The sequence below is a fragment of the Microcebus murinus genome, chromosome 18, assembly GCF_040939455.1.
Source record: "Microcebus murinus isolate Inina chromosome 18, M.murinus_Inina_mat1.0, whole genome shotgun sequence".
Taxonomy (NCBI): domain Eukaryota; kingdom Metazoa; phylum Chordata; class Mammalia; order Primates; family Cheirogaleidae; genus Microcebus; species Microcebus murinus.
The window spans coordinates 57779611-57893203 of NC_134121.1; the positions used below are offsets into that span (position 1 = coordinate 57779611).

The 113593-nt window shown below is 52.7% G+C and overlaps 5 protein-coding genes across 12 annotated transcripts; 4 read left to right on the top strand and 1 right to left on the bottom strand.

Moving 5' to 3' along the window:
* Positions 1 to 6424: 6424 nt before the first annotated feature.
* Positions 6425 to 37871, top strand: MYO15B (myosin XVB). The gene is made up of 66 exons (XM_075993924.1): positions 6425 to 7698; positions 7744 to 8457; positions 8784 to 8847; positions 9065 to 9174; positions 9345 to 9419; positions 9765 to 9861; positions 10174 to 10277; positions 10407 to 10470; positions 10589 to 10702; positions 10837 to 10998; positions 11574 to 11687; positions 11779 to 11837; positions 11914 to 12046; positions 13497 to 13592; positions 13811 to 13942; positions 15438 to 15563; positions 16269 to 16346; positions 16469 to 16584; positions 16671 to 16716; positions 16797 to 16921; positions 18014 to 18131; positions 18383 to 18546; positions 21353 to 21446; positions 21768 to 21923; positions 22123 to 22182; positions 22506 to 22563; positions 22764 to 22894; positions 24343 to 24438; positions 24542 to 24777; positions 24860 to 25038; positions 25227 to 25299; positions 25668 to 25829; positions 26064 to 26164; positions 26255 to 26331; positions 26444 to 26525; positions 26716 to 26814; positions 26977 to 27086; positions 27169 to 27360; positions 27546 to 27624; positions 27775 to 27864; positions 27943 to 28201; positions 28323 to 28426; positions 28542 to 28745; positions 29220 to 29332; positions 29533 to 29592; positions 30385 to 30460; positions 30607 to 30725; positions 30879 to 30997; positions 31074 to 31215; positions 31409 to 31520; positions 31636 to 31805; positions 32208 to 32359; positions 32518 to 32581; positions 32672 to 32744; positions 33501 to 33577; positions 34536 to 34609; positions 34696 to 34811; positions 34907 to 35001; positions 35118 to 35195; positions 35289 to 35385; positions 35486 to 35631; positions 36156 to 36271; positions 36585 to 36718; positions 36911 to 37044; positions 37161 to 37301; positions 37441 to 37871. Exons 1-66 carry the CDS (start codon positions 6425 to 6427, stop codon positions 37513 to 37515), a joined length of 9210 nt encoding a protein of 3069 aa, XP_075850039.1. The 3' UTR covers positions 37516 to 37871.
* A 23-nt stretch (positions 37872 to 37894) lies between these two features.
* RECQL5 (RecQ like helicase 5) lies at positions 37895 to 73639 on the bottom strand. 5 transcript variants are annotated; one of them, XM_012778822.3, is made up of 20 exons: positions 73489 to 73639; positions 72865 to 73008; positions 71643 to 71764; positions 69740 to 70258; positions 69184 to 69289; positions 68544 to 68655; positions 66422 to 66584; positions 62852 to 62931; positions 42347 to 42565; positions 42006 to 42105; positions 41811 to 41847; positions 41622 to 41680; positions 41467 to 41540; positions 40974 to 41067; positions 40476 to 40610; positions 39640 to 40169; positions 39377 to 39467; positions 38931 to 39158; positions 38622 to 38691; positions 37895 to 38526 (listed from the first exon to the last, which is right to left on the bottom strand). In XM_012778822.3, the coding sequence occupies exons 2-20, from the start codon at positions 72992 to 72994 to the stop codon at positions 38426 to 38428; spliced, it is 2970 nt and encodes a 989-aa protein (XP_012634276.2). In that variant the 5' UTR covers positions 72995 to 73008; positions 73489 to 73639; the 3' UTR covers positions 37895 to 38425. The 5 variants fall into 5 exon arrangements, 4 of the variants coding, with proteins under 4 accessions (XP_012634276.2, XP_075850864.1, XP_075850865.1 ...); XM_075994749.1 differs by having other exon boundaries at positions 72865 to 73639; XM_075994750.1 differs by lacking the exon at positions 38931 to 39158 and having other exon boundaries at positions 72865 to 73639.
* SMIM5 (small integral membrane protein 5) lies at positions 51561 to 52354 on the top strand. The gene is made up of 2 exons (XM_012778830.3): positions 51561 to 51687; positions 52153 to 52354. Exons 1-2 carry the CDS (start codon positions 51561 to 51563, stop codon positions 52260 to 52262), a joined length of 237 nt encoding a protein of 78 aa, XP_012634284.1. The 3' UTR covers positions 52263 to 52354.
* ERLN (endoregulin) lies at positions 51599 to 59403 on the top strand. Its single transcript, XM_012778831.3, has 3 exons — positions 51599 to 51687; positions 58126 to 58258; positions 58825 to 59403. Exon 3 carries the CDS (start codon positions 58831 to 58833, stop codon positions 59008 to 59010), a length of 180 nt encoding a protein of 59 aa, XP_012634285.1. The 5' UTR covers positions 51599 to 51687; positions 58126 to 58258; positions 58825 to 58830; the 3' UTR covers positions 59011 to 59403.
* A 127-nt stretch (positions 73640 to 73766) lies between the features above and the next one.
* On the top strand, positions 73767 to 111575 carry SAP30BP (SAP30 binding protein). 4 transcript variants are annotated; one of them, XM_012778826.2, is made up of 12 exons: positions 73767 to 73935; positions 75178 to 75287; positions 78436 to 78483; positions 97945 to 97987; positions 103717 to 103805; positions 105630 to 105721; positions 106533 to 106593; positions 107074 to 107125; positions 107933 to 107991; positions 108231 to 108316; positions 108762 to 108886; positions 109164 to 109248. In XM_012778826.2, the coding sequence occupies exons 1-11, from the start codon at positions 73830 to 73832 to the stop codon at positions 108883 to 108885; spliced, it is 870 nt and encodes a 289-aa protein (XP_012634280.1). In that variant the 5' UTR covers positions 73767 to 73829; the 3' UTR covers position 108886; positions 109164 to 109248. The 4 variants fall into 4 exon arrangements, with proteins under 4 accessions (XP_012634280.1, XP_075850868.1, XP_012634279.1 ...); XM_075994753.1 differs by lacking the exon at positions 108231 to 108316 and having other exon boundaries at positions 73768 to 73935; XM_012778824.2 differs by lacking the exons at positions 108231 to 108316; positions 108762 to 108886 and adding an exon at positions 109898 to 111575 and having other exon boundaries at positions 73769 to 73935.
* The last annotated feature ends 2018 nt before the right edge of the window (positions 111576 to 113593 follow it).

The following is a 113593-nucleotide window of genomic DNA, read 5'->3' on the forward strand; positions in this document are numbered from 1 at the left end:
GGGTCTCGCCCTTGCTCAGGATGGTTTCGAACTCCTGACCTCTAGCAATCCACCCGCCTCGGCCTCCCAGAGAGCTAGGATTACAGGTGTGAGCCACCGCGCCCGGCCTTTATTTCTTATCGTAAAAGAAATGAAGCTTTACTGTCTATACTTTGGGTTGATGCTGGGGTCCTCGGTCTGCAGGTCAGAGAGTCACATGGTATCGTCCAAGGGTTGGGGGAAACATCACACCCCGGAGAGCTGGATTCCCCACCCTAGCATATGGGGACTTGTGTGGGTTTGTTTTTTTTTTTAAGGCAGAGTCTCACTCTGTCATCCTGGCTAGAGTACACTGGCGTCATCATAGCTCACAGCAACCTCAAACTGCTGGGCTCAAGCGATCCTCCTGCCTCAGCCTCCAGAGTAGCTGGGACTACAGGCATGCGCCACCACGCCCAGTTGAATTTTCTATTTTTTGTAGAGACGCGTTCTCACTCTCGCTTAAGCTGGTCTTGAACCTGTGACCTTAAGCAATCCTCTCACCTGGGCCTTCCAAAGAGCTGGGATTATAAGTGCGAGCCACCACGCTCAGCCTCGTGTGGGTGTTTGTGAATTTAAGGTGATGTACAGCTTGTTTTATCCATGTAGCTGAACTAACACACAAATGGACAAGTAACATGACGTTTCCTGCCAAGAGACCAAGAAGTGAAGATAATGGTGAATCACACAAGCGCCAGCAAGTCAGAAGAAAGAGGTGGAGCCAGCGCTGCATGGCTCAGAGGAACGCGTGGTCACAGCTATGGTCTGGCTGATGAAATTGAACAAGAAGTCAAACCACACACGCCCCTGAAAACATCGGGAAGGCTCTTTAAAAATACACCTTAAGAACGAGCTTTGCTTTACGCTTTGCTTTGAAGTATTGGCTAATGCCAGTGCTTTGCATATTTCTGTTCTAAGAAAACATTCTCATATGGGGAGTGTGAGATGAACACTTTTTACTGATGGGTGTGTACAAATGGAAGGGCGTGGCATGCTCGTCTCTAGAAAGTGAATTAGAGGAAGCTGGCCGGCACAGGGAGAGGAGTTGGAGGTCCCCGCAGCAGTCCAGGGAAGACGTGATGGTGGCGGTGGGACAGAGACATTGATGGAAGGGGTTGACAAGGACAGCTGCCACATGGGAGGAGGTGAGTGAGCGGGAGGGGTTCCTGCTGACTCTGAGGACCCTGGAGATGGACTGGATCCGTGCTCTGGAGATTTAGACATGGGGGTCTTGGCATCCAAAGAGGTGGGAGACTTAGTGTTCATTTAGACTTTGAAGTCAGGCAGATCCAGCCCTTGAGCCCTGGCTTTTCCTGTGGCTGGCTGTGTGACCTCAGGTAGAAGACCTTGCTCCTGGGCCTTCATTTACTTATCTGTAAAATGGGCATAATATTAGGGCCTTCGTCAGAGGGTTGTAAGGATTAAATGAGAGCCCGTAAACTCAGACAGCACATGGCTCCTAGTGAACACCTAACCAAAGGAGGTGAAAGTTACTGTGGGCAGTGGCTGAGGCCAGGAGAGGAGGAGAGGCTCGGCACACAGCCCCAAGGAGGCCTTCATGATACTCCGGAGCAAAGCAGGCAAAGGAAGTGAATGGGAAGATCTGCTTGAGGGTGGCCCATCTCCCCTGGTATCCAGATTAGCCCAGTGGTTCTCTGAAGGTCGTTCAAGGTCACACTGCCAGGAGGTGGAGTACTGAAGTGGGAAGGGGGACCAAGGCTGTCTGGTTCCAAAGCTGATTCTCAGCAGTGTGCGTTCAATAGCATAGTGGGTACTCAGTGTCAAGGGACCTGGGCTTGGTCCCCAATTCCTCGTTTTCTGGCTACGTGTCCTTTAGCTACTGCACCTCTCTGAGCCATCTCCTTATCTGCAAAGTGGGATCATAGCCCCTTCCTAGGGTCTAAGTGAAATGATGCTTGGGAAGGAAACTGGGGCTCAGAGGGTCAGAAGCTTGCCACGCCCGCCCGGCTGGGTGAGAGACGGCCCTGGCCTGGGTCGACAGGGAGGAGAGGAGGGCGCCCAAGGAGGCAGGAGCTTGACCAGGAGCACCGATCTGGAGAGCTTGACCTGAGCTCGCAGGACATGTTGTAATGGAGCCACCGGGGAACCAGAGCTCCGTCTGCAGTGGCGTCAGCTCCTGTTGCACACAGTTGACGGGAGGCCACTGCCTTGGACTGAGCTCCCGCACCAGGCCCAACAGAACAGGCCAACATGGAGTCACTCTTGCTGAAGTCCCATGCCACCACACTGAAACCAAGTTGTTTGATCTTCCAAGAAATCAGGAGAGAGAAAGAGATGACAGCCAGATCCCCAAACAGGCTAGTTTTAGCCGGCATGATAAGGAGCTCCCCTCTACTCTAACCTTTGCAAGGAAAGTCGTTTTGAAACAACCAATCTGCTTTTTGTTCTCTGCTTTCCTCAGCCTTTTCTGTCTATAAAGCCCACTCCTCTGCTCAGCTCATACGAACATTAATCTTTTCTTTTGAGACGGGAGTCTCACTATATTCTCCAGGCTGGTCTCGAACTCCTGAGCTCAAGCAATCTTCCCAGCTCAGGCCCCTGAGTCTCTGGGACTACAAGTGTGCCCCATCTCGCCTGGTTTGAACATTCATTTGTTTTATAGAATGAAGTGTTACCCAATTCTGGAATCACAAGTAAAAGCCAGTGAAATTTAACTAAATTTGTTGTAATTTTGTCTTTTGACACTCCTTACATGCACTCTCCAGCTGGGCCTTTGGAGCCAGACTGCCTGGGTTGGCATCCCCAGCTCTGACACTCACTAGCTGTGCCTCAGTGGTATCATCCATAAAATGGGCATCCTCATAGTACCTATTTCTTAGGGTGCTTTCAAGGATTAAATGAATCCACAGTAAATTTCTTAGAACAGTGCCTGGCACAGCATAAGCCCTAAGGTGCTAGCTATTTGCTATTATTATTATTGTTTACCCAGAGCAAAACAGCAAGCTTTTTATCTTTTCTTTTTTTTTTTTTTCTTTTTGAGGCAAGGTCTCACTCTATCACTTGGGCTGAAATGCAGTGGCATCATCACAGCTCCCTGCAACCTCAAACTCCTGGGCTCAAGTGATCGTCCTGCTTCAGCCTCCCGAATAGCTGGGTCTACAGGAGCACGCCACCATACCCTGCTAGTTTTTCTATTTTCTTTGTTTTTTTTTGTAGAGACTTCGTCTTGCTTTGTTGCTCAGGCTGGTCTTGAACTCCTGGGCTCAATCGATCCTCCTGCCTCGGCCTCCCAGAGTACCGAGATTACAGGCGTGAGCCACTGTGCCTGGCCCCTCTGTGCTATCTTTATAAAATACAAGCCAGTAGTGCACACGTCCTAGGTGCAACTCAACAAGTCCCCACAAACTGAACAAGCAGCATGGCCAACATCCCAGAGGTTCCCTCGTGTCCCCTGCTAGTCACCAGCCCTGGGGGCACACTCTGTAAGCCGCTTTGCCTGTTTTTGCACTTTACAGAAATGGAATCATGCATCGGCTGCTCCTTCTGCTGGGCTGCGTTCACTGGCGCCTACGTTTGCGAGATCGGCCATGTTGTTCCAGGCAATCGTGGATGGTTCTCAACACTGTGTGCTGCCCCTGTGTGAATCTCTCACCTGTGTCTTGCTTCTTGCAGGAGAATAGAGCCCTCTGATGTCATTGTTCTCCACCCGTCAGGGTTGGTGGAAGGGGTACAGCTCCAGGACACTACCTGGGAGCTCCTGGCCTCTCCGGCCACTTCCTCCCCAGAAGGCTGCCTCCTCGAGAGCAGACCGCAAAGGCAGAGAGACTCTCACCTTGTTGCTCAAACCAGGCCTCTGGCCTGAGTGGCCCTCCTGGGGGACGTGGGGGAATGTGGATGCTGGCAGCAGCTGCACCTAGCTCCAAGGCTGGTTCTAGCAGGTGTGCAGAGAGATGGGTGTGAGGCAGGTGCAGGTGGACGGGTCAGCGTTCTGAGGGAAAGTGCTGCAATCTGGAATGTTCCCTCCCCTGCTCAGTGCTGGGTGGTACTGCCAGGGGAAGACAGACCAGAGCAAGATTGTCAGTGGGGGTGGGGCACAGGAGTCCCTATGGGGCAGGTCACAGGTCCTGGCTGGACGGCTCGTCTGGCTCCATCTTGGTGCCCTGGAACCTGCCCAGCACCAGCTGCCTCAATCTGGGGGCCCTCAAGTGGCCTCCCACATCGCGCCTGGGTTTAACTATGGTCTAACCACCAAGGAGCGGCCCCACTCACCTCCAACAGAAAGATGGGTAAGGGACAAGAAAGGACAGGTTTCAGAAAATGAAACACAGTTGTTCTAAGGGGGGGGGGGAATGCTTATTTTCGCAGAGAAATGAACCTAACAAGGGACCAATTTTTTTTTGGCGGGAGGGGACAGAATCTCACTCTGTTGCCTGGGCTAGAGTGCTGTGGCATCAGCCTAGCTCACAGCAACCTCAAACTCCTGGGCTCAAGCAATCCTCTTGCCTCAGCCTCCCAAGTAGCTGGGACTACAGGCACGCACCATCATGCATGGCTAATTTTTTCTATATATTTTTAGTTGGCCAATTAATTTCTTTGTATTTTTAGTAGAGATGGGGTCTCGATCTTGCTCAGGCTAGTTTCCTACTCCTGACCTTGAGCAATCCTCCGGGTCAGCCTCCCAGAGTGCTAGGATTACAGGTGTGAGCTACCTCGCCCAATATTTTATTTGTCATGTTTCAAAGTGTCAAAAATGTTGGGTTGGCCTAACATTTTTACAGGCTCACGCCTGTAACCCTAGCACTCTAGGAGGCCGAGGCGGGAGGATCGCTAAAGGTCAGGAGTTCAAAACCAGCCTGAGCAAGAGCGAGACCCTGTCTCTACTAAAAATAGAAAGAAATTACCTGGACAACTAAAAAATATATACATATATTTAAAAAATTAGCCAGGCATGGTGGCACATGCCTGTAGTTCTAGCTACTCAGGAGGCTGAGGCAAGAGGATTGCTTGAGCCCAGGAGTTAGAGGTTGCTGTGAGTTAGGCTGATGCCACGGCACTCTAGCCCAGGCAACAGAGCCAGACTCTGTCTCAGGAAAAAAAAAATGTTGGATAACACCAGTGTGAATGCTATGTGGGAAAGGCAGTCTCCTATCTTATTGATGGGAGCATAAACTGGAACAACCCTCATGGAGATGAACTTGGACATCTCAGAATTACAAATACATGTGCCCTGTGGTTCTGCAATTCTACTTCTAGGAGTTGATCCTACTTGGACACAGGTGAAATATTCTAGTGTTTGTAATCTAAGCAAAAGATGAGATGAAGGCAGCATCCACTTTGGATGTAAAAACTTACCAGTAAGGAATTGGTTGCACTATGGTGCCTTCATTTGCTGGAATACGATGTGGGAGGAGGAAGAGGACCGGAGCCCCAGTGTAAGGAAAGAAAGGGACACTCTTTGCAGTATTATTATTCTATTATTATCAAGGCTACAGTGAGCTGTGACCATACCACTGCATTCTAGCCTAGGCAACAGAAGGAGACTGTCCCTAAAAAAATAATAATAAATCACCAAGTTAAAAAGTGGGGAGTAGGGGAAGACACCTGAGCAAATAAGCTTCCATTTGTGCTAAAGAGAAAAATAAAGCAATATTTGCTTTTCTCTGCACGGACAGCTCCGGAAGGAAACACAGAAATGGGTAGCCTCAGGGAAAATTGAGCAACTGACAGGAATAGGAGACTTTTACTTTGTGAATTTCGAATTACGTGAATGTATTACATGTTCAAAAAATATTTTATAAAACACACATTGGGCAATTGGGGATTTATGGGGTGTGGTTCTATTCCATGACTCCAGGGGGGTACACAGGCATTTGTTTTACACCAGTTCAAGGTGTCCATTTATGTTTTATGTACTTTTCAGTAAATTTAAGAATTAAAAAAAAAGAACTAACAAAACTCATGGAGTGCTGCTGTGTGCCAGGGCGGGCGGGTCCCAGCCTCCCGGAGCCCCCAGGGCGATGGAACATTCCCAGACAGGTTCGCTGTGTCCCCCGAGAGGGGCAAACACGGGTGGGAGCAGAGCGCGGCCCCCTCAGCGTGGCGCGGCGCCAGGCTGGCCTGGCTGGCAGCGACTCCAGGTGCAAGGCTGCCCTGTCCGGGCCTTTCTCCGCAGCCGCAGCATCTCCTGTTTCCTGGGTGGCCTCCGCTCCATTGTTGGCCGAGTGGGTCAGGACCCGCTGCCTCCTGCATTATTGATGCGGTGCTTAAGGCGGATGCGGTGCTTAAGGCGGGAGCTCCGGGGGTGCAGTGAAGACAGCCTGTAGCCCCCGCCAGAGCAGAGCCCGGTGGCGCACTGCACAGAAGGCCGAGGGCACCCGCGGGCAGCCAGATCCCTGGGAAGAGGAGAGGACCCGGGTGTCAGGAAGCCACTCTTCTCTGGGCCGTCATGGGCCGGAAAAAGGGGAAAGCGCCCCCGCGCCATGCGAAGGCCGGGACGCCAGCCTCGGGGGAGCAGGAGTCTGGGTCGGCCAGCGCGGACGGCGAGCCCAGCAGGGAACACAGGCCCGGCCGTGACAAGGCCCGTGGGGTGGGACAGGACACGGAGCCCGCCGCCGCCGGGGGCCAGGGGACCGCTGGAGGCCGCATGAAACCCACCGCAGATAGGGACAGCCCGAGCAGACGGCCGAGGGCCGAGCGGCCAGCGGAGGCCCAGGAGGGGGAAGGCAGCACGCGGCAGGGACGCGGGTCCAAGGAGAGCCGTGAACCTGGGGACCGCTGTGGGGGGCGCCTGGAGCAGGGGAGCCTCCCCCAGGAGGAGGGGCGGACGGGCGAGCGCGGCCGCCGCAGGAAGAGAGGAAAAGGGCGGGGACCCTCGGCTCGGCGCGGCCACCACGCGACCAAGAGTCTGGATGGGGACACGTCGGGCGGCGACGGAGGCAGCTCCTGCCCGGACAGCGAAGCCCGCGAAGTCCAGGAGAGCAGCGGCCAGAACGGCGGGGCCCCGGAACTGCGGCCCAAGCCGGAGCCAACGGACACGGGCTCGGAATGGACCGACGCGGGGCCGGACTCAGCGCCGGAGCCCTGCGAGCTCCTGAGCACCGACGGCCTGAGCAGCGACGAGCCCTGCGAGCTCCTGAGCACCGACGGCCTGAGCAGCGACGAGCCCCCGGCTGAGCCCTGGAGCCCCGAGGGGTCGTCGGGGACAGGGCCCCAGAGAGCGAGTGCGGATTCCGCGACGGACACGGACTCCAGTCTGCGGGGGCCCGGGCCTGGACGGGGCCCACGTGCAGCACCGGGAACCCCGAGCCGGGCCCCTGAGGCCCAAAAGACGGAGCCCGGTGGAAGAGCCACGGCCCCCAGGCCTTCCGAGAGCACGCGGGCTCCTCGGGACACCGCGCCGGCCTGGGACGCTGGTGACATAGGAGCGCAGCGGGCCGTCGGGCCTGGAACAGCCGAGGCCTCCACGGCCCGGGCTCTGCGCCGCCGGGTCGGAAAGGTGGTGGGGAAGGTGCAAGTGGAGGCGGGCGAGCGCGCAGCCGCGGGGGAGGACGTGCCCGGGGACCCAGCGCCGACGGCCGCCCTCGTGGTGGCGCGCAGGCTCCGCGCGATGCCCCCGCCGGGCCCCACTCCCCAGGCCGCGGGTCCCCGCCGCGCCAGTCTCAAGGAGCGGCTCCTGCGGGTGGTGCGGGCACTGGGCCTCCTGCGGTGGCTGCGGCTGCGGCTAGGGCCGCGGGACCCCGACGGGCGGGGCGCGGGGCCGCGGGCGGACGCGGGGCGGGGCCGCGGGCCCGGACTGCGCCGCCGCCTAGCGTTGCGCCTGGCGGGCGTAGCAGGGCTGGGGGGACATCCCAAGGCTCTCCCTGGGGGCGGCTCGAGCCCCCCGCAGGCGCCGAAGAGCCCGGTCTCCGATGACCCTTCCGACCAGGAGGACCCGAGTCCAGATCTCAAGTTCGCCGTCGTGTTCCCCAGGATCCACAGGGCGGGGAGGGCGTCGAGCAGCCGGAGCTCTGGAGAAGCCTCCGCGGACGCCCCCGCAGGGGAGGGCCGCGTTTGGCCTCGTGCAGGGGCCGGGGGTGACGGTGAGGGGCGCGGAGCGAGTGGGGAAGGGGAGGCTGGGCCCCGCCGCGCCTCCATCCTCGCTCCGACTGCCCCCGACGGGCCCCCGCCCGAGAGCCGCTCCGGCAGTGAAGCGGAGCCCGAGCCCCTGGCAGCCGAGACCCCGGGGCACTGGGCGCAGGGCTCGGGCCCCCGCGAGGACGCTGGGCTTGGCACGGCCGCGCTGCTGCCCCAACTCGCCTTGGAGACCCGCCTGCAGCAGGAGAGGACTCCGGGCCCGGGCGGGGCCCTGGGAGAGCGGTGGGAGCCCGAGGACGAGGCCGAGGCGGCGCTGGAGAGGGGCCTGGAGCTGAGCCTCGGCCCCGGCCTGGAGGCGCTGCCTCTCCTCGGCTTGGAGGACACTGAGGACCTGGCCCGGCTGCGGTGAGCGGGCGCCCTTCCCATCCGCCATCGCTGGCTCGCGGTTCCTCGCATCCCACCCTGCCTCATCTTTACAGATTCTATAGACCCCAGTTGAGTCCTTGGAGGGGTTTTGCCCCGGCAGAGGCCGCCTGGCGGGAAGCGGCAGGAGAGGGTGGGTCAGGTGCACTTCCCCAGGCACAATCGGCACAAGGCTTCCTCTGGGACAGTGCCTGGTCCTGCTTGTCCTTACCAGCCCAGTCCCCCTTGTAGCTAAGGCTCCGGGAGGTTGGTGGCAGAGCTAGCCCACAGCCTCCTCCTCCCCCAACTCCTCCCTGCTGTCCCCACAGGCTGGTGTGTGACAGCTCCGTGCTGCTGTGCCTCAAGAAGAGGTTTCACCTGGGCCGCATCTATGTATGGGGGCTGCAGGCAGGGGCTGGTGGGCTGGGATTGCCTTTCCCCTGGGGACAGGGTTCCCCAGCACCCCTGGCAATTTCCCTCCCTCTTCCTCTCTGGGCTGGGTGGTGAACCCTCTCTGGGACCCTCTCAGGGGGACTGGAGGGTGGGCTGGGGTGCCTTGGAGCCCCTGCTCCCTCCACACTCTGACGAGAGCTTCTGCTTTCTTCCCCAGACCTTTGGGGGGCCCCTCCTGCTCTCTCTGAACCCCCACCAGCCCTCGCCTCTCTTCTCACCTGAGGTCCTGGCCAGCTACCACCCCAGCAAGGCCCCCAACAACACCCCGTATGTGCCTTTGCCCCGCTGAGTCTCTGCTCACCTCCCAGGTGGCCAGGCCCCAGTGTGTCCCATTGGCTGAAGTCCTTGGGCCTATGGGCATGTCCTGCTGCACCTAAGAGGGCCCCAGGTGCCCATCTCTGACAACTTTCTCGTCTCCTCCTGCCCTCCTCCCCCAGACACATCTTTGCTGTCGTGGCATCAGCCTACAGCCTGTCTCAGAGCACTGGGCAGGACCCCTGCATTCTCCTGGGGTGAGTGGTGGCTGCCCTGCTTGGCCGAAGGCTGGTGGGTCGGGGCATGAGGTCTGTACTTGAACCTGCTGGTCTGGTCCGTGGCTGGGCTGCAGCTCTGGACTTTGTTAGCGCCGTGCTCCTGGCTGAAGTTGTCACATGTGCCCCTGGAATGTGGCATCTTGGGCAATTTTTTGTTTGGTCTCCATGCCCGGCGTCTATGTGCATTGCCGGGGGTCTCCCCCAGGGTAGGTGTCACTTCCAGGTAGCACATCCCCGCTTGCCAGGCTCAGTGGAGTGGTCCTGCATGCCCCTACTGGAGACCCGACCGCCCTCCACCCCGTCCTCAGCCCCTCCCTCCCGCAGTGGGCACAGCGGCTCAGGGAAGACAGAAGCCGCCAAAAGGATTGTGCAGTTCCTTAGCAGCCTGGAGCAGGAGCAGACAAGGGACAGGGGGTGTCAGGTGAGGGTCAGGCTGGAGGCTCATGGACCGAGTTGGCTGCCTGTCTTCTTCTGGGGGGCAGCTGGCCATTTCCCACCCCGAGATCCAAGAGGGACCATCTTTGTCCTTTGGCCAGTGGGGGAGGGTGGTTTTCAGGCCTCCGGCATCTTGTGGGGTTAGCCCCAGGCATTGCCTCTTCTGATGGGACTGACTCCCCCGGGGACCCAGCCCAGCCAGCAGAGGCGTGGGGTACCCTCAGCTGGGGCGCCTGGCAGTGGTACCACTGCTGTCCCAGGGACACTTGACTCCCCACCCCCACCCCGCCCCACGCAGCTGGATGACGTGCTGCGCATACTCAGCAGCTTTGGCCACGCCAAGACCGTCCTCAACGCCAACGCCAGTCGCTTCGGCCAGGTCGTGTGCCTCTGCCTGCAGCAGTGAGTGACGGGCCAGCTGGGCACGGGGGCACCCGTGATCAGTGACCCTTACTGGGAACCTGAGGCTGCTGCCCTTGGGTCTACCCCTGGTGGGGCCCACAGCACGCGCCCTGTCTCCTGTGCCCACAGTGGGGTCATCGTGGGAGCCTCCGTGTCACATTATCTGCTTGAGACCTCGAGGGTAGTGTTTCAGGTAAGGGACACCCTGCTGCCCACCCCTTCCCAGCTCCTAGGGTGGGAAAGACAGAGGGGCCACTGCAGACCCCTAAGCCCCAGGCCGGTGTGCCCCCAAGCCAGTCCTCCTCCCCAAGGCCCAGGCCGAGCGGAGCTTCCATGTGTTTTACGAGCTGCTGGCGGGGCTGGAGCCCATGGAGCGCGAGCAGCTCTCCCTGCAGGGACCAGAGACCTACTACTACCTCAACCAGGTGACACAGCCCTCGTGGTGCCGGAGAGAGGGCCTGCCCAGAGGAGGGTCTCTGCCCTGGGCTTGAGGAGGAGCGGAATAGAGGGAGGCTGCGAGGTGGCCGGGGCCTGACCCCCGCCATGCTGTGGCCCGCAGGGCCAGGCCTGCAGGCTCCAAGGCAAGGAGGATGCCCAGGACTTCACAGAGCTGACCAAGGCCCTGCAGGTGCTGGGCTTGTGCCCCGAGGAGTTGACCACAGTCTGGGCCGTGCTGGCCACCATCCTGCAGCTGGGCAACATCTGCTTCTCCTCTTCCGAGGTGGGCTCCCTGTGGGCAGGGGCAGTAGGGGCACAGGGTCAGGGGTGGCTTCTTTGCATAATCAGGGCAATGATGATGGCGCCAAATGTTTGTTTGTATATAAGGGACTACAGAGCCCTGGCTGTCCTGGGGAGGAGGCAGACTCCTATTATACAGATGAGAAAACTGAGGCCAGGAGGGTCTGCATCTTTCCCAGTGACGCTGCCACCCTAGGAAGACCACCCGGCATTAAATGAGCAGCTGTTATGTGCACAGTACTGTGTAAATCACTTCACGTTTGTTTTCTAATTTGGCTTTCACAAGGACACCACCGTGACATAAGGGTTACTGTTTCCCCCTTGACAAGCAGTGGGGGCTTAGGGAAAGGGACTGGCCAGATGGTCCAGCCCATCAGGACTCGCACCCAGGGCCCTCAGACCCAGAGCCTCGCTCATAGCAGCCCAGATCTCCCCATGTGCTGTTGTCCCTTTGGGTGACAGGGCAGCTTTCCGAGCAAAACAAGGCCCTGCTCCTGCCCTGGGGGATGTGTCCGTTGCTCGAGCAGAGCTGTCCCTGTTCCTCCCTTCTCTGTCCAGCACGAGTCCCAGGAGGTGGCTGCTGTGTCCAGCTGGGCTGAGATCCACGCAGCAGCCCGGCTGCTGCAGGTGCCACCAGAGCGCCTGGAGAGGGCTGTCACCCGGAGGATTGTGGTGAGCCCAGGGTTCCTGGGCAGGGGCCCAAGCTGGCTCCCGCTGAGGGCCACAGGCCTGACGCACCACCTGCACCTCCTCTGCCCTCCAGGAGACGCCCTATGGCCAGGTCTCGCGATCCTTGCCTGTGGAAAGCGCCATCGACGCCAGGTGGCCCTGGGGACGGGAGAGAGCCAGAGCCGGGCCAGGTGCTCCGCTCCACCTGGCTCACTCCCCGTGCCCACAGGGATGCCCTGGCCAAGGCCCTGTACTCGCGACTCTTCAGCTGGCTTCTGACGAGGATCAACGCACGGCTGGCACCCCCTGGGGAGGGAGGCAGCGTGGGCACCGTCACTGTCGTGGATGCCTTTGGTTTTGAGGTCACTACTTGGGGTGGGCCCAGGACGGAGGGGGTTGCCTTTCTCGTTCATTCCTGGGACCCGGCTGCTCCAGCTCTCGCTGGGGGGCTCTCGTGGGGTGCTGGCCTGCCTGGCACTGTGCCTTCTGTGGCTCCTGCATGTGCTGGGCGACTGCTGGCTGTGTGCCAGGGCGCGGGGCCCCCGCTGCGCGTCCAGCGTCCCGCTGGGGAGTGAGGCTGGCGGGGAACCCCGGGGTTCTCACTTCCACTCGCCTGCAGCCGCACGTTGCTGCGAGCAGGTTCCTGCCACAGCCTTGTTCTCTTGCATGGCCTCCGCTGCCTTCTCTGGGCCAGCCTGGGCTGTGAGCGCTCCTGGCGTCTCTGGGAGGGGCTGGAGCCCACTGCAAGCCCCAGCACCAGCCCGAGCTGTCCTTAGCACAGCAGCTGAGAGCAGGGCTCTGGAGCAGTCCTGCCACTTGCTAGCTGTGTGACTTCAGGCAAGTTAATCATCCTCTCTGAGCTCTGACGTTCCCATCTGTAAAGTAGAAATCATATCAGGACCCAACTCGTGGATTGCAGAGGCTTAAAGCAGATGGCCCCTGAGAGAGCTGCGTGCTCCGTAGGTGCAGCCATTCTGCTCTGCTCTGCCCGGTCCTGGCATTGCCTTTGCAGAGTCCTGTCCTGCCTGGCTTTGCAGGGACTCACAGGAGCTCCAAAGGCAGTGGAGGCCCCGGGATGGGCCCGCCTGCAGCCTCCCCTGCCACATGCCAAGAGCGGAGGGAAGAGGGGAGCCCCCCCAAATTGCTCTGAGTTGTCACAAGTTCTGCACCGCTTCCTAGAAGATCTTGCCCCTCAGGGCAGCCAGAAGGGGGCTGGCAGGAGAGGAGGTGGCCCCTGGCCTCGGTCCCTGGATAGGGACCGAGCAGCTGTTTACTGCCGCCTGCTCTGTCCTGCTGCGCACAGTGTGTCCTTGGTGACCATCCGCTCCCCGAGGAGGGCGGTGACCGTGGTGTGGGCATGTGCGTGTGCACTTGTGTGTGTGTGTGCGTCGGGGGGGGGGGGAGGGTGTGCGAAGCTGTGTGAAGCAGGGGCTCTGCCGGGCTCTCAGCAGAGTGTGGAGACAGCACAGAGGATGCTGGAAGCTTCTTGGAGGCAGCAGCCTGGACTCTGCATGTGATGTGGGATCTGATGCCAGCGAGCTAGGCAGTAGGAAGAGGCGCCCTCCAGACCGCAGGGAGGCCGAGACCAGAGGCCTGATGCTGCAGCAGAGGGCAGGGGCGTGGGAGGCTAGAGGGACGCCTGCGTGTGGCTGTGCCAGCGCCTTGGGACTTGACCCTGCGGGGGCAGCATCTGCCCCGAGCATCTGCCCCAAGCACCACTCCTCCCCGCGCCTGGACAGAATGGGGCAGCCCCTGGGGGAAGGGGAGAAGGGCACGGGCCTGTGCGCCCACCTCACTGCCACCTGCTCCCAGGCACTGCGGGTGAACGGCCTGGAGCAACTGTGCAACAACCTCGCCAGCGAGCGCCTGCAGCTCTTCTGCGGCCGGGTGCTGCTGGCCCAGGAGGAGGTATGACGGCGGCACCGCAGGGCAGAGGCCACCTGGGCAAAGAGGGGTAGTGAGCCGAGAGCTCCGCCCTGGGGGCCCCTTGCTAGGGGGTGTCTCCGTCCTTTTGAGACGCCTCAGTTTGCTCATCCATGAGATGGGAGGGTCATCCCTGCTCCAGCTCGGTGAGGCCCCCGCAGATGTGGACAGGCTCTGTAAATGACCGTGCTGGCTGTCCCCAGGAGGAGTGTCAGCGGGAGCTGCTGTCCTGGGTGCCCGTCCCTGAGCCTCCAAGGGTGTCCTGCCTGGACCTCCTGGCAGACCAGCCCCACAGCCTCCTGAGTATCCTGGACGCACAGACAGAGCTGTCCCAGGTGAGGCCCAGGACAGTGGCCCCAGTGTTGCGGACAAGGAGTGGGGACCCTGGGTGGCCAGGCCATAGCCAGCAGGGCCTGCTGGGGGGACAACAGCATTATGGGGTCCAAACATCCTGCCTGCAGCCCCTCAGCACAGCCTGGGAAGCCAAGGGGAAGAGGCCTGGGCTCAAGCTTTGTCTCTGGGTGGTCTTGATCAAGACACCTGGCCTCTGGGGTCGCCCACGTCCTTGCTGCAGAAGGGGGACAGTAGTGCCCGATAGGCTATGAGGTAGGTACTGCACAGGGCTCATGAAGGGCTTTTGCATGTGCCTTCCGATTGTGGCCAGATGTCACTGCGGTCTCTGATGGGTAGGGAACAAACCTCAGGGCCATGGTACACCCATTCCACAAACACTTCCTGACCGCCCCCTACCTGCCCCGACTTACATAGCTCCTCTTGCTCTTCAGCCTCATCCCTACTGCCTATTTTATTTTGTGTTTATTTATTTATTCTTTGAGATAGGGTCTCACTATGTTTCCCAGGCTGGAGGGCAGCGGCTGTTCACAGGTGTGATTGTAGCTCACTGCAGCCTTTGACTGCTGGGCTCAAGCGATCCTTCCACCCAAGTAGCTGGCACTGCGGGTGTGGGCACCACCTTGCCTGGCCCCTGCTCTATTGGGACTGTGCCTGTACGCTGTGCAGCACACGGTGCAGGATGCTCACACCTGTAGTCCCAGGACTTTGGGATGCTAAAGCAGGGGGAGCACTTGAGTCCAAAAGTTCTTACAGATGAGTCCAGACAGCGAAAAATAAAAAATAAATAAAAAACAAAACAAAAAACCAAAAAAGTTCAAGACCAGTCTGGGCAACATGGCAAGACTCCATCTCTAAAAACCAAAATTAGTTAGGTATGTGATCAGACCACTGCACTCCAGCCTGGGCAACAGAGTGAGACCCTGTCTCAAAAAAAAAAAAAAAAATTTAGGCCAGGCGTGGTGGCTCACACCTGTAATCCTAGCACTCTGGGAGGCCGAGGCGGGAGGATCACTCAAGGGCAGGAGTTCAAAACCAGCCTGAGCAAGAGCGAGACCCCGTCTCTACTATAAATAAAAAGAAATTAATTGGCCAACTAATATATATAGAAAAGATCAGCCAGGCATGGTGGTACATGCCTGTAGTCCCAGCTACTCGGGATGCTGAGGCAGAAGGATTGCTTCAGCCCAGGAGTTTGAGGTTGCTGTGAACTAGGCTGACGCCATGGCACTCACTCTAGCCTGGGCAACAAAGCAAGACTCTGTCTCAAAAAAAAAAAAAAAATAGTAAAGTCATTGAGAGTGTGCCCTTTATAAAGACTCGAATATGGAGTGATTCTTCCTGTCTGAGGAAGAAGTTTGGGGACCTCCCCTACACACAGTATATGTGGAACTTGGGGTCCCAGGGAGGGAGCACCGTCCAGGCAGGGGAACAGCATGTGCAAAGGCCCGAGGGAAGCACATCTGTCCCTCTTATCAGGCCACAGACCACACCTTCCTCCAGAAGTGCCACTATCACCATGGCGAGCACCCGAGCTATGCCAAGCCCCAGCTGCCCTTGCCGATCTTCACCGTGCGGCACTATGCCGGGACTGTCACCTACCAGGTATCTGGCCCCGGGGACAGACTTAGGCAGTGCGAGTCATCCAGCAGCTGAGAGGAGTGGGTGAGGGGAGGCCCCTGGCAGGGCTTGGCCATCTGTCCACACCTGGGCCATTGGCCCACCCAGTTGTGGGCAGGATTTACTGAGTTCTGGTGTGAATTGTGGGGTGGCAGAGTGGAAGCCTCGGGACCCTCCAGACAGAAGAGGGCAGAGCACGAGCACGGGCCTGGGTCTGAGAGCCTAGACAGTTCTCTTTGCCCTCTGAGCCTCCATTTCCTCATCTGTAAAATGGGCATGGAAATCTGTCCCACGGCATTGTCACGAGGGTTAAGTGCAATTACACAGCGATGGCCTGGCAGGTGCCTGGCACATAGTAGCTGCTCCCTGAGTGGACTTTCCTTTCCCCCCTCCTGACTCCCAGGCCTACCAGGGAGATTGCACACCAACCCCAAGAGGGGAGGGGGCAGGTGTCAAGGGAAGGACGGTGTGACTGGTTTGAGGTAGGGAGTCAGGTATGGCTGCCTGGAGGAGGTGGCACACTCTGATTGTAGAAGAAAAAAATGCAAACTACCCAGGAGTCCCCCAAAAAGGAAATACAAGCAGTTGGAATAAAGAAAACTCCCCTGCCTCCTCACACCTACCCCATCCCCCCACCCCCTACCTCCGCTCTCCTGCCCCCATCCCTACCTCCCCCGTGGCCTCTCGTAGGTTCACAAGTTTTTAAATACAAACCGGGATCACCTGGACCCTGCCGTGGTGGAAACGCTTGGCCAGAGCCAGCTCCAGGTGCCCTGCCTGCCCTCCCGGTGCTCACCCCTCCTCGCCGTCCCTCCATTCTGTCCTCCCCTCGGCACTCTCGCCCGCCCCAGGGGCTGGCCCAGAGGTGAGCTCAGCCCCCTGGCCCGCAGCTGGTGGGCGCCCTGTTCCAGGAGGCAGGGCCAGAGGCCCGGGGAGGCCGAGGCAGACCCACGCTGGCCGCCCGCTTCCAGCAGGCCCTGGGGGACCTCGTAGCCCGGCTGGGCAGGTGAGAGCAGCGTCCCCCACGGCAGACCCCGCGGGAGTTGGGTGGGGTGCTGGCCTGTGCCCAAACGACCCCTCTTCACCCCTCAGGAGCCGCATCTACGTCATCCAGTGCCTGAGCCCCAACCCCGGGAAGGTGAGCCCCAGGCGACTGCGCCTCCCGCCCCAGCCCTGGCCCCGCGGCTCCAGCTTCCTCCTCCCTGTCTCATGCCACAGCTCCCAGGCTGCTTTGACGTGGGACATGTGGCAGAGCAGCTGCACCAGGCTGGCGTCCTGGAGGCCACAGGGGCCCGCAGTGCGAACTTCCCCGTGCGTGTGCCCTTCGGGGCCTTCCTGGCCAGGTAGGGCCCATTTCGGGGCAGGACTGACAAGGAAGCCCCTGGAGTGATGGCCCTGGAGGGGGGGTGGTGTCCTTCCAGGTGGCGATGGGATGGGGCCTGGCACCCGACCTCCCTTCCCTTCCCCTCCCTCCTCTCTCTTCCTCTCTCCCTCACCTCTCCTTCACTCTCACCACCCCTCCCTCCATGCAGTCCTCCTCCTCCTCCATGGCAAACCCCTCCTGTGCTCCTGCCTGGGGCCCAGAGCTGAGGTGGGGGTGCCTTGGCCCTGGGCGGGGCCCAGCCGGTGGGTGCTCAGGGGGTAGTGGCTGGAGGGAGGACAGGGGGGAGCAGAGCCTCCGAGATGGGATGGAGGGGTGGCCTCGTGGAGCCAGGCAGGGCAGCATCCGTGCAGGTGAGGATGGGGGTGGCCATGGCCCGCCAGGAGGCAGCTCTGTTCCAGGAGTTCAGAAACATCTAGAAAAGCCATTTTATTGTTTTCCTGTTTGGCCTTGGCCACTGACTGGATGGCCCCTTTGGGAACCCTCTGAAGGGCTGGAGTTTGCGCCGGGGACAGGGGCCGGGGATGGGGGACTGGGTTCTCCTCGTCCAGGGCCAGCTGAGCTGGGCTGGCAGCACCCGGGCGGAGGCTGATGAGCCATCCCTAATGCTCCGTGGCCTCCTGTGGCCACCGAACGTGCAGGGTGCTTGGTTCAGGCTGTCGAGCGTCCATTGCGCCAACTTGGGACAGTGAAACCGCACTAAACACTCCTCCACCCCCCTCCCTCCACAAACTCGTCTCGAGCCCCACTGTGCCGTGGGGCAGGCACTGAGGACAGAGTGGCCATGAGACCGAAGCCTCGGGACCACACTCCTGTTGCTCCCCAGCTCCCTCAGCGCCCCGCGTTCCCGGTCCCCGCTGACCTGGGGGAGAGCAGAGGCCCGGCGTCCTGCCACGTCTCTGTGCCCCCCCTTCCGCACCTGGCACATAGCAGCGGAGGCTCCCCAAATTGTTGAATGGCCTAGAAACTGAGTCATACCGAGGGGCTTGTGGCGTCAAACTAAAGTGAAAAGAGGCCTCTCTGTTCCGGCCTTGGCTCTCCGTGCTTGGGGCAGGTTCCGGGCCCTGGGGACCGCGGGGCCGGAAGACCCCTCTGACCGGGAGAGGTGTGGCACCATCTTGAGCCAGGCGCTGGGGGCCGAATCCCTGTTCTATCACCTCGGAGCCACCAAGGTGGGTGTGCGTGCCCGTGTGTGCGGGGGCGGCACCCGTGGGAAGGAGCGGGCTCGTATTCTGGGACAAACGGGGACAGGCGCGGCATTGCGTGGTCCTTCCTGGTTGGAGATGGAGAGGGGCTGGGCAGCAGGCTGTCCCAGGCACCCCAGAAGGACAGGTTGTCTGGCAGGAGGGAGGAGGCTGGGGCCTGAGGAGGACAGCAGGTGCCCAGCCCTGCGCCTGCCCGCAGCCTGCACCTCTGCCCGCAGGTCCTGCTGCAGGAGCAGGGCTGGCAGCGGCTGGAGCAGCTCCGGGCCCAGCGCTGCTCCCAGGCCCTGCTCACCCTGCACCGCGGCCTCTACTCCTGCATCTCCCGCCAGCGCCGCCGCCTCCTGCCCCGGATGCAGGCTCGTGTGCGTGGGCTCCAGGCCAGGTCTGCAGGCGCTGCAGCCATGGCTGCAGAGGGTGGGGTGCGGCCGTGGGCTCCTCAAGGTGGCGGGGCAGGCTGGGGAGACGTGGGTCTGGAGGCAAGTCCACCTGCCCCCTGCCCGCCCATCAGCACTTGCCTCCCCTTGATGGCATTCCCTCTCAGACCCACCAAGTCTCTGCTTGAATGCCCCCAGTCACGAGAAGCTCGTTACCTGTGGAGGCCACCTGAACTGCCATCCTAATGCTTTTTTGTTTGTTTGTTTGTTTTTGAGACAGAGTCTCACTTCATTGCCCAGGCTAGAGTGAGTGCTGTGGTGTCAGCCTAGCTCACAGCAACCTCAAACTCCTGGGTTCAGGCGATCCTCCTGCCTCAGCCTCCCTAGTAGCTGGGACTACAGGCATGTGCCACCATGCCCAGCTAGTTTTTTCTATATATATTAGTTGGCCAATTAATTTCTTTCTATTTATAATAGAGACAGGGTCTCCCTCTTGCTCAGGCTGGTTTCGAACTCCTGACCTCGAGCAATCCTCCCGCCTCGGCCTCCCAGAGTGCTAGGATTACAGGCGTGAGCCACCGCGCCCGGCCCATCCTAATGCTTTGATCGTTCTCTTTTCCACTCTGCTCTCCACTCTGCAGCAAGAGCAATCTTTTCAGGGCATGAATCGAGTGTGTACGGCCTGCCTACCTCTCTGGGCCCCACGTCGGCCAGACTTTTCCACTCCAGTGACTTTGCACTTCTTCGTCTTATAACGCTACCCTCCCCTTCTCACCTCATTGTCTGCCTGTCGTCCTCACAGTCCGTCTTCTCTCATCCCTGCAGCAGCTACGGTCTGGCCATCCGCCCCGTCTACCCTGGCCAGACACTGGTGACACGGGGCGGCCAACACTGGTGACACGGGGCTGGAGGCAGCAGGGCTGGGGCCTCCCGGGCTAGCTGGGGAGTCAGATTCAGAGGGTGAAGCAGCCACTGGACACCCCAAAGGGTAACTGGAGGGCTGAAGAGAAAGTGAAGCAGTGCCAGGGGGAGGGCGGCAGGGGAGACTCCAGAGCGGGGACAACCGTCACCTACCTGTGTCTGTTCCCAAAACTTTTTCATCATGGAAACAGAAACTCTGTGCCCATTAAGCAATAACTCCGGACTCCCCATCCCCCAGCCTCTGGCAACGTCCAGTCCCCGTCTTTATGACTTTGCCTGTTCCAGCTGTTTCCCATAAGTTGACTCACACGCTATTTCCTTTTATGACTGCTGCTGTCACCTAATGGTTTCCAAGTTCCTGCATGTTGTAGCACATATCAGAACTTCATCCTTTTCATGGCTGGATAGTGTCCCATCGTGTGGATACACCACGTTTTATTCCTCCGTTCATCCACCGACAGACATTTGAGTGGTCCCCGCCTTTCGACTAGTATGAATAATGCTGCCATGCATGCGGGTATACAAGTATCTGTTCTAGTCTCTGCAAATCTTTGGGGTTTATACCTAGGAGTGGGGCTGCTGGGTCGTACGGTAATTCTATGTTTAACTTTTTGAGGAGCTGCCAAACTGTTTTCCATTTTATATCCTACGAGCAATGTACAAGAGTTCCGGTTTCTCCGCGTCCTTGCCAATACGTGCCACTTTCCATTGCTAAAATTATAGCCATCCTCGTGGATGCGAAGCAGGATCTCATTAGGGTTTTGATTTGCATTTCTCTAATGACTGATATTGTCGGCATCCCTCCGTGCACTGCTTAGCCATGGGGCATCTTCTTGAGAGAAACGCTCTGTTTTTTTACTTGGGTTGTCGTTTTGCTGCTGAGTTGTAGGAGTTCCTTACACCTTCTGGGTATTAGCAAATAGGCTCTGTGGGCCGCCTGTTCACTCTCCTCATATGTGCCCTTTGATGCATAAAAGGTGTAGGTTTATTTTTAAACGTTTGTCCTGCTCAGGGCTCCTTTGAGGAGTCTGGTCTTCTCACATCTTGGAGTTCCTCAAAGATACTCCGTGTGCACTTTCGCCGTTCCAGGATCTCCTATTCCATGTTCAGTGATGCCACTTTTGAATTATAAGTTCTGCTTCTTAAATAATAACATGACAGACCCTGTCGTACACCCTTATATCTGCTAATTCCTTTCATCTTGTTATGGGGCAGGCATTACAATAATCCCAATTTTACAGATAATGAAAATAAATCTCAGGGAGCACAGAGAGGCACAGCAGTTTATCCGAGATCACAGTAACTAACTGGTGGGGGGTGACCTGACCCCAGGCAGTCCGGCTCCGGAGTGGGATCTTAGTGCCTGTGCTAACAGCCTGATTTCTGCTTTCACGTGTCCTGTTCCTCTCCTGCTGCTGCTGTTAGGCATCCAGGGCCCTCATGCCTCCAGAATCAGTTTTGGGTTTTTTGTTTGTTTGCTTTTTTGAGGGCCTCACTCTGTTGCCTGGGCTACAGTGCAGTGGTCTCATTATAGCTCACTGCAACCTCCAACTCCTGGGCTCAAGCGCTCCTCCTCCCTCAGCCTCCCAAGTAGAGGGAACTACAGGCGCAGCCACCACGATAATTTTTCTATTTTTTTGTAAAGATAGGGCAGAGGTAGAGTGGAGGGGGAGGGTTTCTCTATGTTCCTCAGGCTGGTCTCGAGCTTCTGACCTCAAGCGTTCTCCTGCCTTGGCCTCCCAAAGTGCTAGGATCATAGGTGTGGGCCACTGAGCCCGGTCCAGAGTCAGTTTTTACATGAATGTCTAGGCTTAGAGGATTCGGGCACCAGGCAGGAGATGCAAGTTTGGACTCTTCATCCCTGCCCGTCCCCCCCCCCCCCACGGCCTCCAGGAAGCGGTACCTGCGGCGGCGAGCAGCTCTGGGACAGCTGAACACCGTCCTGCTGCTGGCCCGGCCCCTGCTCTGGAGGCGGCAGAGGCTGCAGGTGCAGGGGTCGGGGCGGGGCGGGACTGGGGAAGCGGGCAGAAGCCAGGCAGCCTTGGCTGACCAAGTTGGCCAAATCCCGACGGTGCCCCTCCTCTAGGCTCAGCCTCAGGCCATCATGCGTTGGGCTCCTCCCTCTTCCCTACGTGTGGCTGGGGTCGCTTGGCCACTGGGAGGGTGCTGTCCTCCGTCATCCCTGCTGTCATCCCTGCTGGCTCCACCAGAGCCTGGTCTTCCCTTCCTGCCTGGGTTCCTCCCAATGCCCCCAGCCCACCCTTGGGTCCCTCTGCTCCTCTGTCTTGCCTGATGACTTCAACTAGAGAGCCATAAAGCAGCTCAAAGGTCAGTGCCCACGTGCTGCCCCCCTCCCTGGCCCGTCCCTGGCTGGACTTTGTCCCCTGGGACATTTCTTCCCTTCCTCCTGCCCTCTTGCTGGTGTCCTGGCAGACAGGCTGTGACTCCCGAGGTGCTGAGACTGGTGAGGCTCTGGAGGACCAGGGACAGGCGGAGGCCGATTGCCGCGCCAGGCAGCTGCCCCTCTGGCGCTGTTCTCCTGCCTTTGCTGGTGTCGGGGCCTCCGGGGGGCAGCTGAACTGTGCAGCAGGGGAGGTGCCCTTAGGGGACTCATGGTGACTCCCCACCAAAGGCCTCAGCTCTTCCTGTGTTTCCCCCAATAGCTTGGGCATTGGTGTGGCTGGCGTGGCGACGGGGCCTCGGGGACAGCACCAAGCAGCATGGTAGGTGGCCTGGAAGCGGGAGGAGTTCTACCCAGGGACGTGAGCCCACTGAGCCTGGCACGCCTTGGGGGCAGGGGTGCCAGAGGTGCCGCCATGGGTCCTGTCACTCAGGGATGGTCACTGAGTGCCTGAGAGCGGACTGGGGTGGCCTTGGCGCTCCAGTGCTCACGATGCCCTCTGAGGGCCCCTGGGGCTCCGGTTGAGTGTCCAGGGTCAGAATGCCCAGTCTTTGGAGGGATGTTTGTGATCCTGGGGCTCAGAAGGGACCCTGGGTCCCTGTGCCCGCTGCCTTGGTTCCTGGGTGAGTCCGTTCTCCCTGCCAGGAGCTGGGCAGCTTGGAGATCCCGGCCGAGCTGGCCGTCATGCTCAAGACAGCAGAAGGTGAGTCTCATTGGTGCTTCTTCCCGGGACCTCTTTCCCGGTCCCTTTTCTGTGTGGTGGGTTTGTCCCCTGCAGTCCAGGCCTCCCTGGGGTCACCGCCCAGCTCCCTGTAGTCAGGGGCTGGTCGCTGATGGTGAGGGGGGTGCCGGGACCAGTACCACACCTGGTATCTCTGGGCTGCTTCCCGATGTTGTTCGCAGGCCACCAAGACTCCCTGGCTGGGAGCATCACCGAGTCCATGCCCCCTGAAGTCCCTGCCCGGCCCAGCCTGAGCCTCCCGCCCGACATCGACCGGTTCCCGTTCTCCAGCTTTGTCTCCATCGGCTTCCAGGTGGGCCCCGGCCTCTCCCTGCCAGCCCCACCCGTCCCCGACATGGGCACCTGCCCGGAGAGGCCGCGCCTTTTCCCTCTTTCTCCGCTTTTCCTCCTCCCTCTCCGGTCACCTGGGCTCTGGATGCAGATGAATTGCTCTGAAACTGTCTGTTGAACCAAAACATCTCACCACGTACACGCTTAGATCTATGTTGCCACACCTTTATTATACCTGCGATATCGCCCTGCCGTGAAAGTCGTGTCGTTAGAGAATGTTTACATACAAGGGAAACCGTCCAGGCTCCAGTGTTCAATACAAAGGCAGGATTCAAAACTGCACGTATAATATGATCCTAATGTCGTTTAAAGTCAACAATAGAGTGTGTGTGCCAGGATGTCTATATCTATGCATAGAAAGTAAGATGAGGCCAGGTGCGGTGGCTCACACCTGTAATCCTAGCACTCTGGGAGGCCGAGGCGGGAGGATTGCTCGAGGTCAGGAGTTTGAAACCAGCCTGAGCAAGAGCGAGACCTGGTCTCTACTAAAAATAGAAAGAAATTAATTGGCCAACTAATATACATAGAAAAAATTAGCCGGGCATGGTGGCGCATGCCTGTAGTCCCAGCTCCTCGGGAGGCTGAGGCAGTAGGATCGCTTGAGCCCAGGAGTTTGAGGTTGCTGTGAGCTAGGCTGACGCCACAGCACTCACTCTAGCCTGGGCAGCAAAGCGAGACTCTGTCTCAAAAAATAAATAAATAAATAAAATAAAAAGTAAGATGAGAAAGAAAGAGACTTAGCTGGACGCAGTGGTGCACACCTGTCATCCCAGGTACTTGGGAGGCTGAGGCCAAAGGATCACTTGAGGCTAGGAGTTGAAGCCTAGGCAACATAGTGAGACCCTATCTCTATAAAAAATGAGAAAAAAAATTAGCTGGGCATGATGGTTTGCGCTTATGGTCCTAGCTGCTGGGGAGGATGAGGCCAGAGGATTGCTTGAACCCAGGAGTTGGAGACCAGCCTGGACAATATAGCAAGACCCTATCTCTAAAAAAAGATTGTTTTTTTAAAAAAAATTAGGCATATGCAGTGGCACACACCTGTAGTTCTAGCTACTTGGGAAGATGAGGTGGGAGGATTGCTTGAGCTCAGGAGTTCAAGGCTGCCATGAGCTGTATGATTGCACTACCACATTCCAGCCTGGGCAACAGAGCAAAACCATGTCTCTTAAAAAGAGGCTAAAATGTTAACTGTGATTATCTCTGGCAATGAAATCCTTTTCCATGTTTCCTGAGTTTTCTGCATGTGCAGGCACCAATTTTCTAATCAAAGAGCATTAAGATGCATTTCTGCAACGGCTTTCTGTGCAGCCCCCTCCCTCTCCCAGGCGGGTGCTCCCGTGGGGCTCCCCCAGGACTGTCCTCTAGCCAGCCCCTGCCCAGGCCCTGTGTCACCGTCCTTCCTTGCAGGAGCCATCCCTGCCCAGGCCAGGGCAGCCGCTGGCCAAGCCCCTGACCAGGCTGGATGGCGAGAACCCTCAGCACGCCCTGGACATCAACAAGGTGGTAAGTAGCTAGCTCATCGGAACGGGACAGGCGGGCCCTCGCAGGGACGGGATGGGCACGTGGCAGCCCTTCACGTGCCGCCCTCACAACGCTGCGCCGGCAGATACTGCGGCTCCTGGGGGACGGATCCCTGCAGACCTGGCAGAGGCAGACCATGGGAACCTACCTGGTGCGGCAGGGGCAGCGCCGGCCGGGGCTGCGGGACGAGCTCTTCAGCCAGCTCGTAGCCCAGCTCTGGCAGAACCCGGATGAGCAGCAGAGCCAGTGTGGCTGGGCCCTCATGGCCATCCTGCTCAGTGCCTTTCCCCCGATGCCAGCCCTGCAGAAGCCCCTGCTCAAGTAAGGGCCCTGGGGTGGGGACTCGGCGGGTGGGGCCGGCAGACCACCCCGCCTCCACAGCAGCCCTATGCTGTCCCCGCAGATTTGTGTCTGACCAGGCCCCCAGGGGCACGGCGGCGCTGTGCCAGCACAAGCTGCTGGGGGCCCTGGAGCAGTCGCAGCTGGCGCCCGGGACCGCTCGGGCCCACCCACCCACCCAGCTGGAGTGGATGGCCGGGTGGCGGCGTGGCCGCATGACGCTGGACGTCTTCACCTTCAACGGTGATGGCCGCCTCCTGCCGAGGCCTCCCCAGCCTGCCCCCTCGCCTCCCTGGACCCCTCCTCCCTCAGCCTTCCTGCTGCCCCCGCTTGCTCAGTGACCCTGACCTCCCCCCATCTTGCTTTGGGACCCCCTTCCCGTCAGGGTGGCCCTGCCGCCCCTCACTCCCGTCCCCATGCCGCCCCCGCAGAGGAGTGCTACTCGGCCGAGGTGGAGTCCTGGACCACGGGGGAGCAACTGGCCGGGTGGATCCTGCAGAGCAAGTATGGGGGCATTCGGGGGGACAGCACGGCCAAAGCTGACCACCATCCCTGTCCTTCTGCCTCCTCGTCCCCATGCTTCCTCCCAAGGGGAGGGGAGGGGGTGCCCCAAGTGTGAGGGTCAGTGGGCGGGGTCAGACTGTAGATTCAGATCTGGGAGCAGAGAGGAGAGATTACGAGGAGGGGCATGAGTGCACCTGGTTGCTAATCCAATAGGAGTGTTGGCGATGCTGTCCAGACACGAGAGCTGTCCGAGCAAGGCGGTCCCAGGGCCACCCTCCCCTCCCCGGCCCCCACCCTCTGGTCCTTGCCCCTTCAGGATGGCCATCTGCCTCCATGACCACCTCCCGCTCCTTGCCCGTCCCACCCAGAGGCCTGGAGGCGCCCCCCCGTGGCTGGTCGGTGTCGCTGCACTCTGCAGACGCATGGCAGGACTTGGCAGGCTGCGACTTTGTGCTGGACCTGATCGGAGAGACGGAGGACCTGGGGGACCCAGCCAGCCCCCGCAGCTACCCCATCACTCCCCTTGGCTCGTAGGTGCTGCCCCATCACACCTGTCCCTGACCTGCCCCTGCTGGTGACCCCCATGGCCACCCCGTCACACCCAGGGGCTCACAGGGGCAGCTGCAAGCCCTGTCCCCCCACCTCCCACCTGAGCCTCCTCGCACCCTGCGGGGCGACCCCCACAGCAGCTTCTACCTCTTGCCTCAGCCTGGGCGCCCCCCAGCCTTGGCGGCCCCCTCAGCTTGACCTCCTATTTCCTGCAGAGCCGAGGCCATCCCTCCTGCCCCTGGTGTCCAGGCCCCCGCGCTGCCCCCAGGGCTCCCTCCAGGTCCAGCCCCAGTGCTGCCCAGGAGGGGCCACACAGGTAAGGCTGGGGTGGGCATACTGAGGTTGGCAGAGTGTGGGAAGCCTCCCACCCCTGGTGGATGGTGCCAACCCTCTCCCCGCCCTGCAGGGGACCCCGGCGCCTCCGGGAGCCTGGATGGCTTCCTGGAGCACATTTTCGAGCCAGTCTTCTCGCCCGGCTTCAGCGTGAGTGTCCTGCACACCCCCACCAACCCCTGCCCCTGCCCCTCTGGGCTTCTGCTGCCCCTTCCACTTTTCCCACCCTCTAGCTCTGACCCCGTGACCATTGTCCCTCTAGGATCTGGAACAAGGCCGGGCTCTGAGTGGCCGCATGAAGGGAGGGGGCGCCATGGGGCCCATGCAGCAGGGCTACCCCATGGGTAAGTGTGGGATTTCCCATCCAGGGCCTCCCCGGCCCAGCAGCAGGGGCAGGCATGGCCTGGGCCCCTCAGGCAGCTGGGATTGGGCTCGGCCAGCAGCCTGGGGGCCGATGTTCTCTTTGTCTAGGACTGGAGGGAGGTGGTATGTGGGCCCAGGTAGGAACTGACTTGGGGTGCACTGTTCCCTTAGTGTATCCAGGAATGATGCAGATGCCCGGATACCAGCCACCTATGGTCCCTGCACCGGTACCCATGATGCCAGGCATGGGCGCAGTCCCTGCCATGCCACGTAAGGCTGGGCCAGGGCACTGAAGTCCCTTCTCAGGAGAGCAGTCGTCAGCTCTGGGACTGGAGCGGGGAGGGTTCCCCCAGGAGCCCAGAGTGCACAGAGGGCGGAGGGCCTTGAGCTTGGCGGGTGCTCACCCGCCCTGGCCCCCTGCCGTCCACGCAGCCATGATGGTGCAGCCGCAGCCACAGCCGCAGCCCCTGCTTCCCAGCCTGGACACCAGGCAGCTGGCAGTGCAGCAGCAGAACTTCATCAACCAACAGGCGCTGATCCTGGTGAGGGGCAGGGCCCCCAGGGCCGTAGGGGGGACGTCTGGGGGGAGGGGTCTAAACTGGCCCGCCACCCCTCCCCCTTCAGGCCCAGCAGATGACCACCCAGGCCATGACCCTGTCCCTGGAGCAGCAGACCCGCCAGCGCCAGCGCCAGGCTCAGGCCTTGGAGGCTGCATCCCAGGCCCCACCCTCGGCCATCACCCCCAAGCCCAAGAAGCCCCCCGCCCCCCGGGAGGAGCCAGAGCCTGAGCTAGAATCGGTGGGTGCCTGCCTGAGGGTGAAAAGCTACACCCCCAAACCGGGCGGCTGGGGCAGGGCTGCAGGGGTGAGAGGCACGGGTGGGGTGAGCAGGCAGATGCGGAAAAGAGGCTGCTCGGCCCAGGCCCCGGGACCCCAGGGGTCATCGTGAGTGTGGTCGCATGGCTGGCTACAGCGGCTCTTCCGTCTGCCTCCTGCTAGGAGGGGAGCTCAGAGGAGCCTGAAGACAGGCCCCAGCAGCCCAAGAATTTCCAGGAGAAACGGGAATATTTCCAGAACATGGGTGAGGGTGCTGGGGGTCCCACACAGAAACTTGGCCAGTGCCCCCAACCTGGGCTGGGGGCTGGGGCTTGTTCAGGAGCCCGGGTGGGCAGGCCGCTGGGCCGACGTCGGTAACCGTGGTGGGCCACGTGGGCCATGTGGGCACTTACAGGGCGGCAGCATATCAAGGTGAAGACGGTGAAGCCTCCTGCCAAGGTCCAGATCCCCCAGGAGGAGGAGCAGGAGGAGGACATAAGAGCAGGTGCGGGGCAGGGGTGGGGGCTGGGGCTCGGGGCTGCTGTGCTCTGCTGTGTTTAATGTCTCTCCTTGTCCCTGTCAGTGCTGTCCCCTCCTCCTCCCCCTATAGTGAAGAAGCCATTGAAACAGAGCGGTGCCAAAGCTGCAAAAGAGGCTGAAGTGCAGCCGGCTGAGGAGGCGGGGCCTGGCCGTGACCGAGGGCCGGCCAGGGACCGGGGGCCCGTGGTGCGCAGCTCGGACCCCACGTCCCAGCGGCCGGAACCCAGCAGGGAAATTCGCAATATCATCCGCATGTACCAGAGCCGCCCGGGCCCCGTGCCTGTGCCTGTGCAGCCGTCCAGGTGGGCCTCTGGGGGAGGTGGCCCCTGGGGAGAGGTGGCCCCCAGGGGGAGGGAGCCTGGGCTGCTCTGTTCCTCAGGGAATCACCCTGTGGACCTAGTGACCTCTTCCTTCTCCCAAAAGGCCTTTCAGGACTTTCCCGAAGAAAAATGACCCTAAGGATGAGGCTCTGGCCAAGCTGGGCATCCAAGGTGCCCACTTGTCCCCTGAGGTGAGCTCCCCATCCCGTCCCCTCCAGGGCATGGGATGCTCTGCTCGGGAGGTGGAGGCTCTCTGGGGCAAACTTGGCCTCACCCCTAGACTCAGTCCCTTGTGCCTTCTCTGTGCCCCACCAGATGCCGTCCCCCAAGGGCCCTCCACCAGCTGTGGCTCCTCGACCCAAGGCCCTGTCACAACCTGGGCCTTCCAGCTCCATCAAGGAAAAGCAGGAACCCCTTCGGGACCTGTTTGGCCAGAACCCACCCACTGCCCAGGCACCCCAACCTCCGCCAGCGCCCCCACTGCCTCTGCCCGAGGACCCGGGGGCCCCTTCAGCCGAGCCTCGTGGTAAGGAACCCCACATATCCTGCGCAGCGGGCTTCCCTGGGGTGGGGGCAGGATTCCCAGCAGCCTCTTGGTGCTGTGGCTGAAGGCATTTCCGCTCAGCTGAGGGCAGCTGCTCAGGCTCCTGGACTTTGGAGCCCTAGCTTCCGCATTCCCGCCCAGGGCAGGGTCTGGCACTGAAGGACTGTCACACACAGGGTGTCGTCCTCAATGCAGACCTGACAGCTCTGGGGGGAGTTTAGTGGCCCTAGCTGATGTGATCATGGAGGACCCATGAGCCTTAGGGCCACCAGGGAAAATTTAGGACTGGGAATGGAGGCAGGAGATGGTACCGTGGCAGGAATGAGGCAGCTGGAGGCTGAGAGAGCGGGCCCTCAAAGTCCCCAGGGCTGAGGGTCTCCCCTCCACGGGACCCCGTTGTCCTGGCTCTGGCAGCTACCACCTGAGGCTCTTTATCCCCTCTCCCCACCACGCCAGGCCTGCCGGAGCCCATGGGGGACCAGGGCCCCTCCACCCAGCTGCTCGCGCCCGCTGGCAGCGTGTGCTTTTCCTACGCCAGCGCACCCTGGAAGCTGTTCCTTCGCAAGGAGGTGGGTGTCAGGGTGGGGCCTTGACCTGGCCTCTTTGGGCTGGCAGGGAGGTGGTGGGCTGTGGAGATCCCAGCCTGGGAACCCAGCATCCATTCTCCATAGCCCACCTTTGGGCTGGTTTTCCAGGCCCAGGAGGGCAGAGGTGGGCTGGGTAGGAGCAGCAGACCCCCTGATCTTGGCTCTTCCGTGCCCTCCTCCAGGTGTTCTACCCGAGAGAGAACTTCAGCCACCCCTACTGCCTCCAGCTCCTCTGTGAGCAGGTGAGAGCCTGGCCCACCTGCGGCATCTGTACATGCCCTTCCCCTCATGCCTGGGCCAGGTTAACACCTGTGTGGGGCATGCTGGCAGCACTTCCTGTGTGCCCAGTCCTGCCTTCACTCGCTTAAATCTTCACAGCATCCCTGAGAAGCGGGCACTGTTATTAACACATTTTGTACCGCATAGAAATCTCTAAGACATACGCCAGGGACCGCATGTTTTTGGGCAAACTGCATGTTATTTAAATCATCATAACTACAGTGAAAAACGAGAAAACTAGTGAGTGGTCCTTAACAGATGACGCGCAAAACAGGCGAAAACTCGTGAGCGGTCCTTAAGGTGTTAACCTACTTTTAGAGATGAGGCTTAAAAGCAGAGTAGACAGACACAAGGCAGGCTTTGGCACACAGTAGGTACTTAATAAGTGGTGGTTGTTACTTTGCTACCTCTGGATGCTCCCAGGAATGCGCCTCCCTTCCCCCACAACCACCGCACCTTGGGGGAAGCGTCTCTCGGCTGACCCAGTACAGTCATCATGGGGTCTCTGGGCAGTGAAGGAGGCAGGGGACAGGCGCTGTGGGTGGACGTGGTCCCGGGTCTGGGCGCCCACCCTCCCTGCTCCACCTCGGCCCTCGGCGGGCCTGCTGAGACAGACGAGCCCCAGGGAGCTGCTCCCGTGGGGCCCAGGGGCTCCCGCTAGGCTCTCTGGCTTGTCCCCCATGCGTGTCGATGGCTGCTCCAGGGGTGGGCTCTGGCCTCATGTCCTGGGGGTGACCGCCGGGCTCTGCCCCCAGATCCTGAGAGACACTTTCGCCGAGTCCTGCATCCGGATCTCCCAAGATGAGCGGCGCAAAATGAAAGACCTGCTGGGTGTGTGCCTGGGGACCTTGGGGCCGGGAGCTCCAGCGCTGGGGGCCGGGCCTGCCCCGAGGGAGGGCGAGGGAGCAAACTCTGGGGCCTTCCCGCGTGAGCAGAGGGTGGCGCCTGAGGACAGCCTAGGCCCTTCCTGCCCACAGGAGACTTGGAGGTGGGCCTGGACTCCCTCGCCACCGCTGAAGACAGCGTCAAGAAGCGCATCGTGGTGGCCGCCCGGGACAACTGGGCCAATTATTTCTCCCGCATCTTTCCTGTTTCGGTCAGTGTACTGGGGGCAGGGGCGGGGAGTGGGGAGGCCAGGCCCCCACTCTGGATCGAACAAAGCACAGCCACTGTCCCTGAGCAGCTCCTGGGCCTCCTGGGCAGCAGCGGGACCCGGGAGCCTGCCTGTGACCCACCACCTTCCTGGCAGGGCGAGAGTGGCAGTGACGTGCAGCTGTTAGGTGTGTCCCACCGAGGGCTGAGACTGCTCAAGGTGACCCAAGGCCCCAGCTTCCGACCCAAACAGCTGAAGATACTCTGCTCATACAGGTGACCTGGCCCAGAGCCTGGGCTGGGGGATGGTGGGTGGCAAGAGGGCCCTAGCTCATGCGCCACTTGTGCACAGCTTTTCGGAGGTGCTGGGTGTGGAGTGCCCCCTGGGCTCCACCCTGGAGCTGTCGCTGAAGAATGAGCAGCTGGTGCTGCACACGGCCAGGGCAAGAAGCATCAAGGCCATGGTTGAGCTGTTCCTGAGTGAGCTCAAGAAGGCAAGTGCAGGCTGGTGGGGGGCCAGGCGGGCAGCCTCCACCCGGGCTGTATCTCCCCTGTCTGTTTTATCTGGGGTGGGGTGGGAGTTTAGGCTGGGTCTCTGGAAGGCCAGCGGGGAAAGCAAGAGAGTGGGCAGGACCCGAGGAACAGGCAGGCTTGTTCCTCACTGTCTGCTCATCCACCCGGCCCCAGGACTCTGGCTATGTCATCGCTCTGCGCAGCTACATCACCGATGACTGCAGCCTCCTCAGCTTCCACCATGGGGACCTCATCAAGCTGTTGCCGGGGGCCACTCTGGAGCCAGGTATGGTTGGGGGCCAGCAAGGTGTGCTGGCACAGGGAGGGCATCTGATTGGGGGAGCCTGCCAAGGGGTGGAGGAGCCAGGTGGGTGAGTCGGCACCCTTGGGATACCTTCCAGGTTGGCAGTTTGGCTCTGCCGGGGGCCGTTCCGGACTTTTTCCTGCCGACATAGTGCAACCGGCCGCTGCTCCCGACTTCTCCTTCTCACTGGAGCAGAGAAGCAGCCAGCGCAAGCGTCACTCGCAGCTCAGGGAGCCAGGGCTGGCTCAGTGGGACAGGGCCTCGGAGGTGAGGAAGACAGGAGAGGCAGAGGCAAGGCCTCCCCAGGAGTGCAGGAAGGAAAGGGTGTGATTGCCCCAGAGGCTGCTGGGTGCCTGGACCATCTGCTGCCCGCCTCCCATGGCCTGGTGTGCAGTGTTTCTCTGATGCTGTCCTCTCCTGACTGCTTGCCTCAACTTCCCAGCAAGACTGTGAGCTACCTGCGGGCAGGGGCTGGGCTGTACGTCCCTCGTGGCCCACGTGGTGCTTAGTTCGGTGATGCCATACAAGACACTCAATAAACAGCTCTTGACTTTCCTGGCTGCTGGTGTTGCTCCTCTCGGGTCTGGCTGGGTGTGGACAGGGCTCAGGCAGGGCCCCTGGGACAGGCTAGTGGGCACTCTGGTGGCACCACATTTCCTATGCTCCCAGCACCCTACCCGTCCTCGGAACCAGGCAAACAATGATGACTCAGAGGCCACCAGCCTGCCCTCCTCCACGGCCTATGCCTCTCTGTCCAGTGACTCCCATAGCTACACCATGCTGGAATTTGCCCTGCGCTACTTCCGGAAGCCTCGGACCTTGTGAGTGCCCTGGGCCAATCCCTGCGCCTGTCCTCATCTTTCCAAAGTGAGCTCCTTGCTTGTAGCCACCAGGCCAGTGCTCTCACTACCCTCCCTATGCAGCTGGGACGAGGGTGGGGGACCAAGCAAGCAGGGCTGACCCCACTCTGTCCCCATAGGCTGGATCCGACAGATGGAGGAGCCCAGGGGAAGGCCATGGTCAGTCTGGTGCAATTCAGCAAGGTGAGGGCAGAGGTGGGAGGAGTCGGCCAGTGGACCTGCCCCCCTAGCCCCGTGAACCCCAGACTCACAGCGCCGCCTCTTGGGCCGCAGGCTCCCATCCAGGAATCGCTCCTCAGCATCAGCGATGAGGACATGAGCAGGCAGGCGGTGGTCAGCTTCCAGGGTGAGTGGCCATGGGCCTCCTGGGCCCCATGTCGGTAGTGCCACGGACCTAGTCACCTAGTCACCTTCCCTCCTTGAGCGCTGTCTGGCTCTGCCCTAATCTGTCAACTCAGGGAAGCTCACTGGTGGTTCCCGTGCACCACGGCCCTCACCCATTCTTACTCCTACCCAAGGGTGTGGGTTGTGTGAGGTCTGGGGCAGGAAGGCAGTCCAGCCGATGCTGTGGGCTTTGCGGCACCTTGGGCACCTATGGGATCTCTCTGAGCCTTAGTTTCCCCATGGGTGGAGCTGGACTCTCTGTCCCACCTGCCTCGCACGCACTTTGTGAGGCCCCAGGTGGCAGGTGAAGGCCCTGCATAGCAGCAGCATAAGCCAGGGCCAGCCTGCCATACTTCTTCTTTTTTTTTTTTTTGAGACAGCATTTCGCTTTGTTGCCCAGGCTAGAGTGAGTGCCATGGCGTCAGCCTAGCTCACAGCAACCTCAAACTCCTGGGCTCAAGCAATCCTCCTGCCTCAGCCTCCCAAGTAGCTGGGACTACAGGCATGCGCCACCATGCCTGGCTAATTTTTTGTATATATATTAGTTGGCCAATTAATTTGTTTCTATTTATAGTAGAGACGGGGTCTCGCTCTTGCTCAGGGTGGTTTCGAACTCCTGACCTTGAGCAATCCACCCGCCTCGGCCTCCCAGAGTGCTAGGATTACAGGCGTGAGCCACCGCGCCCGGCCTCTGCCATGCTTCTTATCCTGCCTGCAGCCTTGATGCAGTTTATGGGTGACCAGTCCAGGCCCCGGGGCAAGGACGAGCTGGATCTGCTCTACGAGCTGCTGAGGGTAAGCCAGGCCGCGTGCCCGAGTGCCAGGCTCAGTCCCCGCACAGCTTACGGGGAGACAGTCAATGAGGATGTGACGTGTCTTCAGTGAGAGGTGCCATGGAGAGTAGAAAGCGGGGACGGGGCTGCTGCTTCACGACAGGAGACCTGCAGGGGGTGAAGGAGGGAGCCACATGCACTGAGGGACAGAGAGAAGGGCAGGGACAGTCCGGACGAGAGAGAGCCCAACACTGTCATGCACCAGCAAGGCCAGCGTGGCAGGAGCCGAGCGAGTGAGGGGAGCGTGGAGGATGAGGACCAGGAGGGCAGAGGGTCCAGGTCGCGGCTGGCCTCGCAGCCATCGAAGGCCTTTGACTTTCCCAGAGAGATGGGAAGCTGCTGGAGCGTTTTGAGGAGAGACTTGGCTTACATTTCCCAGGGTTGCTCTGGCTGTTGAGATCCTGAGGGTTTAAGGGCAAAAGGACCCAGGTGAGATGGTGCTGCTCTGGCCTAGGGGCAGCAGCGAGGGGAGAAGTGGGAAGATTTGGAGCCAGCGGTATTTGCTGACCAATTGCATGTGGGGGTGACAAGGCCAGGGTAATGACTGTCATCTGCAAGGAGCATGTCAGGGCTGGCAGAGGAATCTGTGTTGGACATATGAGGTCTGAAACCCCAGACTTCCAAGTGGAGCAGTCTGGGGTTAAGAGCATCATCAGATGGGAGCAGCTGAGACCATCAGAGAAAGTAGAACCAGCAAAAATGACTTAAGACAGAGAGAAGCAAGAAGAAAGTGACTTAAAGAGGGTGACCAGTCTCACAGACGCTGCTAAGACAAAGCCTGAGAGGACTGCTGGGATGTCACCTTGAGTCAGCTCCAGCCTACAGGTGTCAGCAGGATCTCTCTAGGTCTTCAAACCGCACTGCCCTGCAGCTCTGCTGCCCCACCCCTGCCCAGCCACCTGCCCTTCCTGTCCCCACAGCTGTGCCAGGAGGAGTGCCTCAGGGATGAGATTTACTGCCAGGTCATCAAGCAGGTCACAGGACACCCCCGGCAGTGAGTGGGGATGGGCAGGGTAGCTGCTGGGAGCACAACGGTGCTGGGGTCAGGCCAGCCTGAAGCCCAGGCTCTCTGCCCTGCAGGGACCACTGTGCTCGAGGCTGGAGCTTCCTCAGCCTCCTCACGGGCTTCTTCCGGCCGTCGACCACGCTGATGCCCTACCTGACCAAGTTCCTGCAGGACTCAGGCCCCAGCCAAGGTGCCTGGGGCTGGGGGGTGGTTCTAGGATTGGGAACTTGGCTGGCTGGAGAGGGGCTCCGACACACTCATGACCCCAGCCTGGCTTCTCTGCAGAGCTGGCCCGGAGCAGTCAGGAGCACCTCCAGCGCACAGTCAAATATGGGGGCCGCCAGCGGCTGCCCCTGCCGGGTGAAATGCAAGCTTTCCTGGTACTGGGGCTGGGTAGCTGGGCATTCTGGGACTCCTGGGGGCAGGGGGCAGTGTCCACAGGAGAGCTGGGACTTCTGCCCACTAGCAGACTAACCCTGCAAACCTGCCTTGGCAGAAAGGTCAAACAGCCCACTTGCTTCTGATTCACCTGCCCGGGGGTACAGATTACAAGACAAATATCCGGACTTTCACAGTAAGCACAGGGACCACCATGGGAAGCCGTGGGCCTCAGCTCTGGGCCCTCCCCCCTCCCTCCCCCTCACCATGGCCCTGTCTGTGTACCCAGGTGGCAGCAGAAGTGCTGGAGGAAATGTGCAGACAGATGGGCATCACGGAGCCCCAGGAAGTGCAGGAATTTGCCCTCTTCCTCATCAAAGGGGAGGGTGAGCTTGGGAGGGAGTCTGACCCTGGGGCAGCAGGGTGGGGCTGTGGTGGCGACAGCCCGGGCAGCAGGGCCGGCTGTGGACCTGGTTCTCTGTGCAGGCAAGCTGGTGCGGCCCCTGCGGCTTGGCGAGTACCTCAACAACGTGGTAATGGAGCGGGACGTGAGCCTGCACGGCCGGCGGCTCACCTGGAAGACCCCGCTGCACTTCGATAACCCCACCTACGTCAGCACCCACTACAGCCAGGTCAGCCAGCTGCCCAGCTGGTGGGGAGCCGCCGCAGCAGCTTGAGGACACAAGTTCCTGCCTGGGTGACCTTTAAACCACCCTCCCCATAAGACTTGTGGGTCTGGGCTGGGCATGGTGGCTCGAGCCTGTAATCCCAGCACTCTGGGAGGCCCAGGCGGGAGGATCGCTCAAGGTCAGGAGTTCGAAATCAGCCTGAGCAAGAGCGAGCCCCCATGTCTACTAAAAATATATAGAAAAAATTAGCCAGGCATGGTGGCATATGCCTGTAGTCTCAGTTACTCGGGAGGCTGAGGTGGTAGAATTGCTTGAGCCCAGGAGTTTGAGGTTGCTGTGAGCTAGGCTGACACCACAGCACTCTAGCCCAGGCAACAGAGTGAGACTGACTCAAAAAAAAAAAAAAAAAAAGACTCTGGGGTCTGTGGCAGCTGGAAGGGGATGGTGGCAGGAATGGATTTGTGCCCCAGGAGCCAACTGATGGGGGTTCTGGGGCTCAGCTGCCCTCCTCACGGCCCTCCCTCCAGGTGCAGCGGGACTACCTTCAAGGGAAGCTGAGGGTCAGTGCCCAGGCAGATGTTCAGATTGCCAGGCTGGCTGCCCTACAGCACCTCGGCAGGGACAAAAAGAACCCCCCATCAGAGTGAGTGGGCACTCACCCCCCCACAACCCCATCACTCCTCTGTCCCACCCCCCCTACTGCCTCCTCGAAGGTCAAGGCCACTCAACTGGTGCCCTAACCAGGCTGGCCTGGAATAGCAGGGGCTACGGATACCTGTTCTCTCAGCCATACCCAAGCTCCTCCAGGGCAGGGCCTTTGCCTCACTCATGTGTATAGATCCCCAGCCTTGTCCACAATAGGTACTGGTTCAGTTATTTGGCACCTGCTGTCTGCCCAGCCCTGCACCAGGTGGTCAGTGGTCACAGGCCACACTGACCCAGGCTGTGTGTCCTAGGCAAGACCTGCTAGCTTACGTTCCAAAGCTGCTGCAATGGGAGGTGAATGTGAACACCATAAAGAATCTGATGGGCCAGGAGCTGAGACAGCTGCAAGGATACAGCCCCCAGGAAGCACAGATCAGCTTCATTGGTGGGTCTGAGTCTGAGAGAGAAGGTTGGGGTTGCTGGGGGTGGGGCTGGAGGCCCAGGAGGGAAGGTTGAGACTGGAGGGCTGAGAGGCTTCTTTACCTGCCCTGTTCCTCTCACCTGACCTGGAGGCAAGCACGGCAGGTTCTAGAGCTCTGGCAGTCAGAACCTCTGCCCTGGCCCTCTCCACTTCCAGAGGCCATGAGCCAGCTGCCCCTCTTCGGCTACACTATCTACGTGGTACTGCGGGTGAGCAAGCTGCATCTGCCTGGACCCACCCTCCTGGGCCTCAACCACCAGCACCTCCTCCTCATGGACCCCAGCTCCCAGGTGGGCAAGGATCCTGCCCCAGCACCAGCCTGGGGACCCTTGGGCCATTCCTCTACCACCCACACTGACCCCTTCCCTGGAGAGGAGCCAAGAACTGTCATCTCTGCTGCCCCTAGAAACTGCGCTGCTCCATTGGCCTGAAGAATGTGCAGCGGCTCCGCCTGCTGAGCCCACAGGAGGAAGGGGGGCCCCCCGGCCTGGAGATCAACTATGGTTCACCGGACAGCCCCCAGACCACCTGGTTTGAGCTGCCGCAGGTAAATGGCCAGGCCTCGACCGCCCTGGGAAGGTGGATGCAGGTGCCTCGCCCCAGCCCTGGTGTGTAGCTGCCCACTGTGAGGAAGGGGTGGGGGGCTGGCTGGGGGAGCCTGTCCCAGCATGCCTTTCCCCGGGCAGGCCCAGGAGCTGCTGTATACCATCGTCTTCCTGCTGGACAGCACCTGTTCCCTTGAGTGGCCTGGCCTCAACTGACAGTGGAGTAGAGGTGGAGGCCTCTCCCTGGCCCGAGCCTCACCCAGACAGTCTGCCTTGGATGCTGTCGGGTCATTCTGGTTTGGACTTCATTGCTTGGCCCTGTCCTGGAACCTGACACAGCACAGCACAGCTGGCTCAAGTGGAGTCAGGGGCTGCAATAGTGTCACCAACTGGGAAAGGAAACAGCCAGGCTCTTTCTGAGGGGGGAGGGGCCTGAGCCCAGGGTGAGGGCTACAGGAGCTCAGCTTGGACATCTGATGTTGCCCAGTCTGGGGGAGATGCCCACCCGCCCAGGCCCCCATCCAGGCTCCACAGTAGCACAAGCCCAGGCCTGGGAGGAGCTGCCGAGAAAATAAAACTCCCGAGAAAAAAGGGCTGTGTGTGTGCACGTGCATGTGCCAGAACAAAAAGGACTTTATTCCTCTCGTAAACATCTCTGGTGGCCTGGCCTTCCCGACCAGGAGCTAAGCAGGGCGTGCAGCCTGGCTACTGCCCCTCTGCCACAAGCTCTGTGCCTGGGCAAGGCTGGTGTCTCAAGGGATAGAAGAAGTGGACACTCTCCTGAGTAGGCCCCAATACTGTCAAGAGATGGGCCGTGGCCCTGGCTTAAAACTTAAGTATAAGACATGAAGGGACCATACCACCTACCACCTTCTATCCTGGGCATCTGGCCCAGAAAACCCAGGAAGGCTCTGAGAAAGGACCACAGGCTTTGCAAGCAGAAGCAAAAGTGGGCTGACCTCTGACCTTGATTTGGGAGGTGTCTGAGGCCATACACAAAGCAAAGTATGCTTGGAAGGTGGAAGGACCCTGACAAAAGCTGATGGCCCTGCATCTGCGGGGGAGGCTCAGGCTGGCCACGGTGGAGTCTGGAGGAGGTCGTGGACCCTGCCCAGCCAGCAGGTGGTCATCTCTGTGGGCCACACAGGCTGTGCCAGTCAGCTTCACTCTCACACCGGGCCCGGCCATGGAAAAAGTGCTTGATGAGGTTCTGGGCCTCTTCTTTAACTGCGGATTTGGGGTGAGGGGACATGAGGGTCAGTCTCCTCCCTGCAACCACCCCCCCTCAAGTGCCTCTGGGCCCTGGCAGTGCGAGTGCTCACCGCTCTTTCCAGGAGAGGTCTTCTGAGCCAGCAAGTGTGACAGGTGGCGGGCGAAGCCTTTAAACAATTCCTGGAAGGGAGAGGAGAAGCAGAGCGTAGGATCTCTGCCCTGATGACCCCTGGGGTGACCCACAGCCACCACCCAAGGGCAAGGCAGGCTCCAGGGAGGGCAGGAGCTGGTCTTGGTCTCGGGCCTAGCCTGCTTCTGGCCTGCTGTGTTCTGGGGCTCACACTCCCTTGTCCTCTCACCCCTACTGTACCCAAGTATCCCAGGCCTGGGGGAGGGCAGAGCCCACCCACTCACCCTACCTTGGATGCAAACTTGCCATCCTTGTAGAAGGGGGTCAGGCACTTGACCACAACATTTGCAGCCTCCTTCAAAGGGATGCCAGGAGCTGAGAGCTGGCAGGAGTCTTGGGCCATAGGATTCGAGGTGCCCTGATCATTAGCTGACAACATGCTGCCCTTGACCTCCACAAAGATGGAGGGCTTGGCTGAGGGGCGAGGCCTCTTCTGAGCCTGGCTCTCTGGGTTCTCCTGGGTAGGGCCATGATAGAGGGACACTCAGGATCCCTTTAACTGGCCACCTCCTGGAAAACTGGGCCCCAATACCATCTGGCTCCCTCCAGCCCATCCCCCCTGCTGCTGTGTGTGCGAAGCAGCGAGGATTTTCTCAGAACTGTGACCAGAACAGAGCAGCTACTGGCCCATCCACAGGCACCTCCCTTCCCCTGGGGCCTCCTCTCTGACAATACCTGCTGGGATCTGGGCCGCTTGCCCATCTGCGTCTCCTTTGCGGGGGTGGGCTGGGCTTCAGGGGGACCCTGGTCTCTGAGTGGACAGGTGCTAGCCAGACACAAGAGTAGGCATCAGAGCTCTAGGTGCCAGCTGCTCCCTCATCCCAGGCGGTCCAGCAGAACCCAGGTTAGGGATGAGCTCTGAGCTTTGGAGGCCCAGTTAGCAAAGAGGATGCTGCCATGCAGATTCCAGAAGATCCCATGACTACCTATGCCCTTACCTTGGTCCTTCTCTGGAGCACTCCTCAGTCTGAGGAGGGGCATTCAAATGTCCCTGGGTTCCATCTTCCTTCTCTGGAGCCATTGGGGGTCCCTGAACCCCCTCACAGGAGGGGCTGGCACCTTCTGTGCTTGGGGCTGAAGCAAGCAAAGATGGGCTTTCCGCCCTTTGGTAGAAGAAGCGGGTGATGTTCTGAGAATCTTTGTGGGCCGCTGCGGCTAGGAGCTGCTGCTTCTTGTTAGCCCGGGCCTTGGCGACGGGACTGCCCCTAGAGAAGCCTTTCGCCGCCTTCTCTGGGGAGAGCCCCGCACAATGAGCACTACCCACAGGGGCTTCTCCTCTGGGCCCCGGGAGGGACACATTCCTGTCCTCATCCTGGAGGCCACAGGGCTGGCTAGGGGGCTCCTGCTCACTTCCCTGCACGGGCTGGGGAGCTTGCTCCTGGATCCTCGTTGCCTCCATCAGCTCCGTGGCTGTCTGGAACTGGCAGGAGCCTTTGGGGAAACCAGCTCCCACCCGCTTGGGTTTAAGCTGTGAGGAAGAGACAAGGTTCAGACCACCAGGCTCCCTCAGGGGCACTCACTGGCTGGTCAAGTTGGCATGTTGGGTCAGGGCTCTCAGGAATGTGGGAGGGAAGAGTCCCTTGGGAGTCAGGGTGATGGGAGAAAGAGGCCGTGGGCTACAAAGGTACATGTGGCAGAGCAGAGAAGCTCCAAGGCCTTCTAGGTCCAGCACCATGATACCAGGAGACAAGAGGCTGTGCCCTGCTTGAAGGCAAAGGGCAAATGGTACCCTTTCTGGACTTAGGTTTGGGGGGGCCACCAGGATGCCACTCACCGAATACACATGGGAAGCTGGTGGGATGTCATACTCGTCGGGCTCTGAGGGCTCTGCCTGGGCGCTGCAGCTGTTGGCACTGCCTCCTGAGTCATAGGGCTGTCCATCCTTGGAGGCTTTGTGTATCTCAGCCACCTGGGCAGGGATGGGCAGGGAGGCCATGGCACCCACGAGCTCCTCCTGACAGCCCCAACCCAGGCCCTCCTTTTCTTCGAGGCACAAAAAGTGAGTTTCTGTGGCCAGTAGCTACAAGCAACTAGACACTAGAGAGGTTCTAGTCCCCATGGGGTTGGCTAGAAACGCCTCCAGACAATCGAGGAAAAGAGTGGGGCTCTATCCCTATAAATTGGCCTCCTGTGGTGGGGGCAGGGAGAGGGTGGATTCTGGGCCACCTGGGGCACGAGGGCCAGCAGACAGCCTCGGAACATGGAGGGGTTGCCCTTTTTCCTGAGCCCATGAGCATGCCTATGCCCGCCGCCCACCCTGCACTGGGCGCACCTTCTTCAGCACGCTGGCCTTGTACAGGTTGGCCACCTTGGCATTTCGGAACGTCTCATATTCCAGCTCCACGGCCTTGGCCTGGAGGTCAGCCCTGTGGGTAGGAATGGGCACGAGGTATCAGGCAGGCCTGAGCCTTCTCCCTTTTAATCTCCTGCAGACTCTCCCCAGGGACCCTGGGGATGGCTTCGGGGCCTGGCAGGGATGGTCTTGGGCTCAGGGATTCTGACTAGGACTCTCCAGGTACCTTGTGACTTGCTACTGTCCTTCAGCAGCCACCAATAGCACCTAAGTTGTGGCGACACATGCTGCTGGTGGGGCTGTGGGGACTGGCCCCTGGAGTAGAACGGGTCACAATCTGGGGAGTGGCTGCCCAAACAAGCCAGGGGTGTGGGTGTTCCCGCAGTCTCCAAAAGAGCAAGAGCTTGGAAGGCCCTCCTTGGCCCGGGCATCTGACCTTGTCCCCCAGCACTGGCGATCTCGGGACACTCACCCATCAGTGGTACGTGTGGCCTGTTGGTTACTGCTCAGAGCCTCCTCCAGAAGCCGCAGGCAGTGCTCTCGGGCCTAGCAGGGAGAGGGAGGTTGGTCACACAGTCTCAGGGTAGGGAAGGGGCCGGCAGTGGGGGAGGAGCTGCCGGCTCTTACCTTCACAGTGAGCCTGGGGACCCTCCTGCTGTAAGCCTCTTTCAGGGGACAGTCCTCATCTGGGGGGAGGAAGGGTGGGTTGTTCCACTCAACCTTCTAATCTCCAGAGTCCCCCAACCCCCTGACAAGAATCCTCCAACCACACTGTGGGAACAGCCCACAAGCACCCAGCAGCACTTCTGTACTGACCTGGGGGTACGAATTCTTCTATCTTGGGGTCTTTGCCCTGGAAGACAACATGAAGGGCCCATGAGGCATTGTGTTGTGCTGCAGGACAGCTTCCATCCAGCGGCAGAGAAAGGGCTAAGAGGGCATGAGCAGGGGACCACAAGGGACCCTGCACAGGCCACTGAGCCCTGCCAGGCCCCAGGCCTCCCCCTTCACCTTGCGCAGCCTCATCTGCCTCTGATAGAAGAGATTCCATTCCCGCTTGTGGGTCTCATCTCTGCCCTCGTCCCCGCTGCCTCCAGAGCCCTCGTCGTACCTAGGATATAGGCTACGCGTGAGTGGCCCTACTTGTCCTCCCCACTCATGCCACTGGTGGAGGAGTGATGTCCCTGATTTCTTCTGGCAGCTCAGGGCAACACCAAGGTCCAGGCCCCAGCATGGCAGTCAGGGAAGGAGGGTGGACTACAGCATTGTGTCACCTCTGATCTGGCTTAGCACCAGGGGAATGACTGGCTATTTCCATTGGACCGGGAGTCCCTGGCTTCATGGCCCCTTACCTGCTAAAGCCGCCGTAGCCCCTGCGGCCTCCCTCGTACAGCTCAGGGTCGAAGCTATTCCCCTGGGAAGGCCCAATACAGGTCTTGCTCCAGTTGCTGCCGCGCTCCAAAGCATCCAGCTGCCTCCGCACAGCCATAGGGTTCTGGCAGTGGTCGCAGCCTTTGGTGCAGGCAGGTGGTGCGTCCCCAAAGTACTTGGCAATGGCAGCATGCCGGCATCTAGAGCAGGCAGCATGGTAGGGGTGAGGGTTGCAGAGCCCAGGCAGGCCAGCGTCTACTCACTCAATCCCTCAATGCTGGCTGAGCGTTGCTATGTGTCTGGCGCCACGCTAGGGTGGTACACGCCTTGTCTCATCGGAGCCTCATGAGGCACCAGTTAGTTCTGCCCATCACACAGGTGAGGACAGCAAGGTGAAGGAGCCTCCCAAGGTCACATAACACACAGGGTATCCTGGCAGCCAAGATGTGAATGCCATCCTGTCCAGTTACTCCTCCACTGCTGCCTCTGTCCTCCAGCACTGGGGTGCTCCAGGAAGAGTTGAGGCCTAGAGTGCAGATGCTGGCTTTGCCACTGAGGCTCTGTCCTTGGGTTAAACATTTTACCTCTTCAAGACGACACACTCTCATCTGTAAAATGGTGAAGGAAGGCACTGGCCTCACAGGCCGTATAAAGACTGATGAGGTGCTGAAGGGCAGTTTGATACAGTCATACACTTGATAATCCTTTATACACAACTGTCCAGCAAGATCATAATACTGTATTTTTATTGTGCCTTTTCAGTATTTTAATTTTAGTTAGTTTTGAGACAGAGTCTTGCACTGTTGCCAGGCTAGAGTACCATGGCATCAGCCTAGTTCACAGCAACCTCTAATTCCTGTGCTCAAGCAATTCTTCTGCCTCAGCCTCTCCAGCAGCTAGGACTACAGATATCTGCCACCATGCCCGGCTAATTTTTTCTATATATATTAGTTGGCCAATTAATTTCTTTCTATTTTTAGTAGAGATGGGGTCTCACTCTTGCTCAGGCTGGTTTCAAACTCCTGACCTTGAGCGATCCTCCCGCCTCGGCCTCCCAGTGCTAGGATTATAGGCGTGAGCCACCGCACCTGGCTTCCTTTTCAGTTTTAATACATTTAGATGCATAAATACTCACCACTGTGTTATAATTGCCTATAGTATTCAGGATGGTGACATGCTTATATAGGTGTGTGGCCTGGGAGCAAGAGGCTACCACACATGGCCTGGGTGTGGAGTAGGCTCTACCATCAAGGTGTGTAAGTGTGCTCTGATGTCCATGCAAAGATGAAATTGCCTGAACAGTGCATTTCTCAGCACATACCCCCATTAAGCAACACATGACTATGTAATAATAATAAAACATTATTATTATTCACCCTTTTCTGCGGTAGGAGGGTGAGGGGACTGTAGAGAGGGCCTGACTGTGGCCTCAGAACTCTGCTCTACTTTCTCTTGGTGGTCTCTTCCTTGGGGGCCCCCATGATCCCGACCAGGCCGAGAGCACCCAGTCTGAGGCTGGGGGATGCACACCACAGACACCCCCGAGAGAGCAGGCAGCTCTGAGAGCTGGCACCAGACGGAGTCACTAGAGAGGGCATCCAGCCAGGGAGATGCGGCCTCGTCCAGTCTTCCTCACCTTCCACTGCCTCCACCCTGTCACAGCCCTCTTGGGGCGACCAGCCTCTGCCCAAGCTGGGAACAGGGTGCGGCCTCCAGTTGGCAGTGAAGCTCTGTCTCTTCTCCAATCCCTAGGCTGGGAGTGGCCTGTCAACTGTTAGAGCAGGTGCAGAGGCCCCAGGAGAGGACATAGCCCTATGAGGGCCCTTATAATAGCCATTCCTGGTGGCAGGAATGTGGTGGTGGGGGTGGAGCCAGAGAGCAGCCAGAGACAAGGCTGTCTGGGGATGCCACAACCCCGGGACAAGAATAGCTGGTGTCAACTGCTCTAACTAGAACTTCTCTTGATGTGCGCACTGCTGGGGCTGTGACCCCAAGGTGCAGGCTTGAAGGAATGAAGGCCAACTGTGACACTACCCCTAAAGAAGCAGGTCAGGCTCACTCCCCTTCGGCTGCGTGGAGAAGGCTGCTCTGTCTGACCTGAACAACCTGAGGTAGAAGCAGCCACCAGGGGGCATGCTTCCCGCTGCTCCTGCTCACACTAAATGTGACAAATGTTCCAACCGCCAGTCTGTGCGTCCTGCACAGTGGCTGCCTGTCCGGTCTCTGGGAGGCTCTGGCATCTGAGTGGTGTGGCCACACAGTTAGCTTCCTCCCCCCTGCCCTCCCCAAGCCCTGACTCACTGGGGTTTTGTGCTCAGATTCAAAGAGCCCCATTGATAGCGAGGCTGGGGTCGGTTTCTCTCCCTGCAGCCTGGTCTGCTGGGTGGCACAACCAGCCAAATGTCAAAGGGCCCAGCCACTGGACCCTGGAACCCCTCCCTGACAGCCAGCCCAGGAGCGTGGAGACAGCCCCAGCAGACGTCCATCCTCTCACAATGAACATGAGGCACCTCAACAGGCAAACAAGCCACTCCCAGGTCACTTGGGACCCCAAGTTATTTCCCAAGATGCCTTAGGATGCTGAGTGGCAGAAGGGCCTCCCTTGGGGGCTTGGGTGGGCCGGCAGTTCCCCGACCGCCTGTTTACTGTCTTTGCTGGGAGAGGCCAGAAGGATGGACCAGCCAGGGAGTGGCCTGAGGGCCAGCATGGGGTGGTCTGGTGGTCGGGGCACACAAGCCAAAAGACCCTCCCGAGGGTGGTGGTGGGGAGCCTGGGAGCTGGTGATGCCACTTACTTCCTTCCCTCCACAGGCTCAGGTGGAGCCATTCCCTCTACCAGGGAGGCAGAGCCAGCCTCCTCTTTCACCACCGCCCAGCCCAGGCCCAGCCCACAGCATGCAAGGGAGGGGAGAGGAAGAGAAGGGAGGAGGAGAGAGGGAGCTTGCCCTGTCCCTAGGCAGCCCTCCCAGACAGGGGCAAGGCGTCAGGTACAAGGGTATGAAGTTGTAGGGCAAGTTCCCAGCCAGGGCTCCCTCTGGCTCCCTCTCTACAGTAATTTGACACTTGGATCTCCAGGACAACCCACAACAAGAAAGCTGCAACACAGAGGGCAGCTGAGGCAGCTGGCTGTCAGCGGCTGGGAGCTCAGCACTGAGCGAGGAAGAGACTTCTGTGGAAGCTCCAGGCTGGGTGCCCCAGCTCATCCCCCCCACCCCCGACACCTGAGCTCCCAGGTGAGTGGTGCTGGTCACAGGCGAAGGGGGAACAGGAAGGGAGGGAGCAGCAAGGGTCTCCTGTCCAAGGGGTGAAAGGCTATAATCTACCGTGGACACAGAGAGGAGGGTCTTGCGGGACACCCTGGTCACTTCCCCACCAGGCAGTCAGGCGGCCTCCTGCGCACGCCTGCGCTTTCCCTTCTGCTGGACTGACCAGTGCTGGGGGAGGCGGGGTGGGGAGGACCTTGTGCTGCCCCTCTGCGTGCTGTGTAGGCAGAGGGGCTGAGAGGGCCTGCTTACTCTGCAAGTCAGTTTAAGCTTTTTCTATTCAGGGGGCTTAGAAGAGGATTTGGCTGTCCCGGCTTGGGAGAGAACCGCGTGGGCCAGCTGAGTCTCCCTTTTCCCCAGGATTAGGGCAGAGCCCTCCCTGTCCCTGCTTTCTCTCCAGTTGAGGTGGTCAGGGAAGGTTCTTTCTAGCCAGCTTGCCACCCTCCAGGATGCGGCAGGACTCATGGCAGCTCTGCCCATCTGTGTCCTGGACAAGCTGCAGCTGCCTTCTCTTTTGAGGGACTTGGCCCACTCTCTGCCAGATGTCCTCAGCTCCAGGCTCAGCCCAAGTACACCTCTCCGGGCCCACTTACCTCCCATGAGCCCCCCAGATCTCCCTCTGGCAATGAGCACTGAACACTGAACCAGCAACATGAATGCCTAACTCTAAACCCAGGGTCGGGGAGGGATAAAGTGACAACAGAAATGAGGCAGGGACATTCCCCCGCCCCTGTATCAGGGCTCAGGGACTATGTTGAAGGGACCTTGTCCACCTGTGTCCTATGGATGTCAGGACATGGGATCTCTGCCTGGCTGTCTGGGGTGTCTTTGGGGTAAGAGCCAGTAGGGTAGGAAGGCTCACCACTGTGCCCATCCTTCACCTGGCCTGACCTGCTATCTCAGGTCCCTTCCCTGTGCCATGTGCTTCTCAATGCCACAGGAGTTGATCCCCTAGCCACCAACCTAGGCCAGACGCTACAGCCTCTGCTGAGCCAAGAATGCTTGGACCAGTCCTTGGTTTCCACTTTTCTGCAGATCATTGTTTTTCTTTCTTACTACAACAGCTTGCGTGCTTTGGGAAAAATTATCTGGAGGGGTGGCGGGAGCTTTTTAACCTTGGCTCGAGGACAGGGAGGTGGGAGGAGTAGGCCGATTCCACAAGCTGCTCTTGGTGCTCCCCAAAGAACCATCCTGGGAAGAAGGGAACATCCAGCTTCTGTGGCTGTAGGAAAGGAGCTACTGTTTCTAACAATCACCAGCAGCAGGAAGTGCCTTCTCCTGTCCTGGGAGGCTATAGGGCTTAGGGAGCAGGGACTGCTCAGGTTCAAGTACCATCTTCTCCTTCAAGTAAGAGCCAGGACAGAAAAGGGAGTCATCCAAAGGCTCGCGCATTGCACAGAGGGCATTTCCGCCCTGCTGGTTGGGCACAGATCTCCCACAACTGTGGGTTATGCCTCCTTCTAGCTGGTCCTCAAACAAGATAACATCCGGCAGGGCAAGGGTGCGCTGACACCCACCATGACAAAACAGCAGGGGCAGGGCAAGAAGCCCCTTGGGGCCCTGGCCATCAGTGCTTATCAGTCTCAAACACACCAGCACATGGGGAGCCCAGAGTTGGAGTATCAGTTCTGCAAGGAGTAGACAGGGAAGCCTGGGTCCCCAGCGGTGCTGTGCCTGTGGGATGCCTGCCTCTCCACTGCAAGGCTCACTGTGCCAGGACGCACCACACAAAGGAATGTTTCCTGTCCCTCCAGTGCTACCAGCCTCCTCTGCCCTGCGTCTCCCTTCTCCTGGCTGCCACTCTGGCCAGGGTGCACCCTTTGAAGGCACTCAGTAGAGCTGCCCAGGAGGCCTGGGTGGCAGGAGGCCCCATGGCAGTTGAGCTGCTGTCCCTTCTGGGGCCAGGGGAAGCCACCACTTGTTCTAGCTGCCACCCAGGAACCTCTGAAGATCCTGAGAAGCCCCAAATGAGGTACTACAGAGCATGAGGCTGGGAGGAACTCTGGTTTCCCTGGTTCACTGGCAAAAAGTGCAGTTTTGGAAGAAGTCTGAGATAGAAAAACTAAACAAATACAGAATTATCAGTAGCCCCACCAGGCTTTCCTACCTTCCTCCTTCCCACCTGGGAAGGTAACAAGGACGAGAGGTAGCAGCTTGAGAGTTCCCACAGCTGGAACACTTAGGGCTCCCTTTGGAGCAACGGCTGGGGCACATGCCACAAGGTCACCTGACGGCTGCTGGTTATATTGGGCATCAGGCACTCCCTTGGCCTCGCTTTAAATAGCCCACTGGGAAGACAGCCTGGGAACTTGTTGGAATGTGCCTCCTCCTCAGAGAACAAGACCCCTCAGTGCCTCCACATTCCCCATTAAGGCTCCTTCTGCTCAGACACAGGCTGAAGCTCGAAATGACAAAATATCAACTGCAAAGCAAAGAGGGTTCCTCTTCAGCTCTTTGGAGATCCAACAGCTATGTCCAATGGCCTTGCTCCTGATCACAGTGAGACAAGATCCCATGAGCAGCCCTGGGTCAGACCCCAGGGCTGAGTGATCCTGGCCAAACCTGGTTGGTGAATTCAGCTCCTTGTTGGCCCCCTAGGGAAGGAAGCCTTGGGTGCAAAGCTACGATGCTGTCCACACCATGGCCTGTGCTGGTATGGAACGACACTCTTCCCACAGTGGCCCAGGCACGAATCTGCAGCCTTCTGACTTCGCAACCCCTGGAGAAGCCTGGCTTTATAGCCAAAGCTTCTGATCAATGAACTCTGCTTTTCCTGCACAGTAAACTCAGCCTCAATCCAACTGCGCACCTCCCTGCTCTGGAGACCCACGACTCGCAGACCGCCCTGGCTCTTCCCACCACTGCTTCTCGCTCGCAAGGAGGGAACCCGATACAATCTCTCCCGGTCTTTGGGTGCGGCGCACAGTGAAAGAGCTCTCCCTGCCTTCCCACCTCCTGGCTTCCTCTTTTAAGGAGTGTTTGCTGGGTTATATTAGGCGATGTGGGCACAGCACCAATTAAGCTGAAAAAGCCAGACCAAGTACAGATGAAGATGGAGGGGAGAGAAGCAGTCCAGCTTCCGAACCCCGTGCAAACTGCCCCCAGGCATCAGTCGGCATCTTCTCTTCTTCCTTTAAGAATGAGACCACCCGGAAACCTGAGGAGTAGGAATGGTAGAGCTTCTGGCACAAGCGAGGGGACCATCATCCTTCTGCAAGCCTGCTTCACCTGGCCAGAGGGAGGGTCCCATTCAATCTGACCAGAGGTAGCAGTCCAATGCTTGGACTAGCAGGGCACACAGATCTGTCCCGGTGGTGATAAGTACTACAGGTAGTTCTCAAAAAGCCTGTGTGGCCTTGGCCTGGTGGTGATGTGCTAATAAAAGCAGCTCCAGACCCACGAGGTAAGGTGGGACTGGCAGAGCACAGCCAACTGCTTCCAGAGGGCTCTGGGGCCCTGGCTCCTGTGCCACACTCATGCATGGGCAGCGTCCTCTGAGTTGCTCTGGGCTGACTTATCTTGCTGCCAGAGCCCGAGACAGGCCTCTGTGGAGAGAGAGTGTGGGTCACTCTCTGTGCTGACCGGCCCCCATCCTGCTGTGTTGTGTGACCTCAGAGAAGTCACTCACTCTCTCAGGTCTCAGTTTCCCCGTATGTAAAAGGAAGGAGGCAGGAGTGGATGACTTGCAGCATTTTAGGATTCTATGCTTCTTAGTACGTGGGATCCTTCTGCAAAAATGTGATAACCGGCCGGGCGCTGTGGCTCACGCCTGTAATCCTAGCTCTTGGGAGGCCGAGGCGGGCGGATTGCTCAAGGTCAGGAGTTCAAAACCAGCCTGAGCAAGAGCGAGACCCCGTCTCTACTATAAATAGAAAGAAATTAATTGGCCAACTGATATATATATATAAAATTAGCCGGGCATGGTGGCGCATGCCTGTAGTCCCAGCTACTCGGGAGGCTGAGGCAGAAGGATCACTCAAGCCCAGGAGTTTGAGGTTGCTGTGAGCTAGGCTGACGCCACGGCACTCACTCTAGCCTGGACAACAAAGCGAGACTCTGTCTCAAAAAAAAAAAAAAAAATGTGATAACCTGGAGGTCAGACTGAGAGAAGCTGGGAAGATCTAACTCACGGAACCTCCTACTTTTGCAGAAAATCATCTAATTTTCCATGGAGTCATCATCTGCCTGCCACCTCTGTTGTCCCTTAAAAAATTGCTCCCAATCTCCAACTTACCCACCTTGGTTCAGTACACACACCATGAACACCCCAGAAATGCAGACCAGATATAATGTCTAAAAGGTATTTAGGGGTGGGGGAGACAACTCTCAAAGCAAGAGACCCAAGGCTGCCTCAACTGTCTTGGCACTGGCTGGTCCCCACCCAGAGGGGCACTCACACGTGCTGGCCACCTCCCTGTGGCTTTACCACATGCTGCTAGACAGACCTCCCATTGGCTGAGAAAGATGGGCATCTCACTCTGCGTCAGAGAGAGGAAGCAACTCATCCATGTCACAAAGAAGGAAGGGAAGGCAGCACTCAAGTCTAAGAGGATCAGAACAATCTTCTAGAAGACTAGAGAAGTTACTTTGTAGAAAAGGAAATTCATTCCAGCTGCTATCACTTCCTGAAGGGCTGAGAGGCAGAAGGGTGGCAAGATCCTAAGTGACAAGATCCTAAGTGACAAGTAGGGCTAACTGGAGGTCAGCAGGGGTTCGACCTTCCGCAATGGGGTGGGCTGCCTTAGCAGGTGGGGCAAGCAAGGGCTGAATGGTCATAGGAGGGCAACAAGTGCAGGGTACATGACCTTCAAGGAGGTTCTAAATCAGCTATGCCAAGGCAGCAGCAGCAGGAGAGACCAGCCTTGCTGACCGCAGCCATCTGGGGGAGAACCAGTTGAGACCAGGAATGAGGCAGCAATAATTATAGCCAAATGCCTGGCATGCGCCCCTGGTCACCTGTCCCCTGACTCCACCGCCTCCCCAGATGAGAGCCTTGGTGAACTAGTTCAGGCTGGGTTAGCACAGGCTGTCCCTCTTCCTCTGTGAAGAGGTACTGGCTCCCTCATGCCTACCAGAGAGGTGGCAGGGGGAAGAAGCTCTGATGTACAACAGGCCCCAACTCACAAACTCTGCTGGAGCTGCACCTGGGGCCTCCTGAGCACCCCTAAACAGGAAGAGGTTTCTCTGGGGAAGGGGTGGGAGCACAGACGACTCCAGGTCAGCCCAGAGAAGCAGGGGAAAGCTAGCAAATCCAGTCCTGGGACTCCTGAGCCCATCCTGACACACAGAGTCCCCTGGCAAAAACCAGAGGGACATGGTATGGTTTCATCCTCCTCACAGGAGGACAAAACATGAGTAAAGAAACTGGGCTAGTGGGAGAGGTGGGGTGCCCTAGGGGACAGTTCTCACCTATAACTGACCCTGGCCAGAATTTGCTCTTGGGAGAACCTGATCCCTCTGCCCACAAGATGGGCTCTGAAGCCTATCTCCCCACCTCAAGGGGATCAGGGGAGGCACCCAAGTCCTGAATGACCTAGGGAAGCTGTACCAGTCCAAGGCACTCTGGCAAAACCTAGGAGTAGTGTTCAAGACAAAAGAATGTAACAGCAAAGTCACTCCACCTTGTGGTCAGAAACTGTCACCAACCTCAGCCTTGGCTGAGAGCCCTGCAGGGTTAAGCTCTGCCAAGCATCCCCCCAGAGCAGACCCCCAGTCTCACTCTCACCCCAGCTTCCCTCACCCTGGGCAGGTATCAGCTAGATGGGGGCTGAGGGCCACTGAGCGGAAGCCACTGGGGTGTGATGATGTGTGAGACCTGCCAAACTTGTTCTTCGGGCCGAGGGTGGGTGAGAGGGTGGAATTTCTGGTGCTGTGTGGAGCCAGCCACGGAGACTCCAGGTGTTCTCTCTGCCCCAGCAGGAAGCCAGCACAGCATGGCAGCCACCAACTTCGTGCAGGAGATGCGCTTTGTGGGCGAGAGGCTGCTGCTCAAGCTACAGAGGCTCCCCCAGGCCGACCCCGTGGAGATCGTGGCCTTCTCGGTCATCCTCCTTTTCACAGGTCAGTTGGGTCACTCAGATTCTCCTCAGTGCCCCATGGCTCTTCCTGGCTTCAGGGAGAGATGACCCATGGTGCTAGCCAGATGGCAGGCAGGCAGAGGTAGCAGATGTCCCCCAGATCAAGGAAAAAAAGCAGCTGTCTGCTGGGAGAAGCCAAGGGATTTCCCCACATCCTCTGACATGCTGCTCGGATGATGAGCAGTGCTGGGACCTGTGCCCAGCAGCCTCCCAGATGCCAACCCAGGGATGAAGGGAGCCAGGCTTGGGCTGTGGAGGAGGAGACACAACAGGGAAGAGGTCGGAGGTCAGCCCTGGCAGCCAGCAGGGGGACTATCAATACCTCTTGCCAGCCTCTCGGTTCTTTCTAACCACTAACCTAGACCTTGGGGAAAGCCCTAGCACACCTCCAGGGGGCATCCTTTCTTTCCCCCACCCCTGAGTGCCCTGCGCTCTCTCCACCCCCCAGCCACGGTTCTGATGCTGCTGCTGATAGCCTGCGGCTGCTGCTGCACTCATTGCTGCTGCCCCGAGAGGAGGAGCAGGAAGATCGAAGTGCAGCCCACGACCCCAGCATGAGGGCCGGGGCGATGGCTGAGGAGAAGCTGGAGAGAAGCCTGGCAAAGCCATGACGCAGGGAATCCGCCTGGCCCTGCAGCCCTCGCCCCTCAAGACCAGGATCCCCTGGCCCCAGCCCTGGCCCTGCGCATGCACCTGGACACTGACCCCTGGAGCCTTATCAAGGAAACAAGGGCTGGTACAAGCACATAACTACCCACCAGTGGACGCTGGGTATGGCGATGAGGCGTCGACAGTTCCAAAGACTGAGTAAATCACCTGGGATTCTTTGTCAACCTGCACATTTTAAAGAAGCAGGGGTCCATAACTCAGCGGAGAATGGCCCACACCTGGGCGAGCTAGCCACGCTGAGGAGGGGCAAGTCCATCAGGGGGACACTGTGCAACAGCTACTGCATCACGAGCTCCCGGGACCTGTCAGTATTCTAGTCTGGTATCGGCCTGTTTACTTCCAAGTAAAAGCTCTTTGCTTATGTGTTTCTGTGGCACCAGACTCTCAGAGGTCGGACGGTGTGCCAGAACTCCAGGGGCGTGGCCAGCACCTGTCTTTTCCAGGCCTCTGTTCTGTGCCCACGAAACACACAGGCGGTAATGCCATGGACATGGAGGAGGGGTGCAGTGAGATTCCTGCCAAGCATTAGTTGTTAACAAGCTGCAGAGTGACAGAGGCTAGGTGCTAGGCTCAGGAACACCACTTAACATTTTCCACTAGCACTTTGGCTGCACACCCCACACTAGCAGGCTTAGGCCAGTGGGTCTTCCCAGACTACTGGAGTAAGAGCAGGTTAGGCACCTAGTATCATCCATAACCTGCACCCTAACCCTGGGCCCTTCCCCGTCATGTGCTGTCTGGGCCCACACCTCACCCTGCCACTTAGCTGTGTGACTCAACTTCCCCAAGCCACGTCTCCTCCCTGGTGAAATGGGACTAATCCTAGTTCTGCTTCCTGGGGTGCAGGAAGTGAGAATAAACATCTTAGACCTAGGATAAAGTGAGGTGTGTTTATCCTGTGAGGATAAACATCTTAGACTTAGGTCTAACACAGCATGGTATTGGGTACATCCTAACAGCTCCATAAATATGAACTTTATTTTCATCATTTTCCCCTCTAAACAAGGGACCAACCCAGAGCAACATGGACCCATTTTAAAGAATGGTCCTGATGGCCGGGCATGGTGGCTCACACCTGTAATCCTAGCACTCTGGGAGGCCAAGGCAGGCAGATTGTTCGAGGTCAGGAGTTTGAAACCAGCCTGAGCAAGAGGGAGACCCTGTCTCTACTATAAATAGAAAGAAATTAATTGGCCAACTAATATATATAGAAAAAGTTAGCTGAGCATGGTGGTGCATGCCTGTAGTCCCAGCTACTCAGGAGGCTGAGGCAGTAGGATTGCTTGAGCCCAGGAGATTGAGGTTGCTGTGAGCTAGGCTGACACCACAGTACTCACTCTAGCCTAGGCAACAAAGCGAGACTCTGTCTCAAAAAAAAAAAAAAAAAAGGTCCTGCTGAGATGCAACACACCCTTCCATCCTCCCTCCCTTCAGTTTACTTTGTCTTCCAGAGAACTTTCCAGCTAGAGCTACAGACCCAGGAACGAAGGTAGAGGAGGCACCCGGCTCCATAAATGCCAACAGGACCAGGATGGAGCTATGGCACCTCCCCACAGGTTCCCCAGAGCCATAGAGAAGTCTGTGTCTTTCAAAGGCTTTTATCACCTTGCCCACATGGCCCATGCTCTGGCTTCCTGGGAGCAGAGCCCTGTCTACACAGAAAACAGGTCATGGAGTGGCAATGCCAGCCCCTGACACACTGGCAGAGACAGGCAGGGCAGAAGCAGCTCTCACTGGCTGGTTTCATTTCCTGGTGTCCATGGACTTGTCTGACAGGTTTGGGTTGAAGACCCAAAGAAGCATCCCACAGAAAAAAAGAGAAAAGAAATTTAAGAAACTGCTTGTTCTTGGCTTCCTCCAAAGAATGGGGCTCAGAATGACAATGATGGCTAAAATTCACAGATGGCTTATACATGCTCAGGCATTGTCTTTAGCATTTTAACAAATTTAGCAAATTTAGCAAATTCATTTAATCATCACAATGCCTCAATGCTGCAGATACATTGTCCCCATTTTAGAGACAAGGAAATTGAGCATTAGTGACACTAGGTGATTTGTCTAAGTTCAACCAGCTGAAACAGTGGCACAACCAGCCTCTGAGTCCAGCCTGTCTGGCTCCACAGCCCCAGCTCACCCCACCCAAGGCTCTGAGGCCTGGAACTTGGCCACCAGGTTGTAAGACAGATAAGGCCCTGATCCATTATCCTCCATCAACCAACCCCATCCCAAACACCCACACCCCAAACTCTGTCTCAAAATAATCTTCATGGGAGAGGGTGGGACCCAACAGGTAAGAGCTGGGGTGGGGCCCAACAAGGTGTTCCTCCCAGAAGAAAAACACAGGAAAGGGGCAGGGACAGGAAGCCTTGCATTTTTTCACTCCCAGCACCCATGGCTAGAGGGTCCCTGGAAGTCCTCTGTTCAGACATGCTCCAACAGTGAAGCAGCCCAATTCCTATGTGACTTTTCCTTAGGCATCAAGAATGGCCATCCTTCAGGGAGGCAGCGGCTGAGGCTCTGCTAGAAATGATTCTGATGCTTCAGTCCAGCTGCTGACAGGTGGGAACCACGGACAGCCCTGGGCACAGACAGGCAGACTGGCTGGCTCATTTGCACCTTCCAATTCCATGCCAGGCAGTCTGCACTGCTGAGTCCATACAGGACGCGGTCCCTGCCCACAGAGGACTTACTCCTTCCATTGACAACAAACTGGCACATCCTCACCCCAGCTGTCCGGCTAAGTCCCACACAGACCTCAGTCCCACTTGGACCAACAAACCAGATCTGCTCTGGCCCAATGGCAGCCTGGCCCTGGCCCGCTCCTGGAACGGGCAGCTCTGGTGTGGGTCTTCTCTGGGGAAGATGGGCATGGAGAGGAGCAGCAATCCTCCCACACCTCCACAGGAGAGACTAAAGAGAAAGATGCACAAACCTGCACTGCCTGAGATAGGCAGGGGCTGTGGAAGGGGTGGCCATCACTGTTTGAGGCCTAGAGAATATCTGACTGACTCTGGCCACCACGTCTCTGTTCCCGCCACTAAGCCATCCTGGACCAAGCCACCACCAATGCATGCCTGGGATCACTGTGGCAGCATCCTCAGCCATCTCCACAATCATCTCACCAGCCTCTTCACACCCACCCTGACGCGGCCACACAGCAGTCTGCTCTGTTCCTCAGAGGGGCCTCACTCTGCACTGAAGACCTGTGTTTACTGTTTCTACATTATGCCTTATTAAAAACTACAATAAAGCCACCGATGCAACAAGAATCTCATTAGCAAAACTTGGTGGAGAGCATTTTCTCCCAAATCTGTTTCCTCAAACATTATTACTTCAAAGCAATCTATAATAAAAATTTTCATAACAACATATTTGCTCCTGGGTAATACAAATTCCAGATCATAAAAAACTGAGGACAAATTAATTTTGTCTTTAAAAAAAAGTTTCTTTGCTGTCCTTGGGACCTGTTTCCTACCATACAACAATGTCCCCTAATTCTGACTCATACACAGTCTTCATGTCTCAACTTGAAAAATCTCTTCTTTATACACAGAGCCCCTCAGCCCCCAGACCAGCTTACACCGGCTGTACCAACAGCGTCCTCCACCGGTCTCTTCACAGTGACCACTACAGTAGAATTATCTGACTGCGGCCAGCAGTTAACTGAAAAAGCCAGTTAAAGCAACATTTGTGTACATGACACCTAAGTTCTCCATATATCTCATTCAACTTTAATTTTTTTTTCACATCTCATTTTACTTTATTTTTATTTATTTTGTAGAAGCAGGGTCCTGTTCTATCACCCAGGCTGGAATGCAGTAGTGCAATTACAGCTCACTGCAGTCTTGAACTCCTGGGCTCAGGTGATCCTCCCGCCTCAGCCTCTTGAGACACTGGGATTACGGGTGCATGCCACTCCCTCTAGCTAATTTGTTTACTCTTTGTAGAGAGGGGGTCTTGCTCTGTTGCAAGACTGGTCTCAAACTCCTGGCCTCAAGCAATCCTTCCCCCTCGCCTCCCAAAGTGCTGGGATTACAGGTGTGAGCCATGGCCCCCTGGCAACACATCTCATTTTAAATTGAAACACATATATGCATATTCCTCAGCTAGTCGTTTTGGTGTAGGGCCAGGGTCTTTTCTCCGAGTATGGCTTGCTAACCAAAGTTCCTGTATGGTCTATTTTGTAGTTTTGGTTTCTTTGAAATAGAACTTTACACATATGTGCCTGAGAACTTAAAGGCATTTGCAAAGAAATCGGAGTGTGAAGTTATTCTGGATTTTCAAAAAATGTCCCCAATATTTAGTTTCCATGTCTACATTTTTTCTGACAGGAACATTACTTGAAGGATTCCAAAGTCATCCCTAAGTGGTCAAATAGGTATTTATAGAAACAACTTTCTTCATTCACTCTGAGGTACAGCATAGTGCTTCAGACCCCATACTCTATGTTCAGCTGGGTTCAAACCCCAATTCAGTTACTTACTAGCTGAGTGACCTTGGGTAAGTTATTTAACTTCTCTGTGCCTATTCCCCATCTGTAAAATTGGGGTTTTGGCTATTACTGTTGCTTCATTTGTTTATGTGATGTCAAATTTGATTATATAATTACAATAACAAGTACAACTACCATAAGCAGGTTTGGGAACAAACAACTCACTCTTGATAAGCATCTGATTTAACTGACAGAGCAGAAGGACAAGGTACACCAGAGACCAGCCTGCTGGTTGTGAGTGCACTGCATGCCTGGGGCATTAGTCAGGAAGTTTCATACAAGGACGCAAAAGCACCTTGGGTAAGCCAGGAACAATGCAGCACATGACAGTTAAGGATGCCTTTCCTAAGCTTGCTGACCATCTGTCATCCAGCCCTGCCTACACCTGAGAGAATCACCTGAGGAGGTTTAAAACAACAGGATGCTCTGGCATCCCCAGAGACTGATGTACGTGGTATGAGGTGGGGCCTGGGCATTTCTACAAACTCCTAATTCTAACAAGCAAGCTTGATGACCCTCAGGCCAGAAGGGAAGCTCTTTGAGGGTGGGACCTACCTCTTGTCTCCCAAGTGCCTAGTGCAGCTCCCGCCACTGCAGGCCCTCACATCATAGCTTTTAAATGAGGAAATGGTGGCCATGGGGTTTCAAGCACCAGGGCACAGCCTTTATTCCCTCTTCCTAGCTTCCCTATGGCACCAGTGGATAGGAACCAACCACACAGAGCAGCTGAGGCCGTGCCTAAGAGACAGACAAAGGCACAAGGGAGAAGCCAGGTCTCAAGGTGATAAACACTTCCACTCAGAGACTAGTTCCAGGAAGTGCCAGCTGGGGCTGCAGTTAATCATTTACTCTGCGCTACAAGAAGCAACGCCTATGTGGCAGTCCCAGCCCCAGTGCTTCCCAAGCTCTGGGCAGGTCCCCTTAGTCAACAGGTCATCTAGACAGAGGAGAGCCAAGACCCAGCCACAGGTGAGGGGGACAGGTGGCCCAGGGCAAAAGCCCTGGAAACAGTCTCTTCCCCTACCCCACCTCCACCCCATTCTGGCTTCTGTCAGGAATGACTCATTAACATGTGTCCTGAGTACTCCCCAAAATGACATCACAAAAGGGCAGAACACAGCTGGGGGTGGGGGAGTGTGAAAGGCAAAATGGGAAATGTGGTTGGTTGCCAGGCAACCAGCCCCAGCCCACCTTTGTTTGCTTTGGTGTTGGCAGTGGTCAGGGCCACTTGCCAAGGCCAATACCTTTTCCTCTCAACAGTTGCTTCTTTGAGTCAGCCCAGTTCTGGTCACCTGGCAGGCCTTCAGCTCAGGCTACCGCCTTAACGTGCAGGCCCTGAAGGACTACCAGGATTTGCAGTCGTGGGACACAGGACTGTCAACAGCAAAATCAGGTAATGCCTCCTCCCCTCATTACCTGTCTTTCCTTCAACTGGCTACAGGCTCGTGTGGATGTTAGATCCACTTCAAGAAGATGAGTTAGTCCTTCTGTTTTCAGCTACCTCCAGGGAAGTTTACCATGGTCTCAGCCAAAGTCAGTCCATGCCTTGGCTCCTAAACTGATCTCTCAAAATGTCTCTCAAGTGTTTGGCAACTGGGGCAGGAAAAATAGAATCTATAGTGGTACTTTTCTGATTCTAGCTGAGTAGGTCTCAGGGATAAGAGAAAAAGTCCTTGCTCACACATCCGGGCTACTCAGGAAAAAACAACTGGAGAATCCAGGGCCCCTCCCTTTGCAACACTTCAGCTTCTATTTCTATAGAGGAGGAAACTCCATTTGTTGCTTGCTGGAGGCATTAAGCCCAAAGACTCACCATCCCTTTGCCTCCGCTGGCTGCAGAGGATGGCCAGCTGTTCACCGAGACTGCTACAGGGGCTGAAGTTGAGAAGTGGAGCATAGCACCTGGGACAGGGCCTTGGAGAGTTCTCTGCACTCAGGACCTCTGTCCCTCTTTTCCAGGTTCACATGGACCAAATAATAGTGCAGAAGTCAGATTGGAAGGATGAGTTCTGGGAGAACCCCTGGGAGAAGGGGGGCCTGGCAGTGATTGGCTTATTCATCACTACAGTCCTGCTTCTCATCCTGTTTGCTATTGTGTTTGGTTGGCTCCAACGGATAGAAGACAACTCATATGAAGAGGACTGATCTCACTTCCTGGGGGCTGAGACAGCAGCAGGGGAGGTGAACTGACCTGCTGTCCCCTATACTGGCAGTGAGCCCCCACACGGTCCCCTCTGGCTTAGGGTCCAAGCCCTGGCGTCTTCTATTCCTGCCAGGAAAGTGTCTAGTCAAATACTGGATCTAATTAGCAAGATGTGGAGGCTGGTCTGAGACCAATTCTGGCCACCCCCTTCCCTGCTGCCACTTGGACTCTGAAATCACAAGGAGAGGGCCTCTCCGCTGCCTCAGTGAGATGAGCAATGGCTAACAAGGTCCTCTAACAGGCTCACAGCCACAGCCAGCAACTTCACAAATCCTTCACAGAGAAAGACACAAATAACCACATGAAGTAAAAATTCCTTTTCAAATTGGCTAACTTGTGAGAGCTCATTTTCTACCTAGACCAAGAGCAAGCTTTCCTAGCAAAGCCTTCAAGTCCCTGCATGGTCTGGCCCTGACTGTGTCTCTAGCCATGCTGCGTCTGGGTTCTGGGCATGTGTTTCAGTTCTTGAATATGGTGTGTTCTCTCCTACCACAGGGTCTTTGCACATGCTATTCCTTTTGACTGCAATGTTCTCCTTCACACAACACCTCACTCCTTGCCATAGTTAGTGCTTCCTCATCCTTCAGACCTCAGGCTAAACCTGACTTCCTCAAGTAAATCTTCCCTGACCCTCTTAGACTTGGGCAGCGCCATCTGTTATATACACTCAATCACCATGTACCTTTTCTTCAAACCCCATTTAATAGAACTTACATGTTTTTAATGTCATTATCTGATAAGTGCCCATCTTCCCCAATGGATCAAGTACCATCAAAGCAGGAGGGGTCTCTTTCTGCTCAGCATTGTATTCCCCCATGCCCAATGTGTCTGGCATAGAGTCACTATCCATTAGCACTTGTTTGGCTAAATAAATGAATGAATGAGCAGGAGGACGCAGGCTGGTGGGCTACCCTAGCCCAGAGATCCCAGGAGACCACAGAGCCCAGTTCACTCCAGGCCTACACACAAAGCTGGTCTTCCTTCTCAAAGGAAGGACCTCTAGGCCAGAGGACGCTTCAAAACTAATAACTATTCCCTGTGACACTAAAAGATAAAAAGCCCTGGCATGAATAAATAAATACAGCTTTTATGTGCACCATCTGGGGGATGGTCATGCTGGAGACTCAGACTTGTGGGGAGAGGGGGAGAAATGGGTATTTATTGAAATCTTAAAATCTGTGCCCCCATAATATGCTGAAATTTAAAAAATAAATAAATAAATAAATACAGCTTTTCAAGGCTACAGCCTAGAGAAAGTAGCCATATGCAGAGAAGAGGGGAAACTGCTGGCTGTCCAGCCCAGCCTCAGGTGTAACTGACCTGAGCATCATTTCTGCTGCCCCACCCCCATGCACCCAGACCTCACAACACCTTTCTTTGTAAAAGTGTTCCTGCCTCTGCTGAACCCACCCCACTGGCTCTGTACCCCACTGGCTCTGTCCTTTGCTGCCAGGAGCCCACCCAGAGGGATCGTTAGTGGGAACAGCTGCTTCAACTTCAACCTCCAACCAGAACTATTCTTAGAAAAGGAGTAACTCTCTTGCGGAGAAGGGAATGCTATACACCATTTGTGCAACAGACAGACGTCCTCTTTCATTCAAAGAGCTATGGCCACTACAGACACACCCACAGTGTTTATTCCAGCCTGGGGCCTAGAATCCAGAGCCTGCACATGTGGCAAACGACCCACAGCAGTATGAGTTGCACATGGGGCAGGGGGAGTTGGTCACCTGGACTGCTTGGGCCCACAATGCCTAGACCCCACCCCCACAACCAGCCCACTGATGCACTAGGAAGTCCCAACTCCCTGGAATGAGACAGGAGAAATATAGGCAGAGGCCCTTGCCTGACAGGCTGGGCTGCCTCTGGGGATGCAGCAGAACTAACAGCCCTCCAGAGCCCCAGACCCAGCCCCAGGGTTCTGTCCAGCAGAGGAGACTCTGACAGTTAGCAATAATCTTGCATTCCTCACCAGAAATGAGAGCTCTGCTCAAGGAGCCTAAGAAAGGCAAATTTAGCAACTCCCTGTATTAGTGCCCAAAAAGGACTTTGGCTGCAATGGCTATAGGGAAAGGTAGTCCTGGCACTGCAGCCTACCACTTCTGCTGGGTTTGGTCTGGCCACAGAGGCCAAATTAGAAACGGCTGTTTGGAAAAGGAAACAGCTTCAGTCCAGGAGCTACTGACTCATTAGTGAATAAGAGGGGGGTAGGAATCAAAACACATGGCCCAGGCCAGGCTCAGTGGCTCACGCCTATAATCCCAGCACTCTGGGAGGCCAAGGTGGAAAGATAGTTTGAGGCTAGAAATTCAAGACCAGCCTGGGCAATAGTGAGACCCCATCTCTACAAAAACTAAAAAATTAGCCAGGTATGGTGGCAAACACATGTAGTCTCAGCTACTCGGATCTATGGCAGGAGGATCTCTTGAGCCCAGGAGTTTGAGGTTGTATGAGCTTTGATGATGCTACTGCGCTATAGCCTGGAACACAGACTGAGACCCTGTCTCAAAACAAACAAAAAAATACAGCCCAAATAAAAGCCTCTCTGGTTACCAGAGGAGAGCCTAAAACACCTGCTAGACACCAGTACTATGTACTTATTTAGCATTGTGCTTCAAGACTCTCGGCCGGGCGTGGTGGCCCATGCCTGTAATCCTAGCACTCTAGAAAGCCGAGGTGGGCGGATTGCTTGAGGTCAGGAGTTCGAAACCAGGCTGAGCAAGAGCGAGACCCTGTCTCTACTATAAATAGAAATTAATTGGCCAACTAATATATATAGAAAAAATTAGCTGGGCATGGTGGCGCAAGCCTGTAGTCCCAGCTACTCGGGAGGCTGAGGTGGTAGAATTGCTTGAGCCCAGGAGTTTGAGGTTGCTGTGAGCTAGGCTGATGCCATGGCACTCACTCTAGCCTGGGCAACAAAGCAAGACTCTGTCTCAAAAAAAAAAAAAAAAAAAAAAGACTCTAGTCTTGCAAAAACCAATATGGCACATGTGTATGAAAATGAGCACTGAAAATCAGGAGACCCGGGTTTAGTGGCTTCCATCTATTATGAGCTTTGTGACTATGACCTCTCTAGACCTCTATTTATTCATCTCTAAGTCTGAAGCAATCAATTCTGCCTCATCTCCTCACAGCATCATTCCATGAGATCAGCTAAGTTCAAGAGCTTTTTAAACACAAGTGCAGAAAATCCTCCTGGGTGTCCCTTATCTGGGCACTCATAGCTTCACATGCCCAGCCACAGCCTATCATTGAGGGGCCATCAGGCTCTTTCCACAGCCCCTGCCATCACCTGCAGATGCCGTCACCTGCAGATGCCGTCACCAGATAAAATACATAGCAGGTTCAAAGCACATGACCTCACCTCCTCAAGAGATAAGCTGGGTCATATGCGTCTGTTTGGGTCCTGGACAAGAGTGGGTACTACTCAAGTGAAACCAGAAGTCCCAGCTCAGTGACACATGATGACCACAATGCCGACAGCTCAGAACTCAGGACTGAGTTGCTTGTGAGGCCAGCCATCCAAGAAGGGAGATAAGATGGGGCGATAGGTAACTACCCAAAATGCTGACCAAATCCTCACACTGCCACAGTTTCTGGGGCCTCTCAAAGAGAAGAGGAAGGTCCTGATTTTCATGCTGCCTAACACAATGGCCTTCAACAGACAGGCATCCCTTGGTGGCCCGAAGGCTGTCTCATGGTAGCTGGTTAACTAGTGTGTGCTAGGGGAAGAAATTACCTCACTGATTCTTTGCTCTACATATAAAATAATTCACTTACCCCAATTCTTCACAGAAAGTCACCAGGGCATCGAAGGCCAAGAGAGTGGCTTTATCAGATGCTTTGTTCCCTCTCTTTTCCTAGAGACAAAAACCACTTAGCAAGTCTTATAGAATTGGACAAACCTGTAGCCACAGACAGTAATGCACAGTGTCCCATGAGAACCCCCAGACCATTCAATCTGGGACTGAAGCTTTTGAGAACTTCCATTTTCAAAAAGCTCCTCCTATTCAAAAGACCCATGGACTAGCATTTGGGAAACACTATATAATGTGATCTAATTTAATAGTAAACATACATGAGTGTTGTGTATTTACATATGTATGAACATATATATTTATATACAGATTGGAGGATATATACTAAAATGTTCGGCCGGGCGCAGTGGCTCACGCTTGTAATCCTAGCACTCTGGGAGGCTGAGGCGGGCGGATTGCTCAAGGTCAGGAGTTCAAAACCAGCCTGAGCGAGACCCCGTCTCTACTATAAAAATAGAAAGAAATCAATTGGCCAACTAATATATATATATATATATATAAAAAATTAGCCGGGCATGGTGGCTCATGCCTGTAGTCCCAGCAACTCGGGAGGCTGAGGCAGTAGGATTGCTTGAGCCCAGGAGTTTGAGGTTGCTGTGAGCGAGGCTGACGCCACGGCACTCACTCTAGCCTAGGCAAGAAAGCAAGACTCTGTCTCAAAAAAAAATAATAAATAAAAAATAATAATAATAATAAAATAAAAATAAAAAAAACTAAAATGTTAACAATGAATTTGTGTGACAAATTTAAAACATGTACAATTTAAAACAAATACAATTTTAAAAATGCTGACTCAGAAGCCTGTGGTACAGGGTAGGGTAGAGGTAGGCAAGCTGCCCACTAAACAACAGAGTAAGACTGCAGGGGTGCAACCTTCCCTCCCATGCCCTTCTGTTCAAACACCCAGGGGACCAAGTGCACCCCTGGGATGACATGACCACAAAACAGGACCCTAGAGGTTTCTTGAGTCTCTGCTTACCCAGGAGGCTGACAGCAGCCCTGCTGACCCATCACTGAGCAAAGCACCCCAGATGGCACAGGGCAGGGCAAGGGGCTCTGGAAGGGGCTGATAATACAGATAGGGTGTCACCTTCTACCTGCAGGTAGGGAGCATCCTGACTGAGAAGGGTTGGTCACCAGGCCTGGACCCCAGCTCCCTTGGCCACAGGCTGACATCAGAGTAGTGGCTCATGGGAAGCAGCTAGCTGGAAGGTCTGAGGCCTGGCTCTGGAGCCAGGGAGGAGCTAGGTGAAGGAGACAGTACTGTTAAGGCAGATAAAGAGGCAGTAGCCTCAGGATTCTGCCCTCCATCCCCCAGGGTTTTCCAAGCCAAAGCCTACAACTTACTTTTAAAAAAGGAAAAAAGAAAAAAAAAACACTTAAGTTACAACTATGGGGAAAAAAAACCTTACACAAAATCCAAACCGTTTTCATCTCCCCCCTCCCACCTCTCCCTAACACAATAGTTTCCTGTTTTCATTACTTTCTTTCTTCCTTTTTTTTGTGTGTTGAGACAGAGTCTCACTCTCTCATCCTGGGTAGAGTGCAGCGGCGTTGTAGCTCACTGCAACCTCAAACTCTTGGGCTCAAGCAATCCTCTTGCCTTAGCCTCCCGAGTAGCTGGGACTACAGGTGTACACCATGACACTCAGCTGATTTTTTTTCTATTTTTAATAAAGACAGGGTCTCACTCTTTCTCAGGCTGGTCTCAAGCAATCCTGCTTTGGCCTCCCAGAGTACTAGGATTACAGGTGTGAACCACCACACCCCAGCCACTTCCTTTCTTTTTTAAATCTGGGAAGCCAGGGAATGGCTGCTGGAGAGTGGGGACAGGGACACAGTGGGACACAGCCCATCTCTGGTGGGAGGGAGGTGGCAGCACGAGTCTCTGCCACATTGTCAATCGCAGGCACCCATTAGCCAGCCTCCCTGTGGCTCCCACTGGAGGTGAGGGGGGGCAGGAACAGGTGGTTCCAATGGCTGAGCCATCAGCACTCCTGGCCTTCCCAGAGGGACTTCCTCTGCATATGTCTCTAATCAAAAAGACAGGCTCACCTTGGGCTGAAGCCAGTACAGGAGGGATGGACACTATACCTTTAGAATGTGGACACTTTGTCAGGGCAGTGGAGCTGTAAAGACAGCAGCTAACTTCCTTCCATGCCCATTCCTGGAGGTAATTTCCCTGTTACTGACTGAAGCTCTGTTCCTGCTCTGCTCTCAGGAAATTTCTGACTTCACACATTTTAAGGCTGTGCTATGGACTAGTCGCTGACTAGTGGTTATTTCTGAATAATGTGATTATCTGTCACTGGCCTTTTTTGTACATGTCTATTTACTAAAATTTCTTTTTTAAAAACTGTGAATTTTTAAAAAAAATACAGAAAAGTGAATAAAACAGACACTGATATATGAGACATTATCTATTGACTTTCTGCTTTGGGGAGGTGACTCATCCCCCCGCCCCTGCAAACACACATATTTTCTCTACTCCCAAGCCCCCAATGTTAATCTACTACCATCAAACCAACCATCAATTTCTTATTAAATCAGTAATTTCCTTATTATCTCTTTTTTTAAAAAAGCAGGATTGATCTTGACTTTATAAAATAACATGTACATAAAAGGCAGAATCAAGATCATTTAAACTCAGCCAGGCACGGTGGCTCACACCTGTAATCCTAGCCCTCTGGGAGGCCAAGGCGGGCAGATTGCTCAAGGTCAGGAGTTCAAAACCAGCCTGAGCAAGAGCGAGACCCTGTCTCTACTAAAAATAGAAAGAAATTAATTGGCCAACTAAAAATATATAGAAAAAATTATCTGGGCATGGTGGCACATGCCTGTAGTCCCAGCTACTCAGAGGCTGAGACAGAAGGATCGCTTGAGCCCAGGAGTTTGAGGTTGCTGTGAGCTAGGCTGGTGCTACGGCACTCTAGCCCGGGCAACAGAGTGAGACTGTCTCAAAAAAAAAAAAAAAAAAAAAAAAAGATCATTTAAACTTTTATGAAGGAAAAAGTCTAACCTAGGCTGGGTGCGGTGGTTCACGCCTGTAATCCTAGCACTCTGGGAGGCTGAGGTGGGCGGATAGCTCAATGTCAGGAGTTTGAAACCACCCTGAGCAAGAGTGAGACCCCATCTCTACTAAAAATAGAAAGAAATTAACTGGCCAACTAAAAATATAGAGGAAAAAAAAAATTAGCCAGGCATGGTGGCACATGCCTGTAGTCCCAGCTACTCAGGAGGCTGAGGCAGAAGGATTGCTTGAGCCCAAGAGTCTGAGGTTGCTGTGAGCTAGGCTGATGCCATGACACTCTAGCCCAGGCAACAGAGTGAGACTCTGTCTCAAAATAAATAAATAAATAAAAGTCTAACCTAGCTTGTTGCAGCTGCCTACCAACACAGCATTTCCACCTTGCTATACTTCTAGGCTGGGAGCACTATTTTATAGAAGCTCCATTTGGGCTCTGAAATAAGCTACATGGAACTGAAGAGTGGTGGGCTCAGACAGAAAAGGCTTCTATTTCCCAGGACTTACCCGAAGTTTCGATACTTCCTTCCTGATCAGAAAGCTAACTTGGTCCCGATCATTCCTAGAGTAATAGAGACGGCACCAGGAAGGCTTTCCATCCCTACCAGCCCGGCCAGACTCCTGGTAGTATCCAGCCATTGACTTGGCAATATTCCAGTGGGCGACAAACCTGTAGGATCAGAAGTGACAAGCAGCGTGAGATGTGTCAGAAGCACTAAGTGCCCCTCGCAGGAGTGATCCTGAGTTAGGAGAGCAGAGCTGTTTGCACAGTGACTAGGAGTGGGGAGGCCACCAGGTAGGAAGGCACAGGGAAGAGTCCAGAGTAAGCATGGCTAAGACACCTGTGGCCCATCAGCAGGTCTTCCTGATAGGAGCAGCCTAGAGGCCACAGCTGGAGTTAAGAAGCAACTGCAGTACATACGGGGAACCAAAAAAATAATCAGCCAGATCAGCCAGGGCCCAGTGGAAAAAATACTGGACCTAAAGAAACAAGGCTAGGTCAGACGCGGTGGCTCACGCCTGTAATCCTAGCACTCTGGGAGGCTGAGGCAGGCGGATTGCTCGAGGTCAGGAGTTCAAAACCAGCCTGAGCAAGAGCGAGACCCCGTCTCTACTATAAATAGAAAGAAATTAATTGGCCAACTAACATATATAGAAAAAATTAGCCGGGCATGGTGGTACATGCCTGTAGTCCCAGCCACTTGGGAGGCTGAGGCACTAGGACTGCTTGAGCCCAGGAGTTTGAGGTTGCTGTGAGCTAGGCTGACACCAGGGCACTCACTCTAGCCTGGGCAACAAAGTGAGACTCTGGCTCAAAAAAAAAAAAAAAAAAAAGAAAACAAAAAGAAACAAGACTAGGCTCTGCCACTTAGGAGCTACACAACCTTAAAGAAGTCCTTTATAACTTCTTTGAAGAGGGAAAGGGATAATATTTATTAAATATCAACTATGAGCCAGTTTATGTATTTGCCTCATTTAATTGTTAGTCACCATCATTTCAGGTAGCCCATTCTACAGAAGATGAACTTGAGACTCAATGAGGTAAATTGGTACAAGGTCAAAGAGTGAGGGGACAGTAGAGCTAGGATTTGAGCATAGGGGTGTCTCACTTAAAAGCTGGCTCCTAAAAAGACACTGCAGACCTAGGGCTCAAACTCTAATTCCAAAGTTTGTGTTCTTCAAATGTAATACACTAATTCCTACCCTGACTAACTCAGGGTCACTGTGAGGCTCAACGAGACCATGTATACAAGAGTGCTCCGTAAACCATACAAGGCATTATTGTTTAGTGTTAATCAAAGTAAAGGGCTTCAGGCTGTAGCCCAAAATGCCTCTTGAAGGTCAGGCCATGGCTAGAGGTAAAAGCCTCCCCAGTAGTTGCTAGTGTGGGGCTAGGAGGCTGGGATGCACCCCGACTCTTTTAGACTGGCAGTAAGCAGTAATAAAAAGTGGTAGTAATAAGAGCTTTGCCTTTGATTTCCCACCGAGAGCAGCTTAAAATATAGTCATGTCTCACTTAATGACAGAATACATTTTGAGAAATTTGTCATTAGATGATTTCATCATTGGGCAAACATTATAGAGTGTACTTACACAAACCTAGATAGCACAGCCTACTACACACCTAGACTATATGGTATAGCCTATTGCTCCCAGGTTATAAACTTGTATAGCATGTTACCATACTGAATACTGCAGGCGACTGTAACACAAATCAGCAGGTGTTAGAAATTTCTCAGCTCCTTTATAATCTTATGGGACCCCTGCTGTACACATCACCAGTTGTTGATTGAAACATCAACATGTGGAGCACGACTATAGTTTCTTCATTCTAGCCCCCTTGCAGGATTCACCCACTAAGATGTGAGGCAGCTGCATTAGTGGACAAGCCCAACAAATTGTATGCTGTCCCCTTTCCTGGGGGATGGCAGAATCGTGCTGCATAGTCAACTGGAAGCAGGCTATACAGAACTATCAGCGTTCAGGCTGTGTGCCAAGGACTCTCTCCTGGAGCCTCCTTCCCCTCTGGCCCTACGTGCACAGAGACCTGCTCATTTTAGCAGAGTACTAGAAAGCCCATCCTGGGGCAGGCCCAGATCAGAAAGTTAAGGCAAGAACTAAAGCTCACCTGACGTTGGCTTTATCCACTCCCATTCCAAAACTGATGGTTGCAACAATTACAGGGACCTTCTCCTCCATCCACTCGTTCTGCACCAGTGTTCTTTCAGAAGCCTTCAGCCCTGCAGAGGAGGGGAAGATGGGGAAGGGAACTTGCATTTCCCTTGGGATCTATTTTGGGTTTGACACTATGCTGGGCACTTCACTCTGACTCCATCACTTCCCAGCTGGATGACCTTGGGCCAGGCACTTAACCTCACTGAGCCTCAGCTGACAGACATAAAGACCCTAGCCCATGAGGGGCACAGAGCATTCAATAAACATTAGGCCATGATTCAAACCCAAGTCTGCTGGCCTCCAAAGCCTGTGCTCTTTCTATAACACCAACACCTGGGCTTATAAAAACTCATCACCTGCTGCTGGGTGGGCACGGAGTGAGTAGAAAAAGAATTCAGGAGTCACAATTCTCATTTTAGACCTCATTCATGTCTAGACTCTTTTTAGGGGATTTAAATGAATCACTTTAGCTCTGCCTGATTATCTGCAAAAAAGATAGTGGACCACCTGATAGTCAGGATCTATAAGGAACAAGAGACCAGTTAAGAGGCCTGTGAGAATGAAGAGGCCCACGTGGCCTGGGCGCACCTTACCTGCGTGGTAAGCCTTGGCGTTCACACCCCTGCAACTGAGCTCTATGGCCAGCTGTTCACAAGTCTCTCTAGTCCTGCAGTAGACAATGCCGCAGCCGGACAACAGCTGAATGGGGAGATGCAGGAAGAAAATAAGCATGGAAGGAACAATCGGTCTGCTGTAGTGTGACCTGCTTCAAGAGTAGCACTCTGCTCTTTCCCCCCGTCAGCTTCACAGTCTCCTCTGAGGCAGGACACCCAGCAGGGCTCTGCTACTTTACAAAAAGCAGGACCAAGGCTGCTCAAAACTCAACCTGGTTAACTCTTCTGCCTCCTTCCCGCAAACCTTGTGTGGTCTGCACAGGCCTCATCCAGAGGGCTGGCTGCCTGCCTTCCACAGAAGGATCCAGGACAAGAGAACCCCATTAAGGGGGACAATGCCAAGAAGTCATGAATTTTATAAGCTGGGCTAAGGAATAGAAAAAGCAAAGATCTTAGAAAACCAAGTGCCATCTCTACACTGCAGACAGCATCCCACAGCTCTAGGTGCTGCTTGGCTCCCACCCCAGTGCCTCACCCCTTTATCAGTCTTCTGTCCAAGAGCCTTAAGGCAGAAGTCCCTCAGGTTCCCGTAGAGGTCAGAAATCAGTTCCTTGAACTGCACATCATAGAAGAGGTTGGCCCGGAAGCAGGGAGTCTTGAACGTGGCAACTGGCTGCTTTAGGTGCAGGGCAGCAAACACGTCCTCTTGGACCTGCGGGGTGGCTGTGGCAGTCAAAGCCACACATGGGGTATGTCTCAGGCGGGAGCGCAGGGCACCCAAACGCAAGTAGTCAGGACGGAAGTCATGTCCCCACTGGGAAACACAATGAGCTTCATCCACAACCAAATAAGAGAGCAGGTGGCGGGATACCAGGGAGTTCAGGGTGGGTTGGAAGGAGGCTGATGCCGCCATCTCTGGGGTAATGTACAGAAGCCTGGTCTGGGGCTTTTCTTGCTCCAGGTCAGAGAGCAGCTCCTTCCTCTCCTGTGCTGAGAGCTTCGAGTTCAGGGAACGCACTTGTACCTTCAAAGCCAGCAAGTGGTCCACTTGGTCCTGAGGGCAGAACGGATAAAGCCACAGAGAGGAGTATAATTGGCCCTCAGAACTCAGGTAAATGTCATTGCAATTTCCTGGGGGATTTCCTGTCATAAAATGTCCTCCTCCTACTCTCCAGTATGTCTTCTCTTTGCACAGAAAAACAGGCTGGGTAGCACTTATCCGAAATGTTTGGGGCCAGAAGTGTTTTGGATTTCAGATATTTTTGGGTTCTGGAATATTTACATATACATAATGAGGAATCCTGGGGATGAGACCCAAGTCTAAACATGAAATTCATTTATATTTCACGTACACCTTATACACGTAGCCTGAAGGTAAGGTCATATAATTTTTTTTTGCATACTTCATGTCCTGAAAGTTTAATTTTATATATTCTTTTTAATAATTTTGTGCATGAAAAGTTTTGTCTCTGTTTTGACTGGACTCATCTCACATGAGGTCAGGTATAGAATTTCCCAGTATGGTGTCATGTGAGCACTCAAAAAGTTTCAGATTTCAGATGTTCACATTAGGGATGCTCAACCCGTACAGAAGTCAAGGTGTTTCAGTACAGGGTCTGGAGTCAAACAGACCTGGATTTAATTCTGGCTCACTTAATTGCCACATGCTCTCTGGCTGTTTCTTAACATCTAAGACTCAGTTTTCTTCCTTTCTCTTTCTCTCTCCCTTTGCTATGAAAATAGTAACTATCTATTAGGACTGTTGTATGAATTAAAGGAAATTTTACATCTCAATGATGAAATTAATGTGTATAATGCACTTAGCACAAAGCCTGAGACCTAATGAACATGCACCAAGTATTACTGCTGTTCCCTCTCTACCTTTCTTTATGGTGGTTGGATCTTAAGCACATGGCCACTCTTCCCCAATTCTGATTCTATCAGCCCATGTGCAGGCCTTAAATATAGTCACAACATCTGCAGAGCAGATGTTAACAAGTTTCTCATATTTTTTTTCTGTTTCACATACTGTGCTCTTACCAAAATAAAGCAGGTCACCAGGGATTCCTCATGTCAGTTTAGCTATCTATACATCTGCATCTTCTACCCTAACACCATGAGTACACAGATGTGTACATGTGGGACTGAGTATGTATGTACAGCTACAGTTCCATACTCCTCTGGAGAAAAAATAAGCAAAAAAGGTGAGAGATCTCAGGCCATCAAAACATAGAAGGCTCATTCATGACCCACAGAGTGATATGCACGAGTGGAGAACCCTTCATTTGGGCAATTCAGAAACCATATATAGAGAGTGAAACAGGCAAATCAGAAAAAATAATAGGCAAAAGACCAGATAAAGGAGAAGTGAAATTTCCAGCTATAAAAAACCTTCACTTAATCTTTTTGGGCTACCATCTTAATCTCCTAAGTCTCACCTGAATCAAAGCAATGAGAGGTGAGATTACAAGGGTGATGCCTTTGACCAACAGTGCAGGAAGCTGATAGCAGAGGGATTTTCCTGCCCCCGTGGGCATGCACACAAAGATATCCTTGTCCCCTGCAAAAATATAAGAAGACAGTATCTCAATGCTTCCTGCCTTTTCATCCAGGTTCTTGAAAATTAAATGAGAATGTAGGAAAAGCACCTAGCAAAGTATATGGCACAGGGGAGGGTCTCAATACAACATTAATTTCCTTCCCATCCTTTCTGTGAAAAGGGCAGGGATCCTGGGAGACTTGGAAATGTTCCCCCCACCCCCAATTCCAGTAATGGTAATGAAAACAAGGGTAGGGGCTGGGCACAGTGGCTCACGCCTGTAATCCTAGCACTCTGGAAGGCCCAGGCGGGAGGACTGCTTGAGCTCAGGAGTTCCAGACCAGCCTGACCAAGAGTGAGACCTCTTCTCTACTAAAAACAGAAAATTTAGCCAGGCATAATGTTGCACACCTGTACTCCCAGCTATTCGGGAGGCTGAGGCAAAAGGATAAGCCCAGGAATTTGAGGTTGCAGTGAGCTTCAATGATGCCACTGCATTCTACCCCGAATGACAGAGTGAGATTCTGTCTCAAAACAAAAAAACAAAACCCAAAAAAACAAAGGTAGGGAAGCCTGAGTCTGCTGAAATATAGATGATTGAATGAAACATCCATGAAAGCAGAATACTGCTAGAAAAGTTGGGATATCTGTGTAGACATGGCAGGATATTAGAGGTGTTTTGTTTATAAATGTATCATTAATATTACAGGACTGCTCCCATCTTGATCACCTCCATTTGTCACCATATCTCAGGCTTATAATATTATTAGTTCTTCTTTTGCTGGGACCCAGGCCACTCGATCTTCAACAAGGGGATGAACGAGTAGTAGGTCAGTGGTTAGGCAATTCAAGCCATCCTCACTACTGCCTACACACAAATGAACAATAATGGGAGTCTATGAACTGTTTTCAAACACAATTTGTAGCTCTAGCTATGAAATATAAGAACCAGAAGTTCTGCCATTAAAACTGCAAGCTTTGAGTGACAAGTCTAAAATATTTCCAAAACTAATTATGGACCAAGGGTAGGGAGGTAAAAAAGGGTCAGGAGAAGGGTGTTCAGCTGTGGTGTTATGGTACAGTCAGCACAAATGTAAAGGCAGGTAGCTTGGTAATATTACCTTTTACTACAGCCATGGTCGCACTCTTCTGTAGAGGCGTCTTAAAAGAGTCAAACCCAAAGACCTTCTTCAACGTGGTCTGGACTCGCCGCTCAGGGTCAAAAGGAAAGGAGGAAGGGCAGATGTTCATCTTAGTGAAAAACAGTGGCCAAATGTTAAGGCAAAAGTGGTGAAAGGTTGCCACAAGAACCCTTTGTTCTGCTTCAAAAATACAGCTTATTTTTCTCTGTGAGTAAAAACTTACTACATTAAATATATAATTTTCAAGTAATAAAGCTGCAGATGAACTGCCTCAAGCAATACATTCCTGAGTATTTAACATCTCCATTTTTATGCTCAATGAAAATAAAAATATTGAAGTGTCCCAGGCCACGGTATAGCACAGAGCTATAAATCAGTTAACGAGAAGAAACACAAAATGTCTTCGGAATAGTTGGGAGAACGTAGAATCGTCTTTCTAAGATCCACCTTCTGCTCCTTCTCTAAGTGCAGCCATGACAACCATTCTTCTCCCCCGCCCCCCGCTCTCCCTACAAGACCCCGCCCCTTCTCTCTTCCTCTGAGACCCAGATTTGCAATTTTCTCGCTTGGCCAACCGATGTCTCCCTCTGCAACGCAAGATATCGGAAGCCGGCCGTGGACTGTCCCGGAATGAAGGACTCTTGCTGGGCCCCGCTGGCTCTGGAACTACTCGAAGACCCGGGACACCAACCGCAACTCTGAGAAGCCAGAAACTGCTGCGAATTCAGCATTAGGCAGAACGCACACAACTTTATATCCGTCGCGTAGTGATGACGTTACGCTAGCGCTGTGAAGAGAAGCAGGGCAAGGCTCAGAAGCGGCCCTTTTGATTGGCTTCCAGTCTGGCGCGCGGTCTCTTGGGATCCGGAAGAAGTTGTCTTTCCGCACGGAAGTCGGCTGCTTTGAGTCATTAGAGTGAGCCACGCCGAGTCTGTGGGAATAAGATGGCGGGGAAGAAGAATGTTCTGTCGTCCCTGGCAGTTTACGCAGAAGATTCAGAGCCCGAATCTGACGGCGAGGCTGGAGTCGAAGCGGTGGGCAGCGCAGCTGGTGAGGCCCCAGTGGGAAACTGGAAGGGGAAATCAGGCGTCTGCCCGGAACACTGCCCGCCTAGCGGGGCGGGAGGGAAAGAAATGATTATTGTGCCCCCAGGAGCGGGCCCCGAAGCGCGGTAGGGGTCCCGGGTGGGATGGAGCATTATAGACTCTGTAGTAAGAATGAACCGTCTCTTTCCTGTTGTTCCCATTATTCTGCCGAAATTTACTGAAAGTTTTCTCCGTGCCGGGCATCGTGGTGGCAGAGAGATGGATGAGAGAGAGGTATTCAAGGCTGCTGAACTATCTATTCCCTCTGGGCTCGTTGTTCAGATGGGAGAGAGCAATGAGTAAAACATACGTGGAGGGTGAAAAACGTTTTGTTAAGTTTATAAGTTTTTAATTAGAAGTGTGCCCCAAACGCATCTTGGAACTTTTAAAAGTGAATATATCTGGTCTCCAAAGTAAGATGTATTTTGGTACATCCGGAGTGAGATATGGGCATTTGTGAACTCTTTAAGGTTCCTGCGTGATTCTGTTACTTTGTGAATTTGTAAAGCCTATTGGTGATTTTGTTGTCGTCCTCAAGTTGAGAATCACAAAGTTAAAGAAGGGGAATAGATTTCTTGGGGAGAATGGAGAGAGCAAGTTACCTAGTATTTTATATCTGGACCTTGGTTTCTTCATCTGGAAAGTGAGAGGTATTAGATTAGCTACTCTCATATTTTGTTGTTTTGTATGGTCTCTTCCAGTCAGAATGCTCCCATTGGTTTCCTAGCACTATGTAGTGTTTTTGTTTGTTTTGCTTTAAATTAAGAAAAAGGTTTTTTCAAGTAGGTTTGATTTGGAAACCCGTTGGAGTGCCCCTGGTCCTGTTCGAGGAAAAAGCATACAAAAATGAGGAAGACAGTCCCTCTGTCTTGTTCAAGAAGACTAGTTCACAGTTGCCTATGGTATAAGGTTGAGATATGAGATGTGTGTTAAAAGAGGTGTTCAAACAATGTGCTATTATTCAGAGAAGGGAAGGATTCAACTGACATAATAGACAGGCTGAATCTGTTGGTTTTTTTCCCTATTCTTTTAATGATTTTGTCCACTAAATTTTGGCTTTCCTGAGGGCAGGATTTGGGCCTGTGGTCACTTACATGAGATTTAGGTTTCCCTTTTATCTTCAGAGATAGTCCTAGCCACTCAAGTCACTGGAAAATTTTCTTACATCCCCTATACTTTTTTTTTTTTTTTTTTTTAACTGTTTCAGAAGAGAAAGGTGGGTTGGTATCTGATGCCTATGGAGAGGACGACTTTTCTCGCCTAGGGGGTGATGAAGATGGTTATGAGGAAGAAGAGGACGAAAACAGCAAACAGTCGGTAGGTAAATCTCCTAAATCAAGACTGGCTCAAAGCACCATTTCATGTGTCAGAAACTTTCTGACTATGCCAACAGTTTTCCATTTCATGGCTAACCTCATACCACCCCCCCCACCCTTTGGTTTGGTATTAAACTGAGTTGGATATCATTAGTCCTGTTGAAAATTAAATTTATTTTCACCTGGATCATTTAATCTTTGAAATGAAATTAATCTTTGAAATGAAACTTTGGGGAAAAAATAGTGAACTATTTTATTTAACCCAGATATCAGTGAGTATTTTATGTTGCATGTCCCATTTTAAATAATTTGTTCTATTTGTAGCATTCACCCTAATTGGTCCATCATTTATATCTGCAGTCAACTCTGCATTGTTCTTAATCTTGGTTGGGGCTCATTCAAATCTTTCAGTTTATTAACAAGGTAAGGAATGAAAATTATTTAGTTTTCACCTGCTTTGATCCTCCTTAACTTCTTTCTTGACATTTTACTTGTCAGTTTTTATCAGGGTGCTTTGGTTCTTGATCATAAATCCTGCCTGAAGTTTGGTAGGTGCTGGCTAACAAAGAAAGGAGAACTTGTGCCTTTATTAACAAGAAAGACTTTAGGATCACAATCACCTGAGGAGCATGAGCCAGCATTTTAAAGTTTGGAGAAAAAGCAATGAATTTCAGGCTGGTGCTTAGTACAAAAACATACAAAGTTGAATCTGGATATCAGATCTGGCTACTTAGCAGCAGTTTTAAACACTCATGATGGGTCAGGCACAGTGGCTCATGCCTGTAATCCTATCACTCTGGAAGGCTGAGGCGTGTGAATCACTCGAGGTCAGGAGTCCAAAATCAGCCTGAACAAGAGCGAGCCCCCGTCTCTACTAAAAATAGAAAGAAATTAATTGGCCAACTAAAAATATATAGAGAAAAAATTAACCAGGCATGGTGGCGCATGCCTGTAGTCCCAGCTACTCAGGAGGCTGAGGCAGGAGGATCACTTGAGTCCAGGAGTTGGAGGTTGCTGTGAGCTAGGCTGACTCCACAACATGCTAGCCCAGGCAACCAAGCGAGACTCTGTCTCAAAAAAAAAACCACTCATGATGTTTGAAACCAGCCTGAGCAAGAGGGAGACCCCGTCTTTACTAAAAATAGAAAGAAATTAATTGGCCAACTAAAAATATAGAGAAAAAATTAGCCGGGCATGGTGGCGCATGCCTGTAGTCCCAGCTACTCAGGAGGCTGAGACAGAAGGATTGTTTGAGCCCAGGAGTTTGAGGTTGCTGTGAGCTAGGCTGATGCCACAGTACTCTAGCCCGGGCAACAGGGTGAGACTCTGTCTTAGAAAAAAAGAAAAGAAAACGCTCATGATGTACTTTATTTTTATTTATTTATTTACTTATTTTTGTTTTTTGAGACAATAGTCTGGCTCTGTTGCCGGGTTAGAGTGCAGTGGATCAACATAGTTCATTACACCCTCAAACTCCTGAGCTCATGCAATCCTCCTGCCTCAGCCTCCTGAATAGCTGTGATTACAGGTATGAGTCACCACGCCCAGCTAATTTTTTCTATTTTGGGTAGAGATGGGATCTTGCTCTTGCTCAGACTGTTCTCAAACTCCTGACCTCAAGCGATCCTCCCACCTCAGCCTCCCAGAATGGTAGGAATATAGGTGTGAACCACCATGCCCAGCCTATTACTTATATAAAAATTTTGTTATATGGTGATATGTAAATGTTAGCATTTTAATGCTTTCCACATTAAACAGAAATGTATTTTGTATTTTATGCTCTTAGGAGATATTTTCATGCCTTGAGCCCCGCCCATTAATGCTGATAATTCAGAGTTGACTGAAATTGTTTAGAAAAGTTTACAGGTGGTTTTATTTTTCTGACTTTTCTCAAGTACATACAAATTGGCTTAATATCCATAATTGTTTTCTTTCCTAAATTTGCATAGCATGTATTTGAGGTGTTCCATATTGGCTTTGCTTAGAATTTTCAGCATGTTTAAGCTTTATTTCATATTTTAGTAAAATCCTCTCGTCAAATCCAATATAGACATTCTGAAATGTAATTGTATTCAGCTGAGCTCTGTCTCTGATTATTGATTTCAATTGAGATTATGAGATTGCATTTGAAAACTTTGACTCACTAGTACCTTATAGGGTAGTTAAAACCTATCAAAACCATCAGTATAGTCCGTTAAGTCTCTTTACCTGGAGTGCTCTGTAATGTTTGGGTAAAGTGTAGCTTTGTTGAAAATAATGGTTTAAAGTGAAACTTGTTTTTCCTAGGCATTTAGTTAAAGGTTCTGTGCATTGGGAATGTTCTGGGTAGTGGAGGTGATGTGGATTAACTAGCTACTAAGGTACATCATCCAGCATCTGCTCCCTATCTTTGACCTTCATAGCATCAGTGTTGAGTGGAACGATGGGTTTGCTTTGGAAAATGCCTTACCCACGTGATGCTTTGTGTCAGGCAGGGCTCATTTGGATAAAGAACAAGACTTGGTAGGATGGGTCAATCTGTGAGAACTCAGATGGAGGCAGAGCTCCCTCAATGAGATCCAGGGAAGCCTGGGCATTGCTCTTTGGTCCTGCCTTTCCTGGGTCACTTGCTCTGGTCATATGGTGCCTACTTTCCTGTGTTCATGTTAGTACAAATGCTACTGGGTTGAGGTACTAGGGTATTGCTATGTGTGAGTCATGTCACTTTGATGTTGATGTTTTGGTAGGTCTGAGTCTGTATATGTGTATATGAGAGGCAAAGGAGGGGAAACAAGGTTCTTAATCCTAGTTTAAATAATTCATATTTCAGTGGGAACACTATTTTCTCTTTTATCCTATGGCTGGGTTTTGCTCTTTTCTGAAACATATTGCAACCTTTCTCCATTTTTTTATGTGATTTTTAACTTGGGCATTTTCATTGACGTGGACTGTGGCACCACTAGAATAACTACTGACTTTGAGCTGCTGGTGTTTTCTGGTTTTTCCCCCCTTCTCTTTCTCTAGTTCTGGGTCATGTGGTAGGGGAGGGATTCTTGGTGGGATGACCCCAGCTGGGTAAATGGGCTGTTTGCTCCAGCCCCTAGTTATGCATGTGAGACCCCTCAGGCCCACTCCTTTAAGCTTAATCCTCTAAATTCTTTGTCTTGTAGGAAGATGACGATTCAGAGACTGAAAAACCTGAGGCTGATGACCCAAAGGTATTTGGTGTTGGCTGTGGTGGGGTGGCTGGATGCAAACAAGGTGTTTCAACATTATGGTTCAGTTCATATGTCTGGTCAAGATCTGTCCCACTAACACACTATGTGACCATGTGGATATTTTCTAGGATAAAACCAGCTTTATAAAGAAAGAACCTAGCAGAGTGGATTTCTGCAGATTATGCTATATCTGTAGATTAGGAAAGCAAAAGGACTGAGTCCAACAACCCACTTGCACTTTGCATCGTGGGTCACTGCCCCTTCAGGTGGGTTAGATATGGGACTGTTTCTAGGCTCAGAAAAGTATAAGGGCCACCTTGCATGCTCTGAGTTCTCTAATCATCTAGAAGTGAATAAGAGACTATAAGACTCAGACCAAAGTGAGGCCTCTCCACAGTTGTTAGGGATACTGAGCCTAATTCTGATTTTTTTAGGGATGTGCCCTTCCACTCTTGGGCAAGCCATGCAGAATGGTCTTTTTTGAAACAACATAGCCATTCTTATAGTCCCATCCTAATAGCAGCTGAGAGTAATTTACAGCAATTCCTGTAACATTCCTTAAGGATCCTATCATGGTAAAGATTAAGACCCTCGGCCGGGCGCTGTGGCTCACGCCTGTAATCCTAGCTCTTGGGAGGCCGAGGCGGGCGGATTGCTCGAGGTCAGGAGTTCAAAACCAGCCTGAGCGAGACCCCGTCTCTACTATAAATAGAAAGAAATTAATTGGCCAACTGATATATATATATAAAAAAAATTAGCCGGGCATGGTGGCGCATGCCTGTAGTCCCAGCTACCCAGGAGGCTGAGGCAGAAGGATCACTCGAGCCCAGGAGTTTGAGGTTGCTGTGAGCTAGGCTGACGCCACGGCACTTACTCTAGCATGGGCAACAAAGTGAGACTCTGTCTCAAAAAAAAAAAAAAGATTAAGACCCTCTTGTGTTGATTAAGTTGCTGTGCTGCGCGCTGGGCATTAGAAATGTCCCTGTTGAAAAATCATTCTTTTTTTTTTCCTTGAGACATAGTCTCACCTTGTTGCCCAGGCTAGAGTGAGTGTCGTGGCATCAGCCTAGCTCACAGCAACCTCAAACTCCTGGGCTCAAGTGATCTTCCTGCCTCAGCCTCCTGAGTAGCTGGGACTACAGGCATGCACCACAGTGCCCGGCTAATTTTTTCTATATATATTAGTTGGCCAATTAATTTCATTCTATTTATAGTAGAGATGGGGGTCTCACTCTTGCTCAGACTGGTTTCGAACTCCTGGCCTTGAGCAATCCGCCCGCCTTGGCCTCCCAGAGTGCTAGGATTACAGGTGTGAGCCATCGCACCTGGCCAGAAGACTCATTCTTTATGAGACAATTTTTTTTTCTCAAAGAGAAATACTAATCCCATCACTTTAGGTCTGGGGAATGGTGACCAAGGTTTGCAATTAGAAGCTACTTTGAAACCAACTGTAGCCTTAAAGGCAACCTAGTGGAATTTAAGAAAATATGTCTGATTATAACCTAAAACAGCAGTATACTTGAAAGTGTAGTGTGAGCTGTTCCATATTTAAACTGATTCTGTGATTGGATGGAACTGTGTGCAGCCATTGAAATAAATCATGAAAAGTTGTGAATGATAGAACATGTTTTACCAAGAAAGAAAGTTTTGGCACCAGTACGCAGGAGAAGGAAAAAATGAACCCTAGAATCTCTTAAATGCAAGCTCTTTTCTGTGCTGAGTGCAGAACCAAGGCGTAACAACTCATCCAAGCATTACTGGCAAGAGGATATGAGGCAGGCCTGTGGCCCCATAGATCAAAGATGGTTGCATCTCTGCTCAGGCTTGCAGAAAGAAGGCAATCGGTAGTATTAGTATTAGTATTAGTATTCCTTCTCTGTCATAGTATTTGGGGTATATGGGACTTAGAGCCTGCATGTAAAACAAACACAGGGGAGATGTCAGATGTTGGGATTCAGTGTATAGGGAAAGGAGGATTTGGGAGCCCTGGAGCCTATACGTATACAGTTGCAGCCTTTGCTTAAGGCTGGAAGGCCTCCTGGTGAAGTTGGCTGGAGAGCAGGGTGCATGCACTTAACTGTCACCCCTTCTAGAGTGCTGTGATCCAGGCAGCAAATCCCTGGGGAATGATATGCCTTTGTGAGTTGGATGGTAGAGAGACATGAAAAATAAAACAGACTTCACTATTGTCTGAGAGCAGTTGCTAAAGAATGGGGGAAATACCAAAAAGACAAAGTTGGGAAGAGTGTGAGTGTGTCTTTTGTGTTCAGCCTCCCCTTCTCAAGCACATGTCAAGATTGGGAAGACCTGTCTACTTGTGCCTTGACTAATTTGCTTCACTGTACCTCATTCAGTCACTTGAACTTCTTATTCAAATCTTATTAAGTCTTATTTTGGAATGAAAAGTTTTCAACAAACAATTTCTGTTCCTGTTGGAGAGCCTTCAGAAACCAGAACATAAAATCTAGCCCTCAAAGTAACTTGATTTAGTTCTTTTGGTGGATGATTATGTAGGGTTTAGACAGAGCTTGCTAGCTTAGATGTCCTCCAGTCCCCAGTGGCTGCCAGAGGCCAACCTTGGAGAGTCCTCAGGGAATATCCAAGGACTAGAAATGATCCCCAGCCTGAGTCTTCTGTGATGCCCTTGTCTTAGGCTTGGCCCTGGCTGCCTCCTGCCTGACTTTGCATCAGACTGTCTTCCAGGTAGTAGCCTGTACCTCAAATCTAGAACTTTTTCTGGCACATTTAAGTTTTATTTTAATTGATATTTTATAGCATTTTTTATATTCTAAACTCTTAATTTTGAATATTTCTGCCTTAAGCATATGAAGTTTCTAACAATAGGATGTTTCTGGTGGATCTTTGTTAGAGGTGTCATTTATTTTGTTAGCATGTGGATTGCTGTCATAATTGTCTTTGCCACTAGATGGCATTCTCCCTTCTACTTTGGCTTTTTGAGATCTGCTTTTAATATATTCTATAACTATTCTCAAAACATTTTAGATTCTTTACACAATTAAAAATTGATAATCTTAAAGAGATTTTGTTCATTTTGGTTTTATCCATTTATGTTTACTGTTGTTAAAACTAAGAAAATTTTAAATTATTTATTTAAAAATAAACCTATTACATATCTAATAACATTTTTAGGAAAAATAAGTATTTCTGAAACAAAAAAAGTTAGTGCAGAGTGGCATTTGTTTTACAAGTTTCTTTAATGTCTGGCTTAATAGAAGACAGCTGGATTTCATAACTGCTTCATTCAATATGTTGCAATATGTTATGTTGCAACATATTTTGCAACAGATTGAAGTATTTGAAGGAAACCTGGTCTTACACAGGTAGTTGGAAAGAGAGAAGTATTTTAATAGCCCTTTCAGGTCATTGTAGATACTCTTTGATACTTCATCAAAACTCAGCAAGCAATAGTTTCCTAAAAAAGGATAGTTGCAACATGGAATGTGAAACCTTATCAGTGAACTTTTGTATTGTTTCACTAAAATCCACTGGTCTGTTTTGTACTTTGAATGGATCTTTTACCCATATACGACTGTACATCATCATCAGGCACCAGTGATTTGAAAATTGTTGATTTATTGAGTTATACAAATCTCTTAAATATTGACACATTTTGTTCTATAATACCCAAAAAATCTTATTTATTAAAGACATTACTGATCTCATCAGACAAACTGTTAATGGTTGGGCACAGTGGCTTACACCTGTAATCCCAACACTTTTCCAAGCCAAGGCAGGAGGATCACTTGGGGCCAGGATTTAGAGACCAGCCTGGACAACATAGTGAGACCCTGTCTCTACAAAAAAATTTAAAAATCAGCTAGGTGTGGTGACACACACCTGTAGTCCCAGCAACTCAGGAGGCTGAGGCAGGAGGATCACTTGAGCCCAGGAGTTCAATCAAGGCTGCAGTGAACTGTGATCACACTGCTGCACTCCAGCCCAGGCAACAGAGTGAGACCCTGTCTCAAAAATAAAAAGCCATTAAGTATTGGAAAGCTGTCAGACTCGCAGTAGGGAGTACACATTTTCCAGGAATCTAATCATTTTTGCTTGAAAGCTTGAATTTTATCATTGCCAATAAGTACTATTGAGAGTTTTCCTTGAGGTAAGTAACAGGCTTCATTTTTGAAAATATGTCTGCCAGATACCCAAGTCCAGATAACCAGTTTGTCTGTCATTGTTTCAAGTAAAAATGGTCTTCCATGAAGAAAATGGCCAGTTCAACTTGTAACTGGAAATCACATAAACTAGTCTACCCTTAGTGGTGGTTTCACTTACCTGGAGTCAACTTCAATTCAAAAATATTACATGCAGTAAGATAGTTTGAGAGGGACCATGTTCACATTACTTTTATTATAGTATATTCTTATAACCATGCTATTTTTATTACTAATCTGTTACTGTGCCTAGTTTTGGGGGGTTTTTTCTCCCCCTGTGACAAGGTATGCACTGTCACCCAGGTTGGAGTGTAGTAATGCAATCATAGCTCACTGTAACCTCGAAGTCCTGGGCTCAAGCAGTCCTCCCACCTCAGCCTTCCAAAGTGCTGGGATTATAGGCATGAGCCACTGCACCTGGCTGTGCCTAGTTTATAAATTAAACTTTATCAAAGGTGTGTATGTATAGGAGAAAATGTAGTATATGTATAGTTCAGTACTATCCATGGTTTCAGGCAACCACTGGGAGTCTTGGAATATATCCTCCATGGATAAGGAGGGACTGTTATATATGCTTTTGCTTGAGAGAACCTCTAACTTTGGTATGCAGCAGAAGTGTTTATGCATACCTCTCATGTCATTGCACAAATTTATTTTTTATTTTTTGAGACAGAGTCTTGCTTTGTCACCCGGGCTAGAGTGCCATGGTGTCAGCCTAGCTTACTGCAACCTCAGACTCCTGAGCTCAAGCGATCCTGCCTCAGCCTCCCCTGTAGCTGGGACTACAGGCGCGTGCCACCACACCCAGCTAATTTTTTCTCTGGTTTTTTTTTTTTTTTTTTTATTTTTTAGCAGAGATGGGGTTTCTTTCTTGCTCAGGTCAGTCTCAAACTCCTGACTTCAAGGGAACCTCCTGCCTTGGCCTCCCAGAGTGCTGGGATTACAGGCATGAGCCATCATGCCTGGCCTCACACAAAATGTTAAAGAGATTTGTGTGATCTCTTTAAACATTGAGATCTAATAAAACTAATCACTTTTTACTGCTTTGTCAGAACATTCTTAAGTGAAATTGGCTTTTTTTTTTTTAATTGACTGTATAATGACTACTGCTACAGTTAGGTGCTGCTACCTTGATTTGTTCTGAAGGCCAGCAGTTTACTCATCGTTGCTTGTGCACATGTCTACACAATGAAAATGGCAAATAATTGACTTACTATTATGAAAACAGTTTTGCCCTTATAGACATCCAGGGGTCCACAGACCAGCTTTGAGAACCACTATTCTTCTAAAACAGAAATTGTGGGTTGGTGATATTAAACAGTTGTTTGAGAACTGTTTTTATTGCACTACAAATGTCCACTAAGTTGTTAGCCTTATGGGGTCCTGAGCTACATTGGGGGAGGTATAGTATCCAGAGTAAGATGGTTCAGCCCAGTGTGCTGGGGAGAAGTTAAAGCTCTGGAATCAGAACTCAGTTTGAATTCTAGCTCTGTTTGGGGAAGTCTTTTAACCTCAGTTTTTTCACCTGGAAAATAGCATCATCATAAAATCTGCCTCATTCATTTTATGAAAATTAAGTCAAAGCGAAGTTCAGTCGTCCCTCAATATTCATGGGAATTGGTTCCATGACCTCCTGCAGATACCAAAATCTGCAGGTGCTTCAGTCCCTGATGTAAACTGGCATAGTATTTGCATATAACCTATATACATCCTCCTGTATACTTTTTAAATCATCTCTAGGTTGCTTATAATACCTAATGTGGTGCAAATGCAATGTAAATAGTTGCTGTATATTGTTTAGAAAATAACGACAAGCATAAAAGTTTGTACATGTTCAGTACAGGTACAATTTTGTAGGTTTGGGGTTTTTTTTTTAAATAATTTTGATCTGAGATTGGTTGAATCCGTGAATGCAGAGGGCTGGCTGTATGTGGCTCAATAGTGTTTGGTGTGTCTGTGTTCTGTAGTGTCAGTTGCAATGGCCACTGCTACCAGTACCTCCTGTGCTCATTTTCCAGGCTGGTCACACCATGTCATTGGCCTGTTTTGGAATCAATTCTGTGGGTTTGGGTTTTTTTGTTTTATAGAACAATGAACACCTTTCTTACATGAGCTGAGACAGGAGGATGTATTTCCTTTTCTGGGCCTTGGTTTTCTTCAGATGGAAGTTCAGCTCCTTGCCCTCTAGCACACAGCTGGCTGCTCAGCCACACTGGCACAGTCTTGATGCAATGCATGCAAGAAACTTGCCCTGCTGGGACTGCTCCTCCAGAAAACTGATTTTAGCATTCTTTTTCCTTTCTTCTGAATTTTTTTGGATCATTTTTTAACATCTTTTCCTCCTGGGATTCAGCTACCCCCCCTTCTTATGGCCGAGGGGCAGTGCATAGTGGAACTCATACCACCGTTGGTACGTGTGCCGTCAACGAGCATGATGCAGTTGCTCACCAGGGTCTTGTTGCAGGACAGATCATTATCGGATGCATCATAGACAACATCAGTGAACCTTGTTTTGTGAATACAACACTTGGAGCCCCAAGGAAGTTCCCCTCAGCCAGCCTTAGGGCATGGTATTTCTTGTTACCTCCCTGCACACGGACTGTGTGAATAGTGTTGGCAGCTGGGCATGCCAGTCGTACTTCTGCTTGTGGTAGGGTTTTCTGTTGCCCCCAGTCTTGCGGTGCTTGTGTCAGTTGTCCCAAGAGATGCCCATCACTCGGCCAAATTCTGTGTTTTGGGACTGAAGTGCACTCAGAAAAGAAGTCAGGTGGGGGTGCTCAGAACCACAGCACATGAGGGAAAGGGAAAGGAGTTGGAAGAGAGAAGACTTGGAGAGCCAGTAGTTATGTTCTGATGTTTGAAGGTCTGGTGAGTGAAAGGCAGTGGCGGTCAGATGCAGAACTTAGAGCAACATGTAGAAATTTTAAGTTTGTCTTCACATAATGAAGGACTGTTTGTCATCTCTGACCAAAAGTGGATTGAGTTGTTTCTGGGGATTTTTCAGACAAATTTTAAGAAACCATCTGTCATGAATGTCCTATAAGAAATTTGTGGGTTGGGGTTGTACTAATTCCCCAAGGATTTCCCTGGGAACCTCCTGGGAAAGGACTTGAGCATTAGGGCAAAGTTGAGAAAAGTTGAGTATTCTCTAACATTTTTATCTGCTGACTTTAAAAAGTACAGACAATGGATATTGCCCTAATTTTTACCACTCTGATGTGTGGGCTTACTGTAAGTGCAAAGTCCCATATTTGGGAGTTTGAATGGGAGATGACAACTCAGGACCCACCTGTGCAGAGAGCCTTTGGTCCTGTCCATCAGCCTGGGGTGGCAGGGACTGGGCTCTGCAGAGGCTGAGTTTGCCTTAAACTAGAGAAAAGGAGGTCAGAGGAGGAGCCTGAGCACTCTGCGGGAGACTGAACGTGTGGGCACTTCTGTTCCATTATTTGTTTTGCTTTAGGTTCAAGTTTCTCATCTTCAGGAAGCAGTCTAATGCTTATATGTTCTGATTAACAGAAGGTGGCACTGCTGTCCTAGAAAAAGCCAGACTAGGAGTGGCAGTCCTTGTGCCAGCTTCTCACTCCAGGGAAGGGTGCCTGGTCACTGAAGTGCTTCCTCCCTCTGTCTACCCTTGGCACCTGAGCTTCCTTCCTCCACTCCCGTTTGTCCATGTTTTACCTCAGTTGCCCTGGAATGTTTTCCCTTGTTTATTTTTTCTCCACTCCTACAGTTCCTGTGGATGAAGGTATTTCCACTTACTGTCCCTAACACACCCTTCCTTTGGAAACAAAGTCAGGGATTGGTGACCTCTACAGCAAGAAAGATGGAGTGGCCTGTTGCCAGCTAGCTGGGAGGGACTAGGATCTCGGCCTCCCTGAGCTCTTGTGGTCCAGGCTCTGATGTAGGAAAAGAATCCTCTTGGCCCAAGGAACAAACATCTGTGAAAACAAAATAGTATCTCTGGGTCATGGATGTGGCATCAAGGGGAGGAGGGGATTGTTCTGACATTTTTTTAAAGGTGTGTGTAACCCCAGTTAAAGTAAAATAAAACATTTTTTAAATTCTTAGAGCCTGAAAGTAGTACTAAAATGTGGAGTTCACAACACACAGCCAATCTAGTGGAGTCGAGGTCAGAGGACCTGGATTGCACCCTGGTTTGGCTTCCCTCCAGCTGTGGGACCACAGGCACATAACTTCAACCTCCCTTGGCTCCATCTGTGAAGTCAGGGCTGTGAGGCCTACTTTACAGGGTGGTCAGGACTACATGAAAGTGCTTTTCACTGTTACTAGTACTTGGCCTTTCCAGCATAACTGCATCCGATTATACACCCCTATCCTATAGGTCAGAAGTTGCCACATTTTCTCAGCTCCCTGCCCTTGGTGTCTCAGTTTTTCACAGAGCTTCTAGGCCAAAAGAAATACCTAATAGTTCTGTTTCTTAAGTGATTAGCTTCAAACAATAATCATTACTGTCCTGACAATTTAGTAGCCATTTGAAAAAATAATACAAAACTGTGTGGTATCTGACAAATACTGAGTAATGCTGTGTTTCCTGTGAAATTTTTAAATATACTGTGGCACCTTTGTGAGTTTGCTGCCATACACTAGGGTCCCTTAATACACAATTTGGAAACTGCAGTGCAAGAGTGTCTTAGAACTCCAGAGTGGGGAAACTTGCTATGAGTCCTTACCTGTTCGTGGAGGCCGGGCCCAGCAAAGCAAATGGTTCCCTGCCTCCATTGGCTGTCCAGCCCCACTCTGAAGAAGGTCGGCTTCTCAGTTGCCTTGCATTATTTCTGTTAATTGACTCAGTCTAGATGAAGAGTTCATATTGAGCAGGACTGATTAAGTAATTTCCTCACTCTGTCTCCTCTCCAACTCTCCCACAGTCCTGGCATTTTAATGACCTTTCCAAGTACCAGAATCAAATCTGGAAACTCAAAGATGTCTAAGGAGCTTTTTTTCCCAGGAATTTTTTCCCAGGAATTTTTCATTGACACTGGTTTTAGGAAGAACATTTAGGAACTTACCAGCAGTTGCCCAGGCTAGAGTGAGTGCCATGGCGTCAGCCTAGCTCACAGCAACCTCAAACTCCTGGCTCAAGCAATCCTCCTGCCTCAGCCTCCCAAGTAGCTGGGACTACAGGCATTCGCCACCATGCCCGGCTAATTTTTTGTATATATATTAGTTGGCCAATTAATTTCTTTCTATTTATAGTAGAGACGGGGTCTCGCTCTTGCTCAGGCTGGTTTTGAACTCCTGACCTCAAGCAATCCGCCCGCCTTGGCCTCCCAGAGAGCTAGGATTACAGGCGTGAGCCACCGCGCCCGGCCATGTTCTCTTTATTGAACACATAAATAAAGAGACTCCAGAACATGTGCAGCTTCTGCAGGATCTTGCAGGGCAGAAGGTTTTCCTATTTGGGCTCTGGGTGTGTTTGCTGTACCTCCAGGCCTCTGAAGTCCGAAAGGAGGATGCTGTTACAGGATACTTAGGAGGGCAAGTGGTGTGGGATAGGAATTGTGCAACATTGGAAAGAGGTTATGTATGTACCTTTGTTGGTGCACTTCTGGAGAAGCCTGAGAATTCAGAATTACTTGCAGGATGGGAAAGCAAAGATTATCTATCTCTGGTCTCACTCTACCGTCCAGGCTGGAGTGCAGTGACTCCATCACTCACTGTAACCTCAAACTTTTGGACTTGAGTGACCTTCCAGCCTCAGCCTCCCAAGTAGCCAGGACTAATTTTGTTTTTTATTTTTTGTAGACATGGTCTCCCCTGTATTGCCCAGGCTGGTCTCAAACCCCTAGCCCCAAGTAATCCTCCTGCCTTGGCCTCCCAAAGCACTGGGATTATAGGCTTGAGCCACTGTGCCGGCCCAGGGTTTTGTTTTTATATTGTGTTTACTTTTATTGTTTTTAAATTATTATAGCAAGATTGAATGTTTTGTAAAAGAAAAAAAATCTTTTGATCCTGTGACACTAACAGTACAGCCATTTTTGTTCTTCCTTCTTTTATGTTTGCCTATGATAGTATATATATTTTTATCCAGTTTTGTTTCCATCTGTATGATAAACATCTTCAATGTTGCTACAGTCTGTATAATTATAACAGCACGATACAAATGCAAAATTAAGAATTGTATGGTATATGATTTATATCTCAAACTGATGTAGGAAAATTTTTTTAGATTTCTAAATATTTCAAATAGGGAATGATAAACAAAAAACCCCATTGAGATCTACGTTTGCTCTACTAGTGACACCAGTCATTAGCACCATACTTTTTCACATCAATTCCCGCATTCTCATATTTACTTTCAGCTATATAGATTAAATCCAGAATTACTACATTATAGTAATGAAATCTGAATGTATTTTTATACTTGTTATTGAATAAAATGCTATGTGTGTAGTTTCTCTCCAGTCAGACTCTCTGATGGACAGGAAGCCTGCTGTGTTCTTTACTCAGGTCAGAAGAAATAACTCATCCTTTAAAGCTTATGTTCTTATGGTGGTTCACCCAGGAAAGGGGAAGAGTTTAGTAGAGTTCAGGATTTGGTAGGATTTCTTTTGTGAGTCCCTAGGAAGTCTCTAGGCTAAGGGCAGGGTGGCAGCACCCACTGTTTATATGATTAAGTCTGCAGGACCAGCCCTTCCGATCCAGTCAACTCAGACATTACTCACTGGGGCACCATGGACTCTGGAGCTGATCATCGTAGCTGAAAGGTAATAAATCTGGCTGTCTCCCCCTAGGTTGAGGGCTTAACACCTGCTTTCCTCTGTGGCCTGCTAAGGAGTCATTCCTGGAGAGGTATTTTTCCTCCTTGGTCTTTGTTGTTGACTTACCCAATGGTTTAACCAATGGCTTTATAGAAACCGTTACTGTTTGCAGCCTCTTAGAGGGAGAAAGTGAGAAGTGGAGAGGCCTTATAACTGAGCTCTGGAGCCAGCCAGACTTGGGTTTGAATTTCAACATTGCCATTTACTAGGCAAGCTGCTTCATTGTGCTTTACCTCAATTTACTCTTCTGCAAAATGGAAATAATAATGTCTGCTTTATAGGGTTATTATGAGACTTGAATAATGTATGTTAGCTTGTAGTGAGTTCTGTGTTGGGGACAGTTATGTGAGACGTAGAGTATATGCTTGGTCCCTAGATCTTGATTTTATTATCCCTTCTGCCCTGTGTTCTGCCTGCCATACCCCATGATCCTTCGAGTGCTGATTAGACGGAGGGAAAGAATTACAGTATGACTCACCTGGAACCAAAAAAGGAAGTGGCCCTTGGCCATGGCTGGTTTGTGAACCATCCACTCCTCTCACTGGAGATTGTAACGTGGTCCTTGAACTGTTCAGAATGCTCAAACCTACGTAGCATTTGGTACTTTCCTGTTCTCAACACAATGACTGGCCTTCTTTAGACTTTTTCTCAACAATGCTATGGTCACCTTGCAGAAGTGGGAGACATGGAATTTCTGGAATCGCCTAGAGTGGCCATGCTGGGGTCTAGGTGTCTGCCTGAGTGGTGATCTGATCTGATCAGCAGACAGAGGCTGGCCATAGAAGTCACTCTTCAGTTGTCCAGAGTGAAAGAAACCTAAGCCAGGTGCTTTGTCCTGCCACCTTCCAAAGAAAGCCTCACTCCATCTTAGGCTAAATGCTGCTGGTAGAAACATTGGTGGTTGCTGGAAGTTGTGATACCATTCAAAGAATGAAGAACGACCATTATTCCCCTTCTGACCCTCCTCTTGGCTCCACTGCACTGCCAGAGGGGCCACCTTCACTGCACTTGCTCTGAGTAAACTGAAGCTGAGACTCCCAGAAGCCCCACCCCACTCCCTGTGCTTCTGCAGCCGAGAGTGAGCCACTCCATGCCTGTCCTTCCTCCTGTCAGCCTCCTGTCAGCCATGCAAGCCCCAACATACCTCCTTCCCTTCGGGCCAGATGCCACAAATTGCTAACTGAGGTGTGGCTAGGCGCCTCCTTCCCCAGCTGGGACTCGTCTTTTTGAAATTATACGATGCAGAAAACTGCCTGTCCTTAGGGATTCAGCAGTTCTAACCTTTGTTCTGTTCTGTTTTAATCCATGCCCTATGAAAAGCTGCTGCGTGATTTCTGGGTTCAGTAGGATTTTGCTTGTTTGTATTCCTAACTTTGGAGTTATGTAAACTTTTCTGAGCTGTGCCTTAAAGACACTGGCATTCCTTCCGGCCCTGTGGATGATGCCTCCCACTTCCAGCCGGTAAGGAGATGGTAACAAGTATGCATTTCCACCCTCCTGGCTTTCAGGTATCCCAGACTGTTTGCCCCGGACGGTAATCTAACTTGTCAGCTTGGTGGCTGACCTCTGCCATGCAATAAAGCCTTTGTAATTTGGTGGCCATGTAGAGTCATGTGTCTTACAGACTTCACTTTGCCATTCTCAGCCTCACAAAACTGTCTCCTTTGTCTTTGTCTGGCTCCAAGCTCTCCCCCACCCATCAAAAATACCATCTTAAAGCTTAGAGATGCTGTTCTTGTGGGAAGCCTTAAAGAACAAAAGCCTGGCCTGGCCCCACCCCTGAGGGCTTGACTCAAATCCTTGGTGGGAGGAAACCTCTGTACCCAGAGACACCCACCCCTGACACTGGGGATGAGAGAGAGGAAGGGAATGGCCTTCTCTGACTGTCTTCTATGACTTTCAAGAAACGTAGAGTCCTCAGGTGTTGTGAATCAAAGTGTAGTTTATACTTGGAATCATCAGACAACAAAAGTCTCCCCTTGGGAAATGGTTTCCTGCGTTTATGTTGAAGTCTGGTTGGTTGCAGCACGTTCCATTCCATGTGATAGAATGTTACCAGCCATGCTGAGCCACGTCAGCTTTGTTTTAGCCAGATTTTTCAAGTAGAGAAAGAAACTGTTTCCTTCCCCCCTCCCTGCCTTTTCTTCAGTCTGCAGGGCCAGTTCTAGAGCTAGCTTGATAAGTCTTGGCAGACTCCTGTTTAACCCTTGCCTAGAAACCTCCTGTGGTTGGTGGAGCGGAGGCTTCCCATAAGTAAGCTGGGAGCAAAGGCAATTCCACTGTGTCCGAAGTGGCCCCACCAGCTTCCGCCCATTTTTGTGATAAATTGAGTGTTTCCATCCCCAGGCAGGCAGTGTGCCCATGGCAGGAGCCAGTCCTGGCCAACAGGATACAACTGAAGGAAACGTGCTGGTGACAGGCTTTCTCCAGGCTCCCCTGAGCGTGGGGGCCGGTGGCATTGGGACTGGGAGTGGATGTTCCCACGCAGCGCGGGTTCAGAGGCTGTGCTGGGCTCCGAGTCGCTACTGGCTCTCACTCCCTGCCCCCGTCCTTGTCTCTATCAGACCAGCATCATTTTATCCTGAAGCTTAGAGGTATTTTTTTAAAGTAATCCAGAATTGTTGCTTTCTTAGCAACCTGAAGTGACTCACATCTGTCTCAGAAAACCTTGTTTTGACTGTCAGTTTGATGTCCCTCAAGAGGGCTTCCTGGCGACAGCGTACCAGTCCTACTGAAAAAGCAGTATTGTCTACTGGTTAAGAGCACAGTTTCATGGAGCTGTTGTAAAAATTAAATGAAATCAGTAACTGAAGAACTCAGCATTAAGACCTAGAATTATTCCCCTCGACCGACTGTACTTTATTCCCAGTGCTGGCCATTGCCACTCAGTTTATGTATTATACATTACACAATAAATGCTCAGTAAATTATTTGTGGAATAAATAAATGAACTAACTATACAGTATTTCTGACTTTTTGTCTTAGGATTTAGGAGCATTAAGGCACAATATGTTAGAGGATGCAGGAAAAAGGCAAAGATCTAAAAATTTGCTTTCAGTATTGGTGTCCCCTCCCCACCATCTCCCTGTTGTGTGCCAGCCTTTTATTGCAGGGTTAGTGCCTTTGTTAGCTCATTGCTGCCTCTTTTTCTGACGTTTTCAGTGAATCTGCACATTAAACTGACTGGATTTGAACAGGTTTGGAGTCAGAGTTAAAATACTACAGCTGAAGGTAGCTGTGGACTGTGGAACCTAAACTGGACTGAAGAAAAACCAACGATCACTGGTTAGAAAAGAGCGTGTCTATATGTGTGTGTGAGAGAGAAGAGAGGGAGATCAGTGTTTGAGCACCTACATGGGCCAGGCACTGACTGTTCCTGGTAGTAGATAAGACAATTTGTGAGTGCTCAGGGTAGGGCAGTATATCCTCATTGGCCAGATGGGCATGAGGGTAGAGGAAGGCTGGGTCTGAGGTCTGCCTAGAGCTTGCTAGGCAAGGGGGGGGGAGGGGGCTATTTCAGGGAGCAGGTATTGCAAAGGTGTCCTGGGCAGGCACAGAGAGGAGGAAGCTGAAATGGCCCACAGGGGATCCTCAGGGCTTGTGGGCCACAGTGAGGATTCATTTTTAAAGTACATAGTGTCCAGATGCACTGGCTCACACCTGTAATCCCAGCACTTTGGGAGGCCAAGGCAGAAGTATCACTTGAGGCCAGGAGTTTGAGACCAGCCTGGGCAACATAGCAAAACCCCATCTCTAAAAAAATGAAAAAAATTAGCTGAGCATAGCACCTGCAGTTGCAGCTACTCTGGAGGCTGGAGGATCACTCGAGCCCGGGAGTTTGAGGCTGCAGTGAGCTATGATCACGCCACTACACTCCAACCTGGGTGACAGCAAGACCCTGTCTCTGGTTTTTTAAAAAATAGATACTCTGGGCCAGGTGTGGTGGCTCACGCCTGTAATCCTAGCACTCTAGGAGGCCGAGGCGGGCTGATTGCTCGAGGTCAGGAGTTCGAAACCAGCCTGAGCAAGATCGAGACCCCTGTCTCTACTATAAAGAGAAAGAAATTAATTGGCCAACTAATATATATAGAAAAAATTAGCCGGGCATGGTGGCGCATGCCTGTAGTCCCAGCTACTCAGGAAGGAGGCTGAGGCAGTAGGGTCGCTTGAGCCCAGGAGTTTGAGGTCGCTGTGAGTTAGGCTGACGCCACAGCACTCACTCTAGCCTGGGCAACAAAGCGAGACTCTGTCTCAAAAAAAAAAAAAAATAGATACTCTGTTCATTAAGTGAGACCCTATCAGGACATGGGCTGTCCCAGCTCTGTGGGATCATAGGTTTAGAAGGCATTATTTTACTAATCTGCCTCCCCAGCCGCCACCTACTTGTAAGATGCTGGATTACATTGTCCAACAGAAAACACCCAGTCTGTAGCATTCTTGCCCCTGGCCTTGGGGAGAGGCTACCCCATGCGCCTGTTCAGAGTGCGCTCTCTGAACCTAATACTTCCAAAGCAGGGAAGAAAATGTGGCACTTAGATTTGGCAGGATCTAGATACTGGAGGCAGCCGTCACTGTGTCTCAGATTTGATGCTGGAGCATTGTGTGTGCTTTTGGGGGCTGGTTCCAGGAAGGATTGATGAGGCATTGTTGGCTGTAAATAAACCCCCATTCTCTCAGTCAGGACTTGGTTTGCCCAGCTCACAGGGCAGCTTGTCCAGCTTCATGGGTCTGTATTGTTTTTGCTTCCTCCTTCTGCTCTGTTGAGCTTTATCAGTGGCTGGGCTTTTGTTTTCTCTGCAGGGGGTACCACATTACAGGTTCTGTAATTCCTGAGAACATTGTGGCCCCTGCCACCAACCTACAGCCATGGCTGCTGTGTCTTACAAGTCTCAGTCACGTTGATTAAGAAACCAAATGGGCAGGTGCAGATCACTCTTCTCCAGGGCCAGTCCTAACTGCCACAACCACGTCATGCTCTGGTTGTTGGGACTTTAGTCTCGGGTAAAGCCTGGGGAGGCTGGAGGGGTTCTGACAGAAGAACAGTCCTGGCCTCAGAGCTTATTTCCTTGACCAGCTCAGCATTTGAGCCCCTCTTGCTCTTTCCTCCCTCCCCTTTTACGCTGGCTTTTGTTGGGAAGCTGTGGGTTTTGTTTTTTATTCTTCCTGTGTCTTAGTTGGACTTGAATAGAAAGCTGAAGAGGTTTACCTAATCTCTTCTCCTAGGTGTTGCTTTTTTTCCCTAGGTGAGACACTTTGTTTTCATCTTCATTATGAACTGGGTCTGTTCTGAGGGGCCTGCGCTGTTGCCTGCATGTCTCTGGGCTGTGGGTTCCATGCCTCTGGCTGATGCGGACAAATGTCTGGAATATAGACCTCCAGGCTAAGTTCATTACTTTGACTGAGACTCTCCACCTGGATGCCAGAGAGGTGACTCATACAAGTCAAGACAGGTGTCTCTTATGCGTTTCAAAACACTGCTTTGGGGAAAGAAAAGAGGAACAGTGGTTTCTTGTTGCTTTTTCTTGCATCTTTGTAACTCTCCCTTCCCCCTTCCCCCCACTTGTTTCAATGGAGAATTTAGGTGTAAATAAATGGTTCTAAAAAGCATCTTTGGGGTGTTCATCACAATCCTCACATCCTCACTGAGCTGTCCTCAGTGGTGATGTTAATGTCCTGGACCCATCTCCATTTGAAGACCAGGTGTTGCAATGGCTCTAGGCCGTTCATTGTGGAGTGGGATTAAGCTGTTTGGGCAGAGTAGACACTTTGGGATCCAGAGAATTTGGGTTGTTCTTTCTTCAGGAGCTGCTCGGTATAGTGACACAGACACCCAGGGGCCCACCAAGCTCATAATCAGCTTGTTGGTCTCAGGGGCAGAATTACATTCTAAAACATGACAGGGTGTGGCCAGCAGGAGGCAGATTCCCACTGTTTGGTTCTATAGCCTTCCGGTCCCAAGGGTGCCTTGACACCAGTGGGAATCTGAACCAACACAGACTACGGAGTCTAACGAGGAGACCTCAGTGCCGGAGTTCTGCCTGCTTCCTGAGGCACGCTGACTTGTACAGCTTCGGCGCTGGGCAGGCTCATTTATACCTTTGGCTTATAGGATTCTCTCAAGGCAGGAGAATCTTCTTGAACTTGGAGTTGTGTCCATAGTCCGTTGGTCAGCACTTTGCTCGGAGGCACTGAAAGTGCCAGGCGTGTGGGGCTGGGTTCTGCTGTGGGAAGCTTGGGTGTCAGGTTCAGGACTGAGTAAGAGTCGCAGCCCTGTGAGTTCAGGGTGTGTTCTGGGCACACCTCACACTTTTGTGCCACGAGGGTAGAAAAGCAAAGATTAGACTAGTTGGCAAATTAAAACCAACTATACCCAGTTTATCCTTTTTTTTTTTTTTTAAGTGTAGAAAGATTAATTTGGGGGGAAAGGAAGAGAACATAAGGTCAGTGTAAAGAGAGCCAAAGGGAAAGACAAAAAGGAGAAGAAACACTTCCTGTCTGTGATTTGTCCCATCATCTCTTTTCTTCCTGAGACGTGACTAAAGCACCTCAGCTAAGCCTGGCAAGGCGCTTGCGAAATGCAGGATCCCCACACCTGTGCACGCCCAGACACACCCTTTCCACCCCGGGCTGAAGAAGCCATGGGGAGGCTCCTGGCCTCTTTATTTACCTAAGGAGCCCCTGAAGTAGCAGGTGTTCTTTCCTTTAAAGAGACATTGCACACTTGGGCAGGATGAGTTGGGACTCCAGTGTGGGGATCCAGCGTCTTCCGAAGCTCTGCAGTTCAGGCCAGGAGAACGGGCGAGTGGGGCCTTCAGAGGAGTTAATGGGTCAGTCCCTGTCTGACCAGCCAGCTGGCTGGGGGGAGGGAAGATACACCCAGCTGATGTTTTCCCACAGTTGGCACTCAGAATGCTGTCCCCAGAGGGAAAATTTAAGGACATTTTACAGTCCTACATTTTGTTACTGGCACACTCTATAACACGGGTATCTTCAGAGTCACTGCTACAAAAGGGTTGTTGTTGGTCCCCTGAGAGACTGGTGTTCTCTGTAGAGCTGCTGATTTATGACTCCAACCTGAATTTCACGTGGCAATCCTCCAGGCCCTCCTCTCCACCCACTCCCAGCCTCCTCTCTGCCCACCTGATTGGCAGGGGGCGGTGGCCAGAAGAGATGGGTTGCTAAGCAGCCTGGCCTGGACGTTGTGCCCTTCCAGGTTGAATGAATAGCTGCAGTGTTCAGAGGAATCGGGATTTTGGCCTGTCCCTGAATCAGGAGGGACTTTTTGGGGAAAGGGGCTAGGAACTACTGGTCTGGTCTCGGCATGGAGCCATAGCTTGGGAGGGAGTTGGGTAGCCTGCCTTGAACCTTCTTTTCTGAGATGTGGCTTGGGGTGGCATTTCTTTGTGTAAAAAATGGAGCCTGTGGAGCTCTGCAGCTGTTCAGTGAACAACTCTTTTTGCAGAGTTGTTATCGTCTTAGCTCCTCCCTTGCTAACCAGAGGGAAAGGAAATGAGATCCAACAACTTTCTGTGAACTCAGCTTTTGCCATTTTGATCATTAGCATGTTGTGGCACTTGAGATCACTGACCTAACTGGGCTTAAGGGGCCAGAAATGGGGAAAACAGATAAGTTCTCACTATTTTATACTTGGAATAACAGAGGCAAGGGAAGGCTTATGATGCTGACCCTTGCCTTTTCAGTGTTAATTTGGTTTAGATGAAGCTTTTACTCTGGAGCAATGAAATCCAGAAGGTATCTGATAAGAAGCCTTGGCTCTTAGGTTTCTGCAGGGTGTGTGGATGTGGCTGTCATGGACCAGTGATTTTATTAAGGATTGGAGAAAGCTTTTCTTTGGAGAGAACATAAAGCCAGTGTAAAGAGAGCCAGAGAGGCAGATGGAGGCTGCCCCGAGCCTGGGGCTTTCTGAACCTAGTTAGTCACTTGTCAATGGCGCATTGCGTGCTTGCTTTGGAGTTTTATAAGTGATCCCTTTATCCTTGTGATAAAATCTCCAGTTTTTGTTCAAACTAAAAAATAAGAAAAGTCTCTTGGGAGCAGCTAATTTGTGGTTTTGTCTTGGGAGTTTGATGTAACAAAACAGTCACCTCTTGCTTCCTCAATTCCGGCAGTAGAGGCGGTGGTGCTATGTGCTGTGTTCGAGCAAGCTTCCTCTGACCAGGGGGAGAGCAGCAGGCAGGGTACAGGTCATCCAGGTGACATTTGCTCTCCTCAGCATTGGTGGTGGTCAGCACTGCTGGAGGGAGTAACCAGGGAGGAAAGACCGACCAGGGCTCTGGAGCATCCGGTTGCTGTGAGGAGAGAAAGGGGCGTTGGAGGCTTTGGGGTGCCAGAAGGCTCCCAAAGCATTGGCTCCCCTTTAGTGTACCTGACGCTAGTTTTACCTTTTCTCCTTTAAAAACCCTGAGTGGTCTCAGTGAGAGAATAACTGCAGCTCAGGAGACCTGGCCTTACCTCCTTCTGTTTCTGTTTCTCTTTTACAGGATAATGCAGAAGTAGAAAAGCGAGACCCCCAGGAATTAGTTGGTAAGTATTCGGGGACGCTGTGTCCATCCATGCCTGCTGCTCCACAGTGCTCTTCTCTGCTGAGAGTCCTCGTCCCCCATGTTCCCTCTCAGGGCCTTTGGCATTTCCTAGGATGCCTGGGTGAGATGCCTGGAGAACAATTCTTCTTTGAAAATCGTATTCATGGTGTGTTTTATTGGGCTTTGGTCAGCTGCCAATGTTGTCGAGAGGGAATTTGGGGCCCCTTCAGCTGGGAGCGCGTCTTGGTCTGTGCCCTGGGCCTGCTTCTGTGTTTGTGCCCCTCCTCCCCTCTCCACTGGTGTGTTCATGTTGCTCAGGGAATCAGCATGTGGCCTCTGCTGGCACTTTGCTCTGTCCCCAGGCGGGAACATGCCTCACAGCCCTGGAGTCTGGGTCCTTTTGTGACTTGAGAGAAGGAGGGACATTATGTTTCTGGAAAACAGCACACATCATCTAAGTCCTCTGCTAACCTTTTTAGAAAGCCCCTCAGCTCCTTTAGTGTGGCCATGGACTTTGTAATGGTTCCCAAAGCCTGACCCAGGGGAAGCTCCTGGTGTCTAAATCCAGACCTCACAGTGGGGCTGACCCTCCTTCTCTGTGGTGGCCATTACCAGCTCTCTCTGCCTGCTCTAACCCTCACAATGAAGGTTCCTACTCCCGTCCTGAAGGCCGTCCTGCAGAGCCCGCCCCTGTGTGCCTGCATTCACGGCTCCCTCGCTGCCACCCTGGGGGTTCAGAGCCCAGGGACTCAGCCTGGAAATGCTATTCCAGCAGTCAGCCCCTCTCACCTGTCCTTTCTCTGATTTGGACCCTTTTGCTGGGGGTGGGAAGAGCCCATTGTATCTTTCACTAACTAAAAGAGCTGGAAAATAGCTTTGCGCAGTTATCCGAGGCGCGATTATTGCTAATTGAAAAAAAAAAAAAAAAAAGAGCTGGAAATAATTAACCCTTTGCACTCAGATGTTGAGTGTAACTCGACACGGTTAGCAAAAATTATAGAAATTAAAATTACTCTTTGAATGTATCAATAATTTGAAATATAAAAAAATCAAAATAAATAAGTTTGTGTGAAAAGAAACTCCAATTTTTTATTCTACTGCCACGCTTTGTAAAATCTGGGGTATTTAAAAAATTCCAAGTAGAATAAAGGAATCGAGAAAAAAGCAAGCAGGTGCAAAGGGTTAATAGTTCATTATCTTTGTCTTTTGAGGAACGACTGGACAGGAACGTGATGACTCTGAGGAGCCCAGACTCAGCAGGACTCTGCCATGATCCCTGGGTTCTCTGATCAGTAGAATTTGAATATTTCAAATTCTATAAAAGCTAGGATTTTCCTAAAACCTAGAGTTTGCTCATTAGAAAATGGCATTGTCAGGGCACAATTGGCATTGAGGGCAGAGTAAGTGGGGCGCACATCTGCTAGGAAGTCAGCGGCCTGTCCTGAGTAGGTGGTCCACAGAGCCAGGTGTGGACGGGAGCCTGGGCCTCTTCCCCCCTCCCTTACTCTAGCCGGCCCTGCTGTTCATTCTTGGGGGGTCAGAGCAGACAGGGCAGCCTGTCCGTGCACCCTTCCTCTTGCTATTGGTGTTGGGCAAGCATTGGAATGTATGTGGGCATTAGCTGTCTCAGCCCCCGACCTCTTCCACAGCCAACTTGTCACTTTCTCTGTGCCACTTTTTAAAAATAGCTTTATTGAGGTATAATTTATATAGAGTAAGTTTTACCAATTTTAATGTGCCATTTGAAGAATTTTGACATATGTATATAGTTGTTTTAGCCTCCACCACAGTCACACTACAGATCACTTCCATCACTCCAAAACATTCCCTTCTGCCCATCCACCCCTTTGCAGACAGTTTTCCCCTTCGGCCTCAGGCAAGCAGCAGTGTACTTTCCTCACTATACTTTTTCCTATTTTAGAATTTCATGTAAATCAGGATCTCAACCTTGGCACTATTGACACTCTGGGCTGGATAATTCTTTCCTGTCCTGTGCATTATATCATAGGATGTTTGACAGCATCCTTAGTCTCTACCCACTAAATGCCAGAGGCACTCCCTCTCCCTCCCCCAGATGTGACAATGAAAAATGTCTCCAAACATTACCAAGTATCCCCTTGGGGAGACAGAATCACCCCCAGATGAGATACAGATGAAATCATAGGATTTTGCATAGCATCTTAAGCTTAGCAAAATGCTTGTAAGATTCATCTATGTTACTTTCTTTTTCTTGCTAAGTAATATTTCATTGTAGGGATACACCACAGTTTGTTTATATATCGACCCATGGAAGACACAAATGGATCTTAAAGCCCTGCATAGTTTTGAGGCCAGGCTCTGTGGCTCACGCCTGTAGTCCTAGCACTCTGGGAGGCCCAGGCGGGCAGATTGCTCGAGGTCAGGAGTTCGAAATCAGCCTGAGCAAGAGCAAGACCCCGGCTCTACTATAAATAGAAAGAAATTAATTGGCCAACTTATATATATAGAAAAATTAGCCGGGCATGGTGGTGCTTGCCTGTAGTCCCAGTTACTCGGGAGGCTGAGGCAGCAGGATCACTTGAGCCCAGGAGTTTGAGGTTGCTGTGAGCTGGGTTGACACCATGGCACTCACTCTAGCCTGGGCAGCAAAGCGAGACTCTGTCTCAAAAAAAAAAAAAAAGCTCTGCATAGTTTTGAATACTCTTACCATTTCTCATTGAATAATAAGTATTTAGCTCCTCTTCTCCAGAGCAAGGACGAAATTAGTTGAGTGCAGAGGGCTTCCATTCACGATGCTGTGCCCGTCTTCCCCTCTGCCTGAACTCAGCTCCTTTGTTTGCTCCCCTGGGTGTCGGGACTCAGGTTGCTCCACTGGTACGGGAAGCACTTGCATCTGTGTAGACAGGCCCAGCTTTAGCAGAGTGAGCAAGGGAGCAGAGAATCTACCTCATAGATGTCTCCAGCACGGGAGCTCCTTGGCAGAGCTGGTGTGCACACCCTGTCCCTGCCCTCCAGGCACCCCACCTGTGCCCATAGCTGTGCCTAGAACAGTAGTGCTAGGGTGGCAGTCCAGTTGGGGTCCCCATGTTGCTCTTCAGCTGGGGACACTCCACTGCCTCCTGAAGTTACACACACACACCCGCCTGCTCACCACATTCACTGTGCCCTCTCATAATAAGCGTGTCTCACCACTGCTGCTGCTCAGACTCCTACTGGCGGCAGTGGACACTGTGGTTATTCTCTGACTTAGGCGCACATGCAGGTAACTCACACTGACAGTAGGCTAGTAGGCTCAAGTCCTAAGGGTGGCTGCCCTTCTAGAATGCCCCCAGCAGACCCAGGCAGCAACCACAGGCAGGAGCACTGCTTCCAAACTGTGGGCACATTGCTTAATGTATTTCCTGGGAAAATAGTTTGAGGCTCTGTGGGGCTGATGTCTTCTACATTTGATTCATTCTTGGGCTTAGGAAGGAGAGAATCACTAAAAGATTGCTGTTGAAATCTGTGTAATACACTCTGATCTTGCTTTCCTGACTGTGCCCCTTTATTTGCCAGTTACTTCCTAGCCCGGGGCTCAGGATGGGCTCCCTTCCTGCTGTCATATTGTATACCATCTGAGCCCCAGGGTATGGTTGGGTTGCTATGGCAACAGAGTCACACCCTGTTTTTCCAAAAGGCTTTCCTGGAAAGTGCCAGAGGGTGCTCTTTGTGTGTCTGTCACATGCAGGCACACTCTCATCAGCCTAGGAAAGAACTTATCCCACTCCCAGGCATCTATTGCTCAGTGCCTGCTAGGCCCACCTTACTTCTGTTGGTGGTGCTTATAAGATATGAGGACCAGCTCTCCCCAGCCATTCCACTCTCTATAGGCCTCTGCAGCCCTCTTGAGCCTGAGGCTGAGAACTTTTACTGTCTCTGGGCTGGGAGGAAAGAAGTCGTCAGGATGGGATTTGAACTCCAGCCAGATCTGGGTGTCACCCTTGGTTGAGTAGACTGAAGGAAGGTGCTAGGCAAAGGGAAGCACTTCATCCCCTGGTGGAAACTGCTCTTGGGCTACACTGATGTCTCGGGTCCACAGCGCGACCTCTGATCTATATGTCACCCAGTTTCTGTCCTCTTACCCTCACCCAAAGTGGCAGGTCTGGGCATGTCCAGTGAGAAGCCACTGACAATGGTGAAAATCAGCACATGTAATCATGTTTTAAGACTGCTCGGGACTCAACCCCTGGCCTCAGAGTGTGCACAGGCTTGTACCACAGCTGCTGAACTGGTGAAGTCCGGGGGCCTGTCCCCAGCCCTCCTCGGCACTCTGTTCTTTACAGTAACAGTGGAACTCCAATGAGACCAAAGCACTTTATCTGCTAAGCAAACATTAACCCACCCTCGGCAGAAGGGAAAGGCCCAGGCAGCAGCCACTCAGGCCCCAGGGGAGCCATTGTCAGCACTGGGTTAGCCCCAGGCCTGGCACATAGTAGGTACCCAGTAAGTACTTACTGAATGTTGGTGGTGGCTTGTTCATTTTTTCCCTTCATCCTGCCCCACCCTGCTCTGCCTGCTGTTTGCTCATTGTATGGTCCTTTTCATGAGAGAATGTTTTAAAGAGCACAGGCAGAATCTACAACAAATAGCGCATTGTCTGAGTGATCCAAAACAGGACTCTGCTGTGCCAGGGTGGCCAGAGCTTTGGAGGAGGAGTGGAGAGAGCAAGACTTGGGTGGGCAGTGGCAAATCTCTGAGGGAGTTGTCCCTTCTCAGCAGAATCGGGCCTTTTGTTCCAAAGAATGAGGTGGGCCAAGAGTGGATTGATTGATTGATTGGTGTATTTCTTTTAAGACCCTAAGCTGATAACAGTTCCTTTTTTTAAAGTGTTACTCATACACAAGGCAGTTTTGGACACTCTGGGATCCAAAACCTAGGGAACCCTGAACTCTTTCTCCTATAGCCTAGGCAGGTAAACCTGAGACAGGAAGGGTGACACCAAGCACCTCCGAGTTTCTGGAGTCCTAGAGCTGGCTCACATTATGGGCTGATAGTGCATAGTGCACATCTCAGTGACTTCACTTTGGTTGCTTGAAATTGGCCACAGCGGGAGAATTTATACCCCAGGAATTGGCAAATGCTACAGATCATGGCTCCTCCTCTCCTATCCCCCCAACTCCTGCCTCTAGCTGGTTATTATACATTTACCAGCACACTAAGGACAGACTCTTTCCTTAAAAGTTCCACACTGGGCCAGGCGTGGTGGCTCACGCCTGTAATCCTAGCACTCTGGGAGGCCGAGGCGGGAGGATTGTTTGAGCTCAGGAGTTCAAGACCAGCCTGAGTAAGAGCGAGACCCCTTCTCTACTATAAATAGAAAGAAATTAGCCAAACAACTAAAAATAGAAAAAATTAGCTGGGCATGGTGGCCGCATACCTGTAGTCCTAGCTACTCAGGAGGCTGAGGCAGGATTGCTTGAGCCCAGGAGTTGGAGGTTGCTGTGAGCTAAGCTGACGCCACGACACTCTAGCCCAGGCAACAGAGTGAGACTCTGTCTCAAAAAAAAAGTTGGCACATGGCTGACTCCTAGTCATTTGCTCTCAACTCAGATGACACCTCTCAGGCCACATCTGAACACCCTACCCTGTTTTACTGTTTTCATAGCATTTATCCCTCCTGAAAACATTCTGTGTGCCTATTTATTGTCCATATTGTCTGCCCCCTGTCCCAACCCCTCACCTACAGGATTTTTCCCTCCGTTCTCTTAACAGCCTCCTTTTCTGAAAGAGTCCGGAACATGTCACCTGATGAAATCAAGATCCCTCCAGAACCCCCTGGCAGATGTTCAAATCACTTACAAGTAAGCATGGCTCGGCTGCTGAGGCCTATGCAGATTAGGTAGCCTGGGTTAGAGTTTGCTTTGGTCTTACCCTTAAGAGGCCCCGAGGAACTATAAAGGAACTGCCGGGTGGGGAAGATTCCTCTCCTAATATTCCTAAAATGCCAATTCAGTAGCATCATGCCTGACAAAACTCATACAGATCTGGTCTGGGGTTTTGAAATCCCAAGGATTTGGAGGTTTTAGTGCAGTTACTCCCTTGGGAGTAGGACCTTGGGGGACAGTTGGGATTTCAGCTTCTGGAGTTGTTTCTCCTTTTCCCTCTGTGCATTCCCGTGAGTGGGACCTTGTAGCTAACAATGGGACAGACACCCAAGAATGCATGGTCGTGGCACCCAGTCCGCCTGCTCTGCTTTTGATCCCGTAGCTCCCATTGGGTGCCTCTGGCTGCACAGCAAGTCCATGGCACCACCCTAACGGATGGATGACTAATGGGACCTGGGGCTGAGGAATGCAGCAGGCTGGGGAGGGCCAGAGTCAGGACTGGTGGCACAGTGCAGATTCCCTTCCTTTCCCAGAAGTCTCCTCCCTTGGCTGAGTTGTCTGCCCACCACAACCCTCTAGGACCACGTCACCCACCATGCCAGATGACAAGCTCCGGCCTGTATGAATGGCTCCAGCAATTTGCCAGGCAGAGACAACCAACCACTCAGCCTTTTGAGTTCAGAATATTTCTTCTCCTTTTTAGATCTTAATAGTGGTGGAAACCATGACAGTCGAGCAAACATTTTAGTTCATCTGAGGGCCAATCTAATGGCCCAGGATACACAGCCAAGTTATCTATAAGATACAGGTTTGCCCCCAAGTTGCCAAGCTGCCTGTATAAGGCCTGCCGCCTCTATTACCTTTGAAGAGATAATGTTGAGGAAAGAGGTTTGTCACTCTTGGCTTCTCTCTTGTCTAGTAATTGTATCACAAACCCCTCTCTGCAATTCAGTGCTTCCTCTAGCCAGTCTCGGTAAAGAGATGTGGCTTCTAACACGCGGAGTGGATGACCTCTCCTGATACTTCCTAAAGGGGGTCAAGTGGGACCTCCAGTCATGCCCACCTCCTCTCACAGGTGAAGTGTCTTAAATAAATGTTTCCTTTCTGGAGTATCTGTATATTTAACTGCCACTGGGGGGAAGGTGGCAGATGGATCTTACACCGGTGGGTGCCCACCTTCCTGGCTAAGACTGCTCTTCTCAGAGGTGGCTTTGCCTGAGACTCAGGTGTCCTGAGCATTGGGCAGTGCTGATGCTGTGGACTTTGGGCATCATCTCTGTAGGCATGCAGGACCCCCCTTCCTGAGGGCACCTATGGCCCTGGCCATGGTCAGTGAGGCTGGATGCCTGCCCGCTGATGTCTCCAGTTTCCCACTGAAAGCTGGGCAGCAACCTGTGGGGTGTTTTAGTGAGAGACAAGCTCTTGGCCTTGATGGTGACCCTTGATAACTCCCACAAAAGACATTCTAGGAAATCTGTGACACCAAATCCAGAAAACTCAACTCCTGCCTTCCTCCGAAAGGACGTAGCCCTTCCCAGGTCTCCAGTGAGGACTTAGCTGAAGACCAAGCTCGTGTTAATAGAAAACCAGCGTTCAGACCCTGCACATCCACTGTATGCCTTAAGCTCTGTCTTACTGTACACAGCGCTAAACAAAGGCAGGTAGAGAGAATACGGCTGGAGGTGAGCTTCATACAGCTCTGGGGACCTCACATTCACCTTCACACAGTTCTCATGACCACAGGCTAGAACAATGGTCAGATTGGGTCTGTCATCCACACACTCTGTTCCTCTTCCGTAGGACAAGATCCAGAAGCTTTATGAGCGAAAGATAAAGGAGGGAATGGATATGAACTACATTATCCAAAGGAAGAAAGAATTTCGGAACCCCAGGTGGGTTTCCCATGAGCCTGCAGATTCAGCTGAGTTATTTGTGTTGGACCAGGGACTGGGTGCCTCCAGGGAGGTGGTGAGGAGAGGCCCAGCTCAGATCCCACCTGAACCCAAGGGAGCCATCACCTAGACTTATCAGCGCACTAAATGCCTACTAGGCACAGCAGAGTGTGTTAACCCAGCCAGAGGTTTGCTGTTTGAGATCCAGACTAAACACATAAACCAATATGTAGAGTAGAAGCCAAGAGACTGGGCTGGATTGGGGGAGGTCTGGCCCTGCTTTACTCCTAAAGCACATAACCTCTCAAGGCCTCAGTTTCCTCATCTGTACAATGGGGGAATTAGAATACACAATCACTGTAGGTTCTTCTTCCAACTCCAAAAAGTTGAATTTTGCATACAGGCGAGATGTTTAGAACCAGAGTTATATGTGGGTTTTACTCCATCTAATGCTCAAGCTGGTGACACTTAAAAAGAAGGTGGCGTGTGACAGCAGGGACCTACCCTGGCCCAACCCACCACATTCAGCCATGTAGACTAAAGGTCAGAGACATCCAGGTGAGACATAGAAAGCAGCCAATACCTTGACCCCATACTCATCCTGGCCTGCAGCCAGCAGTTCCATCTACCTGGGAGGGTGGAGGGTTGAGGGTCAGAAGTGGGGCGGTCAGGCCTCCCATCAGGAAGTTTGCCTAGAAAAATTGAGCTGGATTTAAAGGTTTTGTCTCAGCCCCAGGAGCTGCATGGTCCTGGTGCTATTTAAGGACATGGGAGTAATGCCTGCTCAATGCCTGTGCTGTTCTGCTTTTAGCATCTACGAGAAGCTGATTCAGTTCTGTGCCATTGATGAGCTTGGCACCAACTACCCAAAGGTGCGTCCTGTCCACAGGGGTTGGAAGTTGATGGGGTCCCTAGGGTGCTGTGCTTGCTCCACAAGGTTTGACCCTAGAGCCACAGAAAGGCCCATGTTGCAGCACCACTGGTTGAAAAGCACAGTCCCCATCACGTCTGTTATTCTTGCTATTCTGAAATAGTCCAGTAAAGAGATTCTGGTGATGGATCTGGTCCCTGGCCCCTGACTGGTTAGGGCCCAAATACAGCCTCCCTGCTCCTGCACACCAGCCTGTGGCATTGCTGGACAAGTGCATCATTGCTCTCGTCATCTTAAGAGCTTTGCTGGCTACCCCTTGGCTAGAGACCAGGGATGACAGCGGAGCCCCTATGCTGTCAGGGGTGCTTGAAAACCAGGCCAGGAAAGTCCAGGGGAAGACTTGGGTAAGGGACTTGGGTTTCAGAGTCATTTGTCATCTGATTGTCCCTACTGGCTACAGCTTTAACCCTTTCTTTTTCAGGATATGTTTGACCCCCATGGCTGGTCTGAGGACTCCTACTACGAGGCGTTAGGTAGCCTTCCACCCACCTACTGCCTATGCACCCATCTAGTCAGTCATCTAGGCGACACATATTTCAAGGTGTCCTCTACATCAGGTTGTGTCCGAGGGGCTGGGTATAGTCTTGGACAAGACAGGTGCCATCCCTGACATACAAGGCTTATGATGTAGCAAAGGAGATACAGGGCTGAACCAGTAATTCCAACATTGATGAGATTATTGGCAATGGGAGTTGCCGGGTGTGGGGGGGACCCTCCACCAAGCAGGGTCTCCTAACCCAGCCAAAGGGGTGGGAAGGCCAAGCTGGGGAAGCCACGGTCAAGCTGAGGTTTGAAGATCATGGGGGCAGAATTCCCCAGCACAGAGGCCGTGTGTTCTGAGGGCAGCGACAGCACAGCCTGTGCCTAAGGGACATGTTACGGAGAACTGGGAGGAATGTCCAAGGGTCCAGCCCCTTTGCCACAAGACCAGACCCTGGTCTGTTAGAGGTGTTTTGTTTGGCCCATACAAGTTTTGTCTTATTTTAATATGAGTCAGTTGCCAACATTGTACACAAAATGCATAATTCCAGCTCCTCCTGGTCAGTGGGAAAGGTAGTCTACACTGGGCCTGTGTTCCCACGAGGCAGCAGAGCTGGAGCTCAGGATAGCTGATTCTTCCAGGCGGAGCACGAGCAGCCCCAGGCGCCTGCCCCATGCTGACCAGGGACTGGTGCTTCATTTCCCCTCATGCAAAGGAACACTAAGCCCATGAGGGCACTAGGCTCTCTCGGCCCAGAGCTGCTCCTGGGCTTGCATAACAGTTTATCTTGTCTTCATAGCCAAGGCCCAGAAGATTGAAATGGACAAATTGGAAAAGGCCAAAAAGGAGCGAACCAAAGTAAGTGATGACAGAACTCCTGGCTGGAAAAGGCAGATGTGTGGATTGCACAGGTCCTGCCTGCTGCCCCTACCCTGGCCCAACGTCATGGTCCGGCGATGCCCTGTGCAGCCTTTGCTGGCCCTCCTGCACTGAGCAGGCTGCTGGGCTGGTGGCCTCTTGCCTTTGTTTCATTCCTGGAGTCTTGTGGTTTGCTGTGTTATGCCCTTCCCTCCCCTCCACTCCCTTCCTCACTGCAGAGCTCTCTTCTGGGTCATCGGTGCCCTCCCTGGCCTGAACGGAGGGAGATGTTTCTTGTGAGAGTGCTTGGCCTCAGCTCCAATCTGTGAGTTTCTTGACCTCCAGAGCTGATCTCAGCAACCTGCCTGGGTGCTACCCTGTAGGTCCCATGTCTGATGGCCAAGTGACCTCTCATTTTAGGACCCTGAGGGCCATATCTTCCCAAGCAGCATGGTCTGGGTCCTTCAGGTAGCACCAGTTTGGCTGTGAGACTAAAACATCTCTGGGCACTGTGCCCTTTGTGACCACAGTCTCCGAGCAGGGGAGCCCTGGGCATCAGGACACCGGCTCCTCCCACCTCAGGTTGGGCTTGAGCTTCCAGACCATTCCCCTCACCCCAGGCAAAGGGGCTGTGGGGCCTGAGGGTGCTGGCGGCCTTCTCAGAGGGCCAAGAATATGGGAGCTGATGCGAGGGATAATCGGGGTTTCTCATTCTTAACCCTTGATTGAATCTCCCTTCTCTCTCTTTCCTTCTCCCTTCCAAACCCCAGGCTTGTTGCAGGGACGTGTCTGCAGCGCCTGGGGACCGGAGCTGTCCTTCCCCTGTGCGGGCGGGCACCGCCTCCTCCTGGGTGTGAGGAGGAGGGGCCTGGCCAAACGGTGCTGGGCATGTGAGGTGGGCGGTGGGCAGCGGGCTGCTGGGCATGTGCAGAGACCAGGTGATGCCGGGAGGGACCCGATGCTGTTTGGAAAGCTTTTCTTTGAGTGTTTAAAAGGCCCTTCAGGCTCTTTTTAAACACCTCTCCCTCCCCCAAGACAGTCACAGCAGAGTTGATTTTCAATTCCTCCTTTGTATAGTGCCAAACTCCTGTCCCCTGGGAACAGACGGATGGCAAAAGGATTTAGATGCACAGCTTTGCACAGGTTTTACTTTCTTCCTTCTCCCCCTCCAGATTGAGTTTGTGACAGGCACCAAGAAAGGCACCACAACCAACGCCACGGCCACCACCACCACCACCGCCAGCACTGCTGTTGCAGGTAGAAAGCAGCTTGTCCCAGCTCGGGCTCGGCTCTGCTTCCCCAGCCACACTACAGATGGAATGAGGGGTTTCCCTGGCTCGTACAGGAGACAAGATACCATGTGGTTCTGGGCTTACGCCTGGTCTTGCTCTCTTCTGAGCTAAGACTGAGAACCAGCTTTGGGAGGCTGGGCACGGTGGCTCACACCTGTAATCCTACCACTCTGGGAGGCCGAGGCGGGTGGATTGTTTGAACTCAGGAGTTCGAGACCAGCCTGAGCAAGAGCGAGACCCCATCTCTACCAAAAATAGAAAGAAGTTAATTGGACAGCTAAAAATATACAGAAAAAATTAGCCAGGCATGGTGGTGCATGCCTGTAGTCCCAGCTACTCGGGAGGCTGAGGCAGGAGGATCGCTTGAGCCCAGGAGTTTGAGGTTGCTGTGAGCTAGGCTGACACCATGGAACTCTAGACCAGCAACAAAGAGAGACTCTGTCTCAAAAAACAAAACAAAACAAAAAAAAACCAGCTTTAGAGCCTGAGGTGGGACCTGGTTCACTGGCTGCCCCTCAGGCCTTCATGAGCGGGGCCCCACCACTGGCCTGCAGGGGGAGAACACTGCTCTTTGGTTGGTCATGACCCTGACTTCTCTCTTGCTTTATCTCCAGATGCCCAAAAGAGAAAGAGCAAATGGGACTCAGCCATCCCAGTGACAACGATAGCCCAGCCCACCATCCTCACCACCACAGCCACTCTGCCAGCTGTTGTCACAGTCACCACCAGCGCTAGTGGCTCCAAGACCACCGTCATCTCTGCCGTGGGCACCATTGTGAAGAAGGCCAAGCAGTGACCTGAGGAGCTACCTTGAGACTCGGAAGGACTGTGTAGCCCAGTACCGCTGCCCACTGGGGAAGTGCCACTTTATATATTTCAGGACTGGGACCTGCTCCCCAGACACCACCTGAGAGGAGCTTCTTTGTGACATTCCAACCAGAAGAAGGACATTGCAGCACAGGAATGGAGCACTGCAGACAGTGTCCATGCACCACTTAGGGTCTGTCGCCCTATTAAAGGAGGCGTGCTCTGACATTCTGGCATCTCAGGTGCATTGGCCTCTCCTCCAGTCTGTTTTCAGGCAAATTCAAAAGCTCAAGTGTCGCTCTGTCTTCTCGGTTGGAATTATTGCCATGGGGATGACAGTGACAGCAGGGTGCTGCTCAGAGGGGTCGCCCATGAAGTCACCATGTCATTCTCAGCGTGTACCTCTTGCCATGGGCAGGTGGGACCCCAGGGTCAGGTGAGACCCTATATTCCCCCCATCTGCTGCCCTGATCCTCAAACCCAGCCAGTTCTCAGCAAAAGCGGAGGCCTCTGTTCCCTTGGGTGCTCTTGAGCACGCCCCAGACCAGACTGCTTCTTGGACACACCCAGGCTTTTGAAGTCAAGCCAGTTACCAGAAGGGCTGGAGTGAGATCCCGGACCGCACAGGGAGGGAAGGCATCGGAGCCTGGCCTAGGCTACCCCAGTCCCTCGGTGCCTGTGAGCACAGCCAGCAGGAGCAGAGCAGCGAAAGGATGAATCACCACCTCCTCTGGCCGGGGGCAGCTCTTGTTTACGGGAAAGCCCTGCTCCTGGGAGGGCTCCTGCCACCCCGCCCTTCCTCTCCCTGTTATCTCTGCCCCACAGCAGCCCCTAGGCAGCGCCAGTGGCCACTGGGCTTCTTCTAGGGCCAAAACAGGTTTCCCAGCCATCACTAGCCTGAAAGTCCGGAGGGAACCTTTTACCTTTATTGATCTTTGGCAGCTCTCCCTCCCTCCCACTCCCCCGGAAGTGGCAAGTGTCAGAGAAGGAAGCCGGGCTGTGAAGAGCTATGTTGCTTCCGTGCAACCGGTGGAGGTTTAGAAAGATGGTCCTGAAATTGCCTGGTACTGTTGTGTGGCCTGAGGACTATAACGAACTCTGCCGTGCGGTCCACAAAGTAAAATATTGAGTCTACTTGTCCCCCTGCCCCCACATACACTGAGGCTCTTCAGGAGGTGGTTCTCACTCTCCCTCCTTGGAGGGACTTCACAGCCCTGGGGAGAGGTGCTGCCACCGGATCATCCCCAAGATGTCTCTGAAAAGCCTTCCTGCCCTGCAGCGTCTGGCGGGAGCCCTCTCATGGGCTGGGACGCCGTGGAGGCCCTGTGGGAGGCAGCATGGCTCAGTGGAAAGAACCGTGAATGTGTAGTCGACACTCATGGTCTGGAGGCCCAGTCTACAGCAAGTTGTATGGTCCTGGGCCCTTAACCTCTGTACGCCTGTTTCCTTCTCTGGCATATCACAGAAATAAAGTTTCCTAAGGTGGTTGTGAGGAATCTGTGAGATGACCTATACAAAAGCTTCATAAACTTCAAAGAACTCTACAAGTGTTTGTTGTTGGCCAGTGTTCTTATTTTAGAGCAAGGAGAGAAGCAAACTCAAGGCCTTCCCCCCATCCGGGTCTCTTTCAGGGAGGATTATGGGCAGGTCTTTCCCCCACTACCCTTTGCCATCCTCTGGCCCTTCCTTACCCCAAGCCCTGCCTTTCAGCTGTGCAGTTGGAGCAATGATTACCGAGTATCCTTCAGGGCCCAGCAGTGGGGGTCTCAGGGAATTAGCACAGGCTTAGAGTTGGGCAAGCCAGGCTGCAAGAGCTGCCTTTCTACTCTTAGAAGCCTTGAACGCTGGGTCAGGGTCTTTACTTTCATTTACACATTTTGTTTTGTGTTTTCTTGGTTGGTTTTTTTGTGGGGTTTTTTGTTTGTTTGTTTTGGTAGAGACAGGGTCTCACTATCTTGCCCAGGCTGGTCTCCTAGAACTCCTGGCCTCAAATGATCCTCCCATTGTAATCCCAGACTGTTGGGATTACAGGCATGAGTCGCCTAACCCGGCCACTTTCATTTACTCCTCTGCAAAATGGTGCCTGCCGGGAGGGGAGGAATGGGCATTTATTGAAACCTTAAAATCTGTACCCCCATAATATGTCGAAATAAAAAAAAATGGTGCCTGCCCACCTGAACCCCACTGAGGATGGCCCACAGGTGTATCAACCATCTCTGTGGAGACTGGATGTCCCAGGCACTGGGGACCAAACCTGTTTCTGACTAATGTGTCTCTGCTCACCAGGAGGGCTTAGTTCTTTTTTGTTTGTTTGTTTTTTGAGACAGAGTCTTACTTTGTTGCCCAGGCTAGAGTGAGTGCCTTGGCGTCAGCCTAGCTCACAGCTACCTCAAACTCCTGGGCTCAAGCGATCCTTCTGCCTCAGCCTCCCAAGTAGCTGGGACTACAGGCATGTACCACCATGCCTGGCTAATTTTTTCTATATAAGTTGGCCAATTAATTTCTTTCTATTTATAGTAGAGACGGGGTTGGGGTCTTGCTCTTGCTCAGGCTGGTTTCAAACTCCTGACCTTGAGCGATCCGCCCGCCTCAGCCTCCCAAGATGCTAGGATTACAGGTGTGAGCTACCGTGCCCGGCCTGAGGGCTCAGTTCTGATCTTGGGTGGTGATGTCAGGATTCATCCAGCTCCCACCTTTGCACATGAAGTATCCTGAAGGTGAGCTCAGTTTCTCAGAATCCCTTCCTGACACCTCTGGGTGATTAGTTCCTCCTTTCTCTGCTCTCCACACTCTCCTGCCTCTAGGATGGAGCTTCACGGCCTGTAACCTCTACCCATGTATTTGTGAGGGGCTGCGACCACCGGTGTCTCTTAGTTCTTGTGAGCAAGACAAAGTAGTGAAAGCTATGCCCCGAGTGCCTGGCATTAAATGAACAGCTGATTGGGTGGATGCAGGCATGAAGGACAGGTGAGTTTGCTTGGCTTCCTAAGGTGTGATCCCTACCTCGACAGTCACTGGACTGAAAGTGTCCACCCCTCCATGCTCAGTGCTCACTGCACCCCTCAGACCTTGTGTGGTGAGATTCCAAAGTGCTGTTGTGGCTTGGTCATGTGGTGGCAATCCTTGAGTCTCAGTGATGGGTACAGGAGGGTTCATTCTCTCTAATGTCGTCTATGTTTAGAAAACTATAATAAAAGATTTGTAAAGGGCTATTGAGCCACAAAAAAACCAAGAAAAGTCTCCATGGACAGATTTGGAGTGATCCTCAGGAGAGATTAATTGAAAAGTCAAGGTACAAAACAGTGCATATGATGTGCTCCCTTTTGTGTAAGAAAGGGAGGAAATACAAAATAGATGTAAGAATAAAATAAAAGAAATTAAATATCCCTCTTAAGTCTGAATAGGAAATATCAACATGAACGAATTAAGGAAAAAATACATTTTCTACCTCTGTCCACTGAAAGGACATGCCACCCCATTAGCAATGAGTGCATGTAGTGCCC

Bases quoted from the DNA above. Each gene is read 5' to 3' on its own strand.
- MYO15B (XM_075993924.1), top strand. From the start codon at position 6,425: ATGGGCCGGAAAAAGGGGAAAGCGCCCCCGCGCCATGCGAAGGCCGGG. The intron at 29,593-30,384 runs GTGAGAGCCTGG...CTCTGCCCCCAG, and splicing joins TCCAGCTCCTCTGTGAGCAG to ATCCTGAGAGACACTTTCGC. The intron at 30,726-30,878 runs GTCAGTGTACTG...CCTTCCTGGCAG, and splicing joins CCCGCATCTTTCCTGTTTCG to GGCGAGAGTGGCAGTGACGT.
- SMIM5 (XM_012778830.3), top strand. From the start codon at position 51,561: ATGGCAGCCACCAACTTCGTGCAGGAGATGCGCTTTGTGGGCGAGAGG. The intron at 51,688-52,152 runs GTCAGTTGGGTC...TCCACCCCCCAG, and splicing joins GGTCATCCTCCTTTTCACAG to CCACGGTTCTGATGCTGCTG.
- ERLN (XM_012778831.3), top strand. From the start codon at position 58,831: ATGGACCAAATAATAGTGCAGAAGTCAGATTGGAAGGATGAGTTCTGG.
- RECQL5 (XM_012778822.3), bottom strand. From the start codon at position 72,994: ATGAACATCTGCCCTTCCTCCTTTCCTTTTGACCCTGAGCGGCGAGTC. The intron at 40,611-40,973 runs GTGCGCCCAGTG...ATCCCTGCCCAG, and splicing joins AGGCCAGCGTGCTGAAGAAG to GTGGCTGAGATACACAAAGC. The intron at 39,159-39,376 runs GTATTGTCAGAG...GGCCCTACCCAG, and splicing joins AGCGGCCCAGATCCCAGCAG to GAGAACCCAGAGAGCCAGGC.
- SAP30BP (XM_012778824.2), top strand. From the start codon at position 73,830: ATGGCGGGGAAGAAGAATGTTCTGTCGTCCCTGGCAGTTTACGCAGAA. The intron at 105,722-106,532 runs GTGGGTTTCCCA...TTCTGCTTTTAG, and splicing joins AAAGAATTTCGGAACCCCAG to CATCTACGAGAAGCTGATTC. The intron at 107,992-109,163 runs GTAAGTGATGAC...CTCCCCCTCCAG, and splicing joins CCAAAAAGGAGCGAACCAAA to ATTGAGTTTGTGACAGGCAC.